The 144179-nt window shown below is 37.8% G+C and overlaps 2 protein-coding genes across 2 annotated transcripts; both read left to right on the plus strand.

Annotated features, from left to right (window-relative positions):
- Positions 1 to 9374: 9374 nt before the first annotated feature.
- Positions 9375 to 75026, plus strand: lamb4 (laminin, beta 4). Its single transcript, XM_056451468.1, has 37 exons — positions 9375 to 9438; positions 11472 to 11543; positions 11624 to 11696; positions 14186 to 14233; positions 19987 to 20144; positions 24844 to 24979; positions 25080 to 25153; positions 25258 to 25446; positions 25539 to 25602; positions 29193 to 29407; positions 30150 to 30270; positions 32851 to 33039; positions 33204 to 33359; positions 33934 to 34046; positions 34127 to 34206; positions 34291 to 34423; positions 39845 to 40135; positions 41363 to 41548; positions 41645 to 41754; positions 45656 to 45776; positions 45888 to 46065; positions 46165 to 46308; positions 48041 to 48272; positions 48353 to 48510; positions 49478 to 49702; positions 52675 to 52892; positions 54337 to 54433; positions 54513 to 54867; positions 58002 to 58162; positions 58282 to 58481; positions 58565 to 58750; positions 58850 to 58994; positions 67301 to 67508; positions 67606 to 67741; positions 69678 to 69848; positions 72606 to 72759; positions 72848 to 75026. Exons 4-37 carry the CDS (start codon positions 14194 to 14196, stop codon positions 72985 to 72987), a joined length of 5484 nt encoding a protein of 1827 aa, XP_056307443.1. The 5' UTR covers positions 9375 to 9438; positions 11472 to 11543; positions 11624 to 11696; positions 14186 to 14193; the 3' UTR covers positions 72988 to 75026.
- A 2220-nt stretch (positions 75027 to 77246) lies between these two features.
- lamb1a (laminin, beta 1a) lies at positions 77247 to 141465 on the plus strand. The gene is made up of 33 exons (XM_056451482.1): positions 77247 to 77375; positions 78107 to 78279; positions 79430 to 79568; positions 84761 to 84834; positions 86419 to 86607; positions 86702 to 86765; positions 87754 to 87956; positions 96124 to 96244; positions 96532 to 96720; positions 99953 to 100129; positions 100223 to 100335; positions 101585 to 101664; positions 103674 to 103809; positions 103893 to 104051; positions 105321 to 105448; positions 107192 to 107312; positions 107396 to 107603; positions 112607 to 112750; positions 113236 to 113467; positions 114811 to 114974; positions 117898 to 118122; positions 119147 to 119364; positions 119458 to 119554; positions 128067 to 128436; positions 128540 to 128724; positions 128817 to 129058; positions 132254 to 132460; positions 134902 to 135046; positions 135127 to 135334; positions 138692 to 138833; positions 138918 to 139094; positions 140419 to 140578; positions 140985 to 141465. The coding sequence occupies exons 1-33, from the start codon at positions 77348 to 77350 to the stop codon at positions 141122 to 141124; spliced, it is 5358 nt and encodes a 1785-aa protein (XP_056307457.1). The 5' UTR covers positions 77247 to 77347; the 3' UTR covers positions 141125 to 141465.
- Positions 141466 to 144179: the final 2714 nt, after the last annotated feature.

Raw genomic sequence — 144179 nt, forward strand, 5'->3', positions numbered from 1 at the left:
GTAAAGAGAAAATTCTGTCATAACTTACCCTTCACGTGTTCAAATCCTATTTGAGTTTTCTCTTCTATTGAACACAAAGGGAGATATTTTGAAAAATGCTGCTTGCTTGAACCCATTGACTTCCTTAGTATTTTTTTCTACTGTGGAAGTCGATGGATTCCAGCAACCAGCATTCTTCAAAATATCTTCTTTTGTGTTTAACAGAAAAAAACCCCATAAAGGTTTCAAATCAAATGTGGGAGAGTAAATGATGAGGTGATTTTCATTTTGGGTGAACTAATCATGTAAACAATAAATAATTATACACAGATATTTGAAGAGCCCAAAATAATAATAACATGCATGTTCATTATCACACTCTTAGAAATAAAGATAGAGGAATTGTAAAAGATACATATTTGTACCCAAATAGTCCACAGTAGTACCTAAAAGGTGCATATTAGTACCCAAATGTACCTAAAAAGTACCTTTGAGGTACCATTATGAACCCTTCAGTAGGGCCAGACAGAATTTGCTGTAATTTTTTGCTTTTTCTGCTGAGAATTTCTTATTGTTATGCAGAATTTGAGTATCATAACTAGAAACTTAATATATGAAATAAGAAATAGTACATTTTCAACTTTTATTTAATGTTTACAATGCAAAAACAATTAGATCCACTTATTTGGTAAGTAAAGCAAGTCTCTCATATAATATGTCTACTAAAAGACAAGCTGTATTGTAAATAAATCATACAAACATTTTAATATTACTATTATTATATCACAATAATATACGTACAATTTATTTAAAAACTGAATAAAAATAAATTTACACACATTTACACAAGTAAATAGAGTCAGTGATGGGCAAAAAATCTGCGGATTTCTGCACGCGCATGTTCCGTGTGGGCCTACCCTTCAGGTACAAATATGTACCTTTTCCAAAGGAACTGCTCCAGTGACAGCTCCTGTACCATTATTTCTGAGAATGTACAATATACTTTATTAATGAACATCGGCTCTTCTGTTGTACACTAAAAAATTATGTTTGCGATTTGTTCAAACTACTTATTCAAAATGAGCTATTTTTTTTAAACATAACTCCTTCATGTTGTTGAGCCCAGCATTATTTACAGCGTATGCTAGACTTAGTGTGAGTTGTAATAATATTTACATATAGTTTTTCTTTTGTTACGTACTTTTTAATCCTAATTTGCAGGTCACTTTGGATAAAACCATCTCCCAAATGAATAAGTAGAGAAATGTGTAGCTACATCTAATATTAATATGACCAAGCAGGGCATTTATTATGTTTCAAGCATGAGCTTTTTTGCGGCAGTGATTTTGATTGATACATTTGCATTTAGGCTGGTCTGCGAACGTCTCCAGATGCCAGAAAGAGCCTCAAGGGGCAGAGAGATGTGTTGGCTTTGGTTGGTATGTGCTTGCTAACCACAGCTGTCGACTCGGAGATCATAAAAATCTGCCTTCGGAGAGTTGAAAATGTATTTCTGTGATTTGTGGCCCAGATGCGTCATGTTTATCAGTTTCAGCCACTGGGGTAAATTGCATTCCGGCAATCATTTGGAGCCATAAAGAAGGTGATGTTTGAAAGATTCTAGTCCTAAATGTGCTTTAAAATAGCTTTTACCCCTAACGAAATGAGTGGTGCTTTTGATAGAGAGGTTTGAAATTGTATAGTATTTCTACAAATGCATCTGTAAGCTAAAATGTAAAAAAAAAAAAAACCCACATCAACATGTCAGATCAGAACTATTGTTTTATCTGCTGTGTTTTTTTTCACCAGGATTGATTATCTCAGTTTCGATTGAGGGAACTATTCAAATGTCTTTGAGAGGAGTTTGTGTTGTGATTGTAAATGACATGGAATGGAGAATGTTTGAAAGCTAGGTATTTTTATTTGTCGTGAACTGACTTTTAGACCTTTTAACCCCCGTGAAAAGATAATGAGAAATTCTTTGTCGTCCTTTACAGAGTCACGTAAAAGAGTGTGCAAAAAATCATTTATTTTACTTAAACTGCGATGAAAAATACAAAAAAATGTATGATTTAAAGTAAACTGAACCAATTATAGGAAAATGTTTCAATACAATACAGAGCTTTTGATAATGTTACTGTTGTTTAAATTATTGTTCAGCTTTTTACACTAAAGAGCTGACATTTTAAACCAGTTTATGCTTTAGCCCCAAATGCTAACCTAAAACCTAATTATTTGGAGCTACCCTGCTGAAAAAACAGCTTAAAGTAGCCTAGGCTGGTTGGCTGGCTTTAGGTGGTCAACCAGGCTGGTTTTAAAGGGGTTTTGGCCACTTCCAGGCTGGTTTCCAGCCTGGTCTTAGCTGGTCAGGCTGGGAGATGACCAGCCAAAACCAGCTATGTCCAGCTTAAACCAGACTGGTCAAGCTGGTTTTAGCTGGTCATTTTCAAGCCTGGCCAGCTAAAACCAGGCTGGAAATGGCTGGAAACCAGCCTGGAAGTGGCCAAAACCCCTTTAAAACCAGGTTGGTCAACCAGCTAAAACCAGCCAACCAGCCTAGGCTGGTTTAAGCTTTTTTTTCAGTAGGGTAAAGGGCTCCTATCAAGCAAAATCAATTTTTGGAAGCTGTATGGACAGAAATGTGTGTAGTAATATTGTGTTCACATATAAAATATTCGTTACATATTTAATACTTGATTATTTTCATATTTTTATTAAACATTAAAATAGGATCCAAATGTGAGCAAGGACAGGCTCGAATACATATCTCAGTATTAATGAACTAAGTTTTAATTAATGTTTACACCACTTGGAGCAAGTCACATGCTTTTTCTATCAGTGCTTGTTCATGTCTTTTATAACCGATGTTACAAAGTTGAAAAGAATGTAGGGACAAACACAATTTTAATCACAGAAATAACAAGATAGATGCTTCATGCAAATCATTATTTAAAGCAGAGTAATTAAAAGATGAAAATTAGACTTAATTATTTTATGATAATAAAAGTTGAACGTACTATTCTGGAGGCTGAGACAATAGAAAACAGGTTCAGTGGTCTTTAAGTTAATGTTTTCAAGAAAATGTCCCTAAATACACATTAACACATTATTTTTTTTAACAATTAGTTGATATTAATCCAGATACTATTGATAAATTCAGTTATAATTCAAAATTGTTTCATTAAATTAACTGTATGTAACGAAACATTATCAAATAAAAGTTGCTATTATAAAAAGCCCTTTATAAATTTGTAATTCCAAAAGATAATATACATTACAAGAACACATATGTTATGAAGCGGACAGGAGACAGAGGTAAGGAAACGTTAGGGTGTTTATTAGATGACAACAAGGAGCACATGAAGGATAGCCAGGAGGATCAGGAATGATGTTGGGGTCTTTTCCTCCGTGGCTGGGTAACAGGAATACACGAGGATGGACAGCACACACCAGATACAGCTGACAGAGGATGACACAGACTTGGAAGGACTGGAAGACAGGACGATTCGGGAGGACCAGGAAGACTAGGAGGAATACAAAGAGAACAGGTAAGTAAATCGTTTGTTTTAGCTGAGGATGACTACGCTGAGTGGTCGCTCAGTTGTCCGCTTTCGTCGAGACGAGCCCGGACAATGAGCGACTGGAGTGCTGTGCTTTTATCTGGTGCTCGTGAATGTGATGCAGCTGTGTGCTCATTAGAAGTCAGGTGATGGTGATCTTCGTGAGTGGGGTTCGTGAGAGCCTGACCAATCCATGACAGTACCCCCCTCCCCAGGGCCCGCTCCTGAGGGCCGACACCTCCGACGCCGTGGTGGTCTCCCTCTGCCTCTAGGCGCTGGGAACTCAGGGTGGCTCTCATGAAACTCCACCATGAGACTAGGATCGAGAATATCAGCTCTGGGAACCCATGTCCTTTCTTCGGGGCCGTACCCTTCCCAGTCCACCAGGTACTCCAACTGGCCACCACGACGTCGGGAACGCAAGATCTCCTTCACTGCGTAGACGGCTCCTTCTTCTAGGAGCAGTGGAGGAGGGGGTTCCTCTTCGTGGTCAGGCTCTGTGGAGGGAAGAACAGGATCGTGATAGGGTTTCAGGAGTGATACGTGGAATGTAGGGTGAATACGGTAGTGAGAGGGTAATTGTAGTTTGTAGGTGACGGGGTTAACCTGTTCCACGATGGTGAAGGGACCAACAAATCGGGGACTTAACTTGCGAGAGGGCAGTCGCATGCGTATGTCCCGGGTGGATAGCCACACCTTTTGTCCGGGTGTGTATCTGGGTTCTTCAGACCTTCTCCTATCGGCGGTTACCTTGCTTCGACGGACTGCCCTCTGCAGATGTTGATGAGCCTCGTCCCAGACTCTCTCGCTCTCCCGGAACCAGTGCTCCACTGCGGGGACATCAGATGGTTCGCCATCCCAGGGAAAGAGCGGTGGTTGGAAGCCCAGGACGCACTGGAATGGCGTGAGTCCGGTGGAGGGTTGCCGCAGTGAATTTTGGGCATATTCTGCCCAGCCCAAATACTGGCTCCAGGAGTTCTGGTGACCACTGCAGAAGGTCCTCAGGAACCGTCCCACCTCCTGAATCTTCCTCTCTGTCTGCCCGTTGGTTTGGGGATGATATCCAGAAGAGAGGCTGACGGCCACACCTAGGAGCTTGAAGAAGGCTTTCCATAGACGTGAGATGAACTGTGGACCTCTGTCCGACACAATATCTTCTGGAATACCAAATGACCTGAAGACTTGATTAAAGATATTGTCGGCAGTTTCAAAGGCTGTGGGAAGACCTTTCAGAGGGATTAGTTTGACAAACTTTGAGAATCTATCTACTATGACTAGAATACAGGTATTACCTTCTGACGAAGGGAGGTCAGTGATAAAGTCCACTCCTAGGTGTGACCAGGGACGGTTCGGAATCGGCAAGGGATGGAGCTTTCCAGCGGGTAGATGACGTGGGCTCTTGGATTGGGCACAGTCCTTACAGCCCTGAACATATTGCCTCACATCCCTTGCCATGTTTGGCCACCAGAATCGTTGGGATACTAGCGAGAGAGTATTGTTGATCCCTGGATGTCCAGTGCCTAGCGAGGTATGTAAGGAGTGGATCAGATCTACCCGGTGTTCAGGTGGTATGAACTGCCGATGAGGAGGGCATCCCGGCGGAGCAGGGGCTTCCGGAGTGGCAACGACTGGAGGAGCGTTCCAGGTGATCGGACAAATGGAGATGTGTTCGGGAAGAATCTTCGTTGGGAGTTCTTCATGATCGTGATGCTCGTGTAAACGAGAGAGAGCGTCTGCTCTTAGATTCTTGGGTCCTGGACGATAGGAAATGGAGAAATCAAAACGTGAGAAGAAAAGTGACCATCTGGCTTGACGTGGACATAGTCTCTTGGCCTCTTTGATGTATTGGAGGTTTTTGTGATCTGTGATCACCTGGAACGGATGTTTGGCTCCCTCCAACCAGTGACGCCACTCCTCCAAGGCTAGCTTGATTGCTAGAAGCTCCCTGTCTCCTATGCTGTAATTCTGCTCCGCCGGGCTCAACTTCCGAGAGAAATAGGCACAGGGATGCAGTCGGGGCGGTGTATCATGATGTTGAGATAATACTGCCCCGACGCCGGTGGTGGATGCGTCCACTTCCACCACGAAAGGAAGATTTGGGTCAGGATGAGTCAGGAGTGGGGCCCTTGTGAACTCCTTCTTAAGAAGGCGGAAGGCTGCGGCTGCTTCTTTGGTCCACTCCAGTCCTTTGGGTTTACCCTTGAGGAGATTAGTGAGAGGTGATGTAATCCTGCTGTAGTCCTTGATAAACCGTCTATAAAAGTTAGCAAACCCAAGAAACCTCTGGAGCTCCTTAATGGAAGTGGGTTCTGACCAGGATAGAACAGCCTCAATTTTCTTCCCATCCATACGTATACCGGTTTGGTCAATGATGTATCCCAAGAAATGAATCGACTTCTGGTGGAATGAGCATTTCTCCGCTTTGAGGTAGAGGTGATGTTCTCTCAATGTGTGTAGGACCTCCGCAACGTGTTGGCGATGTTCGGCCTCACTCCGGGAGTAAATGAGGATGTCATCTATGTACACTATTACACAGTGGTGAAGAAACTCCCGGAGGACTTCATGAATGAAGTTTTGGAATACGGAGGGGGCGTTGACCAGACCGTAAGGCATGACCTCATATTCATAGTGGCCAGTAGGGGTCACGAATGCTGTCTTCCATTGGTCCCCCTCACGTATTCTTATCAGATTATACGCGCTGCGGAGGTCCAATTTAGTGAAGACTTTAGCTTCTCGGAGCTGTTCCAAAGCGGCTGGTACCAGAGGAAGGGGATATCGGTATTTTACTGTACCGTTATTTAGGACCCTGTAGTCGATGCATGGACGCAGCCCTCCGTCCTTCTTGGCCACAAAGAAGAAGCTTGAGGCGGCTGGTGATTTTGAGTGACGTATGTACCCCTGACTCAGAGCCTCCCTTATGTAATCTTCCATTGCCTGATTCTCTGGAAGCGAGAGCGGGTAGATCCTACCTCTTGGCAACTGGGCATCTGGAACTAGGTCGATCGCGCAGTCCCATGGCCGATGCGGCGGTAGCTGGGAAGCTCTCTTGGGGCAGAAGACATCATGAAAGGAGCTGTACTCCTTAGGAATGTGGATAGACTGCTTCTCAGGAGGGCTCTCGACCGATGTTGCAAACAAAGAAATGGGGTTCCGACCTTGAAGAGGGAGATTTGGAAAACAGGCAGGTGTACATCCAGATCCCCATTTCTTTATCTCTCCTGTGCCCCAAGAGATGATGGGATCGTGCTTCACCAGCCACGGGCGCCCTAGAATGATGTCCATATTTGCACCCTCCAGAACCAGAAATTGAATCCTCTCTTGATGTAACAACCCCACTTGAAGAAGGATGTCTTCGCATTGTCGATGGATACGGGTCGAAGATCGAGTGCACTGGGTTATCGGTTGTATCTGGTATATATGCGAGGACGCCTCAGTACGGAGGTGGAGTTGACGACAGAGGGATTGGGAGATGAAGTTCCCTGCTGACCCGGAGTCGATGAGGGCTGTGACAAGGAGAGAAATAGAGGCAGTAGTTATTTGTACGGTGGTAGTAAGTGGTTTACATTGTTCAATATTCGTACTGAATACACTCACTGAAGTCCGAATGGGACGAAGGGGACACTCCATACGGGTGTGTCCACTGACACCGCAGTATAGACACAGACCCCGGGTCAGCCTCCTCTGTCGTTCCGCTGATGTCAGTCTTCCAGACTCTATTATCATGGGTTCTGGTTCTGGAGAGGCTGTTGACTCAGGCGATTGGAGGAGTGCAGACGAGGGGGTGATGGTGTCCTGTTGATAGGAACGGAGACGATCGGAACATCGGAGAGAATGTTGGATGAATCTCTCCAGACCCATTGTATCATCTAATGTGGCCAGTTGGATTCGGAGAGTGGGTTCCAAGCCGAGCCGGTACGTGGTCAACAACGATCTCTCATTCCATCCACTTGCAGCTGCTAGAGTGCGAAACCGGAGAGCATATTCCTGTGTAGATAGAGTACCTTGCTTTAGATGATACAGCTGCTCTCCAGCGGCTACTTCCCCATCAGAACGTCCAAACACCTCTTTGAAATACTCCGTGAAGGTAGTGATGGAATTCATGACCGGCCCGGCTTGGTTCCAGATCGTCTCAGCCCATTTAAGTGCAGGTCCAGAGAGTAGAGATACGATGTAGGCGATCTTCGACTTATCTGTGGGATATAGAGAAGGTTGCATTTCGAATATGAGGGAACATTGTAACAGAAAACCATTGCACTCCCCCGCTCCGCCTGAGTAGGGCGCTGGTCGGGCCATGGGACTGGAAGGAAGGGCCGAAGAAGAAACTGTGGAGGCGGAAGTGCTCGGTGCTGGTGGTGCGTTGGAAAGTGGAGCTGGTGGCTGTAGAATCCGCTTCAACTGGTCCACCAGCTCTTGAAGGTGATCGGGGGTGCTCATGTTGTCGTCGATTATGGGTCCGGGCTTCTGTTATGAAGCGGACAGGAGACAGAGGTAAGGAAACGTTAGGGTGTTTATTAGATGACAACAAGGAGCACATGAAGGATAGCCAGGAGGATCAGGAATGATGTTGGGGTCTTTTCCTCCGTGGCTGGGTAACAGGAATACACGAGGATGGACAGCACACACCAGATACAGCTGACAGAGGATGACACAGACTTGGAAGGACTGGAAGACAGGACGATTCGGGAGGACCAGGAAGACTAGGAGGAATACAAAGAGAACAGGTAAGTAAATCGTTTGTTTTAGCTGAGGATGACTACGCTGAGTGGTCGCTCAGTTGTCCGCTTTCGTCGAGACGAGCCCGGACAATGAGCGACTGGAGTGCTGTGCTTTTATCTGGTGCTCGTGAATGTGATGCAGCTGTGTGCTCATTAGAAGTCAGGTGATGGTGATCTTCGTGAGTGGGGTTCGTGAGAGCCTGACCAATCCATGACAACATAAAAATGTTTAGAATAAAAGATTAGAAAAGAAAAGCTTTCCCCCTGTGACTACATGTACAAATGGAGAATGTCAATCAAAGTGTTTCTGCAGACTGTTCTTATGAAGAGTGATTATAAATGATAGACTTAATGAATTTTTACCATTAAAGGCTGGCTATATTCACACTCTGTTGCTACACAACTGGGTTTATATGCCTTAAAAAAGAGATTCTTGCAAAATAGGTCCTCTTTAAGGAAGGTCTTCACGAATTCTTATTTTAGAAAGAATCATTTAAAGAGAATACCGCTGCAATATGGTCAACAGACAGTTGGCTCGCTACTTGCCTTTTCCAAACAAAACAAACAAATCATCAGATAGAATAAAGGAAATGGAATTAATCGCTTGTTAACCTGCGACAACGAATAGATAAAAAATACTTCATAAAACCAACCCAGTCTCATTCTGATTGCATACTCCTATATACATTTCTGGAGAGCACCAAATATGTTCCAGAAGCAATTTTTTTTTGTTGCAGTTTTTGTTTGCGCGAATCCACCAGAGGCTGCTGTGTACGCTTTTTCAGATCTCAAATTTATCTTGCGAGTGCCATTCGTACCTGCTGTTACTGCGTAAATCCCACTGTTGACTAACTGACTAACCGACTGACCAACCAACCCCTTCCCCTTCCCTAAACCCAACCAATAGTATTTTATAAAGCACTAATTGACCCGCCCATCCACTTCACAAAATCCAACCACAGTGTTTTGAAAAGCAATCCAGAAAAAGCCCCCTGATTTTTACCACGTTTTCAGATTTTACCACATTCTCACCCTGTTATTTACTTGTTTATTTTATTTTTTGGTTTCTGTTTTTGTCTTACCTGCTTTCTGGAAGCGTTCTTCATGGGACTCAAACCCTGTCATCGCGGTCAACTCTGCTCGGCATCTCATGTCCAGACAGAGGGGAAGCCGTCCACATGGAGGTAAGCGGTCAGTTGGTAATCGCAAAAAGCATCATACAGCGGCATCATACTGCCCCATAATGTTTGTTTTAAAGATGAAGTGCAGCCATACGGAGCTCTGACTACATAATCCGCGATCTCCAGAAATGCATGTAGGGCTACGTTTTCAGAATGAGCCAATGTTGCATAAAACCGCTGAGCAACCAAAGCTATAACACGGCAATTTGTAACTATTTTATTCAGTGGCTAATTTGTGAAGTTTATTTATAAATTAATTTCAAGAGGATCACGTGCTTATAATTGACCATGACTGGTCCCATATTCAAGAGTTCACACTTTGCTGATGATTGATTATACAGCTTGTTTGGCATGCTGTCCTGGGAGAGAGCTCTGAGCTCATAAGATCCTCAAGCCCGGGGTTCCCTCTCATTTGCAAGGCAAGAGGGGAGTTTGAGCTTAGGTAGATCTCGAGAATTCCCTTGCTGTAGTAGCTAATGAACAGATAGTGATTGCTCTTAAGAGATAACTACCTACTAGGAGCATGTCTATGGTGGTGATTTGGATTAGTCAATTAACTTAAGTTGCATGTTTTTGGACGGTGGGTGAAAACCGGGGAATCCGGAGGAAACCCACGTGAGCACATGGAGAACGTGTAATCTCCGCACAAAAACGTCGGCTGGCTTGGTAAGGACTAGAAACAGTGACGTTCTTGCTGTGAGGCAACAGTGCTAAACACTGGGCCACCGTGCCACCCATCTAGGAAAGGAGGAGGAGTAGGGGTGGAAGGGGGGAATTTTTCAAAATGAAGATGGCTTTTATAAGGAACTTAGGGTATCTTTAGTGACTTAGGAATCGTCTGATTGGTGAATCATAAATTGAATAATGCGGGACCTGCTGCAAGCAATCATATGCACGTGATCCTCTCGAAATTAGTTTATCAATAAACTTCACTTAGCCAACATGTGATTCACGAATCAGATGATTCTTAACTCACTGTAAATAATCAGTTTCTTACCTTAGTTGTCTTCGTCTTGAAGAATCCCCCCTTCTACCTTCTCTCTCTCCCTGTTTATAGATAGGGTGGCACGGTGGCTCAGTGATTAGCACTGTCACCTCACAGCAAGAAGGTCACTGTTTCAAGTCCTTTCTGGTCCAGTCGATGTTTCTGTGCGTAGTTTACATGTTCTCCCTGTGCTTGCGTGGGTTTCGCCCGGGTTCGGTTTCCACCTACAGTCCAAAGACATGCAACTTAAGTGAATTGACCAAACACAGTTGGCACCATAGATTAGCTCTAGTCAAGTTCCTTTCAATCAGAAGTTTATCTCTCCATAGCAATCCCTATAATCTGTAATAGGCCCTAACTAAACAAGGGGAGTTCTCGAGACCTACCAGAGCTCAAACTCCCCTCTTGCTCTTCAAATGGGAGGGAGCCCCGGGCTCTCTTAGGGCTCTCTCCCAGGACAGCATGCCAAACATGCTTTATTATCAATCATCAGCTTTAAACTCTTGAAGTATGAATTTGTACGATTTTATTTGGTCAACTTCGTATGATCTGCTCATCCCCAAATGATGGTGCATGGTGCCATGTCTCCTTTAAAAAATTGTATGATTTCTTGTGACTGAACTTATATGAATTTGTACAAACTAAACTGACAAAATGTAAAATAGTTATGCTCCCTCGTGAGATCAGGCTGGAACAACCCAAGGCCCTTGCCTCAATATTTTCTCTCAGGTAACATTTTTTTTCTCTCATTGATACTTCAGCCTGTTTATCACACCGTATAACATCCTCCCAAACATTGATGTCATTCTTCCAAAAAATGCATTCTTATTATTATCCACACCTAATAAAGCATCATCCTAACAAAGCATTTGATCTCGTGGCTGGTGCTTCTTCAGAGACGTGTGTCCTGTAATGAAGCTGCTCTTTTCTCTACACGACGAGCATAAATCAGCTCTCAATGCAACATAATCCTTTTTTTCTCCCTCACAGCCTTGGGGCTTTTCTTCTTCTACTACTTCGTCTTCTTCTTGTTTCTCTCTCTTTCACTCAGGTGTGTCTTTACAAGCTTCAGCTTTCAGTTATTACTGCAATCCAGGAGCCGAAGGAAACCCCTCAGCACTCTGTAAGTCTGCAGTTATTCAGCTGTGAGCATTAAAAATAACACAATCACATGGAAACTGTAAGTCTGCATTTCCCCTGTAGATTGTTGGACGGTGATGGAGCTTTGATTTCTTCGGTCGAGACTTCAACCGGTTTCGTCTTCAGATCTGCAGAGGTACGTGTGGAAAAGATTTGTCGTACTGATTTCATGATTAGTTTATTGTGGGTTTACAGAAGTGTTTTGTGCCAAATGGATAATCGTGCTTGGAGTAATTTTACAAAAATGATCTGTGGTTTATGTAATCAGATAACCGTGGCATTTTAATTTTCGATGTGTGTGTGTGCATTTTGTGTGTGTATCTATGTGGGTTTAGGGGTGGATTATGGTTTAGTTTTATGTTTGGAACTTTTATGTTTATAATTTCTCTATAGCATTGTAATTCAGTAACTTATTTGAGGTTAACTTTTTTTCACGTTGTAGTAATTTTAATCTGTCAATTAACTAATAGACCAATATTTTGTTTGGTTTATTGTATATTATCTCATGCATTATGCTTTTTTAAAAGAAAATCTGAATATTAATTGCATTAAAATGTATACTTTAGTGGGTGAAAAGGTGGCTTAGTGGTTAGAAGTATCACCTCACAGCAAGAAGGTCACTGGTTCGAGTCCCAGCTGGGCCAGTTGGCATTTCTGTGTGGAGTTTTGCATGTTCTCCCCATGTTGGTGTGGGTTTCATCCAAAATCCTCCCCAATCCAGAGACATGCGCTATAGGTGAATTGAATAAACTATATTGTCTGTAGTGTGTGAGTGTATATGGGTATTTCCCAGTACTGGGTTGCAGCTGGAAGGGCATATGCTGCATAAAACATATGCTGGAATAGTTGGCGGTTCATTCCACTGTGGTGACCTCTGAAATAGAGACTAAGCCGAAGGAAAATGAATTAAAGAATGTATAGTATACTACAAAAAATTAACAAGCTACAATTAGAATGAGTAAAAAAAGAAACTGAATGATTCAAATGAATGAAAATCTTTAGCGAGGGCAAATATTGAAGTTAAAATACTCACGGATGGTATACAAGATGCCTCACAAATTCGTAAAAGTGAAACTAAATTAAAAATATATTAATTTATTTTTAAAAATGATACAAAATATATAAGACAGAAATATTTGTAATTTATTTAAAGTATTAATATTATTATTAATTGGACAGTTTTCTATAAAGTTAGACTAGAGCATTGTGATGAATGATGTATGCTCTGTTCATTCACTCAGAGAGGTTCTTCTTACATTACTAGAGTTGATGGATGTCTTTTACAGTAGTGCCTCTTAAATGCTTTTGCTTCAGGACTAACTATTTATCATACTTATGGTAGCCAAAAATGTCCTTTAAAAATAACACTCATTCATGTATGCATTGCTTTGTTTGCTTGCTGTCTAACTGAACGAATTTACTGATATTTTATTTATTTTGCAGTTATTTATTATTGTCATTATTTATTAGTCATTATTATTTATTATTATTTATTATGCAGCCATTATGCAGTAGTTATAGTTGTAATGTTTTTCGTAGCTTGTCTTTTTTGTATTTGTAACTTGATCTTATTAAAACTGTAAAGTCAACAGTTGTGTAAAACGGGTACATAATATATAGTATATAATAAAAATAGAGTTAATATGAGAATTTTTATAAGTTATATAATTTTATTTGTTTATGGATATTCTTTTCTTTTGTTTCTTTTTCAAGAAAAACTCCATTATTGCACTCATTCACTACACAACCATTTCAAAGTTCAATTCTTTTTCAACACTAGACAAAAGTTTGTCGTCACTAATGTCAGCTAAGATCAAAAACACTTTAATTCTGATTGGCTGAATCGGCTGAATATTATTATTATTATTATTATTATTATTATTATTAATATTTATTTATTTATTTATTTATTATTATTATTATTATTATTATTTATTATTATTATTATTATTATTATTATAATTTTAAAGCTTCTTTAAAAATTTAAACTAACTAAAAATAACAAATATTATGATTTAAATAAAATGTTTTATTTGTTTGGCTGTTTGTTTACGATAGATGGACGATAGTTTGCTGTTTGTTCAATCTGCATATTTAAAATGATCTGAAACCACACAATTCTTGAGTTTTTGGGGACAACTCAATTGTTTTATGTTTAATCCACTTAAATTTGTAAAAACTAATAAGTTAACTTCATAAATAAATGAAGTCCTAAATAAGTAAATTAACTTGTCCCAGCACAAATCGATTGTGTGAAACCCAACATTTTTTACAGTGTAGATTGACTTTCTTTCTGACTTTCTTTCCTCTGTTGAACACAAAAGAAGATATTTAGAAGAAAGCTGGAACCTGTAACCATTGACTTCCATAGTATTTGTTTTTCTTACTATGGAAGTCAATAATTACAGGTTTCAAAATATCCTCTATTGTGTTTAAAAGAAGAAAGAAATCCATAAAGGTTTAGAACCACTTAAGTGTAAGTATATAGCGAGTAAATTATAATTTTTGGGTGAACTATCCCTTTAATTATTGCTCATGTATTCATTCATTCATTCATTCATTCATTCATTCATTCATTCATTCATTCATTCATTCGTTCTCCTGGTGCTCCTCTCTGTCCTGCAGGTCCAGTTATGCTGCTCCGTCTAGAGTCATCTGTGCTTCTGCTGCTCTGTAAGTTCGCTCATGTCTTTCACTTTGCTGGAAGCTGACAGTCAAATTACCCATCAGCCCAATCAGGGGAAACGTGTGATCACTTGCCACCCTTGGATTGTATTTTTTTTTCACCCACTTGTTGACACTTGAACACTTTGACAAGCGCAAGTTTTCTGTCCTTGCATATTTTTTCCATTTCTTTAGTTTTCATAGCAGAGCCAGTTTGAACAAATCTCTGTCACTTGAAGAAATTGTCCATGCTTGTTTTGGTTTTACATGCAGAATTTTGGCTTTGAAGTGTCCTGCTATTTATCCTGGAAATATACACTGCTTTTCCTACTTATGGAAATGTTTTTTGGGTAACACTTTAGTTTAGGTTACAATTCACGTTATTAACAAACCATTAACTAACATTACTAGCTTAATAAATTACTAAAAGTAGGGACAGACAGAATCTGCTGACATTTTTCACTATTTCTGCTGAGAATTTTGTAGAAAATCTGCGGGTTTGTGCAAAATTATTTTGGGAGTATCATAACTAAAAACCTATGTACAGTTGAAGTCAGAATTATTAGCCCCCTGTTTATTTTTTCCCCAATTTCTGTTTAACGAAGAGAAGATTTTTTTCAACACATTTCTAATCATAATAGTTTTAATAACTCATTTCTAATAACTGATTTATTTTATCTTTGCCATGATGACAGTAAATAATATTTGACTAGATATTTTTCAAGACACTTCTATACAGCTTAAAGTGACATTTAAAGGCTTAAATAGGTTAATTAGGGTAACTAGGCAGGTTAGGTTAATTAGGCAAGTTACTGTATAACGATGGTTTGTTCTGTAGACAATCGAAAAAAAATATAGCTTAAAGCGGCTAATAATATTGACCATAAAAAAATTAAAATCTGCTTTTATTCTAGCCGAAATAAAACAAATAAGACTTTCTCCAAAAGAAAAAATATTATCAGACATACTGTGAAAATTTCCTTGTCTGTTCAACATCATTTGGGGTTTATTTAAAGAAGACAAAAATTCAAAGGGGGCTAATAATTCTGAGTTCAACTGTATGTAATATACGTAATAAAAAATAATACCTTTTTAACTTTTATTGAATGTTTGGTAAACAAAACTTTCTCATATAATATATCTACTAAAAGACAGAAAATACTAATTTACAAACTGTATTGTAAATAAATTACATGAACATTTTCATTTATTCATTCATTCATTTTCTTTTCGGCTTAGTCCCTTTATTATTCGTGGTCGCCACAGCAGAATAAACTGCCAACTTATCCACTAAATGTTTTTCACGCAGTCGATGCCCTTCCAGCTGCAATCCATCTCTTGGAAACATCCATACACACTCATTCACATATAATTTAGCCTACCCAATTCACCTGTACCGCATGTCTTTGGACTGTGGGGGAAACCGGAACACCCAGAGGAAACCCACGCGAACGCAGGGAGAACATGCAAACTCCAAACAGAAATGCCAGCTGACCCAGCCGAGGCTCGAACCAGCGACCTTCTTGCTGTGGGGCGACAGCACTACCTACTGCGCCACTGCGTCGCCGTCAGTAATAATACTGAAATTAATTTAAAGCCTGAATAAAAATAAATTTACACACATTTACAGAAGTAAATAAATAGACTCAACGATGGGCAAAAAATCTGTGGATTTATGCAGAATTCTGCACACGCAGATTCCGTGTGGGCAAACTAATTAGCTGTTTATTAATAGTTAGAAGGTAGAAGTTGGGTTTAGGTTTTGGGTAAGAATAGGGATGCAGAATAAGATCATACTTTATAACTACTAATGAACAGTTGAACACTAGTTTTTTGAAAATATAAATTTATTCAGTTTTTATATTAATTTCAGTAATATTTTTTAATACTATGCAAATGTTTATATAATTGATTTACAATACAATAGTAAAGTAATATTTTCTGCCTTTTAGTACATATATTATATGAAAGGCTTTGTTTACCAAACATTCATTCATTTATTTTCCTTCGGCTTAGTCTCTGATTTATCTGAGGTTGCCACAGTGGAATGAACCACCAACTATTCCAACATATGTTTTATGCAGTGGATGCCCTCCCACCTGCAACCCAGTAGTGGGAAACATCCGTACACTCTCACACACACACTTATACACAATGGCCAGTTTCATCATTCATTCATTCGTTCATTCATTTTTTTTGGCATAGTCCCTTTATTAATCTGGGGTCGCCACAACGAAATGAACCACCAACCCTTCCTGCTGCAACTCATCACTGGAAAACATCCATACACACTCATCTACACACATACACTGTGGCCAATTTAGCCTACCCAATTCACCTGTTGCGCATGTCTTTGGACCTCTGGTGGAAACCGGAGCACCCGGAGGAAACCCACATGAACACAGGGTGAACATGCAAACTCCACACAGAAATGCCAACTGGCCCAGCCAGAACTTGAACCAGCGACCTTCTTGCTGTGAGGCGACAGTGACCCACTGAGCCACCGTGCTGCCCGTTTACCAAACAAATGGATCTAATTGGATTTGCATTGTAAAGCTAAAATTAAAAAGTGATTATTTTTTATTTAATGTGTTAAGCTTTTAGTTGTCATATTCTCAAACTTATTCCAAAATTCTGTGCAGAAATAGCAAACAAATCATCAGGAGATTCTGTCTGGCCCTGGATATTGGTTTGCATTTAAACAGCAAATGGGTTATTTCAAGAAGCTGAATTTTATGAGTTACCAGGGTATTTTGGTGTGCATGTAAACATCCTCAGTTAGCTAACATTTTAGCACTTATCTATCTCAACACTTAGCACTTCAGCACTCTTCACATAACATGGTCCATCAAGCTCAAGATATTTACTTGTCCTGAGACATAAAAAACACATCAGTAATACCCCCTTGTGGTATTTCTTAAAAGCTTTTACTTGTCTTAAAAAGGTGGTTTCTAAAAAGCGTTTCTAAATGGGACTACATCAGTAAATTCAATCATCTTGCTTCCACCGCTTTATGTTAATGATCACATTCTTGCAAATAATTCTCAAAGCTTTAAGGAAAATGTTTCTTTAAATATTCAAGCTAGAGTTTTTCTTTAAAAAGATACTCAGTTTATTTTGTCATTTATAAAGGGTTAGTTCACTCAGAAAATATGAAAAGTCTTTATTTACTCTCCCTCTATTTGCTTCAAACCTTTATGGGTGTCTTTTTTTCTATTAAACACAAAAGAAGATATTTTAAAGGATGTTAGAAACCTGTAACCATTGACTTCCATGATATTTGTTTTTCCTACTATGGAAACAGTTGCAGTTTTTCAGTTTTCTTTAAAATATAGGGCCCTATCATATTCCCGGCGCAATAAGGCGCAAGACATGTTTGCTGCGACGTGTTGCTTTTTTCAGACCTACGCAACCGTAATTTTCCCGTTTTCCGCCACGTTGTTTAAATAGCAAATCCATTTGCACCCCTTTGTGGACTCATGGGTGTGCTGGTCTATAGAAAAGCTGTGCTAACCTCCTAGGGCTTAGTGGCCACATACGTGGACAGCACATTTTAGCTCTTAAATGGCTATTTAAAAACTTAGAATTTTTTATATTTTGTTACAGACATACGGTGTCATCCTGCAACTCTTTTGTAGCATATGAAATGTCCCAAACCCTATTTTTAACTGTCCAAAATGGGGAAAAAATAGTTTTTACTCTCTGGTAGTTAAAGCAAGTTCCAAAAAAACGTTCTATGTTATTTATAAATAAAATAAATTCGGGAAAAAGTGTTTTATGTAAATTCGGACCACATATATGGACATCATTTTTCTCTAAAAGTACATCATATCAAAAGATGATACTTAGGTTTTTATTCTAATTAGGTTCCAATAAGCCCAAATAGCAAAGAGAAATAAAAAAAATGCACGTAAAAAAACACCTTGTGCCTTAAGAGGTTAAGGTGTATTGCTGGCCCTTTGCTATTTTGAGGAACTAAAATAGACTTTTGCAATAGACCAGCTGAAAGCAGGTCTAAAGTCCAGCGCAGAGCACGTTATAGTTGTGCAACTCGCTTACACATTGCTTAAAATACACAGGATGTAAAACAATACGCAAATATCTTTACAAATGAAAAAGTAGAATAAAAAGAATTAAAGGAATAAAATATTACAACAATTATTACTTTCTACCTAAATATAAAACCACTGCCTTCATGCCTTCTTCACCTCAGGTGTTTTTTTTTTTTGTTTATTCATGACAATATGCTTTTGTATAATGTTATTATTATTATTATTAGTATTTATTATGTATTTTTTTATTTTAGTTTTAATAAAAACAAGCTTATATTTGTCCACCTGTTTTGGATCATATGGGGCATAGGACATGTGTTTGGATTCATTCATTTATTCATTCATTTTCTTTTCGGCTGGTATTGTTTGCTGGTTTTTCTTTTTGCTGGTATGGCTTTTCGTCCTTTTATCAATCAGGGGTCACTACAGCGGAATGAACCACCAACTTATCCAGCATGTTTTACGCAGCAGATGCCCGTCCAGCCGCAACCCAACACTGGGAAACACCCACACACTCTTGCATTCACACACATACACTACGATTTAGCTTATTCAGTTCACCTATAGCGTATGTCTTTGAACTGTGGGGGAAACCCGGAGGAAACCCATTTGAACACGGGGAGAACATGCAAACTCCACATTGAAAAGATAACTGACCCAGCCAATGCTAGAACCAGCGATCTTCCTGCTGTGAGGCGATCGTGCTACCCACTGGGCCATCATGACGCCCATGTGTCTTTGGATATAACTCAGTTTTTTGACCACACTTCGTTATTATTGTTCATTTATTCGTTTGCTGGAAATTAGAACTGAATTTAGAAATAGTTTTGAAACAAATCTTTGCGCTTAACAAACGAAATTAATCATGTAGGCTTATGGATGTCTTCAGTGGAGTGTACAACACTGTTTCCTTCTCCGTGAAAGAAAAAAGAGAAAGAGAAAGTAAAGACCGAATGGAGGAGGCTCGTTCTTTATCCTCGCGCTGCAGATAGTCTGTATAACTGTTTTCTCGCTAGTGAAGTGTTTAGTTTTTCCACTTTCAAAGTCCACCATGTGAATAGCAAATGCGCCATGGCGTGACGCAACTGACTCTTAAAAGGAATAAGAGATGAGACTCTGATTGGTTTATTCTCAAAACACACCCATAACTCATTAAGAGAATAAGCACAACCCTGTTAGACCATTGCGCCGTGACCCAGATTGTATTTTTCCATCCTTAAAATAGCAAAAGTGGATTCGGTTACGCCCTTAATGCTTTTGCGCCTTGCGCTTTAGACTTTGCGCCTAGATCGTTAAAATAGAGCCCATAGTGCTCAACAGATTAAAGAAACACAAAGCTTTGGAGCGACTTGAGGGAGAGTAAATAGTGAGTACATTTATATTATTGAGTGAACTAGCCCTTTAAGGTGCAAAGAGAGGTCAACAGAGAGAACAGACACTGACTGTGCAGATTTCTTTCCTGTGATGACACATTTTTTGACAAAACACAGGAAGGCATGCCGACTCTGTTTTTTTTTACATAGCCAACAGGCTTTAGTTACATCATAGCCATAAATCATGATTTACTGCTGGCTAATTTAGAGGGAGGGGCATTCTCATTCGTGAAAGTGTTTGATTGGATGCAAGTTTATAGTACGGCATGAGTCATCAACTTTATTAATTGAGTTTTAACATTAATACTTGATCTCACTGAACGCTTGTTGTTTGTAGTGATTGCAGCTCCAGTTCGCCTCCAGGACGAATGTGTGGGGAATTCATGTTATCCTAACCTCGGTGACCTCATGGTGGGCCGTGCTGCTCAACTCACAGCTTCTTCAACCTGTGGTCTCCACAGACCACAAAATTATTGCATCCTGGGATATTTGGAGGTCAGTTGTCAAAAATCACAACACTTCAAGGAGTCCAGATGTCAGTGAGGGGCATGCGCTGTAAAAAATGTATGTCTTCAGAGTATTAAACCAGAAATGAAAGTAAATTCAAAGAGTTTCTTCCAGAACATAGCTCATTGGGTTTGCTGTGGAAGCCTTCCTTAGGTTTTGGCACTATACAGCTCATATACTTCAAGGATATAAATTCTGAAGTCCTTCAACTCTCAGGCAAACACATTTCCCTCAGGAATGCAAGTACAGTGAAGTTCGTTTTCTTAGACGTATTTGCATAACATCTTCCCAATCCTAGCTACCAAGAATACAGTTCCATCCTAAGACGGTCCCTTTTCAGCGCCCACAGAAAAGATAATTTTCTTTCCTTTTCACCGTGGATTGACAGCACTCTGGCCAACCCTTTGGGTAATACATACTACAGACAAGTTGTGATGTGCCTTCCTGAGCTGTTGTATAGGTCATTACCTCTTCTCTCCCACAAGACTAATTTATGCCTGTTTCCATATTCCCCTTTCCTCCCGCCCCAAACCCCCGGCCCTGTCTATACAGGTGATAAAGCTGGTATGTGGGTGTGTCGCATAGCACTTATTTTGTATATTTAGAGCACTTTTCAAGGCCTGAAGAGCCCACCACAGTGGCGTTTCCAATAACAGACTGTATAAATAAAAGGAAGCTGCAAATGCATTTCGAATGTTTTTTTAGGTGTTAAGATGAGTTTTAAGATTTCTTAGGTGTTAATATGAGCCATCCAAAATGACCGGCATACAAACAAGCACATTTTATGGGAAGGAGAGAGGTATGTCAAATTTAGCTTTTTAAAGGTTTTTTACTCTTATTATTACATATATTTGTTCATTAAAGTGTCAGGAACAATAAATTGAGCTTTCAAAGCTGTTAACTTGTTTCTAACCATCCTAATGTAATTAATGCAACCCAGGCTCATTCTGAGAACGTAGTCCCGTGGACGTTTCTAGAGACCGCGAAATACGTCCCGGGAGGCACGTATTTTTGCAGTTTTTGTTTTTGTGAATCCGCGAGAGGCCGCTGTGTGAGCATTTTCCACGTCTCAAACGTCTCTCACGAGTGCCTTTAGCACCCGCGCCATTCTCGCGTAAACCCACCAGAGGCTGCAGTCGAACGACCTTCCGCCTGTCTGCCTGGTTGACAGAATGATTGACTGTGCGATCAGCCAATCGGCTGACCTCCTCCTTCCCTAAACCCAACCAACGACGATTCTCAAAAGCCATCCAGAAAAAGAAAAAGCCCTCGTCTGATTTTTACCACATTTTCGGATTTTGACCACATTCTCACCCTGTGAACTTGTTCGCTTTATTTTTTGGATTTTTGTTTTTAGTTTCTTACCTGACTTCTGGAACCGCTCTTCCCCGGACTCGAACCCGGTCGTCGTTGTCGTGGTCAGCCCCTCTTTGCGCCTCAAGTCTGCCGACGTACACGAAGAGCTAACTGGACAAACTGGTTGAAAGCCAGAGGCGAGCGGACGGCCAGCAAGCGCCAAAAGGAAATGCATCACACCGCCCCGCAGCGTTCGCTTAAAAAAATGAAATGCAGCCATACGTACCCCCGGCTATGTATTTCGCGGTCTCCAGAAACGTCCACGGGACTACGTTTTCAGAATGAGCCCGAATGAGCCCGGGTTGCGTTAATGACTGCATGTTGTAGGGGGCAGAACTGAAGCAGAGAGGATTCTTTATAAAATAGTTGAGGGAGACTCTGACTTAGAGTCTGACAAGCAAAGAATTAGAGAGAATTACAAAGAATGACAATCAGTTTTACATTGTTTTAATGTTAAATTTGTTTTGGATTAACATCACTTCTTTTTTTATTTATTATTTTTTTTGAGTTCGGCTCTCTTTCAGACTAAACTGTTTCAGGAATTTCAATACAAAAGGAAAAAAATAGTTTTTGTTTAGTTTTTGTCACATTAATATTGGATTAATATCCCTTTATAGTGATATCCTGTAAAGTATTATTGTCTGAGTGGCGGTCATTTCGAACTAAAATGGTCCTGTGGTCCACTACAGTGGACATGCTGTAAAATAAAAAATAAAAACAAAAGGTAAAAGCCTGAAGAGCCCACCACAGTGGCGTTTCCAATAACAGACTGTATAAATAAAAGGAAGCTGCAATTGCATTTCGGACGGTTTCTTAGGTGTTAAGATGAGTTTAGTGATGCGATGGACAGCTCTTGTTCATGCATGCCCGCAACTAGAATATATTTCACTTCATTGTCTCTATATTCTGCCTTGCTTCACGAAATGCTTATGAATTTTTTCCAGGAGAGACTAATTACACAGAATAATACATAACTGCAGGAGCTTCTGCGTCTCCCTGATGAATGAAGATTTTAAAAGCAAAACTCACTCTGGAAAATTCTCTTTATTTGTTCATTTTCTTGTGTTGTTCCAAGTTACTTTCTTCTATGGAACATAAAAGGTGACGGCTTTTTGATGAACGTCCTGGTGGGTCTTTTCAGAATAGCGAAAGTGAATAAGGAGCATCTGGCAAGCTCCAAAGAAACCCTATAAAAATAGTCTATAAGACTTTATGCTCAGCATCAAAATCATTCATTGGCTGAATGTAAGTTGTTATTAGTTGAAAATCGAGCCATCAGCCATTATTCACTTCATCGAGGTCATGAAGTTGTCGGGTTCAGTCATTAAAGTCACTCTCTCAGTCACATACTTTACATGAATCAGTTCTGCTGACAAATCTCTCTATGGTTAATTTCCCATTTGCTTTCTTTGCTTTAGAAAGCATTAATCCCTAATGATATCTATGCTTCTATTTTCCCAAACATTTTGGTCTTGTGACTCAACTATGGCAAGCTAGCATCATTCGTTTTCTGCTGTCAGATCAGATATGTTGTCTGATAAAATAGCAAGCACCAATATTTCATTATGCATTTGGCTTTTACTGTTATTTTTATCAAAAGGGGCAAAAAAAAATTCATAAAAACATTGGCTTTTTAATTGGTTTAGTTAAACTTGAGCCATTACTGACTATTTAATTAAGACAGTCCATATGACTGACAACTGTGTAGGCTATTTGATTTGTTCTCAATCAATAATGAACACTCTTGAATGGTAGCTTTTCTTTCTATGACTCCCTTGGTTAGTCTACCTTTGATCAGGGAGTTTTCATGTATATAACAGATATATCCTCCTGAGATCCCGCTTATTGACTTGTGTCCTCTATAATGGACATTGTGTTTTCATGAATTTTCTTTGAATTTTTTGAGCTACTCTGTCAAGTCCTGTTGTACTGTGCAGAGGACATCCTGGGCTTTCTAGTGATCTGTCATTTGATTGGTTGGCATTCTAGGAACCACTTCTTACACTGCATCCAAAATGGCCGGCATACAAACAAGCACGTTTTATGGGAAGGAGAGAGGCATGTAAAATTTAGCTTTTTAAATGTTTTTTTTTACTATTATTATTAAATATTTATTTGTTCATTATAGTGTCAGGTAAAATAAATTTAGCTTTCAAAGCTGTTAACTTGTTTGTGTTTCAAAATATCATCCTTTTTTAAATGTCCACAAAAAAAAAAAGAAAAAAAAAATTCTTTGGGCCTCAGGAGGATATGAAACTGTCCTGAAAATAAGAGGGACATCTGGCCACTCTATTGGGGGCTAAACCAAAGCAACTTAAAATTCTGATTGTGCTAAAGACACCCCTAGCTCTTGTGTAGCGGCATTTTGAACACCAGCGAACCGAACACAATAGGGTATATGCAGAGCTAGTGTTTGTTCCCATACTGATAAACTTCCGGTGAGCGGTTATTGTGACTTTTTTCCATTTTATACGATTCCTTTTACAGCATCGATGTTGTAATGTAATTACAATACAATCAGTTAAATAGACTTTGGCATTCGTTTAGTTGCTCAAGCGTCAAACGAGACAAACACGCCATTTACTCGACATGTGCTTGTCAGGAGCGGCAGGCTAGCACAGAAGCTCTATTTAATATACAGGGGTAAAATAAATGATCATATTGATCGTACCCCCAGGCATGTAACAGCATGCAAAAGCAAAGTGTTTACTGGTGTCATGGTGCAAAAGAAATGACAGCCAATCAAGGGCCCCCTCCTTCTGTGGGCACTGAGGCTTCAAGAAATGTACTAGTCGCAGTTGAAATATATATGAGTAAAAATGTAATACTTGATCTTCTAATGATAGTTCTCCGTACAATGGCAAACAATACCAAAACCAAAGAATAAGCACTGGTAGGTGATGAATAAATACTAATACTAGTAACTAAAAAAATAAGCACTGGAGTAGTAGCAGGAAAAAAATTACCAGTATGTCCAGCCTGATCTCACAAGGAAACGTAACTATTTTATGTTTTGTCAGTTCAGTGGCTAATTCGTACAAATTCGCATTCGAAATTCGAGTTCAGTCGTACAAAATCTTACGATTTTAAAAAGGAGGCGTGGCACCCAACCTCACCCCTAAACTCAATTGTCAAATTGTATGACTGAGATCGTGCAAATTCAAATGAATTAGCCACTAAATCAAAAACTTATGAATTGCCATGAGATTGTGTTGGTATGTCTTATAAATTACATGTGAAGGTGGCCTGCCATAGACTACAAAAAAATCGAACTGGATGTCTTACATATTACCAATTGTTAAACACTACTGCTCTTTATTTCACAATTCAGAATGAGCGCAAATGCTTCACCTGTGACTCCAGGAGCCCCTACAATGACCACCACAATCCCAGCAGTCACCGCATAGAGAACATCATCACCACCTTCCAGCCCGAACGCAAGATGAAGTGGTGGCAGTCCGAGAACGGTGCGTTTCTCAAACTAACATCTCTGCATGAGCTTGAGGTCTCCTTTGTTGTTAAATTATGTCCGTATCCTTAATTTAAACTTCCTTTTAAAAATCACAGGTGTGCATGAAGTGAGCATTCAGCTGGATCTGGAAGCAATGTTTCAGTTTAGTCATCTAATACTGACTTTCAAGGTACATTCAGCGCTTCCTATCTGACAAATCTCATTCAAATTTTAATTACTTGGTGTTTCACATAGGATTGATGCAGGTGGTTGATAACAAATGCTCTCAAACAGAGTTTCCGGCCTGCTTCCATGTTTGTCGAGAGGTCAAAGGACTTTGGGAGAACCTGGAAGGTTTTTCGGTATTTCGCAGAGGACTGCGCCAACTCATTCCCTGGCATCTCTGAAGGACCAGCTCACAGTATTAATGACCTAGTCTGTGACAGTCGCTACTCCGGTGCAGAACCATCCACCGATGGAGAGGTACATTCACAAAAAATGCTAAAATAATCCAGCTTCTTTAGTTACTTGTTTACATTCAATTCAGCTTTATCCTTTCTCTACTTTTCATTCAGGTGGTGTTAAAAGCATTAGATCCCAGTTTTGACATCCATGATCCATACGACTCCACTATTCAAGGTTCATGTCTCCCTTAGGGTTTTTTTGTTTGTTTTAGAAATAGCACAGTGATTAAGATGTCAAGCCTAAAGGCATGTCCAATAAGCAAAAGACCTTGATATCTAAAAGATGAGCTCACAGTGAGCTAGAAAAAGTCACTGTGAAGAAAATTTACAGTGTTCAAACATGTTATAACGAGAGGCGTTTAAAGCACACAGAAAAACGGCATTTTTATGTGTTTATGTGAATGTGCTTTTGGACACACTGCAAAAAATGCTTTTCTTACTTAGATTTTTTGTCTTGTTTCTAGTCCAAATATCTAAAAATTCCTTAAAGAAGAATTTTATAGACAAGCTAAATATATATTCTTGTTTTAAGAAATAATATGCCAAAATTAAGTGAGTTTTTCCTTAAATCAAGCAAAATAATCTGCCAATGGGGTAAGAAAAATAATCTTACGTCAAAAGGGAAAACAAGATTATTTTGCTTACCCCATTGGCAAATTATTTTGCTTGATTTAAGGAAAAACTCACTTACTATTGGTATATTGTTTCTGAAAACAAGGCATTATGTTTTGCTTGTCGAGAAAAAGCTTCTTGATATAAGAATTTTTAGATATTTGGACTAGAAACAAGACAAAATATAAGTAAGAAATGTTTTTTTTTTTTTGCAGTGCAGGCATGCAAATACAATGACAGTGTTGTCATCTATACATGTTTTCTTTTCAAAATGCTACTGAAAAACTATTCAATATTTAGTACATTGTTGTGTGAACATGCTCTTAGTTTGGTCCTCTGGTTCTTGGCTGGGCTTAAAGGGATAGTTCACACGAAAATGTAATACTCGATCGACATTTATGCATCTTCCACTTTTTTCCAAACCTTTTTAAGTTTCTTTTTATCTTTTCTAACTTTAACAATAAAGAAGACTTTTTGAGGAATGTGAGAAACTGTTAGCCCTAAACTTTAGCCAACATCAGTTTTTTTTTCCTAAAATATGTATGTTATCATTTTCAACCTATTTCTAAATATCTGCTTTTTGTGTTTAACTAAAGAAAGAAACTCAAAGGTTTGTAACAAATGGAGGATGAGTAAATGATGACTGATTTGTCAGTTGACTGATCTATAAAGCAGGCACAGGATGTCAACATGACGTCAGATTGACGTTGTACCCCAACTAGGGTTGCTCAAAATAATCGATTAACAGTTAACCGAAAGGGTGCGTTTTTAACCGATTAATGGTATCATTTAAACAATTAAAAATATTATTGGTCACACTTTATTTTGATGGTCTGTTTGTTAAATTTAAGTTACATTGCATCTAAATTCCAACTAATTCTCATTAGATTATAAGTAGACTGTTAGGTTGGGGTTAGGGTTAGTGTAAGTTGACATGTACTTGCAAAGTGTCTTATAGTCAGTTAAATGTCTGTTGAAGGAGCAGTATCAATAGATGTTTAGCAGACAGTCTACTAATACTCAAATGGACCATCAAAATAAAGTGTTACCATATTATTTTATATATTTTTAAAGTTTGGCTGCATAAGGGGCCGAACCCAGTGAACTCTCTTTTTGCGTTGAGAGGGGCATCTTTTAAATGGTTAACTAACGCCCGCGAGTGTTTTGCGCACGGCTCGTCCCAGAGCAGCAGTGTTTGTGTTGTCAAGATGACTATGGTGAACATTTAAAGATGGAGGAGAGACTAGCGCTCGCTGTTTCAAGTTATCCAGAGCTGTATGACTTTACAAATCTTGAATATTACAATATTATTACATATTACAATTGTAACAACATAGACAGCCACACTCGCGCACAAACAATGCATCAATACCCAGCTGATTCAGTCGTTTCCTAGTGTCATAAAAAGAGCACCACGCTTCTTTTTTCTTGTCAAAGTTTTTGGAACGGAAAAGTGCGTTTGCTGTGATCGGCCCCTAAATGTGCAACTGCAACACATATTTGTTAACCTGCGGGATGGTAACGTGTAACCACACGTGCCTACGGACATATTTGCCAAAGAAGCAAAATGGAAGAAGAATATTGCTGTTTGATACAGACGAGTTGATGCCAAAACAGCGCTGATGCTGATAGCCTCCTGGATCTGCGTCATAAACACAACAAATAGGCTATAGCTTCCATTTTACAGCTTATAAAACATGTATGCAAATTAATGCAATAACATATTTAATCATATTAGTGATATTTGAGGTAGCCTGCTATTTTTATTTGATGGATATGATTGGAAAAAACAGCCTAGGCTGGTTCTTAAAAAGGATTCAGTCAGTGTTTTCGTTTTGTAATCTAAATTAGTAATTTGAGTGAATTTTTTAGGGCACACCTATTAATTGTATTATTTTATTTAGTTTATTCTGTTTTTCTATGCTGGTGGAAACACTGCAGGTGCGTGAAGATGCTCTGTTGCTATGTTCTGTTATTAATATGTTTGCATGTTAAAATAAATCAGTATTTTAAAATGCAATATTTAATGGGTCAGACACAAAATAGACATGTCAATTTTTTTTATTAATTAAATAATAATTTAATATTAATCTGACCAGTTAAAGGTTAGTATTCGATTAACAAGCGGCGGTCGTCGATTAGCAAAATTAACCGAATTGAGCATCCCTAACCACAACATAGTGGGATGCTGCATTTTATTTAGAAATGAAAATCGTGTTTGACGTCAGAACCCGACATCAAGCCGACGTTGGTGTCCATTGTTGGACAGACGTTGCATTTTGGTTATTTACCAATGCAACCTAAATACAACAAAATATTAACATCTAATCTGCTTGTTAAGTCGTGACGTATTAGTGACATATGAAATTCTGTTTCCAGGTTCAAGCCGCTACTTATTTGATTTGAGAAAATATTCGTTTTTGACCACTTTTAGTCATAGCGCACATTAAAATTAATTTTATATAAAATCATGATGTACACAACAGACTCTGGACTGCATCTCAGTGACCAATATTTTAAAAACGTACAAAAAAGTTCATCACTTTCTGGCCATCTGATATATAAAGTATTACATCACTTTGTAAATGTTTATTATTACCATTGGTTGAGTCTACCCATACAGTTTGATATGGCGCTTAGACCCAGAAGCCGCTTCACGTGACGTCACACTTAACAAGTAGATGATGTTACAGCTTGACGTTGTTTGGATGTTACCAATATGACATCTAGCAGATGTTGGATTTTGGTTGCCATACCTGATGAATGTATGTCAGTATTGAAGTCAATATGACGTTGGTTTATGATGTTGGCCTGACGTTAGATTTTGGTCACTTTCCAACACAACCTAAAATCAACAAAATATCAACGTCATTTCACGTCGTTATTGGCCATCAAAATAACATTGTCCTTAGATGCAGGCGACCTAATATTAACGTCTTATGACGTGTGTCTGGTGGAATCTCTTTAATGCATTTATGGGGTTGTAGTCTCATGCTATTACTAATTGCCCCTAGAGGCTATGAGCTGAAAATTTTAATATCCAATATTGATCATTATTCGAAATGTCTAGTATCCTCCCCAAAACAGCTACTGGACTGATATATTGTGCATCATGCTACAGAAGCAACATCGTGTTCTTCTTATAATCCTCAGAGCTGATCACGCTGACGAACCTGCGAGTAAACTTCACACGTTTGATCACCCTGGGTGACACATTGCTCACTCGACGGAAGAGGAACCCACAGGATAAGTACTATTATGCCCTCTATGAGATGGTGGTTCGGGGGAGCTGCTTCTGCAATGGCCACGCCAGTCAGTGCATTCCTGTGGACGGCACACGTGGAGATACATTTACTGAGCCTGGCATGGTGAGCTTACTCCTGCAAGAAAGTAAAATATTATATACCAGACCTCTGTTAATGAGATAGTCAACCTGAAAAAGAAATTGTACACCCCCAATTGTACTATTTCCTCACCATCAAAGTGGTTCTAAACCTTGATTTTCTTTCTTCTGTTAAAAAAACAACAACATATTTTGAAGAATGTTGGTAACCTGCATAGACATTGACCATGGTAGGAAAAAAGCCAGGAGATCAATGGCTACTGGGTTTCATTATTCTTCAAACTATCTTCTTTTATGTTCAACAGAAGTAATAAACTCAAACTGGTTAGGAACAAGTGAAAGGTGAGCACATGATGAAAGAATTTCAATTTTTAAATGAACTCTGAACTGCTTCTCATAGCAAATAAATTCAGTTTAATTCAGGCACTATTATCTCCTGAGGCAAGATAGCCTTATATTCAATGTATTTTCTTTTGATATTCAGAAGAGATCTTAATATCCAACACTTTGCAAAGATAATGAAAGTCATGAAAAGTCAGAGTCTATTATAAGCTTTTAAATCTTCCATATTATCGTCAGTTTGATTTACTCATGTGTCTCACTTGTGTCTATGATTTCTTTATTTCTCTCTATAGGGCAGTTAGCAATATTCACAACATGTTAAGCTTCAGTGTAGAAGAAAATGATTACAAAGACTTTTTTATTCCTAAAGTATGTCTTCTTTTCATGATTTTAATGATATTCATCTCTCGCTGTCTTTTTCCAAGGTGCATGGTAGATGTGTTTGTCAACACAACACTGCCGGGTACAACTGTGAGCGCTGTCAAGACTTTTACCATGACGCCCCCTGGAGGCCAGGTGGAAAACCAGACTCAGATGTTTGCAAAAGTAAGTAGCGCAGTGACTATTAATCGTTTTAACCACAAAAGGTCATTCAAATGACTTTTTATAAATATGATATAGATGATATTGTGCAAAATAAAAATAAACACACATTACCACACTTGACTTCACTATAAAAGTAACACTCAACAAGATGTTTCACTATGATAACTCACTTTGGCAGTATTCTCTAGGGCAGGGGTGTCAGACTCAGTTTCTGGAGGCGGGCCGCTGCCTCAGAGTTTTGGTCCAACCCTGCTTCCACACACTTACCTTTGAGTTTTAAACAAGCCTGAAGGACTCAATTCGTTTGATCAGGTGTGTTTGATAAGAATTAAAGCTAAACTGTGCAGAGCACAATTTGACACCTGTGCTATTGGGACTTTCTCAAATGTGAAACTTTTGAGCAGCTTCTAGAATTATTTGCGGGAGTACCACCTTTTTGCTGTGTTTCTGAAAACGCTGTTTGGGGAAACTAAATTAGCTGTTACTTCAAAGCAGGGCCTAATACAGCAGGAACTACCGTTCGTGAATGCTGATTGTGTGAATTCATGTGATTGAAGGACAGTGTTAAGATAGTGTATTATGGTATTATATCTGCATTCCATCTCCATAATCATAAAACACATAACACAAAGAGAATACATCTTCAGTCACAGTGTCCTCCATCATTTGTCTTCCATCACAGGCGTTGATTCTGTTGAATGCAGCACTTGATGTCACTCTTGGACAGTTTGAATCACTTAAGAGTTTCTTGTGATGGTGTGAATGCAACCAGGAAAATGGTCTGTTCGGAAATTAGTTCTCAGGAAACCAGGCTTAGTGGCTAGCAAGGTTATTTTAGTAGGCCTAAACAAAAAGTAAGACTAAAACTATAGGTTAAAAAAAGATTTTTGTTAAGTTAACAGAAATAAAACTGATAGATGAAAAAGTATAACGAAATCAAAAGAACAACAGTCACTAAAACACTAACTGAAAATATATATAATTTGCAAAAAATGTAATTGTCTTCAGAATTAATAGTAACTAGGCATTTTAACTACATTTATTATCTTTAATATAAAGAAGTCTGTCTGATTTCATTAGATATTTTTGCTTTTCAAGCTGCATTTATATTGAGAACTAAGAGGTTTGCACAAGAGTTAATGGAAACTGTGCAAACATTAAACTTAGAAATGTGCTCACAAAATAAAAACTGAACTAAAACTAACAAAACCATTAATGAAACAATCAAAACCTAGCCCGAAATTCAATTCATCTTTATTTGTATAGTGCTTTTACAATGTAGATTGTGTCAAAGCAGCTTCACGTAGAAGATCATAGTAAATTGAAGCAGTGTCAGTTCAGTTTTCACAGTTAAGGTTAAGTTCTGAAGTTTAGCTCAGTTCAGTGTGGTTTAACAATCACTACTGAGAGTTCAAACACTGAAGAGCAAATCCATCGATGCGCAGCTCTACAGATCCCGAACTATGCAAACCAATGGCGACAGCGGCGAGGAAAAAACTTCACCAGTTGGCAAAAGTGAAGATTTAAAAAACCTCGAGAGAAACCAGGTTCAGTTGGGCACGACCATTTCTCCTATGGCCAAACGTCTTGTGCAGAGCTGCTGTCTAGGCGCTGGAGAAGCTGGACGTCAGCGAGACTCGTCTGTCCCTGGAGCGTCACAGGAATCAGTCCCATGCTGTCCACTCCTCCATGACCACCACAGTAGCTGCTCAGGATACGGCCTGGTCCAGGATTATGGAAACCTTGGGATCATCTCGTCGCTGGTCTTGGATCGAATCAGTGGCGCTGCATCGTCTCTGAGGGCCTCAGGATGAGTATCCCCAGGTGGAAATAGAGAATAAAGAGAATAATTAGCGTAGCTGCTGTTCATAGTGTATATAAGCGAGATGTAAAACCTGCGTGGAGCACATTCATGTATCATACCGCTAAGTGATGCACTGAGTGTATCGACCCCCTTTAATCGACTTTGCTGTTCTAGGTACTACCAGATGTACAGAGAATTTTAAATAGCATTGAATTACAACCACAACCATATCACCCTGCCACCCAAGACCGGTTGCTCACTGATGCTAAGCTGGGCTGAGTCTGGTTAGCACCTAGATGGGAGACCACATGGGAAAACTAGGCTGCTGTTGGAAGTGGTGAGGCCAGCAGGGGGCACTCAACCTGTGGCCTGAGTAAGTCCTAAAGCCCCAGTATAGTGAAGGGGACACTATAACATCATTATGAGCACTTTCGGATGAGACATTGCACAGAGCTCCTGATTAAACATCCCAAGGCTCTTCTTGTAAAGAGTATGGGTGTAATTCCAGCATCCTGACCAACTTCCCTTTATCTGCCCTTACCCATCACCACACACTGGAGAGACCCCCTCGCATGGTTGGAAAGTGCTTTGGGAGTATGGCAATGCACAATAAATGTGTTATATTTAGTTCTATATGAGTTCCTGTAATTACCTGATGCGAAAGCCCATTATATCACAACATTGAAGAGTTTTTTAACTTCTGTTTCATGCTAACATTAAACACACTTAGTATACCAATAAAAAAGCTCTGTGTAAATCCCTCTTTAATGTTCTAGGTTGTAACTGTCATGGCCATTCAGAGAAGTGTCACTTTGAGTTAGCGCGATATCTAGCCACTGGTGGGGTTAGCGGTGGTGTGTGTGATGACTGCAGGAACAACCGCATTGGACCTCAGTGTGAGCTCTGCGGGCCGTTTTACTACCAGGACCCTCAGCGCTCTGTGGATGACCCTTACGCTTGTATATGTGAGTTACCTGGTGAAAAAGTGCCAAAAAAATTATTCTATACTTAGAAATGATTCTTCAGTATGTCTTTCATTGTTGTGCTCTCAAATAATTTCATTCAGGTTGAAAATGTACTGTGAAAAAGGAATCCCACATATCTCTATTTTGTCCTATTTTATGTGCAGCTTGTGACTGTGATTCTGATGGGTCGGTGGACCGTGGTCTGTGTGATCCAGTGACTGGCCAGTGTGTGTGTAAACAGAACGTTGAAGGAGAGCAATGCGACCGCTGCAAGTTTGGGTTTTACGGATTCAGCCGGGACGATCCTAGTGGCTGCCAGTGTAAGTGTTGATTCACCAACAGAAGGGCTTTTCACAGCTAAAATATGTAACCCTGGGTCATTTTAAACCCAAAGTAATCATAATTAACCGGGGATTACCAATGATGTTTCACACAGTGCAATCCTGAACCGTGTTAGTGTTCTCATTTGCTGTGTCAATGTCAGTGAACACAGTGTGCACCCTGCTCATGTTATATATTGGCTACTGCTAATATGAATGGACTGTTCTACAGTTGCATTTTCTGTCACAATTGACACTGTTCCCTTCAAATCCTGAGATTTGTGCACCATGAGTTGTTTTCATAATTGTCTGAAGCAGGTTAATATAATGGATGCATCAATCCATTGCACATGTTTGGCACCACAGTGCAGGGTTACCAGCTCAAACATGGTGCTAATGCTGCTCCAGAACAGGGTTTTATAACTACTATGACTACATAACTATTAAAAAGCAGAGCTAACCCCAATTGTAAATTCTTCTATGTGCAAAACATTTATTTTTGGAGTTGAAAAATGGAATAACAAGTTAAATGCATTCTGAAAATCCTAAATTCAAAGTATTTATACTTATCAAGTGTGCAGGTGTAATTTCCTGGGAACGATACAAGTGGGCAACCCTTGCGATCCGACAACAGGAAGGTGTATGTGTGAGCATTTCGCTTACGGCCCACAGTGTGATCAGTGTCTGGTGAGTTAAACCTCTCAATCAGACCATAGCACATAACCATAAATGAATTACACTTTAATATTTGATTCCCACTTTTCCAGCCAGGTTACTGGGGTCTGGGAAACACAGTATATGGCTGCATACCCTGCAACTGTGACATTGGAGGGGCGCTGAAAACAGAGTAAGTTACTATGGTTTTCAATCTACAGTACATTACAAATATTTGATAAATTGGTTACAAGATGGTATGTGTATATCCACATAGATGTTCCCCGCTTGATGGCCAGTGTAAATGCAGGCCTAACATGGTAGGCCAAAAATGTAGTGATCCGGCTCCTGGATATTTCCTTGCCCCTCTTGATTTCTACATCTATGAGGCTGAGAACGCAGCACCTCTGGTAAGAGGCCATGACTGGTCGGATGTGATTTTTTTTGACACTACAACATGACAATCACCGAATTTTACATAACAATGCCCATTCACAATGTACGACACATCATGATCAACGGTAAGCACGTCATGATCTTGCCAAGTACAATGTGATCCTGGATTAAGATCTATGTTTATCCTGGAACAAATCTATTCCTTACCCCTAAACCCAATAATTGTTGGATAACAAACATGTAGAAGTGCATAAACCTAACCGTAAGCCTAAACTGTAAACATATCTCTTAATTCAGATTGGCTGACTGGAATGTTGTTCCAGGATCAGCATAGATCTTAATCCAGGAACATGTCCTACTTGGTGAAATTAGGTTAATTGGAGTTGACGATAACCCTTACAAAAAATAACTGCAGTAAACAGAAGTAAAACTGCAGTACAACTGTAGTACAACAGCAGTATAAAGAAGTATAACTGCAGTAAAATTAAGAACTTCAGTACTTCAGTTGTATTGCAGTAAATGTACTGCAGTTGGTTGTATTGCAGTAATACTGCAGTATACTTACTTAATGCAGATTTCGTGTCCAAAAAACTGCCCTTTTCAGAAGTTAAAGAGCCCATATTATGGGTTTTTGAAAATGCCCTTCCATGTAGTGTGTAACACAGCTCTAAGTGAAGTGAAATATCCAGCTAAGGCTTAAATCTGTAAGTGTACAGTGTTTAAAACTATTGATTCATCTATAAAAGAGTCGACTCATAGTGCTTCAAACGAGTCGCCTTGATAACGAGTCATTAGGTGTTTCGCGATGACGCAGCCACAAAACACAAGCCTCGCCAGTAGTTACGCGCACAAACCAGGGAGATTTGAAACCTGCGGCCCCGCCCACTAACACAGAAAAAACACTAGACACACACACACAGACGCCGCCGGTCCAATGAAGTCACGCTGTGCTCAGATGGATAATATTGACAGTCTCTACCCAAAGATGAGTTGTTAACCTGGTACAGTACACGCGGTTACTCTTTATATTCTCTTATCGCATGTAAGCCACGTTAAAAACGCGACGCGTGCCGCTTTGTTTACGGATTTAACGTTAAAGGCTTTTGTGAGCTCGCGTTCCACTGCCGTTTGTCGTTGCTATGGCGATCGATCGTAAGCTAGGAGACAGGAGACTCGTGTCACTTTCCCTAGTTCTTCTGAGGAGCGTTGTGTGTGTGTGTGTGTGTGTGTGTGTGTGTGTGTGTGTGTGTGTGTGTGTGTGAGAGAGAGAGAGAGAGAGAGACTCGCGTCGCTTTCCCTAGTTCTTCTGAGGAGCGTTGTGTGTGTGTGTGAGAGAGAGAGAGAGAGAGACTCGCGTCGCTTTCCCTAGTTTTTCTGAGGAGCGTTGTGTGTGTGTGTGTGTGAGAGAGAGAGAGAGAGAGAGAGAGAGAGAGAGAGAGAGAGAGAGAGAGAGAGACTCGCGTCGCTTTCCCTAGTTCTTCTGAGGAGCGTTGTGTGTGTGTGAGAGAGAGAGAGAGAGAGGGAGAGGGAGAGAGAGAGACTCGCGTCGATCTCCCCAGTTCTTCTGAGGAGGGTTGTGTGTGTGTGTGAAAAAAGCCTTACACTTTGAAGCGCGTGTGCACTGTGACTACTTTTATATAGTTGATTACCAGCTGGGCATTTCACTCTGTCTCGTGCTGAAGCCTGTCACTGTCGACCAATCGCAGCAGGCTGTCATCGGTCCAATCAGCGCAGATTAGCTTCGCGCTGAGGAGGGGGTTGGGAACAAATGAATCGCTGAACGATTCATATGGGAGTCGTTGGGATAATTAGGTAAAAATAAATGCAGATTATAAGACCATCAAAGTGTTTTATGACCTTGCATGCATATTAGACTGTTGTTGGAGACCCTTACAACCTAAATATGACCCTATTTCATGTATAATATGGGCTCTTTAACTAAAACTGCAGTATTCCTTTAAAAACTGCAGTATTCTTTAAAAAATGGCAGTAATTGTTTGTAAGGGAAGGGTCATGATGGTTCGGTATCAGCCAACATTGAGCCATCGGTTAATATCAGTCAGGTTTGTTTTTTGGCGTATTCCTAATGTTCTAGCTGTGATTGGGTGAAGCAAATTAGGCAGTGCATCAAAATAAAAGCTGTGGAAAAAAAGGAGATGAAAGTGAGCAAAGAATTCAAAGGCACAGACAGAAGGTCGTTGTGATGTAACTCCATCTTACCTGAGAATTTCAGTATGCGGATATTTTCAAAACAACACAACACTGACGGCCTTTGACACTGTTAGTTCTTTGAAGTCATCTAGGTGTGTCACTGCCTTAACAGACAATTTGTCAGGTTTTGTAGGATCAATGCGTTACCCCTGACAGTGTCTGTTAGCTGACACTTGTTGTCAGCAATTGAACACTGAATCCATATTTACCAGGACATGGAATAGTTATCTGCATTGGTTGGCGTCTGTCAATGTAGTGTGAATTGGCCTTAAGACATCAACAGTGCATCTACTCAACTGCAATTTTGGAAATTTTAGTTTTGCATTTTTAAGATTGGCTAAGATGTCATGCCATGATGCATCAGTCTTCAGTCTTGATTTGCATATGTATACATGGATGTCAATAAAATTAAATAAGGGTTTTTATTCAGTTCAACAGCAGTTCATGACTGTAAGTCAAGGTCAATAATATCAGATAATTTTTTGAGACAAGATAAGATTTACATTGAACAATATATCAAAATACTTAAAGTTTCTAAGTAATTGTACCTGCACTGTAAAAAATGGTTAGATGATTTGACTCAATGTTGAGACAAATATGGACAAACCCAACCATTGGGTCAAAAAGCAACATTTAAATTTAATTGAAAAATTAACTTTATGTTCGGTTTGTCCATATTTGTCTCAAAATTGGCTTATGACAAGCCAGCAACATTTTTTAGAGTGTGTTTTCAACAAAGTTGGGTGTAACTAGGGCTTATTTTGTCCCCGAACAAGCCAGATCCGCCACCTCTGAAATCTGATCCGGCACCTCATTTTACCGATCCCCCTCTTCAATCGCCCTCCTCCCCGTCCTCTGTTCACTTTCACTTTCTTCCGCGACTCCCTAACCCTCTTCACTTTCGTCCGCGACACCCCTCCACCATCCACTGCCTCTCCTTAACTTTAACTTTCTAAGATGTGTGTACCTGCACTGTAAAAAATGATAAGTTGTTGTGACTCAATGTTAAGTGAAAAATGGACAAACCCAACCATTGGGTCAAAAAGCATCATTTAAATTTAATTGAACGTGTTCCACAGTAACGCATTACTGTAATCTAATTAAATTTTTGAGGAATGCGGTATGTAACGAATGACATTTTACATGTATGTCATTTGATTACAGTTACTAAAGTCAATGTAATGGCGTTACTAACGTTACAAATATAATATTTAGAAGAAACAAATGCTTCCTTTAAATCATGTTTTCTGCTGCAGCATCAGTTAATAATCATGTGCTTTTAAACTGCTGGAGAACGAGCTGAAATAGCTGCTGTCGAGAGCGGCGGCTCCTTCAAGTGGAAATACAGACATTACTTTGATTTCATTGAGCGTATAAACTAAAATATTGTTAAGAAATGCAGTCTATGTCCAGTCTAAAGAACTTTCGACTGCTTTTAACTCGACCAACTTGTTCAAGCATTTAACCAGAAAGCCTTCTAATGGCTCGTTTCCACTGACTAGTACAGAACGGTACAGGTCGGTACGGGTCACCTTTATCAGGCTTGCGTTTCCACTGCTAAAATGGTACTTGTTTGGTGGGCGTGGTGTACGACAGAAAGTTTCAGTCAACATCATTTTCGCTCGAGAAAATGTCAAAGTAAAACTCTGCGGGTCGCTCACATATCATATGAGAAGCACTTCTCACAAAACAGATGCACACATAAATACTTCTGCATAAATGTTTATTACTAACTTTTCTATGAACATGATTTGATTATAACTGCAGATCAATGACTGCAATTATATAAAATAAAAAAATAACATATATGAACACATACGGACCCTGACAGTCTCCAATATGTAACCAATTACAGAAAAACTACACACAGCAGACATTTAGTCCTTATTTAGGTTCAAAATCATCAATCCGTGTTCATAATAGTCCAAAAAGTGATGATAATAGTTAAACATGGCAGTTTGTTCACGTTTGCTGAAAAATAATGTGCTCCTTTTTTCTGGCTTCTCCTTTGTTTCTTGTCACTCTTGTGTTTGTCAGTTTCTGACAGGATCGGGTTTCAAAAGCACGTCAATAATCAAGTGCACGTTATCATCATGAGCTCAAGAAGTTTGTTATTTCAAATATAGACGCGCGGCGTGCGCAAGCAAGAAAGCGAAACCGCTCGCGCTTCAAACTGGCTCGTAAAAAACTACGGGGCACAGGGTAAAATCTGCTCTTCTTCTTGGCTTTGTGACTGTTCATCAAGACGACGATAAGGTTTGTTTGAGTCCAGGTCGACCACGGCTCGTTATTATATGTATATATAATTACGCTTTAATCTCTCGGCTGTGTATTTAAGACATGCCAGTTCCTTTGTTTTCATTATGGCTTGTTGCGTGAGTGAATGGCGTATCTCTGTAAACCAATAGGGTTCAGCTGCGCGTCTAGCTCCACCTTTTGGTACCCTTTCTCGTGTTTTGGTACCTATTCGAAAGGGTGCCGAAAAAGTGGCTCAGTGGAAACGGGCCATAAAACAATACTTGTCACCAAGGAGGACACCGGCGCCCAGAAACACAGCGGCCCAACTCAGCCTAAATTGGCTAAATTGGATGTTTGTGCAGGATCGGGAGTGAAGGTATCTTCTGAATGTGAAGAGAAGTGTAGCTGCTTATGTAACTGTTCACATATCGCGACTTTTGCACAGAACACTGCAGTGCTTTTTCATACTATCCATGTCAGTGGTTACAGGTATCCATGTCCTTGAGATTCTTCAAGTATTTCTTCATGCCCTGCGTGTTAAAAAACGAAGAAAAAAAAGACAAATGGGTTTGGAACAAGTAAATTAAGAGAGAATTTTAAATTTTGGGCAAACTATCTCTTCAGCTCTTTTGAATATGTCAAGCTGCTGTGATCAACCCATTGTAATGTTTTTCAGTGAATATTAAATTACTGAAAGCTGCTGTATAATTTGTATTTCTATAGGTATATTTTATGTTTTAAAAGTAACTTCAAAGTAAAGTAATTAGTAATCTGATTACCTTTTACATGAAGTAATTAGTAATGTAATCAGATTACAATTTTTGAGTAGTAATCAGTAACTTGTAATTGATTACTTTTTAAAAGTTACTTACCCAACACTGTATTAAACCACAACATTTCATCAATTTCTAATGTTTAATTTAAATGTAAGGTACATTAAATAAGAAAAAAGTACACACTACATCTTCTACTCTTTGCTCCCACAGGCGGTAATTTCTCCTTTTATAGGTCCCCCTCCAGTTGTATACCCCACTGAACTGATACCTGAACGACCAACCAAGCTTCCTCTCTGCGCACCCGCTCCGAAACCCAGCCCAGTACCTTATAGAGAACAAACAACAGTGCGACCATCTCCAGCCCCATACAACCCCCATGTCACGCTGCCCATGTGTGAGCACTACTTCAGACAGAGGGGTTATGATTTTCAGATCAGTAACGGAAGACTTGTGGTGGTCAAGCGTGAGAAAAGGCAAACTCGAAGACGAAGACAAGGCCAGGTAAGGCTCTTAATGACTTGTATTTATAATCTACACTCACCGGTCACTTTATTAGGTACACCTGTCCAACTGTTCATTAACGCAAATTTCTAATCAGCCAATCACATGGCAGCAACTCAATGCAATTAGGCATGTAGACATGGTGATGATTTGCTGCAGTTCAAACTGAGCATCAGAATGGGGAAGAAAGGTGATTTAAGTGACCTTGAAGGTGGCTTGGTTGTTGGTGCCAGACGGGCTGATCTGAGTATTTCAGAAACTGCTGATCTACTGGGATTTTCACGTACAACTATCTCTAGGGTTTACAGAGAATGGTCTAAAAAAGAGAAAATATCCCGTGAGCGGCAGTTCTGTGGGCACAAATGCCTTGTTGATGCCAGAGGTCAGAGGAGAATGGCCAGACTGGTTCCAGCTGATATAAAGGCAACAGTAATTTAAATAACCACTCGTTTAAACCGAGGTATGCAGAAGAGCATCTCTGAACGCACAACACGTCCAACCTTACACCAGGGACACTCCTGTCTAAGAACATGAAACTGAAGTTACAATTCATACAGGCTCACCAAAATTGGATAATAGAAGATTGGATTGCCTGGAACGTTTAACTCGATTGCCAGAACTCAATCCAATAGAGCACCTTTGAGATGTGGCGGAACGGGAGATTCGCATCATGGATGTGCAGCTGACAAATCTGTAGCAACTGTGTGATGCTATCATGTCAATATGGAGCAAAATCTCTGAGGGATATTTCCAGTACCTTGTTGAATCTATGCTACAAATGATTAAGGCAGTTCTGAAGACAAAAGCAGGTCCAAAACAGTACTAGTAAAGTGTACCTAATAAAGTGACTGGTGAGTGTATGTATATAATGTATTTATATCTCGGATCAAATAAGTTGCTCCTTGTTGTTCCATGTTCCTGCCTAAAATGTAAAGGAGATAGGGCTTTCTCTGTTGAAGCTTCAAGACTCTGGAAAGATCGGGCTATAAAATCTTCTCCAACACTAGCTTTATTTCAGAGTATGCTAAAAACGTACTTGTTTTCTATTGCTTTTAAAAAGGTGTAAATTTTGCCTCTTTTAGGATTTGTTTCCATTTCTCATTGTTGTTTTCTTTTTCTGTACAGCACTTTGGTTCCCCATGTGGTGTTGAAAGTGCTTTATATTTAAATTGAGTTGAGTTCAGTATAATAGTATGTGATTGTCTTACTATGGCTGTTCCCGTGCAGAGGACAATCCCCTTTGAACCAGGCTCACCTCTTCAGATCATTCTGCGTCAACGTGCCAATGAACAGTCTGTCACGTGGACTGGATTGGGTTTTGTGCGAGTTCAGGATGGAGCTGGACTTAGATTTACTGTCAGCAACATTCCAGCAACTCTTGACTATTATGTAGTTGTCCGCTACGAACCAGAGGTCAGCCAGTCTTTTTGTTCAGTATTTAAATATGATGTTTGTTTGAGATGTTCTGGTCCATTTCACGTTTTTGTTTTCTCAACATTATCTTTGCAGTCCACTGATGATTGGACAGCTATTGTGAGCATTTTATCTTTTGGATCAGGGGATGAACGGTGTCCGAATGACCCATCCAACAAAATGTTTACTCTTCCTGCCTCTGGAAGGTGAGAAGGTTATACAGTATTTTTGCATGTATTTAATGGCTATTTTAGTACGTTTTGTTGATTGCCAGTTTAGTAATGGTACAAACCTAAATTCATTGTTCATTCATTGTTTAGTTGTATGTCATTCTAGACTACAATGTTTTAAAGTTTTTTGTTGTAACTTTTTTTCATCACACAGTCAAAGGTTTCTGGTTGAATGTTGTTGCTGACACTATTAACATCATACCTGCCAACACTTCCATTTCTACCGAGAGTCTCTTGTATTTCAGACCCATCTCCCGCCACCCTCCCATTTTGTTATTTCTACCAGAAAGACTCAGGCGGCGGATAAACGTTTTAACATTTCTTGAGAAAGCATAAAACATTGCAATTTCAGTTGCTGTCCTTTGTGTGTAGTCCTTTGGCCCAAGCCCTGTCGATGATGCAGGTCTCGTGAAGACCTGGCAAATACTGCCTGAAGATGAAGGCAGGGTGGAGCCAACTGAGAACGGGGCCCAACCTGGTGGTGGCGGGGAGGATGGAGGGAACTTAGGCTACGTCACCTATTAACAATGAAGGAAATTGTTTAGACGGCTGATTTATATAACCCGCTTGATCATTATTGACTGAATTGATAATTATGAAGAATGACGTAGAATTAGAGTCTTCCTTGTTGAACCTTTGCCGAAGCTTACATTTGTCCTGGAATTTCACCCCCTTGGTCCTCAACTTTTTGGTACAGTCTTTAACACCCCAGAGTTGCCAACTTTGGTATAGTATCCAATCAAAACGGCCGCTTGAAGCCTGTTGCATAGTACAGTTAATTACCTGGTTCCCATCTGTGTTATTCAGACACCTCACTCCCGACACCAAACCCTGCTCCCTGGTCTCCCTGAGTTTCATATAAAATGTTGGCAGGTATGATTAACATACACTATATTATGTAACTATGTTCAAAGAGGTGGTGCAGAGTGTTTTTTAAGGCTTGGTTGAGTTATAGGGTGCAAAACAATGTGTGCTAGTGCTTCATTCATGTTAAATCACTTTATTTTTTCACATACATTATTTTATTCTAACAGGAAAACAACTATCACATTTCCTGATTCCTTTGAAGGCCCGTCTTCAATGAGCTCTGACTGGTCAGCTAACCTAATGTGTTTTGCGAATCGGATCGATGAAACTTGAGAGCTCTCTCATCCTCCATATTCAGAATTGATCCTGATACGTCTAGAAAAGCAATCAAAAATATTTTCAAAACAGTTCATCTGGCTTCAGTGGTTCAAATGTGATAATATGAAGCTCCAAGAACACTTTTGGGTGACGTGAAACAGTTGTTTCGACACAGTGCCGAGGTCCCGAAGCACAAGTGTTTCAAAACACTGCACTAAAGTATGATCAGAAACACTAAGGTTACATGACTAAGGCGATTCAAAATACCCAGGTCACGTGACTAAAGTGATTAGAAACACACAGGTCACATGTTTAAAGTGATTTAAAACACCAAGGTCACGTGACTAAGGTGATTCAAAATACAGGTCATGTGACTAAAGTGTTTCTAAACACCAGGTTACATGACTAAAATGATTAGAAACACACAGGTCACATGTTTAAAGTGATTTAAAACAACAAGGTCACGTGACTAAGGTGATTCAAAACACAAAGGTCGCATGTTTAAAGTGATTCAAAACACCCAGGTCACGTGACTAAAGTGATTAAAAACACACAAGTCACGTGACTAAAGTGATTCAAAACACAGAGGTCACGTCACTAAGGTGATTCAAAACACAAAGGTCATGTGACTAAAGTGTTTCGAAACACCAGGTCACAAGACTAAAGTGATCCAAAACACAGAGGTCACGTGACTAAGGTGATTAGAAACAGACAGGTCATGTGACTAAAGTGATTCGAAACACCAGGTCACGTGACTAAGGTGATTAGAAACACACAGGTCACATGACTAAAGTGACTCAAAACACAGGTCACGTGACTAAGGTGATTCAAAACACAAAGATCATGTGACAGGAGTGTTTCGAAACACCAGGTCACGTGACTAAAGAGATTCAAAGCATCAGACATCTCAGAAGCATTTTGACACCTGGCAAATCTGCGTTTGATTGACAGGGCTTGGAAAACCAGTGGACAGTGCTTCTGCACAGATTAACTGGGCTGCTAATGGCCCGAGCTTGAATCCCGACGTGTACAAATACTCTGAAATTATGACTTGATGTATTTTAATAATGTTACGTTTTTATGACCAAAACATTACATATTTATTCACAAAGTGTTCATTCCCATATCAGACCAATGTTAAAACAAAACACATTACAAGAACAGAGCATTTAAAAACTTCTATAGCTGCATCACCCTGGATTCGAACCCATTATCTCAACATGCCAGTCAGGAACACTCTCCGCTTCACTAAATCAATTGAAACTGCAACTCTACAATGTGGTGTTTAATACGCTTATTTCACGCGGCCACCATTTTAAAACACGAAAGCGAGGCTGCGTTGGGAAGAAACCCGGAAGTATAGGATCAGCACTGTAAACATTGCAGCAACATGCTGTGTACTATAAACCTCCAGCTGTTGCCACAATTTCAAAATGCAGATATGGTGTAAACATCACTTTAATATCATTCAGTTCAGTTAACAAAAACAATTAAAACAATTAAACAATTAAAAGCATATTAGGCATCAAACAACATTACAATCTCTTTAGGAGTAATACGCCCAAGTGTCCTCCTAGGCTTCAGCTCATGGGAGCAGTTAAACACCATGGGGACGCTTCCCAGCTTCAATCTATGTAACCCAGTGAGCGATAAAACAATACAGTCCACTGTAGCACACCCCTGTGATCTCTATAATAGTGTTGTCCCGGTACGTCCAATTCCCGCTAACATTTAAGCGCCGCTGAGCGCGCTCTTAAACACCGCTGATTTACCTTAGTATTGTCTAGTGCTCTACAGAAATGACCGTGATTGGCCGTGAAGGTCATCAGTTCACCATTCTTCACCGAGTGCAAACACAGATACACGGACATTGGAGCGTTTAAAGCTGTTAAGATCCGTCGATTCATCAGCGGATCGCTCGTTTGTGTTTGTGCTCGTTAAACATCGGTGAAGTGCAATGAACTGATGACCTTCACGGCCAATCCTAGTCATTTCTGTTGAGCACGTGAACACAATGGCAAATCAGCGCTGTTTAAGAACGCCATCAACAGTGCTTAAATGTTAACGGGGAATGGATGTTTTTTTTAAATTTTCAGTACCGAAATTCAGTTTTGTGACATGTCTAATATAGTAAAAGAATCAGCTCATTAACTTGAGTTTGATAAATGGCATCAAAAATGTGTGTTTGGGAAAGAAAACATTACCGAATTAGTGCCATTTCCCTTAACTTAGCTGAAAATTAGGTCCAATATACCTTTTTATTTTCACTATTCATTCAGAACGGAGTCATTTGAGTCACTCGGAAGGTGGTGAAAGTATAAATTTGTGTCGATTTCTCTGATAAGATATACAGCCAGGTACACAACATTCCTTTGTGACTCAGGCGATACTTCCGGGTTCTTCACTGTTTAAAATGGTGGCCGCTTGAAATCAGTCCATACCTCAATTTGCTTAACTTTGCTGAAGCTGTCCCAGAGCAATATATAAAAAATTACCACTATGTGTCACTGTAGTGATGGGTTTCGAAACGTTTAGAAGCTTCGAGACATTTGCTTCGATGTTTCAGTGTTTCATGAAGCTTTGCTTTGCCCACCACAACTTTTGGGTGCCAAAAAACTGTGAAAACAATGTTTGCCTAGATCTTTTGCACTAGATTAGGGTTGTAATTATCATTTTTCTGAAAACTTTTGCATAAGTGTTAAATAAAATTAAATATTATTAAATCTAACCAAATTTGACTACTCCTATACAGAACAGCCACTCTGGATCTTCCAGTATGCCTCAGTGATGGTAATCAATACCATGTGGACATCACGTTTAGAAAGCAGCCCAGTGAAGACCCTCACAGCAGCTCATACATCCTGATTGACTCTGTAAGCCAGCCAGATTTTGTTTTAGCAAGATCATTGGAAATGATGGAATTGAAAGTACACACTTGAATTAGTAAGACTTCTGCTTACCCTATATTTTATTTTTAATCACAGCTAGGACTTATTCCCAAAGTGGAGTCCGTCCCAAACTTCTGCACACAGTCATATCTATCTCAGTTTCAACAATATCGTTGTATTGAGCTGGCTGTACAGGCAGGAGGCCAGACCCTTCCAGAAGTATGTGAGATGCTTATTGGATCTATGTCAGCTTTTATTCACAATGGCGCAGTGTGTGAGTATCATCTAAATTTACACCTCAGAAATAAACATACGCATTTAATTCATCATGCACCTTTACCATGAGTACATGTATATCTGTGTAAATCAACAGCTTGCAACTGTCATCATATCGGAGCATATGGCTCATCTTGCAGTAAATTTGGTGGACAATGTCAATGCAAACCCAACGTTATTGGCCGCTGCTGTGATTCTTGTGCTCCCCTGACATATGGGCTTGGACCCAATGGCTGCTCACGTGAGACATTTTCTTATGTTTCTCATATTGTGGTCATGTATAAGGGCTTTTTGCATCAGAGGAACTTTTTCACAGTTCCTAGAACTATCACAGCAGAAACTAGAAATGGTTTTAGCTCTAGGAACCATTTAATTTAAGTGTAGGCTGATTGGATGCGTACCATAAAAAATATCAGCACAGTATTTTACCACCTGTAGGAGACAATTTTATTTTCTCTTCATATGCACCAGACACCTTCTTATAAGCATCCATATTTCTGGGAAAATATTGTACTTTTTTTGAGTGAGCAGGTGAGTGGGCTTGACAAACCACCTGTAGAAAACACACTCTTTCCCCTTGATATGCTGGTGCATCCACTTTCACCCAGTTACAAGGACTAAACTTGTCACCCCATATATATTGCTGCTTTCTGGTGATTTGAAGCGCTTTATTTATCCTCATTTGTAAGAAGCTTTGGATAAAGCATCTGCTAAATGAATAAATCTAAATCTAAAGTGTTACGTGACATAAACATACAGTAAGTTAATGTTAGCGGAATTTACCTGTTACCCTTGTTTGCAGTGATATGTAGCACTACAAGTGATTTACTCAGTTTTGCTGTTTCAATTGCATATCTTATACCTCTGTGTTCCCTGTTCATTATCAAAAAACACGACACACGATGAAAGCACAGCTTTGATCACAGTGTCCTCATTCATGTAGTTGATTTTGTTGAATGCAGCTTTTCATGTCACTTTCACATGCTTATGTCACTTCAGAGCTCCTTATGACATTGTTAAATGCAACCATGAAGATGTTGGTCCAGGCAAATTAGTTCTTGGGCAATTGGGCCTGGTGGATAGTTCCTGGGTGTGAAAGCCCCTAATACTTAGTTAGCATGACATATTCTAATTTAATGATTATATACAGTGCTCAGCATAAATAAGTACACCCCCTCACAAATCTATCTTTAAATTCATATTTTAATAGGAAGCTATGCAATATAATGTTTGTGCATATACATTAGATTAGTCAGTACTAAAGCCAAATCTGGAGCTTATCTAACAAATTAACTTATGATAACGGTCCAAAAACTAGTACACCAAAATTTATATGTTATATAAAAATATTAAATACGAATTTTAAAAATAGGAAAAATCAAAAGAAGCAAAAATAATAATAATAATAATTTATTTGAAATTTTGTAGGCTGTAATTTTTTTTTGCAATATTTTGCTTGAATTTAATTGTATTATCTTTCAATTTCTAATTATGTTTGGTGATAAATATTAGAGGTTTGAACCTATACTGGTCTCACGGTTCGGTTACGATTATCATGCCATCGATTCGGTTCAATTCGATATTTCGGTGCATCATGGTGCATTGACGATGCTTTCCATACACAGTGTTGTATTTTGGGGGGTGGCTATATCAAGCTGTCTGTATAAACACACACACACAGTCTATACGTATACACACACATAATGCACTCAATACATATGCACACCATACAAACACACTCACGATACACTCCATACATGTACACTCTATGCATTCTATACATATACACACACACATATATATATATATATATATATATATATATATATATATGTGTGTGTGTATGTATGTATGTATGTATATATATATGTATATATATATGGTGGTACAATTGACCTGATAACACAAAGAAAGAACTTCACCTTGATATACAGGATGTTTTCATGTTTTTAATTTGTCGTTGACCCTTCTAGCATGTAACTGTGATCAGTCTGGCTCTACTACGGAACTGTGTGACCAGACAACTGGTCAGTGCTCGTGTCGAGATGGAATAACTGGCCTTCAGTGCAATAGATGTTACACTGGCTACTATGGGTTTCCCCTGTGCAGACGTTGCCAGTGCAACAGGTTGGCTGACATTTGTGACCCAATCACTGGAGACTGTCAGGACTGCAGGGAACACTCCACGGGACGACACTGTGAAAGGCAAGAGACGAGTCTGAGATCACATTTCAAGATTATGATGCAAAATATAAAGTATTCACCAGAATTTTGGTGTGTACCAGGTGTAAAGAGGGATATGTTGGTGACCCTGTCTCTGGACAGCCATGTGAGCCATGCTCATGTCCAGATCTGAATGGAAGTGGACGCTTCTTTGCCTTTTCCTGCAATAAGGATCCCCACTCTGGAGCACCTTACTGTGACTGTCTGCCAGGACATACAGGTCATCATACTTTATCATACACAAAATTTGCATCAAGAACATCAAAGATTCCAAGTAATTGTTTAATGTAACTTACAGTGAGAAATTAAAGATACAATAATGTTTAAAGAGCCCCTACTTTGCATTATAAAAGGTAATATTTTTTGGTTTTAGGGGTCTCCAACAATAGGCTGATATGCATGCAAGGTCAAAAAACGCTTTCATTGTTTTATAATTTGCATTTGTTTTTACTTAATCATCCCAACGACTCCCATATGATTCGTTCAGCAATTAATTGTTCCCAAACCCCTCCTTAGCACGAAGCTATCCTACGCTGATTGGTCCAATGACCCAGTCTGTTGTGATTGGTCGACTGCATTCAGCGCGAGACAGAGAGAAAATGGCTATGAAGTTTCACACAGAGTATGTAAGATCCCAATGCAGGAATGGAATAAAGCAATGCAGTTAAACACCAGCATATTCCTCTACTCTTAACCCTAATCCCAAGTAATAACATGGACACACATTTAGTATTAATCCAAACAGTGGCAAAAGTTGATGGTGGCCATAGCAAAGGCAAACAGGAGAGGATCGCCAGTTCAGAAACGCATTTAAATCGGTAAAGGAAGAAGCACACATTGGTTTTAGATGCAGTGATCCCTCAAGCTTTGCTAGTGTCTGAAGGGAAAGGCACGTTCACGTTTTACCGGATCAGGTGCTACACATTTGGGATGTACCGTATCGACGTCAATGCGTTCAAGCAAAAGATCTGAACTCAACACGATTCATTTATTAGACTCTGAGTCAACTATTTCTCTAAAGAATCAATAGTTTTAAACACGGCGCACTTTTAGATTTAAACCTCAGCTGGATGTTTTCATTCTTTAGTGCTGTGTTACACACTGCATGGAAGCTCATTTTCAAAAACCCATAATCGGGGCTCTTTAACAAAGTTTGTTTTTAATAATTTGTACCCTTGTTCTTGCAGGCCCACAATGTGACTCCTGCTCTCCTGGTTTCTATGGTGACCTGAGGTTGCCAGGTGGTCGATGCAAAGAGTGTTGTTGCAACAATAACATCGATCCTCGTGATGGTGATGCATGTGATCCTGTAACCGGCGAGTGTTTGCGCTGCTTACACAACACTGAGGGCCCACGCTGTCAGAGCTGCAAACGGGGATACTACGGCAATGCACTTGCTCAAGACTGCAAAGGTATAGCTTTTAAAAGGTTTCAAACTGAAATGAGAGCCACTTAACATCAGTGTGGCCCTTTCAGCTCTTTAAGATCAATAGGGTATATGCAGAAGAATGAGGAAGGACTTTTAATTTGTCAGTAACCCCAAATCCAGCGCTTCCGGTAAACTGTATGCCATTACAAAATCGACGCGTTTATGGTCTGTTTTCTTTAAAAATCAGCGATCTCCACTGGCTGAGTGATATCCAATATAAAGTGGGTCTCAGATTGTACAAGAAGCATCTGCATTAAATTACATTTCCCCCCGCCATGTCTTTAAAATATGAGCATTTATTTTACCCCAGTATATTTAATGGAGCTTCTGTGCTAGCCTGCCAATCCCGATGGGCGTGTGCGAGTAAACAGCTTTTTGTCTCGTTTTATGCTTGAGCAACTAAACGAAGGCTGAAGTCTATTAAACTGATTATATTTTAATTACATTACAATATCGATGTTGTAAAAGGAACCATATAAAATGGAAAAAAGTCACTTTAACCGTTCACTTGAAGTTAATCAGTATGGGAAGAAACATAGCTCTGCATATACCTTAATAATGTGTAATTGTAAGTGCATAGCTGATTTAACTGCTCAAATATTGCAGATAATGTTGTGTGAATGTTGCCATCTGAACCCTTGTGTGCACCAAACATGGAAACTGGCTAATGGTTATATTCAAAGGCTACTGTAAAGAATGCATTCATCTTAGGTGTGTTCGCACTTGACATGTGTGTGTGGTTAATTTGAATATGTATGAATGCTGCAACCTGAACCCTGGTGAGCACCAAACAAGTGAGCTCAGACTACTAACAAATGAGTCTTGGTTCGTATGAACAAACAAAATACAGGTTGTGATGGCAGAAGATGCAACCCAAAAAATGACAGAATGCTCGAGCTGTATTTTTCCATTACATCTGTCCAGGCATTGGAAGCGCCATCTACTTGCAGCAGACCTTTATGGCACTGTTTTATGCTTAGTTTGAAAACTGTTCACTAGCACTTACCTAAATTAAAAAATAAATAAAAAATAGCATCTACACAATACAGTGAGCACACTAAGCCCAGCACACAGCACTGTTCTGGATATTCATGAAGTTCCATCTCAAAACACACAAAATCAAGGCTGGACTAAATATATTGCTTACTTTTTTGTTTCTCACCAAAAAATCCAACGGGGATACTTCATGCCATAATGAAAATTTACCCTCTGTTTACTCTCTCTCAAGTGGATAAATTTTTCTGGCCCAGATCTGGCCGACGCAATTAGCTTTTGCTTGGCCCACATGCCGCAGTGAATTACGGTACATGATTGGACCAAGTCTGGCTTCCATACAAGGACCAAACATTGATCATATCTGGGCCAAGTCTCAACCAAGTTAATAACCCATAACTGGGCCTGAACTGGGCCAGATATGTTGGTGTGTCATGACTGCAATGAATTCATAAAACCCATGAAGCATTTCACTTTATGGCCGTGCTTTTTCTCGAAGCGACCTGATTGGTAGAATTTTTTCTTTTCTCAAAAATAATTTAAATGTATTTTAAAAGTGGGTCAAGACAGGCCAAACTTACATGGCAATTTTTCTGGCTCAAATCTGGCCCACACAATCAGCTTTTGCTTGGCCCACATGCTGCAGTGAATTACGGTACATGATTGGACTAAGTCTGGCTTTCCATACAAGGGCCAAACTTGGACCATATCTGGGCCAAGTCTCAACCAAGGTAATAACCCATAACTGGGCCAGATATGTTGAGGTGTGACACATCAACATATCTGGCCCAGTTATGGGTTATTACTGCAATGGGTTATGAATGCAATTCGTGCATTTCACTTTAGGCGCACTATGAGTGTGCTTTTTATCGAAGTGACCTGATTGGTAGAATTTTTTCTTTACTTTATAAATAATTGAATTGTATTTTAAAAGTGGGTCAAGATAGACCAAACTTACGTGGCCCACATATATATTTTTAACATCTGGGCCAAATAATAAATTTGATATCTGGCCCAAGTCTTGTGTGCTGCCTTAAAGTCGGTGCCACCTCTGCCAAGCCTGGGCCATTTTTGTCCCACATGCTGTCTGCCAGTTGCCTGCAGTCCAGCTTTATACCAAAGTAAATGATGAGAAAATTAAATTTTTTGAGTGAACTATGCTTTTAATATGGCTCAAGAAAAATGAAATGAAACCACCAAGGTTAACTGATAGAGAATATTAAATGTACACATTGAGTCTGAACTTTTTTTGTATTTGTTATCCTACAAATTCTTCACGCAAAGAAACCCTGCGAAAACATTTGCAAAAACTACAGAATTAGAATTTAATTGATTCTGAACAGAGTCTGGCTGTATGTTAAAGGTATGGGCACACACACCAAACAACAGTGCACCAGGTATTGAATCCAAAGAAGTGGTTCTCAACCATCCGCACCAAACTGTCTTAATTTTGCACACTTTATTTGTTCTAAAGTGCTCTGTGCTGAGAAGCGAAATAAATAATTTGTCAGATACCATTTTATATTCGGCTTTCACTTCTATGGTGGTACTGAATTGTCAAAACACCTCTTACAGCACTTGCTGTTAATTTGTGCACCCGATGATAATTTTTGAATCATGGTTGGAAGTTTCAAAGGTAATCTGTAAGTGTGGTTGACAAAACGTGAGGTCAAATTTATTTTTTAACATGTGAAAAATGTCAGATAAAAAGTGTGCAGTGAACTAAAGGAGCAAAGAGAAAACAGAAGTTGAGACATTTTTTCCATATTGTGATAAACGTGTAAAAAAATGGGGAAAAAGTGTGGGTTTTGTTCTATCTGTTGGTTAATTGCATTTGAGATGAAGGCGTTGCACCAGAATTGTATCAGGCATGCAGTTGTTTGTAGAGCAAAGAAGCATGCACAACCAGCATGCTACAGTAATTTATCTGTATTAACAATCTTGTTTGTATTGTATACTCAGAATGTTCTTGTAACCGGAGGGGCACAGATGACTCACTGTGTCCAGCTGGAAGCCCCTGTTTCTGTGATCAGGACACTGGCCAGTGCCCGTGTCGCCCGGGTGTCCAGGGAGCCCTGTGTAATGAATGTGATGATGGGTACTGGAACCTGGATGGAGACTCTGGGTGTCAGCCTTGCAACTGTGACCCAGAACATGCTCTTAACTACATCTGTGACAAGGTTATTACCTTATAAATGTTCATACACTGAAAGAAAAAAGCTTTTCTTACTTAGCGTTTTTGTCTTGTTTCTTGTCCAAATACCTAAACGTTCTAAAATCAAGCAGCATTTTCTAGACAAGTAAAAATATTGTCTTGTTTTCAGAAATAATGTCAAGATTAAGTGAGTTTTTTCCTAAAACGAGCTAAAGAATCTGCCAATGGGGAAAGCTGTTAGGGTTCTGCCACTCTGGTCTTGTTAGTTCTTGTTTTAGTGCCAGACACTAGTCCTGTCATGTCTTGTGTGTTGTGCTCGACTCGAGTTTTCTCAGGTAGAGCACTGCTTTTCTGTCATTGTGTGTGTGTCTTTGAATGAGTGCCATTTGTGAGCGGGCTTGGGCAGTGCGCGTTCTCGCTTCGCAGGCGCATGAGGTCTGGGCGTGTTAGTGAATTTGCATGCTCTCGTCCTGGTGTTCGTGTTCGTCTTTCTGCAGCATGGCTTTTCATTCCCAGTGTCTCAGTCTAGTTGGTTTTGGTTTCAGTTGGTGCTGGGATGAAACATGCACGCTGCCTGTGCGAGTACACTGTAAGTGTTTTCATTCATCGTGTACTTGTGTCTCACATTCAGACCTCTGTTGGTGTTGTGTTTAGCAGGTGGTGCATGTTTACATAATGAGTTCTCTTACTGACTGGGTGTTCTAGTCTCATTTTGTGTGAGACGACGAACTACCACAGGACAGCAGACATGAGGAGAATATAAGTAGAAATAATTAACAAACAGACAGGTGAACATAATAAACTAATAATGGGTTAACAAGGAGGGTGGGACTAGACAATAGATGGAAGAGCACATGAAACACAAACAACACAAGCCATGTGCTCTTCCATCTATTGTCTAGTCCCACCCTCCTTGTTAACCCATTATTAGTTTATTATGTTCACCTGTCTGTTTGTTCATTATTTCTACTCATATTCTCCTCATGTCTGCTGTCCTGTGCCAGTTCGTCATCGTTTCCTGCCTTGTCCTGTCCTCCAGCCCTGATCCCTGCCAGCCTGCCCAGTCTAGATTGTTTTGATTGTTTATTTGTTTTATTAATGTTTTCCCCTCGGGGTAGTTTATTTTGCTGTTTACTTTATTTTTACTATTAATAACTACCCATTTACCCTGCACTTGAGTCCTCGCTCTTTTTTCCCTAACACCAACCGTGACATAAGCAAGCAAAGCAAAAACTAGTTTTTAACATTATTTTTACTTACACCATTGGCAGATTGCTCGGCTTATTAAAAAAAAAAACACTTATTTTTAACGTTATATTTGATTGTCTTCTTTATTTAAGAATTTTTAGATATTTAGATTAGTAACAACACAAAACTCTAAGTAAGAAAAGCATTTTTTTTGCGTTGTACAATAAAGTCTCTTATCAGGCGCCTTTTGTTCTTCATGCATTCCCTTCACGACCTTCCAGATCACAGGCCAGTGTTTATGCCAGCCAGAATATGGAGGCAGAATATGTGACGAGTGTGGTCCGAATCACTTTGGAAACCCTGATTTACAGTGCATGTGTAAGCTATTATACTGAAAATTTTGTTCTTTTCCAAGTCATGTTGTTTTGACTGACACAACTTTTCATTCTTCCGTCAGTTTGTGACTGTAACTTAGAGGGCACCGTTCATCCAGCCTGTGACACTTACACCGGTGAGTGTTTGTGTAAGCCAGGGGTGACGGGTCCTTTCTGTGATGAATGTGCCCCGGGTCACAACAACAACTTTCCTGCCTGCGAACCCTGCCATGCCTGCAACCACCTCTGGGAGAAAATCATCTCAGATCTTAGTTTAGATGCAGAGAGGATAGAAACCATGATGCCTTGCCCTGAAGATTTTCGTTCTAGACCTGAACTACAACACCTACAGAACTTGCTGGAAAAGCTGCAGAATGTTGCTAACATGGGCGCTCAGGATGAGCTTAAAAAGCTGGAGGAGCTCTTGGCACGTATTAGGTATGCTAATTTTATATTATTTTTAATTTTGAGTTGGCTGATTAGATATTTGCATTAACAAGCAGCTGAACAGGTGTAAAGTGGCAGGTGAGTGTCTAAAGCTCTTGCCACCAAATTCAAATCGACACTGGTGGAACCAGCAAAGAAAACATAAAATGTAGTAATGGCTAATATGTTTGTGTTTATGAGTTAAGAATCATTCATAGTATCTGATGAATGTATTTTTTTCTAATAAACATAATAACTAGGGTGTCACGGTGGTGCAGTGGGTAGCATGTTCGCCTCACAGCAAGAAGGTCACTGGTTTGAGCCTCGGCAGGGTCAGTTGGCATTTCTGTGTGGAGTTTGCATGCACTGCCTGTGTTTGTGTGGGTTTCCTCCGGCTGCTCCTGTTTCTCCCACAGGTATAGACTATAGGTAAATTGGGTATGCGCTAAATTGTCAGTAGTGTATGTGTGTGAATGGGTGTGTATGGGTGTTTCCCAGTGATGGGTTGCAGCTGGAAGGGCATCCGCTGTGTAAAACATGTGCTCGATAAGTTGGCAGTTCATTCTGCTGTGGCGACCCCTGATTAATAAAGGGACTAAGCCGAAAAGAAAATAAATGAACATAAAAATGTCTAATTTCTATCTAATATTGTTTGTCTTCGCCATGATGGCAATACATGTTATTTTAGTAGTCATTTTGCAATATAGTATTCAGCTTAAAGTGCAATTTAAACACTGGAAAAAATTTTTTCTTACTTAGATTTTTTTGTCTAGTTAGCTGTTTAAATATTAAAAAACTCTTAAATCAAGAAGCTAAAAACAAGCAAAAGCAAAAATACAAACAAAACAACAAAACAACCAGTTTTCAAAACAACAAGCTAAATAATTGGATACAGAAAATTATCTTGATTTTCTTTTTATAATTATTTTTTCGGGGTTTTCACTTTTAATGGATAGGAAATTAGAGAGTATTGACAGGAAAGCATGGGGAGCAGAGAGAGGGGAAGGATTGGCATAGGACCACGAGGTGGGAATTGAACTCGGGTCACCGTGATCACCGGAGTGCATGTGTCAACGCACTAACCACTACACCACTGGCACTGACTTGATTTTCGTTTTGACATAAGATTATTTTGCTTACCCTATAAGCAGATTATTTTTTTAAGGAAAAACTCATTTAAATTTTGGCTATTATTTCTTGTCCAGAAAATGCTTCTTCCCAGCAGACACACAATACCACAGTGTGTCTGATAATATTTTTTCTTCATGAGAAAGTCTTATTTGTTTTATTTCAGCTAGAATAAAAGCAGTTTTTAATTTTTAAAAGCCATTTTAAGGTCAATATTATTAGCCCCTTTAAGCTATATTTCTTCGACTGTCTACAGAACAAACCATCGTTATACAATAACTTGCCTAATTACCCTAACCTGCCTAGTTAACCTAATTAACCTAGTTAAGCCTTTAAATGTCACTTTAAGCTGTATAGAAGTGTCTTGGAAAATATCCAGTCAAATATTATTTACTGTCATCATGGCAAAGATAAAATAAATCAGTTATTAGAAATGAGTTATTAAAACTATTATGTTTAGAAATGTGTTGAAAAAAAATCTTCTCTCTGTTAAACAGAAATTGGGGAAAAATATAAACATGGGGGATAATAATTTAGGTGGGCTAATAATTCTGACTTTATCTTTAGGTTGCCAGCATCTAAGGACAATGTTATTTTGACGTCCAATAACGACGTAAAATGACGTTGATTTTAGGTTGTGTTGGAAAGGTACCAAAATCCAATGTCGAGCCAACATCTTTAAACCAATGTCATTTTGATGTCAAATACTGATATTTAGGGCATACTCACACCTTGAATCGTACCGAAGCACGCTTGTCCCCCCTCCCATCTCCCCCTACGGCCCGCACTCAACATTGCATTCACGCCTGAGCATGCTTACGTCATCGATGATACGCTGTTCAGTTTAACAGAAGAGAAGCGCTCTCGCTTAGCACAGTGGAGATTGCTTTAGTTATATTGTTTCAGTCGTTTGATATGCAGTGACATGCAATCATATATTATCAGCCACTTTTGACACTCAGAAATGATCATAAAGTTCTTGTGCTGCTGAAGGTGCAGCTGTCGTGCATTGAGGGGTTTGTGTCTTTAATAAACTATGACAGTTTGTGTTCATTGAACAGTAAGAATGATTAATAGACGTCTCGTCTTCTGTTTCGGGCTCAAAGCGCGGGCTTGAATGCAAAGCGCGCCTGAGCCCGAAACTGAAGATTAGATGGGACTTTTAAGGGACTGTTTCATATGGATTTATTAATCATTCTTACTATGTAACGAGTCCAAGTGAACCGCGCTCTGGCAAATCTCTTCCAACCAGGCCAGGGACAGCCAACTGAACTGTGCCTGAGCCCGAATCAGAGCACTCACACTTCTCAAACAAACCGGGAAACGTGCCTGAGCACGGTTCAGATAGCATAGTGTGAGTGCGCCCTTATTTGTCAGATATATGGCAAACAAAAACCAACGTCTGATAGATGTCATATTGCTAACATCCACACAATGTCTAGACAAGTCTTGTTTTAAGAAATATGCAAAAATCAAGAGAGTTTTTCCTTACAACAAGCAAAATAAACTGCCAATGGGGTAAGCAACATAATCTTACATCAAAACGAAAAGCAAGATTATTTTACTTGCTTTATTGGATGATTATTTTGGCTTTCTTAAGGAAAAACTCACTTATTTTTTGCATATTATTTCTTAAAACAAGAAAGTATTTTTTGCTTGTCTAGAAAATGTTTCCAAATGTTTAAAAATCTTTATATATTTGGACCAAAAACAAGACAAAAAAAATCTAAGTAAGAAAAGCAATTTTGCAGTGAAGGCAAGCCATTGGACAACAGTGGTTTGTTTTGTAGCCAATCAGAAAAACAAATTCTTAAGAGGCCTTTTAAATATAATTTATGTACTAATACTAAAAGAAATAAGACTTTCCCAAGAAAAAAAAATGTTATTGGAAATACTGTGAAAATGTGCTCGCTCTGTTAAACATCACTTTGGAAATATTTAATAAAATTGTATAATCTAAAATTTCACAGGAGGGCTAATCATTTTGTCTTCGGCTCCATTTTCCACTCACTCCTCAGGAATGAAACCGAGATCATTGACCCAAACATAATCATTTTTGACCGAACCCTGCTGCTCAACACTGACATCGACAATATCCGCCTTGAGTTCAACAAGCTGCTGAAGAATCTCAGAGAGAAGACAAAAGAGACTCCGGTGACAGACTTAAAAGCTCTTAACGGTTTGTGTAAAAATGATTATCTACATGACGATTTATTGTGCCAGAATCAAAGTATCAATAAAGTTAAGGGTCTAAAAGGCATCATGGGCTACTAAAAACTTCACACGCTGTCTCTACAGATATTTTGAACAAGATCAAAAAGTTCTATGACGAGTTCACTGACAGCGAGAAGAAAGTAGAAGCAGCTAAAAAAGTCCAAGAAGCCTCCAGGAAGACGAGAGAGAAAGTCACACTGGAGCTCGCCAAGTGTCGCATAGGAGAGATGGATAAGCTGGAGAGGAAAGTGAAAGCTCTGAGCGCTGCCAACATTAATGAGGAGGTGAATGGGAGGTAAAACTGGGCTTTTGCCATTTGAAAAAATATGTAAATCTGAGTATTGCAGTGCCACTTTGTCTGCCGTAGGTCTGTGGGGCTCCAGGCGATGCAGAATGTGAGAAAGCGAAATGTGGTGGAGCTTTGTGTGGGAAGTGTGGAGGACCGGCCTGTACGGGGAGTTTACCCATCAGCCTCAATGCCTCCAAACTGGCAGAGATGACGGAAAAGAATATCACTGCTTTGCGCAGTCAACTCAAAGAAGCTGATGCTCAGGCATGTCCAAAATATACCTGTACCTTCCTAAACTGACATTTATATAATTTTGATTAAACATTTGCTCTGTATTTGTTCTTGTTTCATTTCTACTTACAGCTCAGAAATGCCTCAGAAATGACTAATTATGTCAAGGATCAAGCAGAAGGAATGATGGATAAAATTAATCGCACAAAAACTAAATATGAGCAGGAAAAGATTGACACTAAGAAACTCATCGAGAAAGTCAAGAATTACCTGCAAGGTACTGCGAGAACTGATCAGTTTTTGGTTTTAGGTTGTAGTTATCCAGTTTCTTATATTTCATCTGAAACTGACCATTAAGGGATAGTTCACAACTGAAACTTCTGTGCTCTTAATTCACTTGTCAGAACGTTTTTGTGTTCAACAGAAAAAAGAAACTCAAACAAGTTATCTTGAAAAATATTGTGAATTGGTAACCTTTGATTTCCATTGAATTTTTTTTTCAACTATGGATGGCAAGGGTTACAGGTTTCCAGCATTCCTCAAAATATCTTGTTTTGTGTAACACAGAATAAAATAACTAAAAGTGGTTAAGGGTGAGTAAATGATGGCAGAATTTTCATTTTGGGGAAAGTCAGTGGGCCCTATCATACATCAGGCGCAATAAGGCGCAAGATGTGTCTGGCACGATTAGTTGCTATTTTCAGATCAGCTAATTTTCACGTTTTGCTCCACGTTGTAAGGAGGTGTGTTAAGGCGCGTTGCTATTTTAAAAAACTGATATAGTCCACGATATTGACCAACTGAAAGCTGTCCTAAAGTCCTAAAAATTAAGTGAATTTTCTTTACAACAAGCACACAGGGTGTACAGCAATACACAAATATCTTTACATATGAAAAAAATTAAAAGATTAAAACGTTACAAAAATTAATATTTTCTACATAAAAATAAAAACCACTGCCTCCATGCTGTTATGAAGCGGACAGGAGACAGAGGTAAGGAAACGTTAGGGTGTTTATTAAATGACAACAAGGAGCACATGAAGGATAGCCAGGAGGATCAGGAATGATGTTGGGGTCTTTTCCTCCGTGGCTGGGTAACAGGAATACACGAGGATGGACAACACACACCAGATACAGCTGACAGAGGATGACACAGACTTGGAAGGACTGGAAGACAGGACGATTCGGGTGGACCAGGAAGACTAGGAGGAATACAAAGAGAACAGGTAAGTAAAGCGTTTGTTTTAGCTGAGGATGACTACGCTGAGTGGTCGCTCAGTTGTCCGCTTTCGTCGAGACGAGCCCGGACAATGAGCGACTGGAGTGCTGTGCTTTTATCTGGTGCTCGTGAATGTGATGCAGCTGTGTGCTCATTAGAAGTCAGGTGATGGTGATCTTCGTGAGTGGGGATCGTGAGAGCCTGACCAATCCGTGACAGTACCCCCCTCCCCAGGGCCCGCTCCTGAGGGCCGACACCTCCGACGCCGTGGTGGTCTCCCTCTGCCTCTAGGCGCTGGGAACTCAGGGTGGCTCTCATGAAACTCCACCATGAGACTAGGATCGAGAATATCAGCTCTGGGAACCCATGTCCTTTCTTCGGGGCCGTACCCTTCCCAGTCCACCAGGTACTCCAACTGGCCACCACGACGTCGGGAACGCAAGATCTCCTTCACTGCGTAGACGGCTCCTTCTTCTAGGAGCAGTGGAGGAGGGGGTTCCTCTTCGTGGTCAGGCTCTGTGGAGGGAAGAACAGGATCGTGATAGGGTTTCAGGAGTGATACGTGGAATGTAGGGTGAATACGGTAGTGAGAGGGTAATTGTAGTTTGTAGGTGACGGGGTTAACCTGTTCCACGATGGTGAAGGGACCAACAAATCGGGGACTTAACTTGCGAGAGGGCAGTCGCATGCGTATGTCCCGGGTGGATAGCCACACCTTTTGTCCGGGTGTGTATCTGGGTTCTTCAGACCTTCTTCTATCGGCGGTTACCTTGCTTCGACGGACTGCCCTCTGCAGATGTTGATGAGCCTCGTCCCAGACTCTCTCGCTCTCCCGGAACCAGTGATCCACTGCGGGGACATCAGATGGTTCGCCATCCCAGGGAAAGAGCGGTGGTTGGAAGCCCAGGACGCACTGGAATGGCGTGAGTCCGGTGGAGGGTTGCCGCAGTGAATTTTGGGCATATTCTGCCCAGCCCAAATACTGGCTCCAGGAGCTCTGGTGACCACTGCAGAAGGTCCTCAGGAACCGTCCCACCTCCTGAATCTTCCTCTCTGTCTGCCCGTTGGTTTGGGGATGATATCCAGAAGAGAGGCTGACGGCCACACCTAGGAGCTTGAAGAAGGCTTTCCATAGACGTGAGATGAACTGTGGACCTCTGTCCGACACAATATCTTCTGGAATACCAAATGACCTGAAGACTTGATTAAAGATATTGTCGGCTGTTTCAAAGGCTGTGGGAAGACCTTTCAGAGGGATTAGTTTGACAAACTTTGAGAATCTATCTACGATGACTAGAATACAGGTATTACCTTCTGACGAGGGGAGGTCAGTGATAAAGTCCACTCCTAGGTGTGACCAGGGACGGTTCGGAATCGGCAAGGGATGGAGCTTTCCAGCGGGTAGATGACGTGGGCTCTTGGATTGGGCACAGTCCTTACAGCCCTGAACATATTGCCTCACATCCCTTGCCATGTTTGGCCACCAGAATCGTTGGGATACTAGCGAGAGAGTATTGTTGATCCCTGGATGTCCAGTGCCTAGCGAGGTATGTAAGGAGTGGATCAGATCTACCCGGTGTTCAGGTGGTATGAACTGCCGATGAGGAGGGCATCCCGGCGGAGCAGGGGCTTCCGGAGTGGCAACGACTGGAGGAGCGTTCCAGGTGATCGGACAAATGGAGATGTGTTCGGGAAGAATCTTCGTTGGGAGTTCTTCATGATCGTGATGCTCGTGTAAACGAGAGAGAGCGTCTGCTCTTAGATTCTTGGGTCCTGGACGATAGGAAATGGAGAAATCAAAACGTGAGAAGAAAAGTGACCATCTGGCTTGACGTGGACATAGTCTCTTGGCCTCTTTGATATATTGGAGGTTTTTGTGATCTGTGATCACCTGGAACGGATGTTTGGCTCCCTCCAACCAGTGACGCCACTCCTCCAAGGCTAGCTTGATTGCTAGAAGCTCCCTGTCTCCTATGCTGTAATTCTGCTCCGCCGGGCTCAACTTCCGAGAGAAATAGGCACAGGGATGCAGTCGGGGCGGTGTATCATGATGTTGGGATAATACTGCCCCGACGCCGGTGGTGGATGCGTCCACTTCCACCACGAAAGGAAGATTTGGGTCAGGATGAGTCAGGAGTGGGGCCCTTGTGAACTCCTTCTTAAGAAGGCGGAAGGCTGCGGCTGCTTCTTTGGTCCACTCCAGTCCTTTGGGTTTACCCTTGAGGAGATTAGTGAGAGGTGATGTAATCCTGCTGTAGTCCTTGATAAACCGTCTATAAAAGTTAGCAAACCCAAGAAACCTCTGGAGCTCCTTAATGGAAGTGGGTTCTGACCAGGATAGAACAGCCTCAATTTTCTTCCCATCCATACGTATACCGGTTTGGTCAATGATGTATCCCAAGAAATGAATCGACTTCTGGTGGAATGAGCATTTCTCCGCTTTGAGGTAGAGGTGATGTTCTCTCAATGTGTGTAGGACCTCCGCAACGTGTTGGCGATGTTCGGCCTCACTCCGGGAGTAAATGAGGATGTCATCTATGTACACTATTACAAAGTGGTGAAGAAACTCCCGGAGGACTTCATGAATGAAGTTTTGGAATACGGAGGGGGCGTTGACCAGACCGTAAGGCATGACCTCATATTCATAGTGGCCAGTAGGGGTCACGAATGCTGTCTTCCATTGGTCCCCCTCACGTATTCTTATCAGATTATACGCGCTGCGGAGGTCCAATTTAGTGAAGACTTTAGCTTCTCGGAGCTGTTCCAAAGCGGCTGGTACCAGAGGAAGGGGATATCGGTATTTTACTGTACCGTTATTTAGGACCCTGTAGTCGATGCATGGACGCAGCCCTCCGTCCTTCTTGGCCACAAAGAAGAAGCTTGAGGCGGCTGGTGATTTTGAGTGACGTATGTACCCCTGACTCAGAGCCTCCCTTATGTAATCTTCCATTGCCTGATTCTCTGGAAGCGAGAGCGGGTAGATCCTACCTCTTGGCAACTGGGCATCTGGAACTAGGTCGATCGCGCAGTCCCATGGCCGATGCGGCGGTAGCTGGGAAGCTCTCTTGGGGCAGAAGACATCATGAAAGGAGCTGTACTCCTTAGGAATGTGGATAGACTGCTTCTCAGGAGGACTCTCGACCGATGTTGTAAACAAAGAAATGGGGTTCCGACCTTGAAGAGGGAGATTTGGAAAACAGGTAGGTGTACATCCAGATCCCCATTTCTTTATCTCTCCTGTGCCCCAAGAGATGATGGGATCGTGCTTCACCAGCCACGGGCGCCCTAGAATGATGTCCATATTTGCACCCTCCAGAACCAGAAATTGAATCCTCTCTTGATGTAACAACCCCACTTGAAGAAGGATGTCTTCGCATTGTCGATGGATACGGGTCGAAGATCGAGTGCACTGGGTTATCGGTTGTATCTGGTATATATGCGAGGACGCCTCAGTACGTAGGTGGAGTTGACGACAGAGGGATTGGGAGATGAAGTTCCCTGCTGACCCGGAGTCGATGAGGGCTGTGACAAGGAGAGAAATAGAGGCAGTAGTTATTTGTACGGTGGTAGTAAGTGGTTTACATTGTTCAATATTCGTACTGAATACACTCACTGAAGTCCGAATGGGACGAAGGGGACACTCCATACGGGTGTGTCCACTGACACCGCAGTATAGACACAGACCCCGGGTCAGCCTCCTCTGTCGTTCCGCTGATGTCAGTCTTCCAGACTCTATTATCATGGGTTCTGGTTCTGGAGAGGCTGTTGACTCAGGCGATTGGAGGAGTGCAGACGAGGGGGTGATGGTGTCCTGTTGATAGGAACGGAGACGATCGGAACATCGGAGAGAATGTTGGATGAATCTCTCCAGACCCATAGTATCATCTAATGTGGCCAGCTGGATTCGGAGAGTGGGTTCCAAGCCGAGCCGGTACGTGGTCAACAACGATCTCTCATTCCATCCACTTGCAGCTGCTAGAGTGCGAAACCGGAGAGCATATTCCTGTGTAGATAGAGTACCTTGCTTTAGATGATACAGCTGCTCTCCAGCGGCTACTTCCCCATCAGAACGTCCAAACACCTCTTTGAAATACTCCGTGAAGGTAGTGATGGAATTCATGACCGGCCCGGCTTGGTTCCAGATCGTCTCAGCCCATTTAAGTGCAGGCCCAGAGAGTAGTGATACGATGTAGGCGATCTTTGACTTATCTGTGGGATATAGAGAAGGTTGCATTTCGAATATGAGGGAACATTGTAACAGAAAACCATTGCACTCCCCCGCTCCGCCTGAGTAGGGCGCTGGTCGGGCCATGGGACTGGAAGGAAGGGCCGAAGAAGAAACTGTGGAGGCGGAAGTGCTCGGTGCTGGTGGTGCGTTGGAAAGTGGAGCTGGTGGCTGTAGAATCCGCTTCAACTGGTCCACCAGCTCTTGAAAGTGATCGGGGGTGCTCATGTTGTCGTCGTTATGGGTCCGGGCTTCTGTTATGAAGCGGACAGGAGACAGAGGTAAGGAAACGTTAGGGTGTTTATTAAATGACAACAAGGAGCACATGAAGGATAGCCAGGAGGATCAGGAATGATGTTGGGGTCTTTTCCTCCGTGGCTGGGTAACAGGAATACACGAGGATGGACAACACACACCAGATACAGCTGACAGAGGATGACACAGACTTGGAAGGACTGGAAGACAGGACGATTCGGGTGGACCAGGAAGACTAGGAGGAATACAAAGAGAACAGGTAAGTAAAGCGTTTGTTTTAGCTGAGGATGACTACGCTGAGTGGTCGCTCAGTTGTCCGCTTTCGTCGAGACGAGCCCGGACAATGAGCGACTGGAGTGCTGTGCTTTTATCTGGTGCTCGTGAATGTGATGCAGCTGTGTGCTCATTAGAAGTCAGGTGATGGTGATCTTCGTGAGTGGGGATCGTGAGAGCCTGACCAATCCGTGACACATGCCTTCTTCAGGCCTTTTTCAGTTCATTCATGACAATTTGCATTTGTATAATGTTATTATTAGCAGTAGTATTATTTATTATATGCATATTTATATTTGTTTTAATAAAAACAAGTTTAGATTTGTCTACCTGTCGGGTTTTGGAGACGTATGCATCACCATATGGGGCATAAGAATAGTATGTGTGTTTGGATATAACTCAGTTTTTTGACCACACTTCCTTATTATTGTTCATTTATTCGTTTGCTGAAAATTAGAACTGAATTTAGAAATAGTTTGAAATCTTTGTGCTTAACAAATGAAATTAAATATTTAGGCTAATGGATGTCTTCAGTGGAGTGGGTTTCCACCGTTTCCCTAACCATGAAAGTAAAGGAGTAAAGTAAAGAGTAAAAGTAAAGAGAAAAAGAAAGAGGCAGAATGAAGGAGGCTCGTTCTTTATCCTCGCTGCAGAAACTCTGTTTAACTGTTTTCTCGCTTGTGAAGTGCTCAGTTTTTCCGCTTACAAAGTCCGCCATCTAAATAGCAAATATGCCATGGCGTGACGCAACTGACTCTTGAAGGAAATTAGAGATTAGACTCTGATTGGTTTAATGCACGTTATGCTCAAAACACACCCATAACTCATTAAGAGAATAAGCTCAACCTTGTTAGACCATGCGCCGGGGTGCAGAGCGTATTTTTCCATCCTTAAAAAGTGAATTCGGGCACGTCCTTAATGCTTTTGTGCCATGCGCTTTAGAATTTGGACCTAAATCGTTAAAACAGAGCGCATATCTTCAATTTATGGAGCATAACAGCAGAGGGTGAAGCTTCTGTTTTTTTATGTGAAAAGTAATAGAATGGAAAGGTTATGGAAAATTCCCACTTGATAAGATAGCAGCCCACTAGAAGAAGAACTCAATCGTTTTACACTCATTGACCATACTTATGCTTTTATTTTTCCATTCTTTGATGCAACGATCAGTCATTAGTTATATAACGATGAAGGTGAAAAACCTTCACAAATGCAGACATCACTGTTAGTGTAACGAGGAGACTGACACGGAGGGATCCATTATGCAGTATTTATTAGTCACAGTCAAACACAAACATCCAATACGCACAAGTGCGAACACACATAAATAGTAATCAATAATGGTATTGGGGCTGGCGGCTGACAGACACAGAGTGATTTACCAGGCATAGAACAGTGGCAGGCGGTGTGGTTCAGAATCCGTTAGACAGGCTTGGGTCGAGGGCAGGCAGCGTGGTTCAGAGTCCGTGTGTAAAGCAAGGGTCGTGGGCAGGCAGAAGGCAACTCAGAGTCAGAAACAGTCCGGGGTTATGCTCAGAAGATCAGAAAGGAAATAACGCTCAGTAATGCTGGCCGGGGCTAAACAAGACTTCGCCATGAACTGGTGTTTGAGTGTGGCTTATATAGGAAGCGTGGGTCGTTAACTAGATTCAATTCAGGTGTGTGCACAATCAGTTTAGATGGATGATGTAATGCTTAAAAGTCCGGGGATAGTGACCTCTGCTGGCCAGCGAGGGGAATGACTGGGACCGAGTCGGTAACAGTTAGAGCATGAATAAAGTCTCAAAAAATACAAACGTTTATAAACAAAGCTTTCTTTTTAAATTACTACAAAGGTCATGAAATCATGTTCAAATACAATTGATACAACCAAATTTCAACCAACTCAAATACAAACAATAAAAATATTAAAGCTCTCCGTAATAAAAGTAGTTCACGATCATGTGACTATAGTATTTATTTGCAAAATCTGCCCTGAGCTATAGCTTATTCCCACATGCGAACATATTCCCAATGCTGCGCTTTAATAATGCAATAACAATGTGAATGTCCCAATATTAATGAATTCCTTTAGACTGAAAAAGGTATGTGCATGCCATCAATACAGTGGAGCTTTTCCTTCAATTTCTATTCAGTTTGAGTTTGATTTTCTTTTAAATACATTTCAAATAAAGAGTCACAAATGTGTAATGACATTAAAGAATGGCTTTTTACATTTAATGTGTAAGAAATATAACTATTTAAAAATAGTAATAAATCAATAATAGCTAAAAATGTCACACTAAATAAAATCTGAAAAGAGAACCATGTGTAAATACTAAGCAAAATAATCTCGTTTTTTCTTTTGACATAAGATGTTACTTACCTCTTTGGCAGGTTATTTTTGCTTGTTTTGAGGAAAAACTTAAAATTTTGGCATATTTTTTTATTAACACAAGACAATATGTTTTGCTTGTCTAGAAAATGTTTCTTGATTTAACAATATGTAGATACCTGCACTAGAAACAACACAAAAACTCTACGTAAGAAAAGCATTTTCTGCAGTTAACTACTATGAACTAAAATGCACACAGTAAAATGTAAATGAATTCACGTGAATTTTGTACCCAAACAGATGAGCTAGTGAAGCCAGAGGACATTGAGAAACTGGCAAACGCTGTGTTATCCATTCAGCTGCCTAAGTCCCCTGATGAGATCAAGGACATGATTGAGGACATCAAAAAAATCCTGGCAAACATCACAGAATTTGACGACGATCTCGAGTACCTGGAGAAACAAGCCAAAATTGCTGGCAACATGAAGGAAAGAGCCAAAGAAATCTTGTGAGGCTGCAGTAATCAAGTCTATGTCTCAAAGCTGGAGTTTTTACAAAGCGAAACTTATAGCGATCGTTAATCATATCTGGTTGTTTATTGCTAGGAACAGAACCAAATCAATCGATGTGAAGGAGATAGAGAAAGCTCTGAATGATACAGCAGAGCTTCATGACAAGATAGTCAATGATCTGGACGAGGCTGAACAAAACAATGACGTTATCAGAGACAAAGTTAATGAGGTAAAGGTTTATTTTTCTAAATAAAAAAACATGCATGTTTAACCCTCCTGTTCTCTTGGAATTCTGTATATTCCACTCACCCTTTGGGTCAAAAATGATCCACCTTCACTGTACCGCTAAAATAAAGCAGCTAAATTTCATTTCAAACCTCAGATTTAGTTGCACAAAGATGCAATTTTCATAACAAACTCTCTGAATTTCCTCATCAGTGTGAAGTATTTCATCAATGTTTAACCAGAGGGCAACACTAGTTTTTTCGACTGAAGTAAAATTTTGTAATGCTAAGAGTACCTGCATTAAAATAAAAAGTTTTTAGCAAGACAGTATTCACAAAAGTTAAAGCAGCAGATTGTTATTGTGTGTGAGTTTGGAGGTGTACATGTGTGCCTTTAGTTTTTGTGGTGTCAAAATTATTTTAGATGTGGCCAGTCAAAAGAGACCACCGTTGTTCTTTAAATGAGCCAAAACATTAAAAAAAAAGTCTTCATGAAAATATGAAAGTAGAAAATTAAGTATATTTTCTATCATTGGGGAAACTTTAGAAAGTCATCAATCTTCAAGATTTAAAAAAAAACATTGTTTAGTTTTTTTTTTTTATCTTTTAAAATTGTGCCTAGGTAATTTTTTACAATAATTAAACAGGTGGGTTAAAGGTGCAGTAGGTGGTCTGCCAAAATGCTTTCCGTTAGCATAATAGCTTTGAAAACACAGTCTAAAGCCACACCATCTGATATCATGCGCACGTTAAAGATGACAGAGACCCACTAGAAATGTCATTCTCCAGTTAGAAAACTTTATAGTACTTTATAAAACTACAATTCTGAATGAAAAACATTATATCTATCACATTTTCAGTTGTGTGGTGAGCAAAACTTGTCATAATATGCAATATTTCATGCATGCAAGGATTGCTGGTCTCACTCTCTCACGCGCTTTGTTTTAAATCAACTATGGTGCTTGGCTGGCGGGGTGCAGGACTAAACCATACATGCTATTTCAGACTGAATATTGAAAGTAGCATGGAGCGCATCACAGGTTGTCATAGTTCAAAAATTAACCAATGTGAATATAAAGCCAACTTGACTTCAGTAAAGCAGGCTTGTTGGGCCCACTTGATGCTGTTAAAGATCCTTATGTTGAAAATAGTCACATCAATCTTTCACTATAAGATTTCAGTGGCTGACCAACACTTCTGTGCATATAACCCATTCGTAACAACACAATCTACATCAGCTTTGCATGATTAAAATACTTTAATAACAAAACACTACCTGTCTAAAAGAAATACTTCAGCCATGGTGTCATCCTTCCTCCAGTGTGCAAAATTAACTCCAATATTGATTTAGGATTTGAAAAAGTTTTGATTCAGGATTTGTTTTTACCGCTGTCTCTTTCCCTCCGGTGGATAAAGCGGATCTGCATGAACAGGGTGTGCAGATATGCAAATCTACATTCGTTGACAGACAGTTTGGGCTACTTTTCAGAATTATGGGAATTGTCGGCCTGGTAAATTTTAATTGGATGAACATTTTGTATGCCAAAATTTAAAAATACATATAAATATATAAAATACATAAGAATAAATTTAGATCATTTACTTTAATCATTTCTATTGGAATGTGAAGAGACTTTCAACCAGCAAAACAAAAATGTTTCTGAAGACAATCACCTACTGCACCTTTAAGGAATATTTCATTGTGCAATTACGCCTTTATTTACTCATGTTGATGTTGTTTTAGCATTATGTTGTAATTATTCAAAATTATGTTAGACATGTTGCCCAACACCATTTTATATTTGAGTGAACTATCCCTTTAAATTGAATCCTCATTCATTATTCGCCGTTAATAAATGTGTTGTTTTGATCTTAGTATGTTGATAATTACTACTCTTTCCCCCTCTCAATAAACAATATTTCCGCATTAATTTTGAACAGACTGAACCTAAACTAAAAAATATTCAGGATCATTTGAATTCGCCTCGTGCCAAAAAGTTACTGGATGAAATCGAGGCCTTGAAAAACAAGACAGAGATGAACAGAGCTCAGGGGAAAGAGGCCAAAGATGCTGCCGATGCGGCGCTCAACAGTGCCAAAGACACTGGCAAGGTAAGAGATAAGCACAAGATCATATATTTTATATAAACACAACACACCATGTTCCACATTATTATGCAAGACTATGGATTCAGTAAAATATTCATAAAGATCAGAGAAAGCATTTGTTTGATTTCGTGAATCTTTACAGATTTGTTGTCTTTTTCATTTTAGTTTTTTGATCATTTTAGAATGCATGTAGACAAATCCTGGAAAATTGTGCCTATTTAAAGGAAATTGTAATATCTGCCTCATTTCCTTTTGCTTTCATTTAACTGGCAAAGCTTCTTTCTATTTAAAAAAAAAAATATATATATTTGGCTCGTTTTTTCAGGCTCGGCTTGTGCAGTAAATATGTTCTTCTTTTGAGCACTGCAGGCCGAATGAAATAAAAATTATGCATTTATAATTATGCGGGTGTGTTGGTTTGAATATTAAGAGTGTGGTTTGTTCACTGGGAAATTTGTATCCATTTGAGTGGGAGTCAAAATTAATGTCATTTCTATTCATTGACGTATCCAAAACTGACTTGCATTTAGTATATGGAAAATATATTTCCATAAAAAACAAAGGCATTTTGTAAACAAAACTTATACAATACTTATATGACTTTATGACATTTTTATTCAACCTTATGTGTAACTTTAAATACCTGTTTGCTGCTCATCTCTGTGTTTTAATGCTGCCCTTTTTGTGGAATTAATTTGTTTGACGTTTTTTAAAGCTTTAAACCACTCAAACTTCTTTGTGGTTTGATAATCATTGTTCACTGGAAAATATCAGTTGTTTTATGCCTTTAGTGAGACTTTAAATGCTTTTCTTTTTCAGAAAAAGCCTTCGTCCTCTTCATTTTGCATGACAACTTGAGTCTTGCTCATTAGTGTGGTACAAACTATCTAACAAATCTGTATGGACTGATTATCTATAGATTAAATCTGGGCCTCCTTGATTTTGACAAAGGGAGTGAGTGGGATATATATTTTTTCAACTATTAAAAACAAATAAACTGTTATTTTGGGGTTATGTGTGGTTAGCACAGTTGCCTCAAAGCAGGAATGTCACTGGTTTGAATCCTGGCTTGACCATGAGGCATTTCTATGAGGAATTTGCATGGCCATGTACTGAATTAGTGTGTAAATGAGAGAGTTTTACCTAAACTATCTTAATTTGTACTCTAAAAATGAAGGATGGTCTCGAAGAGTCGGACAGAATCTTACTCCACAGTGCCATCACAATTTTGGAATGGAACCTTTGCAACATTTCAGAGACCTCTCAACCTGTCTTAAATAACTGGGAAAGAGAGAGCGATTCATAGCTTTCTGAGCACTTAAATTAATTTAAGAAATATTATTTCACTGGTCACACTTTACAATAAGGTTAATTAGTTAATGTTAATTAATGCATTTACTAACATGAACAAACAATAAACAATACATTTACTACAGTATTTGTTCATGTTAGTTAACGTTGGTTAATGAAAATACAGTTATTCATTGTTAGTTCATGTTAACTCACGGTGCATTGTCAAGCATGGTCTTGGATGCTAATAATGCATTAGTAAATGTTCAATTATGATTAATAAATGCTCTACAAGTGTTGTTTGTGATTAGTTCATGTTAGTAAATGCATTAACTAATGAACCTTATTATAAAGTGTTACCATTTCACTTAATAATTCACCCAAAAATAAACCCATTACTCACTAATATTTTTACTCACCCTCAAATGGTTATAAACATTTATGGGTTTCTTTCTTCTGTTGAACACATAATAGGATATTTTTAAGTAAGCTGGAAAACTGTAAGCGATGATTTCCATAGAAGGAAAAAACAAATACAATGGAGGTCAATGTTAACAATAGAATTAAAAAACTCATGAAGGTTTGAAGTAAAGCGTGAGTAAATGAGTAAATGACAGAATTTTCAATTTTGGGTGAACTATTCCTTTAAGCATTTAAAACGCACTCTGAGAAGCTTAATTAATATGGGCGCTGAATGTTCATTTTACTGAAAATATGTTGTATTGCGGTTGAAAAGTCCTAAAAGTTTATGTATGGCAGAATAAATGTTCATTTATTAATGATTATGATGTGTGGCACGGTGGCTCAGTGGTTAGCACTGTCCCCTCACAGCAAGAAGGTCACTGGTTTGAGCCTCAGCTGGGTCAGTTGGCATTTTTGTGTGGAGTTTGCATGTTCTCCCCTTGTTTGCGTGGGTTTCCTCCGGGTGCTTCGGTATCCCCCACATAACACATGCGCTATAGGTAAATTGGATAACCTAAATTGACCGTAGTGTATGTGCGTGTGAATGTGAGAGTGTATGGGTGTTTCCCAGTGCTGGGTTGCAGCTGGGAGGGCATCCGTTGTGTAAAAAGGATTCTGATTAAGTTGGCGGTTCATTCCACTGTGGCGACCCCTGATAGATAAGGGACTAAGCCGAAGGAAAATTAATGAATGAATGAAGTCATTTAATAAATTGGAATGTAATATGCTTAATGTACAAATATGGTAAATATCAAATATGATTATTATTTTTTATTTTTTTTCCTTGAGAGTATGCTGTTGTATGTTGTTGTATTTTGCACTGTCTGTATTTTGCACTGTCTGGAGCCAGCACCTAAGCTTTTCACTCATCACAGCAGACGTGCTGCTGATGATGTGACAATAAAAGTGATTTGAATTGATTTGGTAACTGTGCTTAAATGGAAAGGCATTGCATTCAATTAACATCTTTAAGTTCTCCAAAATGTGATGGCTTTTTTGCATTGGCAGGATCTCGAGGAGCTGAAAGAGCAGTTTGAAAAATTAAAACTTAATAGCACAAACCAGAATGTCTCTGGCGAGGCGAATGAACGTCTGAAGAACATCACAATGGAGGCAGAAAACCTGGCTAAATATGTGGAAGATAAAATGAAGGAAATCGAAGGTATATCACAAAACAACTTCATGCATCGATGTAATTGTATTATTTCTTTTTACAAAATGAATTGTTTCTTTATGCCTGTGGGTTTCAGACTTGGAAGCAAAGATTCTGGTCTCTAATGAAAGAAAAGATGAAATGATGAAAGAGTTGGAGGAGCTCCAGAAGGAGGCAGATGATCTGAAAAAATTTATTGTTGATAAAGTGCAGAAATACAACCTGTGCTCCACTTAATCCTACAAGGGCTTCCCTTCCTTAAAATCAGAGGAAACATTTTTAGTGTTTGAAATGGGAGGACTAGAATTAAGAAAAAGGTGCAGTTCTTTTATCTTAATCCTGTATGGGGTTGTTATCTTTTTGTTTACAATCTAATTAGATGAATTGGATCTCATCAAGCACCAGAAATGTTTTATTGTCTGTCCAGTATATTTTTGGAAAATTATGGAACTGTCCGTTATATGAAAATCTCAGGATGTTTAACCCTGGTTGACCACAAGAGGTCGCAAGAGTAAAATTGAAAATGCTACACAACCCATGCAACGTTGCAGATTTACAGGCACAGTTAACAAAGGAAGCACGTTTTACTCAAATTGTGAGCTTGTTGAATTGAATAAGATGATTAAAGATTGTTGAACTACCTTGTTCACCTAACATACTGAGATGTTCTCTCTGAACTGCAACGCTTCTAATGAGCCAAGTTTAAAATTAGCACACGTTTGAATCAGAGAAGCAATTTATCTATTGTTCAATTTAACTTTTTAACTTAGCTGTCCGAGCAACAGCCAGGAGGACAGTTACTTTTAGATATGTAATACTTTGATTAATAGAAAATAAGACTCAGGCAGTGATAAGACAGTCAAGTTTAGACGCCTGCTGCTTGAGGAATGTGTCGGCTTGCCTCTCACGGGAGGTGGAGGGTCTGTGCTTTTGTCCTGCAGTGTTAACAGCCCCTCAGTTTACTATTGAAATGCAAAACCAAAGGTAAAGCCCATCTGATGTTATTCCATTGATCTACCTGAGTGGATCTGCTCTATTTTTTTATTGAGAGACATTTTGTCTGGGATAATTTCATTTTAGTTGGTTCAAGATTAATGGCAAAAGATTTTAAACAACAAAACTGCCTTTAGAAGTGAGTGAGTGAGTGAGTGAGTGAGAGAGAGAGAGAGAGAGAGAGAGAGAGAGAATTTACTTACTATTTACTCACCCTCTCATGATTCTAAACCTTTATAAGTTTGTTATTTTCTAATGAACACAAGTATATTTGAAATATATTGACTAGTTAGCTAGTAAGTTGACTACACTAAGGAAAAGATTTTTGCTGCTTGTTCAAACTACTTAATTACCATGAGCTGAAACAACACAATCCTTGAGATTTTTTTGGGACAACTTAATTGTTTTATTTTCAATTCACTTACATTCTTCACTGTTAGTGTAAACTTTACTTTCCCTTTTTGGGGCAATTTCTTCTGCAGCGTAATAGATTTACAACACATATACCACACACTTAAGACAAACATTAAACAACATTACTAGTACTAAAAACAGAGGCTACCTCTTCCCATTAAAATTTAGCAAATCAATTGAACAAGGAACAAATGAAAATTTAAATCTGTTAGTCTGTGCCAAAGGGACCCTATACCGAGATCCTGAAGGAAGCATTTGAAAGGAATCAAAAAGAGGATGAGTTATATCAGATGAGCTTTCTTTAACACTTAAATTTCATACAAATTGGATAACCCTGGCTTTTACCCCTAATACTTTGCTGCAGCTAAATCCTTAGTTACATTAACTTAAGTAACTTAGGCTATGCAAACAAAACAAACATACTCTAATGGCAACCAGTTTCTAACATTCTTTAAAGTGAAGTTTCATAAACTAATTTCGAGAGGAGCACGTGATATGATTGAGCACGTCTGGCCACTCATCTGTAATCAGTAATAATCCAATCAGAGTGATCCTAGTTTACTATAAATGGATCAATTTCTCCTTACTGTTTCTATCTTCGTTTGGAAGAATCCCCCCTTCCACCCCATCTCCTCCTTTTCCTCCCTTTTCTAAAGGGGGAGCTTTCGAGACCTACCTGATCTCGGATCTCCTGATATGCTTATCGACCGGGCGGGAGCCCTGGGCTCAAATATCTCCGAGCTCAGGGTTCTCTCCCGGGACAGCATGCCAAACTTGCTTTATACGCCAAGCATATCTAAGTGGGAACTCTTGAAATATATTATTTTGTGTTCAACAGAAGAAATAAACTCAAACAGGCTTGGAACAAATCAATTTTTTTTATTTTTGACTCTACTATAACTTTAACAGTACTTCTGATTTAAATTAAACCAATTCATTTAGGTGCAACACTCTTACGTACATTCTTAAGTAACTAACCAGCATTTATTTCCTGAGTATAAGTCAGACAGTCTGCTGAATGATTAGTCTTTCAGGGTTTGCAGAGAGTGCAGTTGTGTCACCTCACCTTATCTCTTCCTGAAGTTTGCAAAGAGAAAACAAAGGAAAAAGCCTTGGTGAATGACCAAGTTAGATTCACTTTTGCAGCGTGTGATTTAGAGGACTTGCTTTACGCCTAAATAACTGGCCTGAATACACTGATAATCAAAAGCTCCGGGTTACTTCTTAACATCTAAAATGACAGACTGTTGTTTCTGTGCCTGGTCATTTGGATTATTATACTCGTTTAACTCAGCTGAGACAAGATTCATATGAACCTCCTGCTCTTTAACTCACCTTTGAACTGACTAATTACTAAAGAATCCCCACTTATATAAGGCCATTTCACTGATCACAGGTCACATCACTGGAAGAATAGCTTATTGTTTGCAAAATTGTTATAGGAATTTGTAATGGGTATGCTTGATGAATTATTTTCTTCATGTAATATGTTAATTTTCTGTTGCTTTGTATTTTTCATGAAACCATTGTACTACAATACACCATAGAGGAGAGCGAGAACAAAAGTAACAAAGCTACTACCTCGAAGTCCTGACAACATTTGATTTCCAGGCCATAACAGCACATTTAGCATGCAACCCTTCATGGAGCAGCCAAATATCACCTGATTTTGGGACTGTGTCCCGCGGTTAGCTCCACATTTCTGTTTTTAAGTGCAAAAAGTAAATTATCATGGTGGTAATTTATTCCTCATTACAAGTTGTGTTTCTCTGTTCATGCATCACAATAATGCTCAATCTACAGGTTATTTGGTGCAATAACCCATGCTTAAGTTTGAAATATCTGAGTTTTTCAGTTTAAAAGTAAATCAGGTTTAAATGGCAAGAGTTCCTGTGCGGACAAAAGTAACGCTGTTATTTATGTCCCACTTCTAATAGCCATACCTTATTTTTCATTTCCGCATTAGTTTTCAGTGGCGGTTCATTCCGCTGTGGCGACCCCTGATTAATAAAGGGACTAAGCCGAAAAGAAAATTAATGAATTAGATTTAAGTGATTTGACTCATATGTTTTATAAAATGAATGCCTATTGCCAATAATAATAAAAAATATTTAAAAATTATAGAAAATGTTTGCATTATTGGACTCTATGATGGAACTGAAATAAAAAAATCCTGAAAATGCTTTATATATATATATATATATATATATATATATATATATATATATATATATATATATATATATATATATATATATATATATATAATAAATGACAAAATGTTTATTAATAATGTCATAGTCAGATATATTTAAAATAAATAAGATTAAGCCAGTGAATCTAGCAAATATTGTGTTACTTTTGACCCGCCAGTGTGTTACTTTCTTCCCTGCCTATGGGGTCAACAGTAGCAATGGGCAACTTTTGTTTAAAGTGAAAGTATATTGGACTTGTTTACATTGATTTTGTACATCACCTGATTTTAATAGACCACTGTTGTGAGTTAGTAACCACAGTAAAAATATATTTCTGCTAAAAGCATTATCTTTTAAAATTAGGTTTTTATTAAGTTTTATTTTACTTTCGTTCCCGCTCCCCCCTGTAATTTCATGTACATGTAGTTTCACTATTTGCGCCTAGGAGATACATTTTAACATATGTGGTGCATGAAGTCAACTGCAAAAACAGTAAAAACAGTATCATTTGACACTTTGTTGCTACTAAAAGAAAAATAAATATAATATTAGGCCTTTTAATTTTGTCCATACCCCTTTGGCGATTTTTTAAATACACAAACTCGAACAATGCCGCTGTAACATTAGGCTACATAAATAATCTACTCAGTCTGAGATATGGTTGCAAATGTCATTAAACGGCGCGTTTTCCACACTGTAAATATTTGCTGTCCATCTTGTCTGTTTAACACGTACATACAATCGAATCTTCTTTAATGCTTTAATTTTATCCGTTTTAACTTACTGTACCTATAAGACCACCTTCCTGAGTTTTGTGAATGGGGGAGGGAGACGCATGCGCATGACTTTGGCGGCTGAGAAAAAAAGTTTCGCGCAGCTCCTCCAGCTGCAGTTAAGCAGCAGCAGCAGCAGCAGTCTGCAGAGATCAGATTCAGCTCTGCAGTTTCCCCACACAAAATCAGGATTACTGCACTCCGGCTGAAGATACTGGAAATATGCTGTTACAGCTCGCAGCCCTATCAAGTAAGTTTCATTTTAGCTTTGTTGAAGAAAAGTTTCTTTTGCACTTCATTTAAGCTACTCAAGTAGGCTAGAGCCAGTTTTTAAATAAATCGGAACTTGTAATTTTATTAATGATATGTATTTTTGTTATCTGCATGTTTACCTGTGAATTTTATTTGTTGTTGGGGCATAATAATTAAATATGTGTGTTTTTTTTATTTCACTATTTTTAAATTAATTTAATTCACTGCAATAAAATCTATGCAGAAAATGAGTAGAGGTCATGATAATATAAATAATAGTCTTTTATATTGATATATTTTGTCTTTTTTTTGTTGCAAATACATGTTCTGAATGATGATTTTAAAATATTAAAATATATTGAGGACACATTATTAGTAGTTTATTAAATAAAACACAAACTAACATTTTATTTTAAAATATGTCCATTAATGTCAAATCCTGAAAAACGAGAAGCTAAATTCTTCAAAAAATGTAATTTACTATATGAGAAACTTTTTTTTAAGAAAGAAAGGGAGAAATATAGTTTGAAGAATTGTGGAAACCTACAACCACTGACATCCATAATAGGAAAAAAATGGAAGTCGATGGCTTCTGGTTTACAGTACTCTTTAAATGATGTTCTTCTTTGTTTACTAAAAGGAAAAACTCAACAAGTAGAGAGTGAGCCAATGATGACAGAATTTTAATACAGATTAACTTAAAAAGCTTTTATTTTTACACCCACAAAGTTCTAGGGGCCTGTGCTCTGGCAGATGTGCCTGAGCTGGGAGATGTTTGCACAGAAGGGAGCTGTTATCCTGCCACAGGAGATCTGCTCATCGGAAGAGCTCAACAACTCTTGGCCACCTCAACATGCGGAGTCCACAAACCTGAACCCTTTTGTATCGTCAGCCATTTGCAGGTAACCTCAAAATCCTTCTTTTAAGTTGTTGGCTAAATGTGAAATGGGAAAGTATCAACCAATTGGCCTGTTGACTCTGAATTAGAATTATAATAAGATTGTGAATGAGCCAACATAAGCTCATAGTCATGGAAATTATAGTGATGTGATCCTAAGTTCCAAAATGGTTGCACAGATAAGCATTAAATACATGGCAATGTCATGATGTTAATTGATATATGTACATCCGAAATTAAAACGAAACCCCTGTGGGCTTTAAATCTGGCCTGATATTTATATTTTAATACCCTTATTGAAGATTTATGTGTGTTTTCCCACTTGTGGGATTTCTCCCAACACCCCTCAGGGCTTTGAATCTGGAACGTCTTCAGAAAGAGCTTTTATTACCGTCCTGTATTTTCATGTGGGTGTTTTTGCAACATGAAAATATGTTTGTCTTTAGAGATTTGTTTCAGGATCTGCATCCTATGAATGTCTAGGCTACTTCCTACCAGACAAAACGCCTTCAACTGTTTTACGTAGGCCCATTGAGCATGTTGAGGGTCTTCAGAATCTTTAACTTGTAGGTTTATAGGGGTTTGTTGATGCCACGGCTGAGCGATAATCACTCAAAATTGCTTCTAAGTTGTCTCGCCACCAGCAATTTGCTTTACACCACTGTATCAGTTCTGTTGATCGTCTATCTTGATCTCTTTACACATTTTATCGTTTAAGACTTAAGTGGTGCCATCGCAGACAACCCTTTGTAGTTCAACATTTTGTCTTGGTATGTAGACACTCATTAAAACGGTAGAGGTGATGTCATCCCCATTCTTTGTGTTATAGGTCAAATAGCGGTAACGAGGCAGGAACTCATTTTAAAACACTAGTCAGATTACAAAACCCACTTTCAAGATAACAAAATTGCTTTAATTTGATTTTAATGAAGAGAAAAAAAAAAGGAAAGAAACATCTGGCGAACACATGAAAGCAATGATCTCTGTAGGCTTTCTGATGTTGAAAAAGCTGCATCATGTAAATCAGACTAAGTAGGTTGACTTGTTTCAGTACCTCCAGTGTCCTTCACAGTCGCTCAGTTCATCAGGAGAGTTTTTCCGCCGTCACAAGAATGCAATTGACATAATCTGGCTTTCCCGCTCCTCCATCACAGGAAGAGAAGAAGTGCTTTGTGTGCGACTCCAGGCAGGCCTACAATGAGACGGCGCATCAAGTAACCAGCCACAGCATTGAAAACGTTGTCACAACGTTTGCCCCAAACCGCCTCAAGACATGGTGGCAGTCGGAAAACGGTGAGTTGAGCTGTGAATCTTCCTTCCTTTTCAGCACTATTTGAAGCGTTTGTTCAGTAACGGATGTGAAGGACTGCTATTCCTATGGTTCTCATGGGAAGGCTGTGAAACAAGGTCTTATTAGAGGGAACTCTCTCTCATTAGTGTCTGTTAGTTCCCCCATAATCAGACCAAAAAGAGGGACTTAACTCCTTTAAAGCAGTTGTGTAATTGCTGACCTGTTAAGGTTATGACCAGTCTTTAAGCTGTGGAATGACAAACCCTTTTTTTCCCTTGGGAAAGAGTTTTCTACCTGCTGATGTTGTTTAAGGAAGATTTCAGCTCAAATTTGAAAACTGAGATTTTTACACTAATTCAAAACATTAATAAATGGCACTGTTTTGTGAAATTATATTTAGAAATATATAATTGTATTTAAATATGACAAAATAATGATTTAAGTATTATTTCTCAGAAAAAAGACAAAAAAAAATTAACTAAAACCAAGTTATATTTAAGGGGACTTTGCTTAAACTTTATACAGGAGCTTAACTTAAACATAAAATATCCATTAGTTGATAAACTTTATATCTGAGAAGATTAGTCTGGGTTATAAAATGTCATGTGGGGTGACTTATATGTGTTCTTGTTGTGAAAATTCTTTAAAAATATATATTTAATAAATATTATTAAGACACCCACACTGATTAAATATTGTAAGAAATTTTCTTCAGTTTTTTTACTTTATTATTAGTTTAATGGCGGTTTTGGTATGTTTTTTCAAAAATATAGAAAAACAACAGAATTACTCTAAAGGGATAGTTCACCCAAAAATAAAAATGGAATCACTATTTACTCTCTCTGAAGTGGTTCCAAACCTTTATGAGTTTTTTTCCTCTGTTGAACACAAAAGAAGACAATTTAAAGACAGCTGAAAACCCATAACCATTGACGCCCATAGTAGGAAAAACCAATAATATGGATGTCAATGGAATCAGGTTTCCAGCTTTCTTCAAAGTATCTTCTTTTGTGTTCAACAGAAGAAAGAAACTCAAACTGATTTGGAACAAGCAAAGGGTGAATAAAAAGAGAGTTTTTATTTAATTTTTGGGTGAACTATCCCTTTAAGTTAAGTACTTTTAAGTACATGCTACTAGAAACTAAACCAGTAAATTAACATTTTAAAATACATTTCATTTACTTGTTTTATATTACATGTTTTTCATTTTCTTTATTTTAGAGGATGTTTCAAAACTACAGAAAGTTTCACTGATATTCTGAAACTGCAAGTTTTTTAAATTGGTTTTACAGTTTTAAATATCAAGAAGTGCATGAAGTCAAGTTTATGTATAAACTAATTTCGAGAGGATCACATGCTTATGATTGAACACAGCTGGTCTTGCATCAGCCAATTCATGATTCGCCAATCAGACGATTCCTAAGTCTCCATAAATAACCTAAGTTATATATCACAGCCACTTTGAGGAATCCCCCCTTCCACCCCTACTCCTCCTTTCCAAGATGAGTGGCACGGTGGCCCAGTGGTTAGCACTGTTGCCTCACAGCAAGAACGTCCAGCCTTATCTCACGAGAAAACGTAAGTATTTTACGTTTTGTCAGTTTAGTGGCTAATTCAGTCGTACGAAATTGTACGATTTTAAAAAGGAGGCGTGGCACCTAACCCCACCCCTAAACCCAACCGTCATTAGGGGATGAGCAAATCGTACGAAAATGTACGAATTAGATCGTACGAATTCATACGAATTAGCTAGTAAATCAAAAAGTTACGAATTGCCGTGAGATTGTGTTGAAACGTCACTGGTTCTAGTCCTTACCAAGCCAGCCGACGTTTCTGTGTGGAGTTAACACATTCTACCCGTGCTCATGTGGGTTTCCCCTGAGCCCCCAGTTTCCTTCTACTGTCCAAAAACATGCAATTTAAGTTAATTGACTAATCCAAATCGGCATCATAGACGTGCTCCTAGTAAGTAGTTATCTCTTAAGAGCAATCACTATCTGTTCATTAGCTACTACAGCAGGGGAGTTTCGAGATCTACCTAAGCTCAAACTCCCCTCTCGAGGGAGCTCAGGGCTCTCTCCTGAGACAGCATGCCAAACAAGCTTTATAATCAATCATCACTAGCAGTTACAAGCAGCATCAAGCAAGACTTTCAGTGAATAATAACTTAAATTTACATCTATCACATAGGTTTGAGAATTTTTAAGCTATCATATATTTGTACCTGGGAAAATTCCCATTATCCTAAAACCAACAATCCCTCTCGGATTAGTGTGGAAACATCTTCAGCCAACATGGAGAAGATCCAGCTGTTACAAGCTGTCAGAATATACAATCTCACAAGCCATATGTTCCTCAATGACATGAGGAAATGGAAATCTTGAGATTTACTGCATATTGCAGTGGAGGAGTGTGAAAGGCAGGACAGGAAACAAGGGGCCACGGATGCAACCAGAGAATCCTGTGAATGTATAGTTTAGGAGAGAGTATGAGGAGGACAGAGAAATAATCACCCATGAGAGATAACAGGAGCAAAAGTCTGAGAATACAGGGGGTGACCTCCTACATAATTAAAGATAAAACTCTGTTTATTGTTAGTTTTGAGGTTTATAGACCCCCAAAGCATTTTCCACAAAAAAAAGCAGATGTTCAGTGTAACTGTTAAGCATTGGGAGTTTCTAACTACTATTAGAGCAATTGTGCATTGCTTCGTAATGTACAAGTTGCAGATGTTCCTGTAAAAACAGTAATACTAAAGCTATAATGCTAAAGCATATACAGATGTATTTTATAGTAACTTCCCATTAGTTGACTAGAATAAGCAATACATTTATTTAGTAATCTTTGTTTGGCAATCTTAATAAAAACACAATGGTACACTGTTAGTTCAGATATACTGTATTTATTTTTAAAGGGATACTTCACCCAAAAATGAAAATTCCGTATTCATTTACTTAACCTCCACTTGCTCCAAAGCTGTTCGATTTTATTTCTTCTGTTGAACACAAAGGTTGATATACTGAAAAGTGTTGGAAAAAGCAGCCATTGACTTCCAATGTATTTTTTGTAACTGCTGTAAATGGCTGCTTTTTTCACAACATTCTTTTTGTTTCATGCTCAAAAAAAGAAAGAAATTCATCAATGTTTTAGAAGCACTTGAGTGTCAGGAAATGGTGAGAAAATGTACAGTTTTTGAGTACACTTTCCTCTTAATAAATGTTAAGTTTAACCTTAGGATTAATAAACGTTTTTGTAGTTTTTATTGTTGGTTCATGCTGTTACCTATTTCAGTTAAAAAATATCTCAGTTACTTCTATGTATCATATCTCAGTTACTTCTTTGTATCAGCATTTAGATGAAATGCAGAACCAATAGAAATGTTTGCTTATGCTTTTTACAGCGATGCTGTAGAAGAAACATTTTAGCTTCTTCAAAGAATGTTTCAGTGAACAGTTTTTAAATAAATACTTTTATTTTCTCTGTGAACAATTTAAAGACAATTATTCTCCCACTATAAAGAACTTTTGTGTGTATAAACACTGTGTTTAAAGCTGGTGTTGAGATGTTTTATCATCAGTCAGATCACTAATTGACAATGCCAAATAACTATGTAAATGGGGTCTAAACATCGATGAAAATCAAAGCTGCAATGCACTTTCTATTTGCTTACTTGATTTACTGCTCATTTATGTTGTAACATAGGTTTGTTCATTCGTTAATATTCCTGCAAAAAGGCTTATTTTGCTCAATGAAATAATAGAGAATCATGGGATGCGCTTGAATGCATGTTAAAAACAGCTGGAAACAGTAATGCATCTCAGATGAAACCTTGTGATCTGATCACCCAAACTGTATGTTAACCTATTAACGTCAGTCATATTTTTTGGGCAAATAAGTGAAAAGACTGGTCCAACTTAAATGATAGGTCAGTCAAAAATGGCCATTGAAGATGTAGGTGACTATTTTCTTCAGTAGGACATTAAAGAGGATTTTTAGCTGAATCCGTGGTCATTGGCGATTCATGTTATTCAATGGTGACCAGTTTTTGAGATTAAAAATAAGCACGTATAAACAAGTCTAAATCAATCCCCATGGCGTCTAATGATACGCTGAGGTCTTGCAACATTATTGTAACACGGGGAGTGACACAGACAACTGAAGTTCGGATCCAAGTGCAGGTTTAATCAAAGTCAGGCAAGCAATGGTCAACACAGGTGCAAACAGATGTATAAAGGCAGTCCAGAATCGTAGTCAAATACAGGCGAGAGGTCAGAAGGCAGGCAGCAGACAGGGAGAACTAGATAAACAAGACTAGGGTCAAAACACAGGAAAACAAGACTAAGGAAAACGTGTTGAATTGTCACTTTACAGAAAACAAGACTCAGCAATGGAAGTGAGAGTGTGAGCTGTATAAATAGTGTCTGTAATCAGTCTAGAAGCTGCAACAGCTGTGGGAGTCTAATCAGTGGAAATGAGGAAGCATGTATGTGTGAACGGAGTGCATGTATGAATATGTAGTCCATGATTGGCGGATTTGTAGTCCTTATGTGCAAACCAGCGATCTAGGGAGTTATTATCGCTGGTGACCGTGACAATTATTAGCAAGATTATTAGCTTTAACCCACAGCCTGGGCAAACAATTTTATTCTTTAAAACGAGTAACCATTGATGATGAATGATAATAAAAGAGGATGGATTCAACTAAAAATAATCTTTAGTTTTATACTAATGGCAAAAAACAAAACAAATAACGCATGAACTAACCTTTTAAACTGTTAGAAATATTTAATGCTTTTGTGCATGAAGTCTTAATTTAAAGAAGTTTAAGTTTATTAAATTAAGTTTAATTATCTACCAATATTTCATAATGTGAATTTTTCAAGTAATGAACTGATCTTGCTGTACACTCTGAGTATTCTTGTGTCAAATTAACATATTACTGCAGCTAAGTAATATCTATCAAAGATCACTCTCCAAATATGAAGATTCAAAATTCTTAGCTTTTAAATAGTATGTAACTTGTAATGATGATTGTCATGAAAATATGGTTTAAAATATATGCAAATGTCTCACAAGTGGAACAGTGACGGTCGGGGTAGAATCAGAGCTGTAGAAGCCAATACAATATCTGTAAGAACAGCAGTGAACAAATGTATTTGCATTAACAAGTGTGACGTCTTCTTTTTTCTCTCAGGCCTGGAGAACGTCACGATCCAGCTAGACTTGGAGGCTGAGTTCCACTTCACCCACCTCATCATGACCTTTAAAGTGAGTGCTTCGGGGACTTCTGTGTGTGTGTTTGTTTGGGGGGGAAGGTGTCGCCATGTCCCGGGCTTGAGGTGAGATTGGAGATCGTTATGTGGGAATGTGGGAATGAAGGGGGGTTTGATGTGGATTTAGGCCTGAAGGAGGGGAAGTGTTGCTCAGTGTGTGGGAGCTGTGGGAGGTCTGGATAAACCCAGCTGTGTAGTCGACTGAGACGGCTGGAATGCTTCGGATGAAGATTACATTTCAGCATGATTCACTTCAGCAGTGCAGTTGAAAGAAATCAGAGTGCATAGTTAATGACCTGCAGCAACAGAACAATAGCGGTCATTTGTAGATGGCAATGTTTGAATGATATAATATAATTGGTCCAGTAATATCTGAATCTGAAATTGATAGAGTACTTTTGCAAAATAGAACATTTAGCAATTTCTAACCACAGGCATATTGGAGATATGTGCCCAGGGGTACAATTTTGAGAACTGAGAAATATGTACCCTTGGCTACGCTTTCTTGCAGTTTTTGTTTTCACTAATCTTTTAGAGGTCACTGTGTACGCTTTTGACTTTGACAATCTCAAAGATGTTACCGGTGCACGTTTTCTTATACATTCTATTTCTCGTAAATTCATAGAGGCATTATGCACCTCGAGGCACACATTTCTGGGTTCTCAGAAATGTATCCCTGGGCACATTTTCTCAGTGAGCCTGTGTTGAATCTATTGCATTCTTATATTATTACTTAACACCTAATATATAAAAACCCTAAAGTTTGTCGTACTATAAAACTAAACAAAACCCAAAATAAAATTTTAAATGAATTATAATGTATTTTTTCATAATTACATTTTAAAGTAGTAAAAAAAAACACTATACACACACACACACGCGCACACACACACACACACACACACACACACACACACACACACACACACACACACACACACACACACACATACATATATACATATACACACACATATATATACATATATATATACACACACACATATATATATACATACACACTTTATACACTTTAAACGTAAAGATTATTTTTAATAAAATATATTTTTATTTGAAAAAAGTACAAATGACACAGAAAAAACTGCTAAAATTACAGTAAAAAATAAAAATAAAATGTAATTTAAAATCTAATTATTATTATTATTATTATTATTATTATTATTATTATATGCACTGGAAAGTATGTTACTACCATATTAGTAGGAAATATAATAATCCTAAGCTAATTGTAAAATAAACTTTAGCAATATAGTATAATATTGAGATGCCTAAATTAAATTTCAGCATTTAAAACTTTTTTTTTTTTTAGCATTTCATCTTTTGATTACACAAAATGTTTTAATGTTGTCCATTTGTCTGTTTGTAACATAAAAAATAATAAAATGTCATATTTTGTCATTATTTAGTGTTATAAGATCTTGGTATGTCATTTTCAATACAATTAAAATTCAGAGTGAAAAAAATGAGTAAAAGTGTTGTGTGAGGGTCAATCCTGGTGAAACAAGATTATCATCAATATTGGAAGTATTAATGCCGAATCTATGTCCTCTTATCACAGACGTTCCGACCGGCTGCAATGGTGATCGAACGTTCAGCAGACTTCGGGAACACTTGGCAAGTTTACCGTTACTTTGCTTATGACTGCGAGTCCTCCTTCCCCTCTGTCTCTCATGGACCCATGACCAAAGTGGACGATGTTATATGCGATTCTCGCTACTCTGACATCGAACCCTCAACTGAGGGCGAGGTGAGAGACTGGAAATTTACCGCACTTCTAGTGAATTCTACCTTTAATATTGGATTTTGCTTTGTTGACTTTTTGTTTCTTTCATTTTCTTAAGGTCATTTTTAGGGTTTTGGATCCAGCCTTCAGGATTGAGGATCCCTACAGCCCCAGAATTCAAAGTAAGGGCATTAAAAAAAACATTTTCTTTGAAATCATTTTAATATTCGTTCCTAATGTTTAGCTTTATATCAAGCATACAGGTAGATTTTTTTAATCTCCTTATCGACATACACATCTATTATTTTTTACATCTATTTTTCACATCTATTTATTATTATTATGGATTGTAAATTGGATTACATTTTAAAAAGAAGAATATATTTCATTTTAAAACACTTGGGATCGAATTACTATTACTGTTTTTTGATTGCAGGATTACAAAACACAATGGCAGTAATATATTAATAATGTATACATTTTTCCAATTGTTTTTTCTTTTTTTCATGGCCATGTAAGGTTCATGTGAATTCATTTCGGATGATAAATAAATTATTATAAAAAATCAAGTTGTCTCAAAAAGTAATCTAAAAGTAATCCAAGAGATAAGAGATTACCAGGGCAAACAAAACTAGCAATGTGAGCTAACAAAATCATAAGGTTCATTTTGATTTCATTTGTACTTTAAGTAATCTACCCAAGACTAGTCACACACACTGTATGTGTCACTTCGGTAGGCTTTTCTTTTGTACATTTGTTGTGTTTCCTTTAGTTCCTCTTGTCCTGATCTGTTTAGTTCTTGGTTCTCTAGTTTCTGATCTTTTCCTTGTATGCATGATGTGCAGCATTCTCTTGTTCACTCTCGATGTCCTTCTACTTTTGTTGAATTCTCTAGGGTCTGTTTAGTGTCTGTTTACTCCTGCAATGTTTGTGTATTCCTTATTGATTTATAATAAGAGACGCTTACCTTTTTTATGCCATCTTAGTATTCGTTACATTCTTATATTCATTACATTCAGACTGTGAAATTAATTCAGCGCAAAACAATTGTAATATTGTACATGGTTAGGAAAATCAGGCGTTGTGTGTACTATATTGATGATCAAATGTAATAAAACCTTAACAGACCCTTCAAATGTTTATATTACTAACTTCTCGTTTTTTCTCTAGACATGCTGAAGATCACTAATCTGAGGGTGAAGTTTACTAAACTGCACACTCTCGGTGACAACCTGCTGGATTCACGTATAGAGATCAAGGAGAAGTACTACTACGCTATTTACGACATGGTGGTCAGAGGAAACTGTTTTTGCTATGGTCACGCGTCTGAATGTGCCCCCGTCGATGGAACTGGAGAGGCAGTGGAGGGCATGGTGAGTTTTGTGTTGGGGTATTACTGACGTGGAAATTTCGTCATGTAAATAACCAATAATCCTTTATATTTAAAGGCCGATAACCGATATACAGTGGTCCCTTGTTATTCGCGGTAGTTACATTCTAAAAAATTACCCACAATAGGCGAAACCCGTGAAGTAGAGATCTATTTTTTACACTTATTATTAGGGTTGGGTTTCGTTTGGGGTTATTTCGATACCGGTGCTAAATCGATACTTGGTACCGGTGGCAAAACCAGAACCGATATTTTTGAGCCACAAAATTATGGTGGATGACTCTAAAAAAATCTTTTAAAAATCTTTTTAATAGAACAATATAATTAAAGTTTAAAGTAAACATCAATTCATATTTTATATATTTGAATTACATTAATATATTTCCTTTGATCATTTGTTAGCATGAATTTAAGATTTGCATTATGAAATTACATTAGCTTACTACTAACCTGTGGAAAGGCGGTCAGCAAAATACTGATCTCCTTTATTCTAGGGTTGGGGCTTGTGGCTATGTTTACATGGACATCAGTAATGTAATGATTTGCCTTAATCTGAATAAGACAATAATATGATCAAGGTGTTTACATGAGTTGCTTTTTGAATGTTCCTTTTATGATCCCGTCTTACATGTTATAGTACATAGATCGAGTAATGTCATTGCGTCACCACGCTAGCCATGTGTCCTCCAGAGTTCATTTTAATTTCAGGTGTTGATTTTAAATTTTTCGACTTTAACTGCAGTTTCACTTTCATTCAGGAAGATTTCATTCATGCCCCCATGACAAACAGGTATTTGATGCGAGCATTAGGTAAGGACTGGTGAAAGAGTGCTCTTTTAATGGAATTTGATACTGCACGTTAAATGGAAAGAAAAAAATCTCAGCATTCCGCGACGCAGGGGTCTGTGGTCCTTTAAGGTCATCAAAAATCACTGTTTACATGGTAGTCTAGACTCTTAATCAGAGTATTGTCTTACTCATATTAAAATCGGAGCATTGGTGTCCATGTACGTACTCATTGAAAGTGTCAGATGATGTCACAAGCTTTCAGAGACAGTGCATTCCTCTGTCTTTGATTCCATGCGCCCTCAAATGTGTTATTAAGTTTGACGTGTTTCCCCTATTTGCTTTACATTGCTGTGTCAGAATCATTGCTTGTAAAATATGCTTTAAAATGCTTAGTTTGAGCAAATTTGATGAACGCGATCATGCGTGTTGATCTGAAGAGAGTCGCTCTCGCTCACCGAATGCGCTGTACTGCGTGCGTCTGTTCCCTAAGCGACAAGAACAAACACCTGACATCGCCTGTCCGTATTCCTCAAAGTTGTTTAGAATTAAAAGTTTAGAGATGGTGTGACAACGCATACCCATGTGTGCCTTTGATGCACCCCTTTCTTACGTCCTCGTTGCAGCACCAGTGGCAACAAAATAAGGCACCGAAATTTCGGTACCCAACCCTACTTATTATAGATGTTTTAAGGCTGTAAAACCCCTCATTACACACTTTATACAGTTTTCTCAGACAGGCATGAAAATGTTCACACTTTTCTCTCTTGTTTAAACACTTCAAACCTCCGTGGAAAAATAAGTCCAGTGTTATAGAATGAAACCAAAGATCAAAACCTGTTTTTAGACTCAAACATTTGTTTGAGAAGATTCATTTATTTTGTAATGGCGCCCTACAGCCGCGTAACTTCTACCTTCCTTTAGCATGTGCAGAAGTCCAAATTTTTGTGCGATGGTTGGCATCTTCCTCTGCCTTTTGGGTGCTACCACAGGTGCCTTTGATGGTGCAGAACATTTCGGGGACATTGTGGAGTTGGGGAGAAAACTTGCAAACATACATCACAGCGCTTCAAAATCACACTGCTGGCGATCAAAGATTTATGTAAATTTGGCAAGCTGAACGCATTCTGTACTGTACAGGAGACATGGCATGGAGGAGATTGATTGACAGTGGATTACAGCCAATCAGGATGCAGAACACAATGTGCTGTTAAAAAAAAAAGCATGTCGAATTGCACAAAAACAAAAAATGCAAAACTGCGAGGCCGCGAAAGGAGAACTGCATTATAGTGAGGGACCACTGTATAGGCCAGTAAATGCAAAGGCTGATACGAATGATTCTGAGTGTGGTTACGAAAACAAAGTGCATACAAATATAGTGGACAACTGATTTTATTTTAAAACCCTAAAGGGTTAAAAAATTAATTATGTTGTTAATTACTCAATTCATCATGTTCCAAGCCCTCAAGACCTTCGTTTTTCTTTAGAAAACAATTTAAGATATTTTAAATGAAATCTGAGAGCTCCCTCATCCTCCATAGAGAGAAAGGTTTCTGACTTTTTCAAAATACCAAAAAATACCAAAAATCATCATCAAAACAGACCATATGCCTTTAGTGCTTCAATTAAAATATTATGAAGCTACGAACGTAATCCATAATTTATATATAATGTTGTTGTTAATATATTTTATAACTGGGCAGTTACCATTAACATTAAAAACAAGTATTTATCAACTGATACCAATATATGACCACTGATGTATTATGCATCACTTTAGTTTTATATCCAGGAAAACAAACAATTTATATTGTGAGCATGACCGATTATTTTACTATTTTTATATTCTAAAATTCATTAAGATCTTACAGGAAAATGTTACATTTTTACATTTCTGTAAATTATGGTTAATTTGTATGATTTATAAAATCCTGTTCGAAAATATAATGTTTTTGGAAAGAAATTATGAAAAATGAATGTGATATTTAACCTGGGGATGTAACTCACAGCTGAACTATCATAGTACGAAGCATTGTTTGGAAAAAGAACGATGCGGTGACGAGTGTTTCCCAAAACCCATAGTTTCTCTGTCGCAGATTTCTCTAAACGGGTTGGAGTAACAACTTCTTTAGAGAAGAGTCCCATAATTTATTTGTGCAAATTATGTTGTTTTACACACACACACATAAAAAAAATAATCCAATATTAGTTTTGCTGAAAACATGCACTCGTTTTTCATATTAATTGAAATATATGCAAACGGCACATATAGAGCTTGTGTTTCCTTTACAAATATTATTGAGAACATTACATATTCTATTCTAAAACATAAAATCACTTACAAAAGCTAACACACATTCTAATATAAATCATATAAATAATGAGGCCATATATTAAGAAATGAAATTTAATATTTATTATTTATTAGGAAAGGGAAAAAAATATTATTATTAAATGCTACTTTAATAATAATATTAATAGTATTAATGATGATAATGATGATGATGATGATGATGATGATTATTATTATTATTATTATTAAGTAGGATATTGTTAATTTATTTTTTATTTTTGGAAAGTCTACTTATACAATTTGACACATGTAAACCACTGCAGAAATGTGCTAACCAACAGGTCCATGTCATATACAGTACAGATACTTAATAACTAACCTACTATAAATTAAAAGCATAAACGTATGCTATGTTGTTTGTTTTAACACACTTTGGAGACGTAACATAAATTCCGCTTTTAAATAATAGGTCACCTATAGCTTTTGTCATGAGCCACAGCTGAGTTCAAAACGACATCGATGTTTTCAAAGTGCACTGTGAAGGGAGCGCAATTGTAAACATGAAAATCGCTAAAACTGAACTGTAAAAATACTTTGAAAGCAAACTACACCTTTATAAAAAAAATCATTCCAAGTTTAAATGTTACAATGTTCTAAATGAATAGGGCATAGGGGGAATAACTGGGAATAGAACACAGCCAGGAACTATGTTTCTAACTACAGCTCTAGAGGTGTAGTTGCAAGCATGTAAGTTTGCGACGCAGCTTGCGAATGTTCATTGGAACGATGGATTTGGGAAATCAACAAATGTTTGTAATGACGCAACTTGCAACCTTAGTTGGCTAACAATGATTTTCAGAAACGCACCCAAGAAGAAAGAATGATATAGGAAATAAAAATAAATAAATACTATATATAGTAATCATTGATTTATGCCACACTGTAAAAAAATATCCGTAAATTAGCAGTTTTCCGTATTTTGTGATTCATGTTTCAAAAATGTTCATTTTTTTTATTTTCCTTGTTTATTTCTGCTTTTGAATTGCATTATGAGACCTTGATCTTTCCTCCAACATTTTTTAACCTCGAAAAGTTAGAAAAAGTGACTTTTATAAACATTTCAATTAGTTTAAAGTGATATATTGTCTGGGTTGGTATTGAATATTACACAATAAAACCTTCTAATAAACTGCCAGTACATTTTCTGTTATTTTACAGGCTTATTTCTCTATATATATTATTTCTTAAACATTAGATTATTTCAAATCACCAAAATGTCAATAAAAGTCATTTTGTTAGACTGTAGAGTTGAATTGTCAACATTAAAAGTTGACAGAGCAGATATCAAGGTCCCATAATGCAATTCACAACCGTAAATAAACAAAATACGGAAACAGTTAATTAGCAGATATTTTTTTACAGTGTACATGTAAATGCATCAGACTTTTTTGTGGCTCTCGTAACCACAGTTTTGAAGAAAACATCTCACATACATTTGTCATGAAAGAAAATCGTTTGAACTCCCTTTCTCAGTCTGCTGCTAATTCAGTCTGGATCTGTTTCACATTAGTTTGAAACTATGTGGGCCGCCTCATGGTTTCATTATTGAATCGTTTACAGTGCAAATAATCACAGCGCTGAGAAAAAGCACACAGAGAATCTTGTTTACAAACCTTTTTTGGTTTTGTTTCATTTATATTTGAAGTTGCAGTATGCGTCTCTGTGCTTTTATGTCAAGGGTTTTTTAGAGCCAAAGATGAAATGTACCAAAGGATGAGGTTCCTGTTTAGTCTAGTGTTTCCTCTGTTTACAGTCCGTCTCGACTGAGATGCGTCTCACTCTTTTGCAACCTTTACAAAAGCAGTGAGCCGAAATTAAATCAGATTTCAGCATCACTAAATGATGTGCAGAAATTTCATTGAAAGGCATTGAAGCGTCAGTACATTGTTTCCAGGTACAGTGCAGTTCATTTTCGATCCACACACAGATCTGCATATGTTCCAAGGCTGGAGATTGTTTAATGTAAACCAGATGCATCCAGTATAAACATTTCCTTTTACCGTCTAGTTTAAGGCCGAATTTTGTAGACGGTTTTGAGCAACTTCATCTTTTTTTTTCTAATTGTTTTTGTTGTATAAAGCAGTGGTAAGGCTTCATTATTTTACAACACATGAGATACAAACAATGAAGCAACATCTACAAAAGGGATTACTGCTTTTTGGCTGAAAGGTGAAAACACTAGCAGAAAACTTGGTAATACTTAAGAATAATGGTCCTATAGTTAATGTTAGTTAATGTATTTACTAACATTAAGTCAGACCTGTCAACATTAGGATGTGAAAATAAGAGATATGCCCACCATAATAAGGAGTTAGTAAAAAAATGACTAAATATGTTCATTTGGAGCGGTTTCATTGTAAATAAACAGTTAAATGGTCAGTAATGTTTTATTATTATTATTATTATTTACAAAAGAAAAATTAAATAGTATACGTTAGCAGCAAATACATTAGCAAACAGTTCAGCTTATTAAAATTAATAGCTAATATAATAAAATAGAATCAAGCTATCACATTTTATTAGCCGTTTCTTCTATATATATATATATATATATATAGATTCTTCTATTTCCGTTTCTTCTATATATATATATATATATATAAATAAATAAAACTTACACATTCTGATTAAAGAGCAACGAATGAATCTCTTTAAAATAGTGTTATAATGAAAGCTTTCGATTGAACTTTTTATGCTCATTTAATGCGAAATAACTTGTTTGAAAAAACCCCACCAAGATCGACATCTTTATTATTAATTATGTGTATATGACTGTATAAACACGCACCCAAAACCCGGACTTTCGCTCCGCTTCAAATCACATATACAGAATCCGTTTGGGAAACAGCATTTATTTATCACTATAGACCGCGTCAGCTGACAGTCACGCACCGCTATTTGACTATTTTGAGGATAGCATATGAAGGGGAGACAGCACCTGTAATGAAAAGCAAAGGCAATCCTGCCGTTTTTTCATTTATATTAAAGTGTTTTCATGCCAAAACAAAGCGAAAGCACAGAACAGACTCGCATTAAAGAGCAAGTGGCGGCCCCTGGTGGTTTGGCGGTATGGGTTGCGTATAGGGAGGCTCGGCTCTTTAATGTTTATTTGCCACTCTTCAGAGAAAAACTGAAAATACGGGAGAAATACGGGAAAATATTTTTAAGGGATGATAGCGGGATAGAACTGTAAAATACGGGAGAATCCTGGTAAAAACGGGAGGGTTGACAGGTATCCATTAAGTATGAATAATCTTGTGTAGCATTTATAAATCATAGTTCAACATTTAGAAATGCATTATTAAAATCCAAAGTTGGTTTGTTAACATTAGTTAATGCACTGTGAGTAAACATAACCTGAACTAATGTTACATTAACAAAGATGAACAAATTCAATAATAAATGTACTACTAATTATTTCTTCATGGTAGTAAATAAATTAACTTCCATTAACTTATGGACCATTATCTTGAAGTGTTACCTAAAAACATTTCTGATAGAGAGCCTTTAATACCAAGTACCGTCAAGATTTTGGTATCGTATACACATATGCTTTTAGTTCACACTTTGATTTTAGCTCCACTAAATACAAGCAGAGAAGGGAGGGACAAAACAACACCGACATGCTGATTTCTCTCCATATTTCAAGCTGCGAGATGTTATTGATACTAAATATCAATATATTTTTAGGAATACCAACACTCTACAGTGCAAATCACTCACATATGCAATTGAATTTTACATTGGAGAGACTAAATAATGTCTAATGATAACCGTTGTCAAATAAACTGTTATATTACATTCGCCTATGATACATTTGGTAGTTTAGAATAAGTTTGTTGCATGTTTTTATCTTTGAATAAAAAATTAAATAGAAAATGTTTGATTTATTTTAGTTAAAAAGTAGCTTTATACTTTATAAATTAAATCACATGTGAATGTATAGAGCTGTTCTTTTTGTGAAGAAAAGCACACAAACGTATAAATAATATACGATTAAATAACGACTAAATATTATAAATTATTTATTCATATATACAAATGAAGGGGACACAATTTCAGCCACCAAAATGAGCATGATCGTTGCATTCTCAGTCTTTTTGCATGAAGAATAAGCGCAGTCCCTTGCATAAAATGATTGATTTTCTTCCTAAATAAACTCAATCTAATTACTGTTCTAAAATATTTGTTAAACATGTTTAAACGTCGACAGCAATATACAGTTGAAGACAGAATTATTAGCTCCCCTGTTTATTTTTTTCCTCAGTTTCTATTTAACCGAGAGAAGATTTTTTCAACACATTTCTAAACATAATAGTTTTAATAACTCATTTCTAATAACTGATTTATTTTATCTTTGCCATGATGACAGTAAATAATATTCGACTAGATATTATTCCAGACACTTCTATACAGCGTATAGTGATATTTAAAGGCTTAACTAGGTTAATTAGGTAACTAGGCGGGTTAGGGTAATTAGGCAAGTTATTGTATAGCGATGGTTTGTTCTGTAGACTATCAAAAAAAATATAGCTTAAAGGGGTTAATAATTTGACCTTAAAATGGGTTTTATAAAATTAAAAAATACTTTTATTCTAGCCGAAATAAAACAAATAAGACTTTCTCCAGAAGAAAAAATATTATCAGACATACTGTGAAAATTTCCTTGCTCTGTTGAACATCATTTGGGAAACATTTAAAAAAGAAAAACAAATTCAAAGGAGGGCTAATAAATCTGACTTCAACTGTACGTTGTAAAAATCCATCTCAACACCAGGTTTAATGAAAGTAATGTCATGAAATGGGTTTCTGATGACCTTTAGAAATGAAAAGTGGACAACCTTGAAACATTACTTGTATTAGGAATGACAAAAATGTATCTTAATGCAAGATCTAAGCAGGAGCTTTATCTATGCTTTTAGACATCCTGTTTCAAAAGGTATCATTTTGATTACAGTGCTTCAGAGTATTTTGTTCTCGATTATCATTGTTGCGTCTTCTTTTGTTGTAGGTTCATGGTCATTGCATGTGTAATCATAACACTATTGGACTGAACTGTGAACGCTGTCAGGACTTTTACCATGATCTGCCCTGGAGACCCGCTGAAGGACGCAACACTAATGCCTGTAAAAGTAGGAAATGTGCTATTTTAAAGTATTACTCAATGAAATAGTAGCTTTTTGTGTGTAGAAGTATTAATTAATCTTAAAATAGCTTTTTATGACACAGCAGGGTTTATTTATATGGTTCAACAAATTTTTTTAAACATATTTTTTCATAATTCTTTGTTATATGTTACTTGTTACTGCATTTGTTATTGTACAAATGCTACTGCTTACAGTTTTTTCAGAATGTAATTATAATATATTACAGCATTATCTTCCATCTCCTCACCAATATTCCTTTGCCTCTTCCACAGAGTGTCACTGCAACCATCACTCTCATTCGTGCCATTTCGACATGGCAGTTTACCGAGCCTCAGGAAACGTGAGCGGCGGCGTGTGCGACGACTGCCAGCACAACACTATGGGCCACAACTGCGAACAGTGCAAACCCTTCTTCCACCAGCATCCAGAGAAGGACATCCGCGACCCTAACATCTGCGAGCGTACGTGCGCTCTATCATTTCCTTCAGCTCTTTCTCCTCGACCTGTCTGGTCAAGTTTGTGAGGAGTTTCTGGTCCAGCTGTTGCTTTGTTTTAGATTTGGAGCAGAGACACCTGGGCTTTGAAGTAGTTTGTCAGCGCAGTCTTCAAAACACACACGATTGGGTTTCACATTCCTCCTCTGTTGTGGTGACGGAGGGTTTAGTTTGAACTCTGTGACTACAAAGGAGAAGTGTGGTCTGGGAATTTTACATTACACTTATGATTCATTCATAAAAAAAAAAAAAGTTCAACTGAACAATTAAAAAAATATGTTTGCTGCTTGTTCAAACTACTTATCTAAAATGAGCTGAAACAACTAAATTCTTGAGTTTTTTTGGGCACAGCTTAATTGTTTTATGTTCATTCAACTTGAAATTGTAAAAGTCATTAAGTTAAATCGATTGATTGTGTCGGGACAACATGAAAGGATCGTGTGGAAACCAGCACTTTTTTTTTACAGTAAAGTAATTTGAATAATTTGAATCATATGAAGCGATTTTAATGAATTAAATTAATAAAAAGTTGCATTATTTATACACAAATGATCAAAACATACTGAAAATTTAGAGTAGGTAATATTTTGTAATGTGACACTTATTACAGCTTCATTTATTTGATCAAAATACTTATAATATTGCGATATAGTAATTTAGTTCGAACCTTATGACTACAAAGAAGTACAATCTGTGAATTTTACTATGCTACACTTATGATTCATTCATGAAAAACTATTGAAATGAAAAGTTATTTGCTTAATGTTAACCATTTTAAGCAGTTTTAATAAATTAGATTACTTTTAGGGAATTAAATTAATGAAGTTGTATTTATTTACACACAAATTACCAAAATGTATTACAATTTTCAGTCCCACTTTATATTAAGTGGCCTCAACAACTATATACTTGCATCAAAAAATAAATACAATGTACTTACTGTGTTCACAATGTATTGCAGAACACTTGTGCTCTTGAGGTGGGATGCGGGTAGGGTTAGGGACAGATTTGGTGGTATGGGTAGATTTAAGCGTGGGTTTAGGACAGGGATGGGCAAACTCGATCCTGGAGGGCTGGTGTCCCTTTTGCACCAACCCTAATCAAACACACCTGCTTGTAGCTTTCTAGTGATCTTGAAGACACTAATTAGGGTGTTCAGGTGTGTTTGATTAGTGTTGGAGCAAAACTCTGCAGGGACACCGGCCCTCCAGGATCGAGTTTGCCCATGCCTGGTTTAGGATGATGGTCAACAGATAATTAAAGATGCAATTACAGAAATTAATTACAGATGTTTATACCTGCATGTATTTAATCAATCATAAGTGCAATGTAAAAACATGTATTTATACAATAAGTATATTGTAACAAATGATTAATTTCACTGTAGGTGCATTAGTTTAGGCTACTTAATATGAAGTGGGACCAAATTTTTTAAACAGTTAGGATTTTGTGATGTTATGCTCATTACTTTATTTATTTGATCAACTGTAACAGATGTAATATTGTGACATTAATAATCATTTAAAGAACAGTTTTCTATATTTAGACTCCCCCTAAAATGGGATTTTATGAATGAATTTAGTCAAAGTGTTTATCAGTTATTATGCATGATAAATTTTTAATAATGGTGCTTAATAATTATTCTATTTTTGTGATCATATTTGAGAGATTTATTTTATCTCTATATATATATTTAAGGGTGTTTTTAATGTATAACTTCTACAACCTTATAATGCATATGATTTGGATAAAAACATAATGCCTCTCCAATCCAGTTCTATAAATCCGAGTCTTCCAACAGAGCCATTTCCTTTCTATTAAAAATAAATGTATTTCCTACGATATGTAATGGGGAAAAAATAAAAAATTAGTTCATCGGACTGGGTTGATGATCGATGGTGTTAAAACATGCTCTTTAGTTATGTTGTCTCTGTTATTCAAACAGTTATGGGAGGAAAACACTCAAATACTTTATTCCAACGACATCTGAAATCTGCATTTTCCCCCCTCGCAGGGGCCCTAAGTGCGCATGGGCCCCTGGGCCTGTGCCCATAATGCCCATTGGTTAATCCAGCCCTGGTTACATGGAAGACTTCAAAACTGTGATTATTGAAATGATATTTCACAATTTTATTATTCTTACTGCATTTTTGATTATGTAGCCTTTGTGATTATGAGACTTCATTTACATTTTTTGTTTCTACATAAATCAGTTATTATTATTGTTGTTATTATTAATTATTCATTCATTCATTTTCTTTTTGGCTTAGTCCCATTATTAATCTAGGATCGCCACAGCGGAATGAACCGCCAACTTATCCAGCGTATGTTTTACGCAGTGGATGCCCTTCCAGCTGCAACCCATCCCTGGGAAACATACATACACACTCATACACTACGGACAATTTAGCTTACCCAATTCACCTGTACCGCATGTCTTTGGACTTGTGTGGAAAACCGGAGCATCCGGAGGAAACCCACGCGAACACGGGGAGAACATGCAAACTCCACACAAAAACGCCAACTGACCCAGTCGAGGCTCGAACCAGCGAACTTCTTGCTGTGAGGCAAATGTGCTACCCACTGCACCACCGTGCAGCCCTTATTAAACATGATTAATTATTATCAAATATTATTTATTATTATTATTAAAATTATTCCAATGGGTGCCTTAAGTTGGTGGTTCATTCCGCTATAGCGACCCCTGAATGAATTATTATTCCAGAGAAATTGACCATAAGGTATATTTACGTTAAAGTAACGCTAAGAAATCCCCTCAAAGTTGTAAGTTGATTATTGTTGTTGTTATTATTATTATTAGTTAATCCCCTTTGTTTTGTATTATATGTAAGTATCCTGTTAAGTATAAACTGTTAATGTTCTCTAATAAATCTTTTAGTTTCTCTTTTTAAAGTATTATGCTTACATTATTACCATTATTTAGACACTGGTCCCATTTTAAAAGTATTGTTTTGGTACTAAGAATACCCAACCCAATAATTAAGGGGAAATCACACATCACATACAGTACTTGCATATAGGATGGTCCCCAATAATAAAATGCTCATGGTATTTTTAACTTTTTCCCTTTTTTTCTGTGAGCCTAAAGAGTCAGCATGCCTCCGTGTGTTAGTTTTCCCAGCTGTTCACAGTTCCTCCCATTGTCTTCAAGTCTGCCGTGTGGATTTGTCTTTTGCAGCCTGTAACTGTGATCCGGTTGGATCCCTCAATGGTGGCGTTTGCGACTCGATGACAGATGTGTCCCTTGGGCTGATCTCGGGTCAGTGCCGCTGTAAACCCAATGTGGAGGGCGAACGCTGTGACCAGTGCAAACAGGGCCATTACGGGCTCAGCGAAGACCCTCTTGGCTGCCATCGTAAGTCATAATAAAGACACTATCGGGTCTAAAGCTAATTAATGGCAGAAATATGAAAGTTATAGTGAATGTTATTCTTTTTTTGTTACCCAGCATGCACCTGCAATGCTTTGGGAACAGTTCCAGGTGGAAGCCCGTGTGACACAGATTCAGGAAACTGTTACTGTAAACGTCTGGTTACCGGAAGGAACTGTGACCAGTGTCTGGTGGGTGTCCGGTTTACTTTATTAGTTCATTCATATTGGCATGTACAATAACACTGTAGATTATCTTATTCTTTTGTGGTTTATATATGTGACTCCTTTGTTGTAAATGATGTGTTGCAGTCCTTGATTTTATTTGGCTGAGCACCAAATTCCAGATTATAATAATTAACTACACTTATACCATACAAATTAAAATGTATTCTTTTTCTTTTATTTTTATAATTTCAGCTAGTTTGCCAAGAAAATCTCCCTTATTTCTCATTATCTTAGACTTCATATCAAAAAAGCTCAAATTAAAGCAACAATTATATGACTAAAACTATCCAGACATATTTATTAACAAATTATTAAGATGACAAAAACACAACAATATTACAAATATATATATATTTTAAACATTAAAAAATGGACAATTTAAAAATGAACTTAAATTCATAACATTAATAAAAACTGTAATAGTATCTCAAATATATAACTCCATCAGTTTTGATTTCTGGTAAATTACTTTTGTTTGTGTAATGTTCCTTATTTTTATAACATTTTTATGACATTTTGCAATTAGTTTTAAATTAAAATAAATTTTGTTATTTTTACATACAGTTGAAGTCAAAATTATTAGCCCCCCTGTTTATTTTTTTTTCTCTATTTCTGTTTAATGGAGATTAAAAAAAATTCAAAACATAATAGTTTTAATAACTCATCTCTAATAACTGATTTATTTTATCTTTGCCATGATGACAGTAAATAATATTTGACTAGATATTTTTCAAGACACTTCTATACAGCTTAAAGGGACATTTAACTAGGTTAATTAGGTTAACTAGGCAGATTAAGGTAATTAGGCAAGTTATTGTATAACGATGGTTTGTTGTGTAGACTATCGAAAAAATATATAGCTTAAAGGGGCTAATAATTTTGACCTCAAAATGTTTTTTAAAAAAGTAACTGCTTTTATTCTAGCCTAAATAAATCAAATAAGACTTTCTCCAGTAGAAAAAATATTATCAGACATACTGTGAAAATTTCCTTGCTCCGTTAAACATCATTTGGAAAGTATTTAAAAAAGAAAAGGGGGGCTAATAATTCTGACTCGAACTGTATTTATTTGTTGATTATTAAAAGATTTCTAGCATTACGTTTTGCCAGAATGTGCTATCCTGCATTTGAGAGCTGTTGTTTATGTTTCTTCTTCTTGTGAGGTCTATCATAAACACTGTGGTCTTTTAACACGTGTCTCTTTCTCTCATAGCCCCAGCACTGGGGTCTCAGTAATGACATGGACGGCTGCAGACCATGTGACTGTGATCATGGTGGTGCAATCAACAACAAGTAAGTAAATCTACTCCATTTCTGCAATTTTGAGTCTCTTATTCAAGCACAGTTATCCTTATTGTTATGATTAACAAAAATGAGGGTTTGACTTTACAAAGTGAAATTGACAACTGCTTGCATGGTATGAAGAATACAGCGTTTTTATTCATTTTTGATGATCATGGTCAATGGGAATGATTTTTTGTTGCCATCTGTGCATAAAACATTTCAGGTTTTTCATGTAATTTTTGTATATTTTAGACTTTTGCATAACACCTTCACTAAACGAGCCGTTGTGCCACAACAGCTAGAAGCTGTCTACTTTGTACTTCACGTCAGGGGTGTTGCAGTACACTACCTGACAAAATTCTTGTCTTGATCCCAGTTGTAACAGCAACAAATAATAACTTGACTTCTAGTTTATCATTTGTAAAAGTGGCACAAGGTAGATTTTTCAGATGAATCATCTGTTGAACTGCATCCAAATGATCACAAATACTGCAGAAGACCTACTGGATCCCACACAAACCCAAGATTCAGACAGAAATCAGTCAAGTTTGGTGAAGGAAAAATCATGGTTTGGGGTTACATTCAGTATGGGGGCGAGCGAGAGATCTGCAGAGTGGAGGGCAACATCAACAGCCTGAGGTATCAAGACATTTGTGCTGCCCATTACATTATAAACCACAGGAGAGGGCAAATTCTTCAGCAGGAGAGCGCTCCTTCTCATACTTCAGCCTCCACATCAAAGTTCCTGAAAGCAAAGAAGTTCAAGGTGCTCCAGGATTGGCCAGCCCAGTCACCAGACATATACATTATTGAGCATGTTTGGGATAAGATGAAGGAGGAGGCATTGATGATGAATCCAAAGCAAGAACACCTTCTTAGCCATTCCAGATGACTTTATTAATAAGTGATTTGAGTCACTGCAGAGATGTATGGATGCAGTCCTTCAAGCTCATGGGAGTCAGACACAATATTCATTCGGTTTCCACTGCACCATGACTTCATATTCTATACTGTACATCTGTTTCTGTTAAGTGACAAGACTTTTGTCTTAGCAAAGTCAGACCTTACTGTCCTAATTAAATAATTAAAAATCAAGGCATGATCATATTTTATTGTGGTAAAATAAGCGTAATCTAGAGGCCTTCGCCTTTCATATAAGCCATTTCTGATACCAAATGATCAACCAGAAGTTAAGTTATTATAAGCTGCTCCTAAAACTTGGATAGGCGACAAGACTTTTATCAGGTAGTGTCCGAAATAGAATGGATTCATCTAGGAGCAGGACCTTGCCACTCCATTACTATTCTATTCTAATTTGCATAAAGATTTGGTAAAAAGTTAAGAATGGCATTATAGGGATAGTTCTCCCCAAAATGAAAGTTCCCTCACCATTTACTCACACTCAAGTTGAAAAACTTTTGAATTCATTCTTCTGTTGAACACAAGAGACCTTCAGACAAATATTGGGGGAAAAAAAGCAGCCACCGACGAACAAAAAATATTGTAGATGTCAGTGGCTGCTTTTTTTCCAACATTCTTCCGTATATTTTCCTATGTGTTCAACAGAAACTTAAAATAGTTTGAAAGAAGTGGAGATTGAGTAAATCATTGCATGCTTTTCATTTCATAGGGAACTATTCTTTTATCTCATCAGAGATGTTAAATTTTCTCACATTTTCTGAAGAGCTTGTAAAAAATCTTTGTTCTATTCCTACTTTGCTGGTCTCTTAGTAAGTTTATATCAGCCTGTTGAGAAACTATTGGCAGGAGGCCTGAAATAACAGTGAAAAAAAGTTTATAGTGTTCCTGAATCCTGAACTGACAACGTTATCCAGTAAGAAAACTTCATTAACATGAGTTACAATAGCAGGCTTTAACTGCAGTCCAGCAAACAGTTGGGTGCAGGATTTGTGTTTCAACTGTGTGTGTGTGTGTGTGTCAACATTGAATATTTTGTCCTTAACTACATTTCTCCAGTTGTTTCAAAATCCAAATAATTTCGCTTTATTCCCTTCAAGTTGCTCTCCTGTATCGGGTCAGTGTCAGTGTCGTGAGCACATGTTTGGCAGACGCTGTGACCAGGTGGAATCTGGCTTTTACTTTATCGCTTTGGACCACTACACCTATGAAGCAGAGGAAGCCAAGTTTGGACCTGTAAGAGTCCTCTTTACTCACATTTGCTGAAGTCTTTGAGTTTTTTGAAAGCTTGACTCAAATAGCTCTCGGTCTCTTCACAGGGTGTGACGGTTGTCCCGAGAACTCATCCTCAAGACAGATCGCCGACTTGGACTGGTATAGGTTTTGTGAATGTTCCTGAAGGAGCATATCTGGAATTCAGTATCGACAACATTCCCTACTCTATGGAGTATGACATCATCATCCGATATGAACCTCAGGTGACTTTCTCTACAATCTCATTGTGTTTCAAATGTTAGTTCACACAAAGATAAAAATTATGTTATGTCTTTTTAATCCCCTCAGACCTTCTTTCATCTTTGAAACACAGTTTAAGATATTTTAGATGAAATCCGAGAGTCTCGTCCTCCATAGACAGCAATGGTCCCGAGACATTCACAGTCCAGAAAAGCAACCAAAATTATTGTCAAAACGTTTAATGTAGCTTCAGTGATTAAAATGTAATCATATAAATCTCCAAGAACATTTTTGTGTAGCACAAATCTGTCAAATCTATTTAGTTAGCCTATGTTTTCTCACCCATGTCAAGTTGTTAGGGTGCACGTTTACTACAGGCATATGCTGTATTTTCATAGGTCACGCAAGTGCCACATAGTAAATGTAGATAGTTTTTAGTTTGGTTTTTAGCACACAAAAGTGTTCTTGGAGCTTTGTATGATTACAGTTGAACCACTGAAGTCACATGTTTGGACAATATTTTGGGTTCCTTTTCTGGACTTTGAACGAGTCAGGACCATTGCTGTCTATAGAGGATGAGGGAGATCTTGGATTTCATCTAAAATATTTTTATATGTGTTTTGAAAATGAACAAAGGTCTCAGGGCATTGGTATGACATGGTGGTGATTTAATAATAACAATATACATTTTGGGGTGAACTATCCCTTTAATTGCATTGCCTAAAGATTTCGATATTGTTACTGAAAATACTTTGTCTTTCTGTGAAATATCTTCCCAGCTTTATATCAAACATCCTGTAACATCTTATCAAACATCCTCTTTTTGTACATTACTCTTTGAATAAAGATCCATTCTTAATTTTTTTAATACAAAAAATTTCGGGTCCGTCTTAGGTGCGGGCCCTTGATAATGTCTCTGGGGGCCCCCTTAACGTATGGGCCCTTAGAATAGTCCTACCTTACCCCACCCTAGTGGCGCCCCTGCGTGTCTGTGTGTACATAGTATGCCGAATAGCTATTCTGTACACAAAATCCCAAAGTGTCGCAAGTGACTGTCAAGCCAGCTCACAAGCAGCTTTACAGTAATAAACATGTAGAAGAAAATTGCATAACAGTTTGTTCTTTGATTCAGCTTGTAGTATATTGCGGGCTTAATATCACTATTGACATTTGACAAGTCAATATAATCAATGACTATCTTAAGGCCAGCTGTCAGGTCTTGAGTTAAGGGGTAAACCGGTACTGTTACATCACACAATTACATCATCTTCTTGCTCTTTCATGGTTTGTAGCTACCAGAGCAGTGGGAAGAAGTGTTGATGACTGTCATCAGGCCTCGGGTCATTACCGCTGACAGCCGCTGTGCAAACACTATGCCAGATGATGACAACCAGATGGTGTCTCTGCATCCTGGATCCAGGTATGAGAGGAGAAAGAAATAAACACCTTCCGTGCCCAGGAGACAACAGCAATGCTACCTAAATAGTGTGCTTCGTAGAATGCAGTATTTTAAGTTGTCTTAGATAATATAATATATAAAAATATAATATAAAATTTACACAAATATAAGGGAAACATATAAATGTTGTCATTGGCATACTGAAATATATTAAAGCACTAAATGTACTAATGGTATATACATATAAAAACAAACTTAATAAATAAAGTCATCAAAACAACATAGAAACAATTGAAAAAATAAAATAAATTAACAAATTACAATAAATACTATAATTGTATGGAAATAATACAGTAAATAGTTACGCATGAGCAGTGTACTAAATAATTACGCATTAACAGTGTACTATGCGGACAATGGAAAACTATAAGCTGTTTTAGATCATAGTAAGCAATTATGCTCATTTTGACCACATTTTAAGGCAGCATCTCATGTATTCTTAAAAGAAACTGTAATCTTAGAATGCACTGCTGCTACAAATCCTCAAAAGTGTAGATTATAGATATATACTTGTATTAAAAACCTAAAAATAAAAATATAAATCTAGGAAGAGTGTTAGAAAGCAGCAGACATCCATGGCTGGTTTCCAACATTCTTCAAAATATCTTATTTTGTGTTCAAAGAAATTCATAACAGTTTACAAGCACTTAAGCGTAGGTAAATTGTCCTTTCTGGGTAAACTATCCATTTAAATCAATAAAATGTATGTGTGATATATGCAATGCATTTCATCCCTGCTGAAAAATCCATCTTAAACCAGCCTAGGCTGGTTGGCTGGTTGTAGCTGGTTGACCAGCCTGGTTTTAGAGGGGTTTTGGCTATTTCCAGGCTGGTTTTCAGCCATTTCCAGCCTGGTCTTAGCTGGTCAGGCTGGAAAATGACCAGCTAAATCTAGCTAAAACCAGCCTGTTTTAGGCTGGACATAGCTGGTTCAGGCTGGGCTCCCACCCTGGCTAGGCTGGTCAAGCTGGTTTTAGCTGGTCATCACCCAGCCTGATCAGCTAAGACCAGGCTGGAACTGGCCAAAACCCCTCTAAAACCAGGCTGGTCGACCAGCTAAAACCAGCCAACCAGCCTAGGCTGGTTTAAGCAGTTTTTTTCAGTAGGGATACTCAGCATCATTTTGTTAGCTTAGCAACATGCTAATGTAAATTTCTTTTGAAACCAGTTGCCAGATGGGTCATTTTTATGGCACCTAAAGAGTTTAGAGTTCCTAAAGAGTTGTAAATATAACTCAACACTTGTATGCTGTATGCCATCCTTGTAATTACTTGAGAATCAGAATTTTAGCTTAGCAACATGCTAATTTAAAACTCTATTCAAATCGAGTATATTTATTTATGTATATTTTTCTCCTGCTTATGTAGGATGTTGCTAATCTGAAATTATGAGATCTTTCTTCAGTTAGGATAGTACTGTAGTTTTTCTGCAAAGCTTTGGCTAAGTTTCAAGGTCAAAAATATCTATTGTAAATACTGTAGCAATTTATGATGCAGTGCTCTCACAGAAGATACATTTCTGTTGGTCATCTGCGTGTCAAACCTGTTGTGAAATCTTTCAAACTTTTACCAGCTCTTGATTTCTCCATGAAGGCTACCTCAGCTGTACTGCGGCACTTTTAGAAGGCAGCTCAGTAGGTTTTGGAGGCTAATATCTTTGAGCTTTGAATTTGAGAAGGTAAATTCTCCTGGTTTTGCCCATCAGGTATGTGGTGCTGCCCAGGCCTGTGTGTTTTGAAGAGGGCTTGAACTACACGGTGCGCTTGAGTCTGTCTCTGTACTCTGCTCTCAGTGATGTGCAGTCGCCATACACACTCATCGACTCGGTAGGCTCCCTATTCTATCTCATCAAATTTACACTTTCAGTTGCTTTTCAATCCTCTAACTCTGATTTATTTGGATTCTTTAGATCGTCCTCATGCCTCACTGCAAAAACCTAGATATTTTCTCTGGCTCTGGATCAGAGGGTGGAAACTTGGTGACCAACAGCGCCTGGGAAAATTTCCAGCGCTACCGCTGTTTGGAGAACAGCCAGGCGGTGGTGAAAACCCCCATGACTGATATCTGCAGAAATTACATCTTCAGTGTGTCAGCTCTTCTGCACCAGGGAGTTAAAGGTACATCAATACTGAACAAATTGTAGATTTTTTTCAATTATTAGTGATGCTTGCTAAAAGTTTCCTAGTTTTGTTTTTAAATATAGAGAATGGGAATCTATGTTAAAGCATGCTGAGATATGTTGGTCACACTTTATTTTGATGGTGTGTTTGTTGAATGTAGTTTACATTGCATCTACATGCCAACTAATTCTCATTAGATTATAAGTAGACTGTTAGGTTGGGGTTAGGGTTAGTGTAAGTTGACATGTACTTGTAAAGTTTCTTATAGTAAGTTAAATGTCTGTAGAAGGAGCAGTATGAGCAAATATTAAGCAGACAATCTAATACTCAAATGGGCCATCGAAATAAAGTGTTACCTTTATATTTAGTGGTCACCATAATCGAAGGACAAACTAATAAGCATACAATGTAAAGACAAAACAAATCATGACAGCAAAAGGCTAATCATTTTGTATCAATACTTTCTGAAAACTGCTTACATGACTACTGCTTATTCTATCTCTTTACACAAAAAAACAGTCCGACACTGCATGTCGATTATGTAGCATTCAGTTTTCTTCATTAATAGCATAAATCAATTATGTGAAGTTTATTTATAGACTAATTTCGAGAGGATCACAAGCTTATGACTGCCCTGCATTATTCAATCTATGATTCACCAAGTAGACGATTCCTAAGCCACTATAAATACCCTAAGTTCCATATCACAGCCATTTTCGTTTTGAATAATCCCCCCATCCACCCCTACTCCTCCTCCTTTCCTAGATGGGTGGCACGGTGGCCCAGTGGTTAACACTGTTGCCTCACAGCAAGAACATCACTGGTTCTAGTCCTTACCAAGCCAGCCAACGTTTCTGTGCGGAGTTTACATGTATTCCCTGTGCTCACATGGGTTTCCCTCGGGTTGCCCGGTTTTCTCCCACCATCCAAAAACATGCAACTTAACTTACTTGACTAATCAAAATCGGCACCATAGACATGCTAATAGTAAGTAGTTGTCTCATAAGAGCAATCACTATCTGTTCATTAGCTACTGTAGAGTTCTCGAGATCTACCTGAGCTCAAACTCCCCTCTCGCCTTGCAAACGGGAGGGAGCCCCAGGCTCAAGGATCTTATGAGCTCAGGGCTCTCTCCCGGGACAGCATGCCGAACAAGATTTATAATCAATCATCAACTAAGTGTGAACTCTTGAAATATCGTTTAAAACAACAAAGTATAGCTAGATCTCAAACTATGGATCATTGAAATCATATCAGTTATATATATATATATAATCATTTTGCACTGCCCTAAAATTGCTCAATATAGAGAAAAAAACATATGTATGAAAATAAGGGTGCTCTCCGAACCATGCCCAGGCGCATTTCCTGGTTCGTTTGACATGTGTGAGTGCTCCAAATCGTGCCCAGGTGACGTTCAGTTGGCCGGCCCTGGCCTGGTTGGAGGTGTGCCAAAGTGCAGTTCAGTTGGGCTTTAGCATGTTACGCTTGTAGTGTGAACGCAAAGCGCGCCTGAGCCTGAAACTGAAGATGCAACGTCATATTTAAGGGACTGTTTTATATAGATTTATTAATCATTCTTACTAATCAATGAATGCGAAGTGTCGTAGTTTATTAAAGATACAGCCCCCCAAAGATACAGATTTGACTGCGTGTCACTGCATCCCATTCATTCATTCATTTTCTTTTCGGCTTAAACCCTTTATTAATCTGAGCTCGCCACAGCGGAATGAACAGCCAACTTATTCAGCATATGTTTTACGCAGCGAATGCCCTTCCAGCTGCAACCCATCACTGGGAAACATCCATATACACTCATTCACACACATAAACTACGGACAATTTACCCAATTCACCTATGCCACATGTTTTTTGGACTTGTGGGGGAAACCGGAGCACCCGGAGGAAACCCACGGGGAGAACATGCAAACTCCAAACAGAAATGCCAACATACCCAGCTGGGGCTTGAGCCAGCGACCTTCTTGCTGTGAGGTGATTGTGCTACCCACTGCGCCACGATATAACTAAAGCAATGTCAACTGTGCTGAGCGAGAGTGCTCGCTTCTGTTAAACTGAACAGTTGCATCATCAATGACGTAAGCGTGCTCAGGATCGGAAGGCAAAATGCAGTGCGAGTGCAGGTCATCAGGGGAGTGCGAGTACACCCTAAGCCATTAAAGGAGTAACAGTTAAAACTTACAGTAAAGATGCTCTGAAATGGTGTGTATTGTGGACAGGGCTATACAAATAAATAACTTGAGATAAATAAACCAAGTAAAAACAAAATAAAGCAACAATGGTAAAACAAGAGCTCTGGTGTCAAGGAGATGCACAAATAACATTTACAGTTGCAGGTAGATGTGTTTTGCTTGTACTGTCGCTTTCTTCTGATTTACATTGTGATGCTTTCATGTCAGAAAGATTTGAAAAACCACACAATTCCCACACTAACATTCGTCATTTTGAAAAGACATGGATTAGACCATTACATTTAAATTGGTTTATTTTATAAATGTTTTGGAGCATTGTAGTTTTGGGTAAATAGACTTTTAGTGAAGGGATAGAAACATATAATATATAAGTTTTTCGGGTTTTAAAAGACAAGAGGGTGAATGACAGAATTTATATTTTGGGTTGAACTAGCTATTACAAATGTTTCCACTTTAAAGCACACACACACGAACACTCACCCTGTCATCACCGCTGACATTGCCTCCATTCTCTAACCACATAAGAATCCCCTTTTTGTGGGTATGATAGACGTGCCAGTCTTCATTCTGTCATCGTTCATTCTGCTTTCATTTTCCTGCGTCTGCTGTCTCTCCTGTCTCGTGTCAGGGCTTGTAACGGAGCCTCAGGCGTAATTATACTGCTTAACATGCTTCCTGTCTGAGACTTTACCATTTCATCATCTGTCAGGGCAAGAAGTGCAAAAAAAACTTGGTTAGAGGCATAAATCACAATGCAAGTTTTGCTGACTATAAATATCAGCGTTCATTTCCACTTGATAAAATCAAATGATGAACAACGTGCTGCTACTTACATGGCATACACAATGTAAAAACTACAATCAAACATCTTTCTAGGAAAAGTACACATGTAATACTAAGTACAATTAAAATATTTAGAAAGGAAAACCTTTACAATTTCTTAACTAATGGTTGAGATTAGAGTAATAGACAATTTTATCCTGATTGACCTTATAAAGCTTTTGCAAATGACATCAACAATTACCATTAGACAACATTTGTTAACACATTTACAGTACAATAATTTGTTCCATGAATTGTATTTATTTATCAATTAATATACAAAATGTGGAAATAAATTCCACAGAGTATGAAGAGCGATTGTTAAATACTTATTATAAAATGTTATAAATAAAATACTATTAAAATAAATATTTAAAAATGTAATAATTAGTTGATTTTAAATTTGTGGATCTTTTTTAAAGTTCCATTCACTTATAACAAAATCAATATAATCTATTTTCCAACGTTATGAGAAAACTGATGAAGTGCAAAAACTTTGTATTGGCTGATCTCAAGAGGGTAGAGATACGATAGATAACCGAGTTAAAAACCAAGTTATTATAGTTAACTAAAGCTAATATTAAAAGCTTTTAAAAATAAATGTATTCTAAATTTAATCATTTCTTTATGTCTGTTTAATTTATGATTGAAAGATAATAAAAAGTGTATGACAAAACTAGCAGTATCTCTACAAAATAATGTTTGAATCTGTATTTAGGGATATTTATTTTGAAAATATTAACTTAACGATAACCACTATACCTATTTTTGACTGTCTCCTCCTCCTGAATCATACATTCAACATCAAATATCATAAATAATTATACCTAACTTTACTTGTTTTTGTTGTGTGTTTACTCTGAGTTTAACATCTGCATGAAACATCTGTTTTCTGTATCATTTGTAATTTCAGCAATTAAAAAATAAATTTTGTGTCCCTAATTTCAGATCAACTCTGTTACGTCGGTTATGAAAAGGCATAAACAATCTTTAAAGTTCTTACAGACAAAGCATGCGACTTGCTCAAGTGATCTCACTTTAGGATACACCAATAGTAGATTATGTCAACTCTGTTTTTGTGATATGCGATGTAAAATTTGATATTGCGATACGAAGCTGCATAAAATTCTGTTTTCGACATGGCTAGCATTGCTTTCAGGTTAGCATCTTGAGCTACAAGGACAAAAAGGTGGAAAATGTCAACTCTGGTAATGATTTAAAAAGGTTAACAATATAATAAAGAACAATTAGTAACAGAATCAAACGCTCCTGTAACTGTGAGTCTGAGGCTTTGTTAGAATCCATGTGCAGAAGTTTATTAAAGGGTTTAAGCAGAGACATAAATGTATAAACAGGCGGAGAGTCGGCAACATGTAAGCAGTCCAAACCAATCAACATACACAAGGGCAAATCCAGAAGACGTGGTGAGAAGGCAGGCGAATGTTAAGGCAACAATAAGCAGTCCAAAACAGATCAAGATACACAGGGTCAAATCCAGAAGACGTGGTGACAAAGCAGGCAAATGATCAAGGCAACAACAAGCAGTCCAAAACAGAGCAAGAGGACAAAGACAGATAACATACGTGATCAAAGCAGGCAGGGTCATACACAGAAAAGCGGTCATGAAAGTCACTTGGAACATGCTTGGTAAGGCAGGTAAACTAGCAATACTTCACAAAGAAGCATGGTCTGAGCTCTTGCTGGTATATAGCACAAACAGGGAGTGACTGCGGAGGGAGCGGAGCTGAGTCAGTAGTCGGGTGAGGGCTCCCTCTGCTGGTGTGGCGTTACTGCTCCCTATCACATTGAGACATATTTTTTCATTATTTTACATTAATAATGGATACAATTTACTGTAAAATATAAAATTTTTGGATGTTATTTATTTAGCAATGAAAAATGAATGTTAATTGCTTGAAATGTATCAAAAACTCAGTCATATATTTGCCTCTCCTCTGTTTCCCTCAGCCTGTCAGTGTGACCCACAGGGGTCTCTTAGCACAGTTTGCGACCCGAGCGGTGGCCAGTGCCAGTGTCGCCCCAACGTGGTTGGCAGAAACTGTGACAGATGTGCTCCTGCTACCTTCCTGTTTGGGCCACAAGGATGCAGACGTAAGTAAAACTTTGTTCATCACATTCTGAAACAAACAGCTGAAGTCAAAATTAGTAGCCCTCCAGTGATTATTGTTTCTTTTTAAATATTTCTCAAATGATTTACTGTGTAACAGGGCAAGGAATTTTTCACAGTCTTTGATAAAAAACCCCCCCAAACATTTTAAGGTCAATATTATTAGCCTGCTTACTAAGCAATATTGTTTTCTATTGTCTACAGAACAAACCATCATTATACAATGATTTGCCTAATTCCCTAACTTTCCGAATTAACAGTTAAGCCTTCAAATATGATTTTAAGCTGAATACTAGTATTTAGTAAACTATTATAAACTGTCATCATGGCAAAGATAAAAGAAATCAGTTATTAAAAATGAGTTATTAACACTATTATGTTTAGAAATGTGCTGAAAATAATTCAGGGGGGCTAATAATTCTGACTTCAACTGTATCTGAAAGCTTAACTCTGGTCTCTTGTTATTCAGCCTGTGATTGCAGTCCTGAGGGTTCCGTCCACTCATATTGCCACGAGGCCACCGGTCAGTGTGAGTGTATTGCTGGAGCATATGGACGGCAGTGTGACCGATGTCTGCCTGGATATTGGGGTTTCCCGAACTGTCGCCCCTGCACTTGCAATGGCCATGCGGAGCAGTGCGACACACAAACCGGACAGTGTCTGTCCTGCAGAGATCACACCACTGGCCACAACTGCGAGAGGTTAGAGACTGTTCATAACTAAAGTTTGAAATTTAAAGGATTTAAAACAGGAATGTATTCAGCCAAGGACAAAAAGAAGAGCCGTACCCTCAAATATACAGCTAAATTATTAGCCCTCCTGTCAAATTTCTTTTTCTTTTTCAAATAGTTTCTAAGTGATTTTAAGAGAGCAAGGAGATTTTCACAATAAATAAAATTACTATTATATGTTTTGGTCACACTTTATTTTGATGGTCCGTTTGTTGAATTTAAGCTACATTGCATCTACATGCCAACTAATTCTCATTAGATTATAAGTAGACTGTTAGGTTGGGGTTAGGGTTGGTTTAAGTTTACATGTCCTTACAAAGTTTCGTATAGTCTGTTAAATGCTGTTGAAGGAGCAGTTTCAACAGATATTAAGCAGACAGTCTACTAATACTCAAATGGACCATCAAAATAAAGTGTTACCTATTTTTTTTCTTTTGGAGAAAATCCTATTTCTTTTAGTTTGCCTGAAATTAAAGAATATTTTACGTTTTATATTAATATTATTAGCCGCTTAATTTTTTTTTCTCAATTGACTAAAGAACAATAAAAAATGCCCAATGACCTGCTTAATTAGCCTAGTTAACCTGATTAGCCAAGATAAATTGTACTTTAAGCTGAATATTAGTGTCTTGTAAAAAGAAACTAACAAAAAAATAATAATTAAACCATATAATTAGAACTGTCTTCCTTACATACTGTAGATATTTAACTTGACCACAGATAGAAACTATTAATATTAATCAAGTTTCGGGTTTAGTTTTATCTGTTTTATTGGTTTAATATTCACGTAAATAAAAGGAACATATTGTGGTTTCGCACACTGCTGCTAGATGTAGCATTAATTCACATGCAAGAATAGTATTAGAAATCCTTATTTCAAAAACCATTTATTCAAATTTGATTTATAAATGAGGAGTCAGATTTGAACTGTTTCAAGTTATTAAATGCTGAATAATAGTGTTTGTGGCCATTTCATGAATTCAGTTTTAGCTGTGCTGCTGTAGAGATGACTGGTAAAGGATAATCTGTTATAATGCGCTGTCAGTAGCACAGCTCTATTTATATAAACAGAGCGTGTGTGAACTCAAAAGCGAAGGTCAAATGCGAGCACGTATCTAAAGGCAATTTCATTTCCTTTGCATATCAAATCCCTGCATTATAAAACTAGACAATACCATAATAGTATATATCCTCAAAAATAAATTTCAGATATTAAACAGAAATTACACAGTTCATCCCACAGAGGTAGAGAGATACAGGAATGACACCCCAGATGAAAGTATTATTTTTCAATCATGAAATGCCTTTTGCAGGTGTTTGGGTGGTTACTATGGTGACCCAGTCCTAGGATCTGGAGATCACTGTCGCCCCTGCATGTGTCCTGACGGTCCCGGCAGTGGTCGGCAATTCTCTGGCGCGTGCTATAAGAGTCCTGACTCCAGCCAGGTGTTTTGTGTCTGCAACCAGGGATATAAAGGTAAGCGCACAAGTCAAAACCACCATAAATTTCCTTTATCATGACAGAACGGGTTAGAACTTGTCATGTAGTTCACACTAAGGTTCAAAAGAATCTTTGAATGACATGTTTTAGGCTCAATAACAGTGTATTTATTTGATAAAATTATTTTAAGTTGTAAAAAAATTGTGAAATGTAATGTATTGTTGTGATCGCAAAGTTTAATGTTCAGCATCATTACTAAGATCCTTTAAAAATCATGATAATACACTGACTTAGTGAATTAAAAGCCATATGATACATTTTTTTATGATATTTGATAAATTTAAAGTTCATTAATTTGACAAAAATAAATATATAAGTCACTTTTGACCAGTTTAACGCATGCTTTCTAAGTAAAAGTAGGAATGTCTTACTAAAGATCTTTCTCAAACCTAACATTTGAACAGTGCTCTATAACAGATCTTTGTAAAAAGTAGGAAGCACAACTGTTTCCAACAATGATAATAGTAAGTGTTTCTTGTGCAGTAATTCAGGATCATGTGTGACACTGAAGACTGGAATAACGATGACAATATATTTGTAGTTATGTTTTTTAAATAAAATACTTAAAAGTTTTTCTGCAAAGTACTTCTTTCATTACACAGCTCTCTGGAATATTTGATTCTGATTGGCCAATCATGACAATGCAATGTTATTATCAGATGAGCAGGTACATCATCCTGGCAGTTGGTCAATACATTCATATCCATATTTATATTCTTTTCTTTCACACCACTGTTTTCGACTGTTTGGCACTATCTGAATAGTTCATTCATTCATTCATTTTCCTTCAGCTTAGTCCCTTTATTCATCAGGGGTCACCATAGCGGAATGAACCGCCAACTTATTCAGCATGTGTTTTATGCAGCAGATGACCTTCCAGCTGAAACATCCATACACACTCATTCACACACACATACGGCCAATTTTAGTTTATTCAATTCACCTATAGTACATGTGTTTGGACTGTGGGGGAAACCGGAGCACTCGAAGGAAACCCACACCAACACAGGGAGAACATGCATACTCCACACAGAAATGCCAACTGACCCAGCCGGGACTCAAACCAGCGACTTTCTTGTTGTGAAACGACAGTGCTAACCACTGAGCCACTGTTATTTATAAATATTTACATAAATTATAAATTATTACAGCATATTTTGTCTAATTGATTCGTTTTTGGTAAGTTGCCATGCAATAATTGGGATAATGTAAATCTAGATGGTTGATTTTGCAGAATAAACCCTATCAGTCTTTACAACCACTGCTAATAAGCCTGTCGGGCATTAGTTTGCAAGGTTAAAACAGCGTACCTTACCTATTAAATAGAACAAATATCAAATTTTCATTCTAGAGAATTGGTCTCTTAACCCTCCTGTTCCCCCTCAAGTGTTCCCGCTCAAAATTGACCGGTCTGTTTTAACTGTTTTTATATTAGCACAAAACAACTTTTTTCATCACCAAATCTTTATTCAACATTCTTTAGCTGTGAACAATGTCTCAAAGCTGTATTTAACATGAATGTATAAAATTAGACATAAAATAACTGCAGTGAAAATACAAATAGGCACTGAAAATTTATTACAAAATGAACAATAGATGAAAGAAATCAAAATACTTTGTTTGGTTACCAATATACAGCTCAGGAAAATAACTATCACAGGGTCTGACCAAAGAAATTGAAATTTTAAGCCATCTGAATGATTAATCAACCAGCAAAGCACAAAGAAAACGGTATCTTTTCCTGTTTAATGAGTGCTTGAATTTTCATTCAGTCCTTCAATTGGACTATTAGTGTACTAATGTAGGGAATAGTGACTGAGGGTATAGACGTGAGCATGGACACAGAACTAGCACTAAATAGTTTGGTCATTTTTGAGCAAGATGATAACGGTCTAATCCAATAAAATAATTGACGCTAAGCTAAGCTAAAAGTGCTCCCGCTAGACCCAGAGATAAGCTGCATGAAGATTAGCATAAAGAAAGAAAGAAAGAAAGAAAGAAAGAAAGAAAGAAAGAAAGAAAGAAAGGAACATACACAGATGGGTTCACATAACAGACGCCTGTCTAGTCTGTGTGAAGATATGATACATTGTTTTGTCAGGAAGTTGATTCACGTTGGTGGATCCAACGCTATCTTATGGCAATTCATAACTTATTGATTTAGTGGCTAATCTGTATGAATTTGTATGACCTCATTCATTCAATTTAGTATGATTTGCTTATCCCCAAAGACGATTGGGTTTAGGGGTGAGGTTTGGGGCCACGACTTCTTTTAAAAATCATACATTTTAGTACGACTGAACTTGTATGAATTAGCCACTAAACTGACAAAACGTTAAATAGTTTCCTTGTGAGATCAGTCTGGAGGATTGGCACATAAGCTTGTAAAAGGGATGTGTACCTGCAAAAGACACTGTTCAGTCTGAAATGTGTGAGTAAGTGAGTGAGTGAGTGAGTTGGGGTGGTGTGTATGGGGATGTTTTCTGTCTGATGGATGAATATAGTCTGTTTACCTATTCATTTCCTATGGCGGTCACTTTTGAGCGGGAACACCACAGGTGTAACAAGGTTGATTAAAACAGTCATAATTCAATGAAAGAGGTGATCATCACTTTTTTATGTTCAAGTGCACAGTGTGGAGGATATCATAAGGCCTTGAGACAATCAGATGTAAAACACAATATTTATGAGTGTTTTTAGTTGTAAATCGGTCAGATTTGACCCGAACACGACAGGAAGTTTAATGTTTTTCACTGCTGTATGAATATAGACTTGTTGAGCATCTTAAAACAGTAAAAATGTGCTGATCTTTTGGTCTTGAATGTAATGTTTTTTGTATCTTGCAATATGTAATTTAGCATGCTATAATTCAGCACACCTTCTCTATTATCACCTATAGGTGCCAGGTGTGAGGAGTGCGCCCCTGGTTATTACGGAAACCCACACGAGGTTGGCGGAGAATGTCGGCCCTGTCAGTGCAATAGCAACATAGACATGATGGACCCGGAGTCTTGTGATGCCCGCACTGGTGCTTGTGTCAAATGCCTGTACCACACTGAGGGCGAAGGCTGCAACCGCTGCAAACTTGGCTATTACGGCAATGCACTGACTCAGAGTTGCAGAAGTAGGTTTTTGAATAAATCTATGTTTTAATAGTGCCTTTCCAAAATCACAATTTTACTTTATTGATTATAAAATTGTAGTATAAATGTGATAGTTCAGTCAAAAATGAAAACGTACTCAATATTTACTCTCCCTCACTTGGTTCCAAATCTTTATGAGTTTCTCTATTCTGTTGAAAGCAGATGAAGATATTTTGAAGAAAGCTGAAAACCTGCTACAATTGACTTGCATAGTTGAAAAAAGAAATACTATGAAAGTCTATGGTTACAGGTTTCCAGCTTATTTTAAAATATCTTCCTTTGTGTGTAATCAAGGTTGGAACCAGTGAAGAATGATTAAACAAATTTCAGTTTTAGGTGAACTATTCATTTAACTAGTTATGCACTGACGCACAAATATATATCTTAGAATATTACTTCCAATCCAATGCCTGATAGTAATGATAATAATATTTTATTATCAAGAAAATGTTCTTAAATTATGATAAGGTTTTCAGTATTGCTGTCTAGTGGACTTTGATAACATAAATGCAATTTTGGTGAGGAGAAAATACTGCTCTTACCAGTAAATCAGTTAATGTTTCTTAAAATAATAGACAGTAAATTTTTCTCAATCTCACTAGGAATTTTTTATTATTATTTTATCTCAGATGTAGATTATACATGTATTTAATCAATGCAACATTTTGCTGACATTACAAACAAGGTAATTGTGAGTTCTTCTAATACACCCAACTACTGAAACTGTAGGGAATACTGACGTATTTTGTAGCCAATCTGCCTGTAGACAGAAAAACACATATGTAAGCATATACAATTTGATGCCATGGCATGAATAGGACTACATCAATCCTGTAGCAGACCTAGACAGGTGGTGCTGGGGTGGTGGAGGGATTCAGAAGAACTTGGCTTTAGAATCAGCCGATCTTAATGCCATTGTTTGCTAATTGCATGTAAAATACCTGTCAACTTAAATTAAATATTTTTACTCATACATTTCTGCAATATGGTCTGTCTCTTTTCCAGAGTGTGTTTGTAATCAAATGGGCACTGCGGAGGAGATGTGCCCCTCTCCAGGTAACTGCAACTGTGATTTAACCAGTGGACAATGCCTGTGTCTTGCTAATGTTGTGGGCCAGCACTGCGATCAATGCGCTCCCGACACGTGGAATATGGCCAGCGGGAAAGGCTGCGAGGATTGTGATTGCGACCCCAACCATTCCTTTGGCTCTTCCTGCAATGAGGTTAGGCCTCATTCAGGCACAAATCATATTTGGGGGGAGTAATAAAGTACATTTCCATAGAGATTAATGTGTGTGTTTTTCTCTGTGCTGTAGATTGTGGGCCAGTGCTCTTGTAAACCTGGATTTGGTGGCAGAACCTGCAGAGAATGTAGAGAACTCTTCTGGGGGAATCCTGAAGTCAAATGCCATGGTGAGTTCAGAATAAATGATTCCATACATTATACTTTACCCTTTGGAATGCATTTAAATGAATAATAAATGTATATTTATAAGAGAAACTGAAAATTACCAGGCATTTTCAACCTTTTAGGACACGCCCGTCCCCCAGTCCCCCCACTCCCTCAGAGGCAAAATTATAATGCATGTGCAAACATCATTCACATATTGATTGCTATGCTTACAGTGTGTAGCATTAATTACATTAAAACATAAATATATAGCTGACCTGATTTAGTGTGATGGCTGAGCCTGTTTCTGTGAGGACAACATGCTAATCCGTGTTTTGATTCCTGACACGGCTAACCGTAAATCATCTTCCATTGTCAATAAGCGTGAGCCACAGCCTACTTGGTGTTGATGTCATATATACAGAAAATGCTGCTTCGCAAAGCCAAGTTCGCAGAGCCCTGAGAGTTTGTCACGGGGGCATGAATAAAATGTTCCTGAATGAAAGTGAAACTGCTAAACGGCAGTTAAAGTCGAAAAATTAAATATAAAACACCCAAAATGCAAGAAATGTGCATAGCCTGGTGACGCAACATCCAAAAAGCACTTTATGTAAACACCTTAATTATACAGTTGTCTTATTCAGATTAAGGCAAATAACTAGATTACTGATGTCCATGTAAACGTAATCAGTAGTGTCTTCAAAGTAAGTGGAAGATCCAGAAGGACATCCTCTTGATTTGATTCAGAAGGGCGCTTTTTTGTTAGATGGCTCACCGGTTTGACTTTCATTCACCGTCATTAATTTTAAAAAGCCATCTGTAAATTTTATTGGTGTATATTTTATTCTAACGCATTAACTCTACAGGTGCCTGATAGTTAGTTGTTGAACTAACGTTAATCATATTCACTCTAGTGAACGAATAAAAATCAACATCATAATTTACTCGAGTGCAGCCTCAAATTCTCAGTAGAAAACCCCTGGTCTAAGGAATAATGTATCATATAATATGTGTATATATTATCTGAATTTTATTTTTATATATATATTTTTGGATAATACTTTTATTCAGCGAGTATTCATTCAATATAATGCTATGGTGTTATTGATTTCAGCATTATTTCTATAGATGTTTTTATATTATATTATATTATATTATATTATATTATATTATATTATATTATATTATATTATATTATATTATATTATATTATATTATATTATATTATATTATAACACCATCTAAGAAGTTTGGAGGTAACATGAATTTTTTAAGAAATTATTTGCCAAGGAAGCATTTCATTTTTCTTAAAGTTCTAATATTATTTATGTTTACCTAAATTAAATGCTGTTATTTCAATTTAAAAATCTATAATAAACTTCAAATAAATAAAGGTGGGGCATCACGGTGGCGCAGGGGGTATCACGATCGCCTCACAGCAAGAAGGTCACTGGTTTGAGCCTCAGCTGGATCAGTTGGCGTTTCTGTGTGGAGTTTGCATGTTCTCCCCGTGTTTGCTTTGCTTGCATGCGGTACAGGTGAATTGAATAAGCTAAATTGGCCGTAGTGTATGTGCGTGAATGTGAGAGTGTATGGGTGTTTTCCATTGTTGGGTTGCAGCATTCACAGTGTAAAACATATGCTGGGTAAGTTGGCAGTTCATTCTGCTGTGGCGACCCCTGATGAATAAAGGGACTAAGCCGAAAAGAAGCAATGGAATGAATGAATGAATGAATGAATGAATGAATAAATAAATAAAGATGAATCTAGAAGATAAATACAAGATATTTTTTCCATAACCCATGTATTCTTGACTGTAAAACTGCTGGGTCAGTGCTGGGTTGTGGCTGGAAGGGCAGTGTCCAAGTAAAACAATTGCTCTAGAAATTTGGTTCATTCTGCTGTGGTGACCCCTGATAAAGCAGGGAATAAGCCAATGAAAGTAAGTGAGTGATAAAAGACTTAAAATAAGACTAGAGAAATAAAACACACATTTTGCTTAACAAAGCTAGTATTAAGTAAGCACAAATCCCCAAACTAAACATTTTGCTGACATTGCAAACAAGCCAAGTGTGAGTTCTGCCAATTCCCCAAACCATTGAAACTGTAGACAACCCAGTGTTTTGGAATGTGCAGCAGAACCGAAAAGCCCTCCGCTCTGCTCACTCTTTGATTTGCCCCAGATGTTCATGACCATGACGAGCTCATGAAGGGATCTGTCCAAGCCTCACAATCTTCTCTTTACTCCCACAATGCACCTTTGTATTTGTGGGCTTTCCCCTTACGGGGCTGTTAATGTCTGACGCAGTGCCCTCCACAGAACAGTCTTTGTCCTCTTTCAGACTGTATTTGAGGTCATGCAGGCCATATCTTTACAAATCTATTTGAACTCGAAGAGTAATTTCATTCTGATTGAACGTTGACTATCTTCTGATGTCTTTAAAAGCTGTTGTGAAACATCTTATTCGAAATTTAGTTCAATCCCTGCCAATTAATAGTTCATCCTCTGTGAAATGGAAACTTTGTATATATATCAAGTTATTAACTGCTATTCAAAGGCTCTTCGAAACATAAATGAACATACTCTGTATAGATCTTCATTCAAAATGGACACGAGTTGGACTTATGAGATTTTTTAAAATCTAATAGTGTCACAAGGTTTACTCACAAGTTTTTTTTTTTATACTTTTCATTCAATCATTTTCTTTTCGGCTTGGTCCCTTTATTAATCAGGGGTCACCACAGTGGAGTAAACCGCCAACTTATCCAGCATATGTTTTACACAGGGGATGCCTATCACTGGGAAACACCAATTCACTCTCATTCACATACTTACACTACGGACAATTTAGTTTATTCAATTCACCTGTTGCACATGTCTTTGGACTTGAGGAGGAAACCCACGCCAACATGGGGAGAACGTGAAAACTCCACACAGAAATGCCAACTGTCCCAACCGAAGCTCGAACCAGCGACCTTCTTGCTGTGAGGCGACAGCGCTACCCACTGCGCCACCGTGTCGCCCTTTTGATACCTTTAATTGGTTAAAATTAAAATTTGTAAAACCCACGAAGAAACAAAAAGAGCCCTATCATACACCCGGCACAAGACGTGTTTGCCCCGACATATTGCTATTTTCAGACCAGCACAACCATAATTTTGCTGTTTTCTGCCACGTTGTTTATATAGCAAATCAATTCGTGCCACTTTGTGGACTTATGGGTGTTTCAGTCTAGAAAAGAGGTGTGTTAAGGTGTATTGTTGGTGTGTTGCTATTTTGAGGAACTAAAATAGACTGTGCAATAGATCAGCTGAAAGCAGGTCTAATGTCCAGCGCAGAGCGTGTCAGTTATGCGCCTCGCTTACACATTGCTTAAAATTTGCATGATGTACAGCAATACACAAATATCTTTACAAATGAAAAAGAATTAAAGGAATAAAATATTACAAAAATTATTATTTTCTACATAAATATAAAAACTACTGCCTCCATGCCTTCTTCATCTCAGGGGCTTTTTCAGTTTATTCATGACAACTTGCTTTTGTATAACGTTATTATTATTAGTTGTAATATTTATTATATGCATATTTATATTTGTTTTATTAAAATCAAGCTTAGACCTGTCCATCTGTCAGTTTTGTGTCTATATGGGGCATAGCACGTGTATTTGTATATCTCAGTTTTCTGACCACACTTCATTATTATTCTTCATTTATTTGTTTGCTGGAAATTAGAGCTGAATTTAGAAATAGTTTTGAAACAAATCTTTGCGCTTAAACTAAATGAATTATGTTGGCTAATGGATGTCTTCAGTGGAGTGTACAACACGGTTTCCTTCTCCACGAAAAAGAGAAAGTGAAAGTAAAGGCCAATTGGAGGAGGCTCGTTCTTTATCCTTGCGCTGCATAAGGTCTGTTTAACTGTTTTCTCGCTAGTGAAGTGTTCAGTTTTTCCACTCCATGTCCGCCATGTAAATAGCAAATGCGCCATGGCATGACACAACTGACTCTTAAAGGGAATGGGAGATGAGACTCCGATTGGTTTATGCTCAAAACATACCCAGACCCCATTTAGAGAATAAGCAAACCCTATTAGACCATGCGCCGGGGCGCAGAGCGTATTTTTCCATCCTTAAATTAGCAAAAGTGGATTCAGATACGCCCTTAATGCTTTTGCACCATGTGCTTTAGACTTTGCACCTAGATCGTTAAAATAGAGCCCGAAGAGTGACAATTAGCATTGATGTCCGTTGATTTGTTTCTATCCAACAGGGATAATTTTTTATTTCCAGCTCTATAAATTGGTGAAAGCGATTTTTACAGATAAACATTTCGACAAAAAAAGTTATGTTTTTGGCCTTTTTTGACAATTATACAAAGGAATTAGCCCTTGCCTCAGAAGTGTATATTTTAAAAAAGATGTTGCAAGCCAGTGACTGTTAGAGAACCTTTTAGAACTATGATCTAAGTATTGAATATATAGACTGAATACAGAGAATAGTTTGACCAGAGTTCATCATGACTGGATCTGGAGGTCTAGATATGCATTTTTGCATGCTCTTCTACATATCAATAAAATTATGGATCAGAAAATGCTATCAATGGTAGTGAAAGAGTATTTGTAACTATACAATTCAATTTATAAACCAACTATGGTAAATATGTCTTAAGCAGGTCAAGATTTGGACTCTCTTTAAGCTGAAACAGCAGTGTGTTAACAGAAATCTGCTTCAGCCCCACACCCCTCCATTTGTTTGGAGAGGCCTGATGGGGAAGGAAGACCCCTGTATTCCTCTCAGATCCAGTTACCTTTATAACCCTCCTCAACGTACTGTTTGTTAGAGCTCTGCTTTATGTGGCTTCCTGTTAAATACTGGTTGATAATCTTGTGAAAACCTAAGTTTACATTTGTTCTGACCACATCTGATAGTTTGACTCATATATTTGCGCATTATATCTGATTAGCTCTTCAAGATACTGCTAAATATTCTAGACGAACAGTAAAAGGCAAAAACGAATAGTTCTTGAAAGCAATAGTCAGACATAGTTGTGTTTCAACACATTTTTAAGTGACGTTTCCTCCCATGCACTTTTACAATATCCTTATCTGCATGGTGATGAAAAACAGATGGAACGAATTCATACATTGCTGCAGCTATTTAACCCTTGTGTGCATCATAGAAGAGAAACATATCTGTATATATATAGAAAAATCCTAAACATATACACTTTCACTTATGTAGATTTCTGTACCTGCATCAGTCCTGATAAAAAACAAACAAAAAAAAACAACAACACTTCATTCATTTAAAAAATGTTAACCCTTTGTATTACAATTTATTTAATTACCAATGTAGTTTCCATATACTAAAAGCTAAGCAGATTATTTTAGTCTAGAATTAGTCGATCAAAAATTACATTAAATTGATTCATTATTAGTATACTTTATTTTTTTCCAAAATGATCACAAAACTAAACAACCATGTGCGTAATGATGTACAGGGGTTAAACGTATTTGGGATTGACGACCTACTGACAGTTACAGTACTGTATATTAGGGCTAATTGCAGGTCTTTAGTTGGCTTTGAGATTGAGTTTATTGGCAGAAATTTCATGTTGGTCGTGTAGCTTCCCTCAATGGCTGGTTACTGTTTACACAAATCTGCCAAACACTTCACTACCCTAGTAGTTGGTACTTTTTTAAGGGCATAATTTCAAAGAGCTTGTTAACACCATAATGAATGTTTAACAGCGGTGGACTTTGCTACTCCAGAAGTTCCTCTTGAGTGATTTAGGCTGTGGAAGACCATAGTTCCCCTTCTCAACTGGTGTGTGTGTGTGATGTTAAAGATTTACATCCTCATGCTTTTACCATATAAGTCTATGTAAACGAATACACAAATGCACAGCATTGCATTCAATCTTCAAGAAGCGTGTTTATCCCAGGCTTACTTTGCAAAGGTTTCTTTTTCTCAGGCGAGCCTTTAAACAATAAAATGCAGATGTGTTCCTTGGGCAGTAAAAGCCTATTCCAGAGCTTTTGTGTTTGTTAGAGCTGCTAAATACCTCCCATCGTGGACACAAAAGCTCTTATGCTTGTTTCCGTCTTCAGGGGTTACATTCACAGCATTGTCCCAACAAAACACCCCCGAGGCCCCCTGGATAATAGCAGGGATTAACCTCTGAGATAATTCCCTATCTGTAGTACCTTAGGGCCCTTAGGTAAAGGAGTCTTTTCCCATGGAATGTGTCTGTAATCTCTTCTGGCTGGAATGTGTTTTAAGTAAATGAAGTGCCCTAGACTGAGTCCCCATTCATGTATTGTCCTTAATTTCTCTTCAAGATTGATAAAAAGATACTGGTAGAGCTAGACAAAATGACGTAGAAATCATAAAGTAAAACAAACCTGCATTTATTTAACTTTGTTCAGTGAAACAATGGCCTTATGAAAGGTTTTGTAAACAAATATAGTGAATGCAAACTTGTATGCTATGACATAGGATAGTTAAACCGATTTGAGTTAAGAAGTGTTGAAGAATGCTGGTTGCCTGCATCCATTTATTATCATATTTTTTTTCATATGATGGAACTCAATGGGTACCACCAATCTGCATTTTTCAAAATATCTTTTTTTTTATGCTCAACAGAAGTAAAAAACTCATAAAGGTTTAAAAAGCCACGTATAGAAGAGTAAATGCTGAGGTAGTTTTCAGTTTTGGGTGAACTAGCACTTTAATCATAAGATAAATTCACCAAACAATGTTGATTCCCCTATTTTCACAACTGTAAATGTACAGTTATACTGTAGTTATATGGTAGGGTGATAGTAAATAAACATTCTTGTAGTTTTGAAATTCTTCATGTGGCACATTTATTTTGCTTTATTTTAAGTATTTAGCTAAATTCATATTATAGTTATTGTTCATATTATATATTATGTAATTGGGAGCAAAATGCACTCATAGTTGTTTTGTATTCCGTGTCAAAGCACTATTCGTCAGCGATTCGCTTCTTTATTGTGTCAAGCTCAAAGTGAAGGGTCCTTAAAGGTTGCACAGAACTGCTTCTGGGAAAAAGTTCGCTTTTAGTTGGGTAAACTACATGCCAACATTTTTGTTAACTGATCAAACTGAATGTAACTGATATTAGAAGAAAAAAAAGGGACTGTTTAACACAACTCATTGTGGCATTTTCTGTTAGCGGCTGCAGACAGAGTGACTATGACCTTATTAGGTTGGAACTGAAAGAGTGAGTGATTGAGTCAGTGGAAGGTGGTGCAAGAAGAAGGATGAAGGAAAAGATTGTTTGCCCATTTTATTGCTCCAATGCTAGTGTCATCTTAGAGTGTTTGGTCTGTCCCACAATGACAGACGAGACACTTAGCAAACACCACCTTAGCAATGACCCGCTTTGAGGCCCTTAAACAAACATACTCATCTGCAGAAAATTCTAGGAGTTTAACGACCCTGTTAACCTTCATCAAGTCCCTTTTTTACTAACTGAAAAACCAGAAAGATATTTAATTTTAAACAAGCATTTAGTACTATTTCAATCCTACATGAGGTTAACAACCTAGATGTGTACTGTCACATAAATACCAAGGCGATCCAAAATCTAACTGCAGATTTATTATACATTACTAAAATTGTATCTATTATTAATTCTTACAAGTAAAAATGACTATTTTTCTAATAGTTTAGGTTTTTTTGTGCTTACATTATGTGTTATAAAATTTTTGGCATATTGATTGCCATTTGTATAACCAACGCTTTAATAATGTAGTAAAACATAGCTTCATAGAGTGAAATATTGATCTTGAAGAATTAATCAGTTTAGTCAAATGAAAATAAAAAATAAAACTAAACATTGCAAATCAACTTCTGTATGTAGTGGTTACATGTGTACGCAACTGAAAGCCCCCTGGTTCTTTTGTCATTTCATTCATTCAATCATCAAGTGCCTTTATTCGCCACAGTGGATTTAACCGGCAACTTATCCAGCGTATGTTTTACACAGCGGATGCCCTTCCAACTGCAACTCATTACTGGGAAACATTCATGCACACCCATTCACACACATAAGCTACGGCCAATTTAGTTTATTCAATTCACCTACACCGCATGTTTTTGGATTGTGGGAGAAACAGGAGCACCCGGAGGAAACCCATACAAACATGGGGAGAACATGCAAACTCAACACAAAAATGCCAACTGACTCAGCTGGGGCTCGAACCAGTGACCTTCTTGCTGTGAGGCGACAGTGCTAACCACCGAGCCACCGTGTCGCTCTTTTTTATTTTTATTTTTTTCAATTCATGTTTTCTTCTGTTGTTTGTTTTTCAATTTATTTATTTAAAGTTATTCATTTTAGTACATTAAAACCGGCTATGTTTTAAATCTAATATTAAATGTCCAATTTAAATACTATTTCAGATTTTATTTACAGTTAAGCTTTTAATACGTTTGGTTTTCATGATGATGCAAACCTCTTTAAAATGTGCTTTGCTGTACTTATACATTAGTCCTTGTTTTCCAGCATGCGACTGCGACCCAAGAGGCATTGCAGAACAACAGTGCAACAAGGTCACTGGTCACTGTGTTTGTGTGGAGGGCGTTTCTGGACCCCGATGTGACATGTGTGCTCGAGGTTACACTGGCGAATTTCCACAGTGTGAGCGCTGCCACCAGTGCTTTGCCGAATGGGATATAATAGTGGGCGACCTTACCAACCAGACCCACAGACTGGTCCAGAAAGTCAATACCATCAAAGCCACTGGCATTACAGGACCTTATCAAGCTACCATTAATAATGTTGAAAACAGTGCCAACTCAATCCGCAACATCCTGGCTCAAAATCCAGCTACTCAGCCTCTAACAGAGATCCAGGGACTTCTAGAGCAAGCTACGTAAGTTTTGTTCTTGCTCCAGATGTGGTTGACCATTAGTTGAATTAGATTTTTTTATAACTGTTCTCATGAGAATAACCTTGAATCTATTTTCTTTCTAAAGTGCCTTGATGGCTGAAATGAACAGCAACCTTAACCTGACGGAGGAGACCTTGACCGAGATCTCATCTGACAACAACAGCACAGACACCAAACTGAAGTCTCTCAAAGAAGAAGCTAAGAAACTAGAACAGACCGTGAAAGACCTCCGCGAACAGGTGGAGTTTGTGAAGAATTCAGACATTCGAGGTGAGTATTATCATTCAAGTGTTGTAAGCCCATTTGTGTCAGGGAATAAATCTAAGCAAATAAAATCGATCCACCATTTTTTCAAACTACAGGGGCCAGAGCCAGTGTTACTCGATACTACGAGCAGTCCCAGGATGCAGAGATCCGTGCGAATGCCTCCACCACTGACCCATACAACTTAGTCAATCAGTCTGCCACCCTGCGGACAGAAACTGAAGAGTTGATGAACCAGACCAAAGAAGAGTTCAGTCAAAGACAGGATGAGTTTTCGAAGAAACTGGACAACCTGGCTGGACAACTAGAGACACTGGACTTGTCTGAGCTTAGCGAGAAGGTAAAGCAGTCAACAGATTTATGATAATGGGGTATGAAAAGAGCTTATCTAGTAACTCGATAGCACTGAAGTTTTAATAAATTAAAGTTTAGTTTTCAAAAGCAAGTCAAATGCAAATTAAATCATAAAAAAACACGTTGGTGTGACTTTAAATTTGTGTTTGTATAAAACAGATAAATAATATAAGATCATCTGGCTTGTTCATTGACACAACTTTAAACTTCATATTATGGGGTGATTTCTAATGGCTCGTTTCCCCTGAGTGGTACAGTACGGTATGGTTCAGTACGGGTCACCTTTATCAGGATTGCGTTTCCACTGCCAAAAGGGTACCAATGGTACTCTTTTGGTGGGCATGGTGTACAACAAAGTTTCAGTCGACGTCATTCTCGCTCGAGGAAATCTCGCTTAAAGTAAAGCTATACGAGTCGTTCACATATCATATGAGAAGCACTTCTTACAAAACAGATGCTTTATACACATAAATACTTGTGTATAAATGTTCATTACTAACCTTTCTATGAACATGATTTGATTATAGCTGCAGATCAATGATGCGAAATAGCCTACTGTAACTACTGTACTGTAATAAAATAAATAAATAAATAAATAAATGCAACATACATGAACACATACTGCCCCTTACAGTCTTCGATATGTTACCAATTACAGAAAAACTACACACAGCATAGATTTAGTCCTTATTTGGGTTTAAAAACAACACACAACATATAGTTCACAGTCAGTGCAAATCTCTCGAAGATCACAATAGAGTTCATAATAGTCCAAAAGGTGATTATAATAGTTGAACATGGCAGTTTGTTCATGTTTTAGGTTGCTGAAAGAATCATTTGCTCCTTTGTTTTTTCCAGCTTCTCCTTTGTTTTTTTGCGCTTCACTCTTGCGTTTGTCCGTTACTGAAGGGATCGGATGTCAGAAGCACTTCAATAATCTCATGCACGTTATTAATATGAGCTCAAGAAGTTTGTTATTTCAAATATAGACGTGCAGCGAGCTCTCTGGAGAAAGTAAAAAAAAAGGCTTACACTTTTAGACGGGCTCGTAAAACAAAAACAGGGCACAGCAGATTTTGTTCTTCTTGGCTTTGTGGCTTTTCATCAAGATGACGATAAGGTTTGTTTGAGCTCGGGTCGACCATGGCTCGTTATTATATGTATATAGTATTACAATGTAATGTCTTGGCTGTGTTTTTAAAAATGCCGCTTCCTTTGTTTTCATTCTCCTGCTTTTGTATGCACGAGTACCATATCTCTGTAAACCAATAGCCTTCAGCGCGTCTAGCTCTGCCTTTTGGTACCCTTTTGTTGTGCTCAAATTTTTTTTTTAAATGACAGCCTTGGTTACGCCACGATGACGCAGCGCACTTCAAATGCATCCTTCGGAGGATGCAGCTTCTGAAATGAGACAGCTACTGTAAGGCCTCAGTAAACACCCATAACACCCTGAGGGGCCGTTCACACAAATGCATCTTTCCTTTCCAATGCACTTTATTTTTTTATCGTTTTTCAATGTAAACATGTGCTTGACATACGTGTGTGTCTGTTACACTCACGTCTTGCATCTTTTAAAGCTCCACACACATGAGCGCTGTGTTTTTTAGACGCCATTCAAGTTAGAATAACTTTTAAACGCAGCCCTGCTCATCACTGTCAGGTCCAAAACCAAAGACCAAATCCGAAGAGCTCATAGGCTGGGCAACCTTTGCAAGTCTCTGTTTACAGAAACTAAGTGGCTGAGTCCGAATATCCTTGTGCTTTACGCTGTACTTTTATGTTCAAATTTTTTATTGTGAAATAACAAACACTACATCACACTACAAATAGTTACATCTTTTTTTTTTCAAAAGAGAAAAAAAAAAACAATTAAAAAAACACCTAAAAAAATAATGATAGTAAGAATAAAAATGGAAAAGAAAATGGAAGCAAGAGTAATAAGTGTACAGAAAATTACAACCAATTACCACAATCAAATGTTCAGATAGATTGTCAATGTTGAAAGTAAATATTTACAATTAAGCAGTATAAAATAATAATCGGGCAACGCATTGGCGCAGTAGGTAGTGCTGTCGCCTCACAGCAAGAAGGTCGCTGCTCCGTTTTCCCCCACAGTCCAAAGACATGCAGTACAGGTGAATTGGGTAGGCTAGATTGTCTGTAGTGAATGTGTGTGTATGTGTTTCCCAGTGATGGGTTGCAGCAGGAAGGGCATCTGCTGCATAAAACAAATGCTGGATGAGTTGGCGGTTCATTCCGCTGTGGCGACCCCAGATTAATAAAGGGACTAAGCCAAAAGAAAATGAATGAATGAATGAAATAGTAATCGTTAAAAACAGACACAAATTTAATTACTACGAAATAAATAAATTAAAAAGGATGGAGAGTGCATCTATTAAATGGAAGGCAAGACCTTAAGAGAGTTAAAGTAAGTTATAAAACATTGCCACTTTTAAAATGAAATTTGTTTTTCCAGAGCATCTAATCTTTTCCAACTTTAGAAAATGCATGGTATCCACAAGCCATTGGGATGTAGTTGGAGGCTTATTTGATTTCCAGTGAAGTAGAATATGACGCCTGGCTAATAGTGAGGTAAAGGCCAAAATATCAAGTTGTTAAGAATTGAACTGGGACCAAATCTTTCGAACCCCAAAAATGGCAACATCAGGGGATGGCTTTATATTTACCTGCAACACCTTGGACTTAATTGTAAAATAATGAATCCAATAATTCTGTAACAGAGGACACATAAAGAACATATGACCTAAATTACACCTTGGTGCATGACATCTGTCACATCTATCATCAATATTGGGAAAATTTTCAGATAGCCTGGTTTTTGAGAAATGGATTCTATGAAATATTTAAATTGCATCAGGTTAATGCGAGCAGTGCACCAAGCCACCATTCTTACTCAAAACCCTAGATTTTTTTTACTTTGTAAGAGAACAATCATCCAAGATTATAATTACGCTGTACTTTAAAAAAAAAATCCAGTCCTTAATGTTGTGAATCTTCCATTTTAGAAGCAAATACACGTTTATTGTGAATGAACCCTAACAAGCGCATTGTAATGTCCCTGTAAACACTCAGAACACCCTAGCAACTGCATAGCAGTCACACATAACACTGTAGCATCATGTCAACTTTACATTAAAATCTGATCTCTTTCCTAATGCAGACATGTGGTAGTCCAGCTGGCTCAGAGAACTGTGCCGACTCCCCCTGCGGAGGCCTGAGCTGTGTGGACACGCAGGGAAACAGGAAGTGTGGAGGAGAGGGATGTGATGGCCTCACCACACTGGCCCACAATGCCTGGCAGAAAGCCAAAGACTTTGACCTGGAGATTATCAGCGCCATGGAGGAAGTGGACAAGCTCTCCAAAATGGTGTGGTTTCTCAGTAGATACTCTGTCTGCTTTTGATAGGATAAAAGATTGTGCAATGCATTACTAGAGATATGCCTCTATTCTAATTGTTTTTTTTCTTCAGAATGCTTCTTTAAATAGGTTGAAGAACTGGTATTATTGTTGAATTTGCAACAGGGTTTCGACAGGGTCTTAAAAAATTCATAATGTCATTTTTCTATAAACATTTTCATTTAAGTAACATTTTAATTATCATCTATTATTAGACATGCTTGTTTCTGCTATGTAGGCTCTTTTTTTTATAAATGATTCTGTCCACATTTGATAAATTCAAGCAAACTGCATGCTAAACGTCATCTACAACAGGTTGTCACACTAGTCACAACAGGTTGATTAATAAACTTAAGACAAAATTCTTGAGCATGAAATCTGTGCATTGCTCATAGGCGGAGCGTGTGTAAGGCTGGGAAGGCTTAGCCTCCCCCTGGCCAGAGACCACGGAGATAGCAGCAAAGAAAAAAAATGCATTGAAAACATGTAATGGGTGTAAGGCATAAAATCAATGTAATTTATTGTTGATGATTAACACAACAATTTAGCTATTGTAAATTTGTCAATGAAATTTCAAGTCCCCCTCCGCACAAAAATGGAACTGTCCAAACCCGCACGTTGCACTGATGAGCGCTGTTTATTACTGGAGTTCACAGCAGCTCTGAAAGCCAATCCAAAAGTGCTGGCCAGCAGACTATTCTGATTTGCTGGTCAAGGACATAAGTAATAAAACGACAAATGAGTATTATAATAATAATAATATATTATAATATATTTTAATAATATATACACTGGTTTAACTTGTTTTCAGCATTAACTGAAATTGGTCGTTTCATTGTAACGTAGTCTAGCCTATAGTGTAGTAATCTTGTTTAGGCAATCGTTTGGAGTTTTACATTTTAAAGGTCAAATATTTATTACTGAATTACAAGTTCGGTTTCAATTGGCCTCGTAAAAAAGAGAATGATTTCGTATTTTCAGGGCTGCCGCATCCAGAGGTGACCTAGGACGGTAGAATAGTGAGGGCTGCGTCCTCTCTAATATTAATAATGATAATAATAATAATAATAATAATAATATTAATAATAATAATAATAATAATAATAATAATAATAATAATAATAATAATTATTACTATTATTATTATTATGATTATGATTATTATTATTATTATTAATAGTAATAAAAGCAACAAGGAGTAATAATTTCATTTGAAACTGCATACAGTAATTAATAAATAAATATTTAATAAATAAGTATTTAACAATTTTTAATATTTAATAAATGCCGTCTTGATGAACAGAATTTTAATTCGATTTTTAAAAGTAATAATAATAAAAAAATAATAAACTGACCCCAAACTTTTGAAACTGTGTAGATCAGTGGGTTAGTTTAATAAAATAATTTAATGTGCATGTTGAATATAATAGATGTTTGTTGATAGGCGGTGCTTTTGTTAAAACCTCTTTTTGGTCGGTCGCAAATCTTTTTAAATGCATTAAAGGGCAGCGCATATATTAGCCTTACCCTGGAGTTTGTTCACCCTCCGCCTATGGCATTGCTGTACCTCAAATAATCAAAACAATTAATGGGTGTATATACAGTTGAAGTCAGAATTATTAGCCCCCCTGAATTATTAGCCCCCCTGTTTATTTTTTTTCCCAATTTCTGTTTAACGGATTTTTTTCAACACATTTCTAAACATAATAGTTTGAATAACTCATCTCTAATAACTGATTTATTTTATCTTCGCCATGATGACAGTAAATATTATTTGAATAGATATTTGTCAAGACAGCTTACAGCTTAAAGTGACATTAAAAGGCTTAACTAGGTTAATTAGGTTAACTAGGCAGGTTAGGGTAATTAGGCAAGTAATTGTATAATGATGGTTTGTTCTGTAGACTATTGAAAAAAATAGCTTAAAGGGGCTAATAATATTGACCTGAAATTGGTTCATAAAAAAATTAAAACTGCTTTTATTCTAGCTGAAATAAAACAAATAAGACTTTCTCCAGAAGAAAAAATATTATCAGACATACTGTGAAAATTTCCTTGCTCTGTTAAACATTATTTGGGAAATATTTAAAAAAGAAGAAGAAATTCAAAGAGGGGCTAATAATTCTGACTTCAACTGTATATAGGGGTACATAATAAGAATGAGCCTATGTTGAGTTTTGTAGACTTGAAATGCTACTGTTGATGTAGCTCAAATTCTCACTCATTCAAGAAAAAAATTAAAGGGGGCTAATAATTCGGACTGTATATTAGGCTCAATACTTTCTTTCATCATGGTTTCTTAAAAAGTCTTAAATTTGACTGGGTGAGACCTGCGGAAACCCTGTTGCAAGGATTTCCTCTAAAAACAGTCATGGTTCTTTCTTTAAAGAGTCCTTGATTTGTATGTTCAGGTGTTTGAGGCAAAGGTAAAAGCAGACGAAGCAAAGCTAAATGCTCAAGAAGTGCTGGCGAAGACGAATGAGACCAAGAAACGTGTAGATAGCAGCAACGAGGAGCTCCGCCAACTCATCAAACAGATCCGAGATTTCCTCACTCGTAAGACGCACTCACAAGTGTCCTTGAGAGAAGTTGTTTGGGTGATCACTTTTAAACTCCTACTTTATGTGGCTCTCCAGAAGATGGAGCGGACCTGGAAAGCATTGAGGCTGTGGCCAATGAAGTCCTGCAGATGCAGATGCCCACTACACCAGCCCAGCTGCAGAACCTGACTGAGGAGATCAGGGAGCGGGTGGGCAGCCTGACAGATGTTGAAGACATCCTCAACCAGAGCGCCGCAGACATCCTGAGGGCAGAGAGCTTGCTGGAACAAGCCCGCAAGGCCAGGTCGGAGATATATACATCACATACAATGCTCAGCATATAGGATGTGCATTTATACTTCTGTGCGCTGTTTGTGTTGCTCTGCAATAACACTTCTGAAACGCTAGCTGGCAGTGAGGTTTTTATGTTGCTCTGAGTCGAGTTTCTTCATGGGTGTTTTGTTTTTTCTGAACGCTACCTTCATGTACAAGTAGCTAAAACTCACTCATTCAGAGGTGGGAACCGTCGGATGTGCAACAACTTTAATCATAAGATAAACACAAAACAAAAGTTTCCATCAGGAGCTTCTTTACGGGACTCGACAATTGTAAACACTCGTCCCATTGGGCTCGCGGCTCTCAGCACCGCCCACACTCGTCACAGCTACCCAAGCTGACCAATCACAGAGCTTGCACTATGCGTCATTGCGACATGTAGTAACGTTTTTTGAGAAGTGCGTGTCAGCTTTGGCGTCAGCCACGGCGAGGGCTATGCGACCGCGTGCAGGCTGCACCAGAGCATACGCATGCGCTTGACGCAGAAGTATAAGTGAAGTTTATTTATAAACTAACTTCGAGAGGATCACGTGCTTATGATTCACCAATCAGACGATTCCTAAGCCACTATAAATACCCTAGGTTCCATACCACAGTCATCTGCGTTTTGAAGAATCCCACCTTCCACTCCTACTCCTCCCCCTTTCCTAGATGGGTGGCACAGTGGCCCAGTGGTTAGCACTGTTGCCTCGCAGCAAGAACGTCTCTGGTTCTAGACATTACCAAGCCAGTCGACATTTCTGTGCGGAGTTTGCACATTCTCCCCATGCTCACGCCCCCCGGTTTCCTCCCAACGTCCAAAAACATGCAACTTAAGTTAATTGACTGATCCAAATCGGCACCATAGACATGCTCCTAGTAAGTAGTTATCTCTTAAGAGCAATCACTATCTGTTCATTAGCTACTACAGCAGGGGAGTTTAGAGATCTACCTGAGCTCAAACTCCCCTCTCGCCTTGCAATGAGAGGGAGCCCCAGGCTTGAGGATCATATGAGCTCAGGGCTCTCTTCCAGGACAGCATGCCAAACAAGCTTTATAATCAATCATCAGCTAAGTGTGAACTCTTGAAATCTGCCTTAAATGTGTACAAACCCCTTTTTGAAAATGTATTTTTATCCATTTCTCAGTGAATATAGGGAACAATTTTATGAAGCAGTAATATGTGTTAAAGAGTTTGGTTAGCTAACATATTTAGGAACAGAAAGATAATACATTTAAATTCAAACGGGTTATTGCAAAAAATTGAAATAAAAATAACTACAAAAATTTTATATTTGTTATATTTTTCTTGATTTTTCATGTTTATTTAAATTATATTTAATATTTTACCCTTACATATTAATTTGGGTGTACTTGGGTGTTTTTGGACTGTGATCCTATTTTTTTTTTATTCCAGCTTGTTATGTACTGACTAATCTAACGTATATGCACAAATATATTATTGCAAAGCATCCTGTAGAATATATTTACTTAAAAGAGAGATCTGTGAGGAGTGTACTTATTTATGCTGAGCACTGTACATTGATCCCAGTTCAGTTTGGTTGAAATTATGTGATATATCTGTTAATATATATATATATATATATATATATATATATATATATATATATATATATATATATATATATATATATATATATATATATATATATGTATGTATTAACAGATATATTTATCAATCCAGTAACAAGTGGACATCACTATATTGACAGGGTCTAAAATAGTTAGCGGTAGCTGAAATCACATTTGACAACAGTACAATATTTTTTATTTAGGCACTGGCATTTTTAATTTAACTACTTCAAAACTATCAAAACATCATCATCCTTTCATCATTTTAGATTTAACTATTGAAAATATCACTACTTGTCTGCACCTTTTTCTGGACTTCATTTCATTAGTTTAACAAGTTATTAGGGTTAAAGATTAAAAATGTATTCGAACACTGAAAAAAGTTATTCAAAGATGATTCCTTGGATTTACTATTTTTTTTACGTTAAGTTGGTTGTGAACAATTAATAGGGGTTAAATTTAAACAATCAAATCAAGTTACATATTATTAAATTTGTTTGTTTGTTTAAATTCAACACAAATAAATAGTTTGCAACGGTTTTGCAGACATCATTTTTTTTCAGTGAATATAGAAATAAAGTTATATTCCCGGTACCAATAATTTATTAAGAGTTTAACAAAAAGGATTTTTTTTTACTTGACAGCGGTAATATAATAGTCACAATTTCATCCAGTACTCATAATAATAATTCATTCATTCATTCATTTTTTCGTTTCGTGTTTTGTGTTCGTGTAAACTGACATTGTTAAAAAAGTGAGAGGTTCAGCATTCAGTCGTACATGTACGACTCGGACACAGACCAAGCAGAGAGTACAAAATCATATGTGTCTTTGTACAGTTTTACAGCCAACTGTGTGCTACTTTCAAGTGCCGAGCTTGTACACTGAAACTAATTACCACGCACACTGAATTAACTTTGACTGAGGCACCGGATGCGCCGCTCGAAGCCGCGACACAGCACACCAGACACTCTCTGTGGCGCGGCAGAAACATGAAGTGTCCCAAATCGTCGCGCCACGCATTTTTGAATTTTAAACATAGGTTTTTATCAGGGTACACACAACAGCAATTCAAGTCTGCAGCGGTCCGCGGCGCCCAGCCGTCGACTTGAGTGTACCCTGATAGAAACCTATGTTTAGAATTCTAAAACGCATGATAGTTAAGATCACAGGGAGCTTCTGTGATCGCGAGAAATGCAAACGGCTGAAGTATAAGGTAGACTCAATGAGAAGTACACATGTTTGCAAACCTACCTAAAGATACAATCAATAATTCTGATTAGAGCGATAATGTGGAAAATATTGCTCTTGTGTTGAGCCCAATGAGCCTTGCATCTAAAAATAGAGCTAGTGTGTTCCTTTAGCGATATCGCTTTGACTCACGCTGAAAATGGCGGACGTGAATCAACAAACTTAGGATATGATGACACGCCTGTCAATCAATATTGGTGGGCGGGGGGACCGCACTCCTATGTAAAGTTGCGGTCAGTTTGAAAACCGCTCCAATTGGTCCACCGTTTTTAATGTTGTTAAATTGAAAAAAAAGAACTGACTGTGCTTATATCACCCCAATATGACAGTCTATACACCATACATGCACATATGTCTCTCCAAACAGCTTGAAAAGTTGATTTTTTAACCATAGGTGCCCTTTAAGAACAGACAAAGCCAGTATTCAAAGTTCTGCTGTAATTGTGGCATCTAGTGGCCATTCCATTGATCAGTCTGTCTGTGTGTTCTGTTTTATTTAAAGGAAGGAGGCGTCAGATGTAAAATCCACAGCAGAGATGGTGAACGAGGCCCTGCAGCATGCTGAACGCGCTCAGACCTCTGTAACCGAGGCACTCAAACAGGCCTCTGTTGACATCAAGGGAACACAAGACCTGCTTGTTTCGGTAAATCTTTGTTTAGGAGCAATACTTGCATTGGAGGAATCATTAGATGAATCATAACCTTCATATGAATCTTTTGTACAAAAGGTGGAGTCAGAGACATCAGACTCTGAGCTAAAACTCAGCAACGCCACTAGAAGACTCTTGAAACTGGAAAGCGATGTAGCGCTGTTGAAAGAAAAGGCTCTCAATACTTCCATCAGCGCCAACAGCACAGAGAAAGAGGCTGAAAGCATTAATGCACTTGCCGAGCAGCTCAAAAAGGTACCCATTTAATCTGGATGTGTTGCTTTATCTTTCTTATTAACTAGGGGTGCAACGCTACACAAAATTGATGGTTTTTAGCAATTGAACTAAAAAAGTGTTATCTCCTAATAAAAATATAATTAAAAATATATTTAAGTAGGGGATGGGCTGAATAGACAGGTTTAGCTTTGTTTTAAGCATTGTGCTAGTGGATTGTTTGTTTTAAAAAGCAGATTAACCCAAATTTATCATGGTGACCCCAATGGGTGTTTCAAAAGCTGGCGTAAATCTGAAAAAAATTTTTTTTTGATTTTGGCACTGTAACTGTGCAATTGGCTGTTGTTTGGCAAAATCAAACTATTAAAAATATATCAGACAACAACAAAAATACAAAATACAGAATTTTGATGTATTTTAGAATGTTACAATATATATATCAAGTGATTATACACCATCAGTTTGTGAGGAAAGGTGTCACGGTGGCGCAGTGGGTAGCACAATCGCCTCACAGCAAAAAGGTTGTTGGTTCGAGCCTCGGCTAGGTCAGTTGCCATTTCTGTGTGGAGTTTGCATGTTCTCCCCGGTTTCCTCCGGGTGCTCTGGTTTCCCCATAAGTCCAGAGACATGCGGTATAGGTGAATTGGGTAAGCAAAATTTTCCGGTGTGTATGTTTGTGAATGAGAGTGAATGGGCTGCAGTTGGAAGGGCATCTGCTGCATAAAACATATACTGGATAAATTGGCGGTTTAATCTGCTGTGGCGACCCCTGATTAATAAAGGGACTAAGCCGAAAACAAAATGAATGAATGAATGAGTTTGTTAGGAAAAGGTTTCTAAAGCATTAAGCAATATAACCTGAATTGAATGGGTGTCTATGGACCTCTGCTGGAAATATGTAGAAATTGCAGTTACTTTTTCAACAATAAATCCTAAACTTTGTTTTTCTAACCACAGATGCCAGTACTTTATTCCTAAATTATAAAGCAATATCCATAAACCTTTTATATTCAATTTAGATCAGAATTTTAGTTTTTTTTTAATAAAAACAAATTTTTCATAAGCCAGATTATGGCATAGTTGCGAGTTTGTGTAGTAAATGGATACAAAAGTACAAAATGTCCACTCAAACACCGCATGAATGCCAAGTTGAAAAGTGACTATAAACATTTTTGTAAAGGAGAGTCTGCATATTTCTGAGTACCTGTCTGCCCGATGGAAAATATATTTTCATATTTTAGAGAATGTGTAGTTAATATTTTTTTTAAATCCACGCATTACACCTAAGGTATTAACTCAGGTCTGGTATTCATAACCTCCTGTGTTGTGGTATTTGTTTATGCAGGATCTGGATTCAGAGCTGAAAGACAAGTACAGTACTGTAGAGGAGCTGATCACGCAGAAGGCTGAAGGAGTTGCAGAAGCAAAGATAAGAGCGGAGAAACTCCAAGAAGAAGCCAGAAATCTGCTTCAACAGGCCAGCGAGAAACTTCAGCTTTTGAAAAGTAAGTCTGCAAGTCTTTTCTAATGGCTATGAAGAACACATTGGCTGGTTTGCACGACCCACGTCTTTTCCCAGGGATTTCCTGGAAAGTCACATGTTTATGGACTTTCTGTGAAAGGATACCCTTCCTTTGTTCATAAAGCAAATCACATTTATTACATTACATCATCTCTTATTATCTACTTTTCTAGTATGTTTTATATACTGGTAAAATGGTAATGATATTGAATTTATTTTGAGATTTCATGATCACCTCAAGCGTGCAGGCAGCATCACACTTCAAAAGCATTTCTACATGGATGATTCGGGGTTATTTAAACCTAAAAGAAAAAGCACTTCCATATAAGAACCTTCCAGTTTAGGTTTTAGTGTTCTCACTTACAATGAGCTATATCTTTGTTTTGCAGATCTTGAGAAGAACTACGATCAAAATCAGAAGCTGCTGGAGGACAAAGCCAATGAACTGGTGGATCTGGAGAAGGCTGTGAAAGAACTACTTCAGGAGATCAGTCACAAAGTTACTGTCTACAGCACATGTCTGTTTTAATCCTCTAAAGAGTGCCTTGGGAAAGTCAATTAAATTGCCTTCATTGTCAAGTTCCAGAGAAGGTTTTGCGTGTTTTACAACTGTCCAGACGTCTCCCTTTTGTGTATGGATGGATGTTTCACACGCTTTTGTGACCACAAGAGTGCCATTTAAATTTTAAAATATGAAAGACCAAAGAGTGAATGTAAAATATGCCCAACCTACCTGTGAGACTGCAATTACAGTGACCTCGCTTTTTCAATTTAGGATAAAAGTAATGTAAATACGTCAGTTTTCTTCTTTTCTGTTAAATCTGGAGCAATTTGTAAATGCAATGAAAATTCTAATAGAATAAACACATTTAGCAGTACTTATTTTGTGTCATGTCATCACTCCCAGGGCATTTCTAATGAAAATCTATGCAATGGAAAGAGTGCTGTGGAAGAATCTTTCTTTTTTCAAAGTTATTGTGCTGTACTGAGCCTAAGTTGTTATGACGGACACGCTGACTTTCTTAAATGTAGGATTTGTCAGATTGTTTTAAACTGTAACGCACACCTGTCAACCCTCCTCTTTTTCCCAGGATTCTCCCATATTTTACAGTTCTATCCTGCTATCATCACGTAAAGGTATTTTATCGTATTTCTCCCATATTTTCAGTCTTTCTCTGAGAGGTGGCAAATAAACATTAAAAAGCCATTCCTCCCTATACGCAACCCATACCACCGAACCACCAGGGGTCACCACTTGCACATAAATGCAAGTCTGTTCTGTGCTTTCGTTTCATTTAGGCATGAAAAATAACTATAAAAATGGCGAGATTCACTTACCTTTTTATCACAGGTGCCGTCGCCCCTCCTATGCAATCCTCAAAACAATCATGTAGCGGTGCGTGACTGTCAGCTGACGCGCTCCATAGTGATAAATAGATGCTGTTTCCCAAATGGATTCTGTCGATCTTGGTGGGGTTTCTTTTCAAGCACAACTAATTTTGTCCTAAATGGGCATAAAAATTGGGAAAGCAATCAAATGCTTTTATTACAACGTTAGATGTGTGCATTTTTAAAGTGACACCTGTTATGTAATCAAACAAAAAATCTAAATAAATAATATTCATTAGTTGCTCTTTAATCAAAATGTGTAAATTATACAGTGAAGAAAAGATTGAGATTTGATAACTTGATTCTATGTCTTTATAATAGCTATTAATTTAAATAAGCTGAACTGTTTGCTAATTATTTGCTGCTATAATGTATACTATTTATTTTAGGGGGGGTATCCCTGATTGTGGTGGGGGCATATCCCCTATTTCCACATCCCAATGTTGACAGGTATAGTAATGATGACTGAACAACCTTCACTGTTCTAAAGTCTAGTAGTGTGTTTATCTTGCAACAAAAAACAATTCAACACGTTGACATGTTTCAGTATATTACTAACACTGTTAAATGCTAGAAAAACGTCAATGTTACAACATAATAGGGCTGTGTTAATATAATTAATTTATTAGCTTGTCAAAACATTCTAGCATTGTTGCATCATGCTATTAACCTGTTAATATGCTGGCATTGTGTTAAATTATATTATAAACATGCTTGTGACCTGCTAAAACATGTTAGCATTGTGTTACAAACATGGCACCGATGTGACAAAACATGATAACAGTGTGCTAAACCATATTAAAACTAGTTAAACATGATAGCAACATTAAAACAGGCAGATAAATTAAAATAGAGCTGTCTGTTGAATGATTTCAAAGTAGCAGAGAACTAAATCAATCTATTTCCTCCACAAGTCCAAAACATGCGCTATAGGTGAATTGGGTAGGCTAAATTGTCCTTACTGTATGTGTGTGCATGGGTGTGTATGGATGTTTCCCAATGATAGGTTGCAGCTGGAAGGGCATCCGCTGTGTAAAACATACGCTGGATAAGTTGGCGGTTCATTCCGCCAGTGTTGCCCAATAATATCCAGCTGCAGATCCACACACTTTTCAGACACACACAATCCAGCACACACGATCTAGGCGAACCATATATGGTTACGACAGATGATGTTTTTAATGTCTTCTCGGAGATCATCATCACTATATTTTATATAGATGTTTTATAAATATTGTACACAATAAACAATAGTGTATACTATTTTACAAATATGGTGATCGTGACGGGCGAATGGGGAACATTGTTTCCAATCACCATTCAATATAATAGACTGAACAGTTTTCTATCAGTCATAGATGATCAGTCATAATTTATCTGACAGAGTCAATATAGCAGATACTCGTTTGCTGGCCTTGCTGAAACATTTTTCAGAGAATTTGGACAGGTTTCATTTATATAATGGATTCATAATAATGAAGGAAATAATAGCAAGTTAACATGTATGGGCTATAATACATCTTTATATGAAATTAATATTTTTCCAATTAATAAATGTATAACACTATATTAATATTTTACTCCAGCGATTGACTGGTATTTATTTGCTTAATTTTCTAGTAACTTTATTAATGATTTCCCACATTAAATAATATAGTAATTTATGGTAAGTTATAATCTGTTTTTATATTGTTATATGGTGTTTTTAAACCATAAAGTACTGGTAATTTGTGGTAATTATAGTTGCACCAAATACAGTAATACAAACAAATTAACTGTTAAAAAAAAATAAAATTAACTTGGCGCCAATAGCCTAGTACTGACCTGGTGCCCTATCTCTGCTCCTCACACTTACCTGTCTGTAAAATCTCCACTGTCCTATCCCAATAAAGGTGAAAACCCCTTAAATTATATATATATATATATATATATATATATATATATATATATATATATATATATATATATATATATATATATGCAAATATAACTAACAGTTGCTACAGTTTAGTAAATGATAGTAGTTTTTCAGTTTATAACTATGTTAATTTTAAATTATTATTATTAATAATTTGAGTTCCAAAACTGCACAGATGTTAAAATGATTGTTACGATATAATAATGAAATAATGACTGAAATGGGAAACCCTAAACTGTTCACAGTCTAATGAATGGACAGGCTCGATCGCCATATT

Source organism: Danio aesculapii, chromosome 25 (assembly GCF_903798145.1).
Source record: "Danio aesculapii chromosome 25, fDanAes4.1, whole genome shotgun sequence".
Taxonomy (NCBI): Eukaryota; Metazoa; Chordata; class Actinopteri; order Cypriniformes; family Danionidae; genus Danio; species Danio aesculapii.

What these genes read in the sequence shown, in the direction of transcription:
- lamb4 (XM_056451468.1), top strand. Translation starts at nt 14,194, where the DNA reads ATGCTGCTCCGTCTAGAGTCATCTGTGCTTCTGCTGCTCT. An exon ending in ATACGACTCCACTATTCAAG is followed by an intron (nt 25,603 to 29,192) that starts GTTCATGTCTCC and finishes TATAATCCTCAG; the next exon opens with AGCTGATCACGCTGACGAAC. An exon ending in TGACCCTTACGCTTGTATAT is followed by an intron (nt 33,040 to 33,203) that starts GTGAGTTACCTG and finishes TTTTATGTGCAG; the next exon opens with CTTGTGACTGTGATTCTGAT.
- lamb1a (XM_056451482.1), top strand. Translation starts at nt 77,348, where the DNA reads ATGCTGTTACAGCTCGCAGCCCTATCAA. An exon ending in CGACCCTAACATCTGCGAGC is followed by an intron (nt 96,721 to 99,952) that starts GTACGTGCGCTC and finishes TGTCTTTTGCAG; the next exon opens with CCTGTAACTGTGATCCGGTT. An exon ending in TGGGCCACAAGGATGCAGAC is followed by an intron (nt 112,751 to 113,235) that starts GTAAGTAAAACT and finishes CTTGTTATTCAG; the next exon opens with CCTGTGATTGCAGTCCTGAG.